We start from the raw sequence: 120,139 nt of genomic DNA on the forward strand, positions 1-120,139 counted from the left end.
TTCTTTTTTTTCTGCCCTTGGTAGAGTGCCATGGCGTCACAGCTCACAGCAACCTCAGACTCTTGGGCTTAAGCGATTCTCTTGCCTCAGCCTCCCGAGTAGCTGGGACTACAGGTGCCCGCCACAACGCCCGGCTATTTTTTTTGTTGCAGTTGTTTAGCTGGCCTGGGTCGGGTTCGAACCCGCCATCCTTGGTGTGTATGGCTGGTGCTGTAACCACTGTGCTACAGGCGCTGAGCCTCTCAGGGATTTTTTTTTTTTTAATTGTTGGGGATTCATTGAGGGTACAAGGAACCAGGTTACGCTGATTGCATTTGTTAGGTAAAGTCCCTCTTACAATTGTGTCTTGCCCCCAAAAGGTGTGTGACACACCAAGACGCCATCCCCCTCCCTCCTTCCCTCTCTGTAAACTTTTTTTTTTTTTGTAGAGACAGAGTCTCACTTTGTCGCCCTCGGTAGAGTGCTGTGTCTTCACAGCTCACAGCAACCTCTGGTTCTTGGGCTTAGGCGACTCACTTGCCTCAGCCTCCCGAGTAGCTGGGACCACAGGCGCCCGCCACAACGCCCGGCTATTTTTTTGTTGTTGTTGCAGTTTGGCCGGGGCCGGGTTCCAACCCTCCACCCTCGGTATATGGGGGGGCCAATGCCCTACTCACTGAGTCACAGGCCCCGCCCCTCTCAGTGATTTTTTAAAATGTATTTTTCATGGTTGGATCAGAAAGACTTGAGTTTTAATTTAATTTGTTCCCTTCAGTCCCAAGGGGCCAGGGGTTCCTGGCCACCTGAGAGAACCGGATCCAGGGACACAGCCGCTCCTGTCTGCTCTGCACCCCATTTGTTGAGTCTTGGCTGAAGCCCACAGGTGCCCTGAGACAAGTGTGTAGAGAACAAGGGGATGTGCGGTGAATACCCCCAGCTGTGGTCCAGGGGGCCTCAGACCCCTGAGCCTCAGCTCCCCTCGGAGTCACAGACCCTCACTTCTTGGAAACCCAATGCAAAGAAGCCCCCAGCCCTATCCCTTCAACCTACCACGGTCTTTGCCAAGGCCGAGAAGACTTCAGCAAGAATATACTGTGATTGATTTTTAACGTATTCTTGAGGAAAGACTGGAGAGTTTCTTTTTCTTTTTTCTCAGCCCTTCAGGAGGGTTTTTGTTTTGTTTTTTTTTTTTTTTTTTTGGCGGAGGTAGGGTGGGAGTGGACTTTTTTGTGTAGAAGTCGCACTTCCCAAGACAGAAAAAGATGCTTCTTTTTTTCTGTCAACACCCCCTTTGTCTATTCTGTGACCTAAAGATGTTTCTAAGAAACAAAAGAACAAAACAAAAAGTGGAGGGTGGTGGCTCCTGTGGCTCAGTGGGTAGGGCACCCGCCCCATACACCAAGGGTAGGAGGTTTGAACACGGTCTCAGCCAAACTGCAACAAAAAAATAGCAGGGCGTTGTGGCGGGCGCCTGTAGTCCCGGCTACCAGGGAGGCTGAGGCAAGAGAATCTCTTGAGCCCGAGTTTGAGGTTGCTGTGAGCTGTGACACCTTGGCCCGGAGTGCCACATAGTGAGACTCTGTCTCAAAAAAAAAGAAAAGCCTCTGTCCCTCATGGAAGAGCTGACAGTTCCTGTCTATCCATGTTAAAATAAACTTGATAATTTTTCTCTTACTAATCTGCCTTATTGAAAGTTGTATTTATGTTTTATTTGACAGTATAACGAATACAAATTTTATCGAAGAACAAAGAGAAAGCGGGCGTGGGGTTCGCGGCCCGCCGGGCGCTCCAGGATGAGGAGCGGCGAGGTAGGGACACCCCTCCGTTGTCGCCACCCCTGCGCCCCGGGCAGGGCCGGGAGGGCAGAGCGCGGCCCCGGCACGGTCGCCTCCGGCCGCCGCCTGGTCCCGCTGCTCCTGGCCGGGTGTTCCCCGATGGGATAAGCTGTAAAGATGTTGAGCTTTGAAGAGGACTTCAAGACGCCGCCCAAGGTGTCCCTCGGCGGCGCGAGTCGGAAAGAAGAAAAGGCTTCTCTTTCATATCGTACTCAGGAAGAAAGAAGGAAGAGAGAGGAAGAAAGGCGAAGACTGAAAAATGCAGTAATTATCCAGTCATTTATTAGAGGCTATAGAGATAGAAAACAGCAATATTCTGTCCAAGGTGCGTTTGATCGCTGTGCTCACCTGTCACAGTCTGGTGGCACTTTTCCTATTGCTAATGGTCCTAAACTTTCCCTTTTGGTAAGGCAGCTTCTGTTTTTTTACAAACAAGATGAAGACTCAAAACGTTTGATATGGCTGTATCAGAACTTAATTAAACACAGTGCACCGTTTGTCAAGCAGTTGGATGGATCAGAGAGACTTACATGCTTATTTCAAATCAAGAGGTTGATGAGCCTCTGTTGCAGGTTGCTGCAAAACTGTAATGATGACAGTTTGAATGTTGCACTTCCAATGAGAATGCTCGAGGTGTTTTCATCTGAGACCACTTACTTGCCTGTTTTATAAGATGCTAGCTACGTGGTGTTAGTAATTGAACAAATTTTGCACTACATGATTCAAAATGGGTATTATAGGTCTCTCTATTTGTTGATTAACAGCAAACTTCCATCAAGTATTGAATATTCTGATTTATCTCGAGTTCCTATAGCAAAAACTTTGCTAGAGAATGTTCTAAAACCATTGCACTTTACTTACAACTCCTGTCCCGAAGGTGCAAGACAATAAGTTTTTTTTTTCTTTTTTTTTTTGTAGAGACAGAGTCTCACTGTACCGCCCTCAGGTAGAGTGCCGTGGCATCACATGGCTCACAGCAACCTCTAACTCTTGGGCTTACGCGATTCTCCTGCCTCAGCCTCCCGAGCAGCTGGGACTACAGGCACCCGCCACAACGCCCGGCTATTTTTTGGTTGCAGTTTGGCCGGGGCTGGGTTTGAACCCGCCACCCTCGGCATATGGGGCCGGCGCCCTGCTCACTGAGCCACAGGCGCCGCCCAGACAACAAGTTTTTAAGGCCTTCACGGAGGAGTTGGTAGCAGCACCTTTTACAGATCAGATCTTTCATTCCATCATTCCGGCGTTAGCAGACGTGCAGACCAGCTTCCCTTACCAGCCCTTTCTGAGTGCGCTGTTGTTAGCAGAGAGGAGGTGTTCACAGAGGAGTGGTGGAGCACCGTGGCTTTTCTAGTTTGTCTTAACTGTCAGTGAAAATTACTTGGGCGCTCTCTCTGAGGAAGGCCTGCTGGTATATTTACGGGCGCTCCAGACCTTTCTTCCTCAGTTACCAATCTCACCTGCCAGCGCCAGCTGTCAAGACTCAGCCAGTGACTCTGAGGAGGAGAGTGAAGAAGCCAAGAAGCCCACGAGCCCTGAGGATGGTAGACTATCAGTACCATACATCACAGAGGAATGTCTCAAAAAGTTGGATACCAAGCAGCAGACCAACACGCTATTGAACCTGGTGTGGAGGGACTCGGCCAGTGAGGACGTGTTCACTGGGATGGCCTCCGTGTGCCACACACTCGTGGTGCAGCACCACATGATGGTGCCCAGAGTCAGGCTCCTCTATATCTCAGGATATCTTCCGTGACCACGTGAATGATCACCGGGTCTCTGGTGCCGTTGCTGCAGGTGATATCCAGGGGCTCTCCTGTGTGTTTTGAAGATCCTGGTGGCATCATCCCACTGTTTTACCTTTTTAGCTCCTTGTTTAGCCATTCGCTAATTTCCATACATGACAATGAATTCTTCAGTGATCCCATAGAAGTTGTAAGTCAGAGACAATCATTGATGATGCCTTTCACTTCGGAGGAACTGGCGGTGCTGTCTGGGTGCCTGCGGGACGCCTGCCTGGACATCATCAAGCTGGCCTACCCGGAGACAAAGCCGGAGGTGCGGGAAGAGTACGTCATAGCGTTTCAGAGTGCCGGAGTCACCACCAGCTCTGAGATGCAGCAGTGTATACAGATGGAGCAGAAACGGTGGATTCAGTTATTTAAGGTTATCACCAATCTAGTGAAAATGTTGAAGTCCAGAGACACGAGGAGAAATTTTTGTCCTCCAGATCACTGGCTGTCAGAACAAGAAGATATTAAAGCAGATAAGGAGCTGTACCCTGCCTTCTGCATCCAGAACGGTGGCTCTGACCTGCAGCGGCTCCCCACGGCCAGCACCTGCATGAACCTGATGAAGCTCCCTGAGTTCTACAACCAGGTGCTTCTGCGGAGCAAGCTCCTCTACTCTATCGAGTGCACTGCTGGCTTTGAGCTGAGCTGAGCTCACTGACGCTGGGATCTGGCCCCCTGCAGAGAGACCCTCGCCTCCTTCAGCCAGCAGCGCTTCCTGCCCCTGAGGATGCCCAGGCTGGACGCCCAGGGCGCTCCCAAGCGCCTGCCTTCATTCTGGCATTCCTCCCTTCCTTCATTTTTAAAATAATTTTTATTACGATATGGTCACTTATTTAGATGAACATTGCTTTTCCAATAACTTAAAATAACAAATGTTATGTGCCAGGCGGCTAATTTAGTAATTTTGCCAAGAAGAGCACAGTTTTTAGAGTAGGAGCAACTCGATGAAATTAACCAAAGATGATGCGTGGCTTTGCTGATAAGATCAGAGCCCTCCCGAGCCGGCTTACACTGTTCCAGGGCTCAGACTGGGCTGTGGGGTGGCAAAGATACAGGGTCCACGGGGCTGAAATGCCAACTTCCAGGAGGCCGCTGCTTCTCGTGTGGTTGGATTATTTACAAGCCTAATTGTTAAAACTAAAGGCATTCTTTTTCCTGCTGCCTTTTCCCAAAGTGGTTAGGTTTGGAAGACAGATGACAATGGTAATATTTTATTTGTGCTTCTTAAGCCATTTCCCTGACGTGAGACTAGCATGCTGTTTGCAGTGGGCCACTGACCTGCATCAGGAGGGCTTAGATGTTACTCTCTGGGCATGAGCGCGGGGTCTTTCTCAGCTTTGTGCCTGGAGAGCTTTCGGGGCAGGTGGAGGAGGAGGGTCAGCCCAGCTCCTACAGCATCCATGTCACCCACAATACCCAGGGACTTGTGGGAGGACAGACACTGTCGTGTCTATTAAAGTCATTTGAACCAAAGTGACAGCTGCATCTTTGTTCCAGTGCCTGCTGTGGCCAGCTCTTTATGTCACGCACTCTCCCCTGCCCTGGCTGCACTGCCAGTCTTCCTGGAGACCTTGGGGTAACTTGCCGAGCTTCGGCTCCCTCTCTTCCTGGTGCTTTGACACGAAGGTGGGACAGTCCCTGGTGCGTGTCCCAGGAGGAAGAGCGCAGAGTGGTTCTTGTAATAAGGCACTTTATCAGGACCTGATAAAGGGTGATTATCACCCTTATTGCTGGGTGATTTTAGTATCTAGAAACAAAATGTTGCAAAGCATCAGCTGTCGGAGCTGAGTGGCTCAGCTGATGCTTAGCGGGTGTCTGATCCTTATTCATCTCTCACTGTCTGGTATTTCACTGTCACTGGAGGCTCTGGGCTGTCATAGTTGATCGACCATAATTAGCAATATACTTGTCAATGTGGGAAAACCAAAAGACACTTTTAAGACAATGACCATTATCAAAACAAAATGTGTAATTTCGGAATTTGATTAATAAATTAAGTGTTTAAATACTATTTGTAGTCTTGATATACAGAAATAAATTAGGGTTTATCTTTGACTTTATTTTTACTTTAGGTTGGTTTATGTTGAGTGTTCTATATCTTCTTAGTTTGTATTTTTTATTATCAATGTTTTAGAAATGGAATATCTGGGACTACAAGGAAATTGGCAGTTACACTTCTGTGTGTTTTTTCCTCAACTATTCGGAGCTTATTTATTTATTTGTATGTTCTGATGGCTAAATATTTGCATTAAATGTTCCCCCCCCCAAAAAAAAAAGACTCCTGGGTTCCCTCTCTCTGGTGTCCGGTCCCACACCCTGAAAAAGTCCTTGTCTCCTGTTTTCCTTTCTGAATTTAAGATGAATAGAGAAAAGCCTTTTGCGTGACTAGTCTTGGTAAACCAACTCTGCTGTCTTGGTTTTTGGTACTTTGTGATAAAAAAATTCAGTTTTGGTCGTTTTCCTTTTTGCTTTCCTTTGTGATAGTCTCTCTGTTGTTCTGTCAAAGAAAGTGATATGATTTGGCGCTGGTAGTTCAAGCGGCTAAGGCGCCAACCACATACATCAGAGCTGGCGGGTTCGAATCCAACATGGGCCTGCCAAACAATGACAACTACAGCCAAAAAATAGCCAGACGTTGTGGCAGGCACCTGTGGTCTCAGCAACTTGGGAGGTTGAGGCAGGAGAATCGCTTAAGCCTAGGAGTTTGAGGTTGCTGGGAGCTATGACGCCACGGCACTCTACCCCGGGGGGGACAGTTTGAGGCTCTGTCTCAAAAAAAAAAAAAAACTCCTGATTTCTGTCTCTCTTGTGTCTAGTTGAGCACAGTGGAAATGCCCTTGTCTGCTTTTTCCCTTTCTGGATTGAAGGTTAATGTGAAAAAAAGAACTTTGCATGCCCAGTCTTGTTAAACCAACTCTGGTATCTTCTATTTTGCTACTTTGTGGTATGAATCTTCAGAGATTTGATCCCTTTCCCCTCTGAAATAGTCCTTTTTGCTGTTTTCCTCTGTGATTCTCTCTGTGTTGTTGTGACATAACCAGTGACACTAGATAAAAATTTCTTCTCGTCTTTTATGTCCCTAAAATGAAGATGAGGGCCCGATGGAGAGAGAATGACCCAAACACCAAGATACGGCGGAAGGACCATGCAAGGCAGACTAGAGTCCAAAAATTGCAGAGCCCCCTGGCTTGCTCAGTCTTCTCCCTTTTCTCTCCAGTCAGGGGTTCCTCATTCACAGGGGCCTTTCTCGCTGGTCAGCTTGAGCCAAGCTGCAGAAGACGGGCTTGCAGGCTTTTACAGAAGCAGAAGCAGGCCTTAGTTTCCAGTCACCAGAAAGTTAAGTTTCTACGGATTCCTAAGTTTCTCCAAGTCACCACAGGGAGGCCCTTGCAGGTGTCTCCTTGGGGCTTCCCGTGAGAAGACTTTTGTTCTCTCAGACCTTACTTTCCCCGGGCATCCTCTCTCAGTACCACTGAGGATTCTAACTATGATGGCCAAGTAATGGAGTTTCTAAATTAAATAGAACCCCCCACTCCCTTATTTTTAAAAAATAAATTCTAAAGATCTCTCGTTCTAAATAATTGATTTATTTAAATAATAGAGGAACGAGATGTCAAAACAGAGACACGCGATGTTGTGGCCAGCCTTAAAATGCTCTCGGCAAAGTTAAAGAGCAAAATCAGACCTAAATGATTTACAAGCAGGAGATGCTATTCCCGCCCCTACAGAACTACAGGACTTCACAGAACTTGGAAATTTCCAAGTTTCAGAAAGTTAAGTTTGCAAATTCCCAAGAGCTGAGTCACCATGAAGAGGACCCTGCAGGTGCATCCTTGTGGTCTCCTTGAGAAGACCTGTTCTTCTAGACCTCACCCTTCTCGGGTATCCTCTCTCAATATCACTGAGACTACAAGTGTGTGCCACCATGCCTGGCTAATTTTTCTACTTTTTGTATTGATGGGGTCTCACTCTTTTTTTTTTTTTTTTTTTTTTTTTTTGAGATGAAGTCTCACTTGGTCACCCTGGGATTGAGTGCCATGGTGTCATGATACAACCTCAAACTCTTGGGCTCAAGAGATTCTCTTGCCTCAACATCCTGAGTAGCTGGGACTACAGGCGCTACCACCACAACACCCAGCTATCCAACCGGTCTCAAATTCCTGAGCTCAAGCAATCCACCTACCTCAGCCTCTCAGAGTGCTAGGATTATAGGTGTGATCCACCACGCCCAGCCTGAAAGTCAAATACTTCTGACTCATTTTCTGATTGATCCTCCCAGGGTCTTAATCAGCCCTGCTCCCAAAATAGCCCAGGTCAGCCTGAACATAGGTGTCTCTTCATATTGGAAAGTCCCTAGAGCACTGATGAACCTCTTTTCCTAAACACCCAACCTGCAGGGTCATAAATTAGCCCTATTCAAATAATGGCGCAGAACAGCCTCACCCTAGGCAGCTCAAAATAGCCTAACCACATCCGTCCTGCTCATATTGAGCTAGCTGCCTCGCATGATAACCTTACTTTTTTCTATTAACACATTATTAGATATGGCCACTGATCTATTTGGATGGTTGTGACTTTAAATATAAAATGCTGTCAGTTACCATGTCACACACTCATGATCAGACATATTTCTGTTGTATTAACCTTCATCATAAGTGACTCTTGAAGGATTAATTCCTCAGGATAGAGTCAGAATATAACTTGAGCTGAACCAAACAGAACACTCGTGGTTTCCTTTCTTGGTGCTGGTGTTGTTTATAAAGACTTTTATTCTGGGCGGCGCCTGTGGCTCAGTCGGTAAGGCACCGGCCCCATATACCAAGGGTGGCGGGTTCAAACCTGGCCCCTGCTGAACTGCAACCAAAAAATAGCCGGGCGTTGTGGTGGGCGCCTGTAGTCCCAGCTACTCAGGAGGCTGAGACAAGAGAATCGCCTAAGCCCAGAAGTTGGAGGTTGCTGTGAGCTGTGTGATGCCATGGCACTCTACCGAGGGCCATAAAGTGAGACTCTGTCTCTACAAAAAAAAAAAAAAAAAAAGACTTTTATTCTCTTTTTTAATTTCCTAACCTAATACCTCAGAGGATTTCTTTTTTTTTTTAAGAGACAGAGTCTCACTTTATCACCCTCGGTAGAGGGCTGTGGCATCACCCTCACAGCAACCTCCAACTCCTTAGGCGATTCTCTTGCCGCAGCCTGCCCAGTATCTGAGACTACAGGCGCCCGCCACAACCCCTGTCTATTTGTTTGTTACAGTTTGGGTGGGGCCAGGTTCGAACCCGCCACCCTCAGTATATGGGGCCGGCACCCTACCCACTGAGCCACAGGCGCCATCCTTGGGTTTTCTTTTTAACTTTTAAACTTTTTTTTTTTTTTGAGACAGTCTCACTCTGTCACTCTGGGTAGGATGCCATGATGTCATAGCTCACTGCAACCTCAAACTCCTGGGCTAAAGGGATCCTCTTGCCTCAACCTCCCAAGTAGCTGGGACTACAGGTGCCTGCCACAATGCCCAGCCAGTTTTGTTTGTTTGTTTGTTTTTGCTCTTGCTCAGGCTGGCCTTGAACTCCTGAGCTCAAGGAATCCACCCGCCTTGGCCTCCCAGAGTGCTAGGATTATAGGCATGAACCACCATGCCCGGCCAACTTTTTTTTTTTTAATACAGAACGCTTCACGAATTTGCGTGTCATCCTTGCGCAGGAGCCAATGCTAATCTTCTCTGTATCCTTCCAATTCTAGTATATGTGCTGCCGAAGCAAGCACCCGGCCAACTTTTAAAACTTTTAAAATGGTTTCCCTTGTAATTGCTTTCTTCACTTTCAAAGAACATGGCCATGGAAATTTCTGTAAATAAAATGGCTGGTTGTGTCATGTATAAGAAAATTCCTTGGTGTGTGTCACACTCTATGGGGGCAAGACATGATTGCAAGAGGGACTTTACCTAACAATTGCAATCAGTGTGACCTGGCTTATTGTACACTCAATGAATCCCCAACAATAAAAAAAAAAAAAAAAGAAAAGAAAATTCCTAACAGATCAGTTAATGACATGTGTAATGGAAAAGGCAATGACACCCTTCAATCCGATGATATTTCTATTTCTATTTCTATTTTTTCTTCATGCTCTGTTAGATGACTGTATTTCTAACCAAGAAGATGTTGAAATTTGTGCTCAACAAAACACTTTACTTTTTTATACAACCACATGTATGTTAAGCATTTCTGAAAGAACATCATGTATTTCTTCAAAGTGATGATGCCTCACCAACCAGCACAAGTGACTGCAGTTTAATTTCTACTTATACATCCAGTAGCATCTTTGCATGTTGCTGGGAACTGTAAAATGACATTGCATTGCCTATGTTCTGTAAAATAATGCTAAACCGTGAAAAATGAGCAGCACGCATATGTACAATGATCACTTTGCAAATCAAAAACTTTTCAAAAATTAGCGGCTGGGTACGATTGTTCACACCTGTGATCCCAGCACTCTGGAGGCCAAGGCAGGTGGACTGCTTGAGCTCAGTAGTTCAAGACCAACCTGAGTAACAGCGAGGCCCCATCGCTACTAAAAATAGAAAAATTAGCTGGATATTATAGCAGGCACCGTAATCTCATCAACTAGGGAGGCTGAGGCAAGAGGATCATTGAAACCCAGGAGTTTGAGGTTGCTGTGGGCTATGATGCCACAGCACTCTACTCAGAGTGACAAAATGAGACTCTGTCTCAAAAAAAAAATTTTCTGGGGCTCAAAGGAGTAGGGCACCAGCCCCATATACCGGAGGTGGCGGCTTCAAACCTGGCCCAGGCCAAAAACTGCAGACAAAAAAAAATTTTTTTTCTTGGCTTGGCGCCTGTAGCTCAGCGGCTAGGGCACCAGCCACATACACCAGAGCTGGCAGGTTTGAATCCAGCCCAGGCCTGCCAAACAGCAATGACAACTACAGCCAAAAAATAGCCAGGCATTGTGGTAGGCGCCTGTAGTCCCAGCTTTGAGAGGCTGAGGCAAGAGAATCACTGGAGCCCAAGAGTTTGAGGTTGCTGTGAGCTATGACGTCACAGCACTCTATCAAGGGCGACATAGTGAGACTCTGTCTCAAAAAAAAAAAAAAAATTGGAATTAAAAATTTTTTTTAATATCCTTAGAGTCTTCCTAACTAACAAGCTCCCTTGAAGGTCCTCTTAGAGGAGGGAGGTGGAGGTTTTGTCCTTCCCCAACACCCCACCCATCCGCTCCACCACTCTCATAGCTGCACCCAGCCCACCCAGACCCTTCTTTGATACCAAGTTGCCCAAATCTCTCCGTGGTCAGGGCTGGACACTGGAAAGCCCTGGCCTTCCTCCTGGAAACCTCTATCTAACGTGTCTACTCCCCACCCCAGACCCACCCTTCATTCTCCAAACTTCCCACTGGCTGTGGGGCAGGGCTCCCTCTGCTCAGACACACCCACATTCCCTTCCTCCCTGGAGAGCATCCTGATGTCAGCGCCACTTGTTTGGACACTCTATTTTCCTTCCTCATTCTTATCACTTCTTGCCCTAAGGGATTCTAACTATGCTTGGTTCCATGACCTGTGTTGACCCCTTCGTCTGGGACCCTCTGACATAAACCTCTTGTTCCTGAGCCCCAAGAGATTTGTGTCTAGAAATGCATCAGTATAAATTAAATACAGAGACAGACAGACATGCACACTCATACACAGCCCAATGGCTGCCCCCACCCCAGGTCACACTACACTTAGATGAAGCCTCAGGTCTTTGACTCCTGAGTTTGCCCACGGGATCTCTCCCTGAAGATATTCCCTTCTGGGGTGGGGCTGGAATTTCTGCCTCCCCTTAATGAACTCCTTCGATAATGACAATCATTGGAAGCCTTACAGTCTCCCACCTCCCCTCTGACCAGGACCATCCTTCCTTGTCCTCTCTGTCCACCTCTAAAAATGCTCAAATGTTGGCAGCCTGGAACAAGCCCCCTATACAAGAAAATGTGCTTTTAAATGAACCAACCAGGATCCGCAAGAGAACCAGTGAGCACTGCACTGGTGAAAAGAGCACCAGCCCCACTGAGATGCAAGTGGTGGCCTTCCAGTCAGGCATAGAAGAAGAGGACAGTATTACAGAACTGGACTCCATAGTACTAGGATGATATGATCTGGGGATGACAGAGGCCAGCCCTTTGCCATCAAAAGCAAGGTGGGCAAGGAGGTTCACTCCTGTAATCCTAGCACTTAGGGAGGCTGAAGTGGGTGAAATGCTTGAGCTCAGGAGTTCAAGACCAGCCTGAGCAAGAGCAAGACCCCATCTCTCTTAAAAACAGAAAAACTAGGGCAGCGCCTGTGGCTCAGTCGGTAAGGCGCCGGCCCCATATACCAAGGGTGGCGGGTTCAAACCCAGCCCCGGCCAAACTGCAACCAAAAAATAGCTGGGCGTTATGGCAGGCGCCTGTAGTCCCAGCTGCTCGGGAGGCTGAGGCAAGAGAATCGCTTAAGCCCAGGTCTCTACAAAAAAAAAAAGAAAAAAGAAAAACTAGCCGGGCATTGCAGCAGGCACCTGTAGTCCCAGCTACTGGAGAGGTTGAGGCAGGAGGATTGCTCAAGCTCAAGAATTTGAGGTTGGCGGCGCCCGTAGCCCAGTCAGCAGGGCGCCGGCCACATACACCTAGGGTGGCGGGTTCGAACCTGGCCCAGGCCTGCTAAGCAACAATGACAACTGCAACCAAAAAATAGCTGAGTGTTGTGGCAAGCACCTGTAGTCCCAGATACTTGGGAAGCTGAGGCAAGAGAACTGCTTAAGCCCAAGAGTTTAAGGTTGCTATGAGCTGTGACACCACAGCACTCTACTCAGGGTGACAGCTTGAGACTCTGCCTCAAAAAAAAAAGTCAGGGCTGGCCACTGGAAAACCCTGGCCAGCCAGGGTTTGGGAGGAGTGAATAGGCAGCAGTGACTAGCTCATCAGAGTGTGGCATGCAGAGACTGATCTGCAAGATTTAGAAATTATCCCACTGAGCATGTTGCTTTCAGGGTGGAGATATAAAAGTGGCCAAAAATGTGTCACTTAATAGGCACGAGGAAGAGGAACAGAAGATGACATCCACTGCCCCAATATAAAGTCGTGAACCTTTGCCCTGTCAAAGCCTGAGGTAGTCCTCACACCAGAAACTTCCCCAGATACAGAGTTGGGCTCCCGTGAGGAGAGTCCCTGCAACACCAAGGCAAGTGGACACCACTGTGATTCTCCACTTTATCTCGGATGGAACTACATTTGCTTAGGTGACTGCACACTGAGCTCTTGGGCATGTAGCCTTAGTTGGCAGGATGCCAACAGGCTGTAACCACAACCATGGACCCCTGTTAGGAAAATGAGTTGGGGAAGGGGGTATCAGAGAATTGATGGATTCATTGCCCATGTCCATCTCACACTGAGACCTCTGAAGCCACAGGCCTGCACAGCCCCATGGTTGTGTTCCATTTTCTTGTGTACAAGAAGGATATTTAGCAGTTCGGAGAGTACTTACAGTGGTTCCTGGGCCTATGAGCTAAGAAGGAGCTCATTTACACCAGGAGAAACCACATGGCAATGAGAACCCCAAATCTATCCACAACTACATAATAAATCAAAACCAGTATCACATGCCAAGACAAATCATTTCCTACACAAATAGTAGGCCAACCTTGGGCGGCGCCTGTGGCTCAGTGAGTAGGGCGCCGGCCCCATATGCCGAGGGTGGCGGGTTCAAACCCAGCCCCGGCCAAACTGCAACCAAAAAATAGCCAGGCGTTGTGGCGGGCGCCTGTAGTCCCAGCTACTCCGGAGGCTGAGGCAAGAGAATCGCTTAAGCCCAGGAGTTGGAGGTTGCTGTGAGCCTTGTGACGCCACGGCACTCTACCCGAGGGCGGTACAGTGAGACTCTGTCTCTACAAAAAAAAAAAAAAAAAAATAGTAGGCCAACCTTAAAGACGGAAGGATACACAAGTGATGGTGCCCTGATATCTCCATTTAATTCACCAATTTGACCTTTCCAAAATCTAGATGGATAATGTGAGGTGACTGGACACTCAGTCATCAACATCACCAGCTGCAGCCCCACTGTAGCTTCTCTGACCAATGTTTTATCTTCACTAGCCCAAGTATTAACATGACCTCAGGTGAAGAGTATGAGGAGTTGATACAGAAAATGCATTTTTGCCCAGGCACAGGGGCTCACACCTGGAATCCTAGCATTCTGGGAGGCCAAGGCAGCTGGATTGCTTGAGCTCTGGGGTTCGAGATCAACCTGAGCAAGAGTGAGACAAAAAAAAAAAACAAAAACAGCAGTGTGAAGAAGAGGAGGCGAGAAGGACCCCCGGACCAACCAAAGCTCGCGCGTCGCTGCATCCCCACGTACAGCGCCTAAGTCCCGCCGCCGTTGCCACCATGCCCAAGAGAAAGGCTGAAGGGGAAGCTAAAGGAGATAAAGCCAAGGCCAAGGACGAACCACAGAGAAGATGCACAAGGTCGTCTGCTAAACCTGCTCCTCCAAAGCCAGAGCCCAGGCCTAAAAAGACCCCTGCAAAGAAGGGAGAGAAGGTGCCCAAAGGGAAAAAGGGAAAAGCTGACGCTGGCAAGGAGGGGAATAACCCTGCAGAAAACGGAGATGCCAACACAGACCAGGCCCAGAAAGCTGCAGGTGCTGGAGACGCCAAGTGAAGGGTGTGCATTTTTGATAACTGTGTACTTCTGGGGACTGTACAGCTTGAAATACTATTTTTTATCAAGTTTTATAAAAATGCAGAATTTTTACTTTTTTTTTTTAAGCTATGTTGTTAGCACACAGAACTTCATTGTTTTGGGGGGAAGGGGCACGTCTCACTAATAGAATGTCTCCAAAGCTAGATTGATACAAGGGAAAACGTCTTTTCCCTCTAGTTTGGAGAGACTTCCTCTTGGCTCCCAAGAGGAAGGATTCCCTGATGTTGACACACAGCCACCTTGGTAAATGCCATGTGTTATGGAAAACTAATTTGTTTTTATGTCCTATTCTCCCTCTGTCTTCAGCATAGTCTTAACTCCCTTAAACCCGGTCACCTCTTGGGACCTGACCCCCAATAATTGGTTATCAGTATGTCAAGGAATCTGGACTTTTTCAATAACACCACGGAGATGGCATCCCTCAAAAGAGCAGCAATTCTATTTGTAGATTTTTGGATCTTCAGATAAATTCTGCCATTTTCATTTCATTTCCTGAAAGTCAGGTCGGCTTGTGAAAAGTTGTTAAACAACATACTAAATGTGAAATGTTAACCCTCACTCTAAACTTCCCTGTTCAGAGCATCAAATGAAGACTTCATTGGGTTTAACAGTGGCTTTCTGATTTTTGGTAGAACATTGAAGAAGAGGCTTTGAAAGTTGTTGTATACTGTTAACGATCCTCTGCCCATGTCCTGCCTGAAGTACCATGATTGTTTATGAAAAGTATCTTTAATAAAGCTGGATACAGTTTGGCTTGGAAAAAAAATACATCTTTGTGCAAACTCACTAGGAAGATGCATCACTAACAATTGCATTGACAAGGGACCAGAGCAGTCCTGAGGGAGCTGGTCCACCTGAACATTCTGCAGAATATCGCATTTGTTAATTTTAGTATGTAAGATGCAAGGGTGATATTTAAACCTGATGAAATATTTTCTGATTTCTTTATTCTCATCTTTTATTTTTGTAGACTCCATCTCACTGTGTGTGTGTGTGTTTTGGGTTTTTGTGTGTGTGTGTGTTGTTTTTTGTTTTTGTTTTTGCTTTTGAGACAGAGTCTCACTTTATCACTCACCCTCAGTAGAGTGTGGTGGCATCATAGCTCACAACAACCTTTGGGCTCAAGTGATCCTTCTGCTTCAGCCTCCTGAGGAGCTGGGACGACAGGCACCCACTACAACGCTGTTTTTAGAGAGGAGGTCTCACTTTTTCTCAGGCTGGTCTCAAATTCCTGAGCGCAAGCAATCCACAGGCCCCATCTGGACCTCCCAGATCACCGTAACCCAGGCTGATCTTGAACCTCTCACCTCAAGCAACCCTCTAGCCTCAACCTCCCAGAATGCTAGCTGGGATTGTACATGTAAGCCACAGTAGCCTAGAAATGGCCAGTTTTCTGAATGCCTTAGTCAGACACCGTTTGCACCAAATGGTAAAAGTGGGTACTTATTGGCACTGATGACTGATGACAGTGACACAGGGATCACAATGACATTCACTGAGGAGAATGACACCACTGACAGACTTGGCACTGTCAACAAAACTGAGCTAAAGGGGGAAGGGCGCTCCAAGACGGTGGCTTTCAGGCTTCTCACCAGCCATTCTCAGTAAGTTTGGGGAGAGGAATTTGCAACTGCCTCCATCTGCATAGTCCCAGCCAGAAAAGCACAGAGAGGCAGTGTGGAACACCAGGAGCAAAAAAGATTAAAAAAGGTGGGAGGCCTGCATGGAAAGCCGGAGCAAGGGAGCTCTGTGCCCCAGAGACAAAGCCTACACGTGGAAAGCCTGGGGGATTAAGTCCTCGGGAGATTCTCAATCCCCCACGGCGCCCTGCGGGGCTGGACCCAGGATCAGACTAAACTCAGGGTTAACCTATCCCCATAGGCATGGGGTGTGGTATGAAACCAGCAGGAATTGAGGGCCCATCGGACTCTCCGGGACACAGAAGCTGGCCCTTTGCTGGAGGACTAGAGAGAGTGCCTCCAGCTACTCTGGGACTGAGGAGAGACTTGAGTTGAGGCACTCACGGGAGCGGCGAGTGGGCAGGTTTGGATGTGGACTTTGCTCAAGGGAAACCCAGCTACAGGGCGCTCTGCCACCTTGCTCGGGGGAACCTCAGGAGTGGAGCAAAGATTGCTGAAGCTTTGAGCCAGCTAACACCCACAGGGGCCCTGGTTGATGTCGCTTTCCAGGGACCCAGTGCAGGCCTGGCCTTGACTCCGCCTTCTAGGCTGAGACAGCCACCTCTAGGCTGACTCATACAGACGCGGGGCTGACTGGGGAGGCCCCACCTTCCACGCAGACACCCTTGTAACCACCAGGAACTATTTGGATAGCTGAGGGGCATTCCCTAGTGCAGCATAATCTTCAGGTATGTAGCACCCTCTCCCTTTTGGGGCTTCAATACCTACACAGCTACCACGAACAGGGAAACAAGACCCGCTGCTAACCGCCTGCCCGCACCATATCCAGAAGTGGACAAAGGTTTTTGTTTTTGCCTTTTTTTTCCTATTCCTGGGGCGCCACCTAGTGGCCTTACTAAATTTTTCCCTAATGCTGGAGCGCCACCTGTTGTCCGTGCAGAATTTTTTCATATTAAAGTCTCCGTGTTTTCGTTTTCTTTTTTGTTTTTTTGGTTTTTAGCATATTTTAATTAATTAATTTTTTTAACTTCATTCAGATTAATGTGAAGGTAAAATATTTAGGTTACATTGTTCTCACCTCCAGGGTAAAGTTCCATTTGTAGAAGAGCACCTCACCCAGGAGGGTGTGTTTACACTTCACAATGTGCACATTAGGTGAGATCCTGCCTCCTGCCCTCCCTCCTTCTGCCGTATGTCCTCCCCCCTCCAGCTTCCCTCTATCCCCAACTGGACTATAATAGTGTTCTATTGTTCTTAGGTACATGTGATTGTTTATATATTGATTTCATATTAGAATGCAGTACATTGGATATTTATTTTTCCATTCTTGCAATACTTTACTAAGAAGAATGCATTTCAACTCCATCTAGGTAAATGTAAAAATATGTAATGTCTCCATCTTTTCTAATGGCTGAATTATATTCCATGGTATACATATACCAGTTTGTTTATTCATTCATAGGTTGATGGGCACTTAGGTTGCTTCCATGACTTGGAAGTTATGAATTGAGCCACGATAAACATTCTGGTGCAAATGTTCTTGTGGTAAAATGATTTTCGTTCTTCTGGGTAGATACCTAGTAATGGGATTGAAGGGTCAAATGGAAGGTCTACTTTCATATCTTTGACGATTCTCCATACTTCTCTCCAAAAGGGCTGTATTAGTTTGCAATCCGACCAGTAGTGTAGAAGTGTTCCCTTCTCTTCATATACACACCAGCATCTGGTGATTTTTTGTTGTTGTTGTTGTTGTTATTTTTTCTCTTTGTTCTCTCAAAACTCTCCTAGACAGCCAATACCATAGTGATTACAACAAATTATTTTCTTATTTCTTTCCATTATATCTTGCAAAAAACAAAAGAGGACCATATTAACCCCCGGTATGGAACAATAAATAGATATTTTTCTTTTCTTTTCTTTTTTTTGAAACAGAGCCTCAAGCTGTCATCCTAGGCAGAGTGCATGGCATTGCAGCTCACAGCAACCTCCAACTCCTGGGCTCAAGCAAGTCTCCTGCCTCCACCTCCCAAGTAGCTGGGATTACAGGTGCCTGCCACAACGCCCAGATATTTTTTGGTTGCAGTTGTCATTGTTTGGCAGGCCCAGGCTGGATTCGAACCTGCCAGCTCAGGGGTACGTGGCTGGTGCCTTAGCCGCTTGAGCCACAGGCACCGAGCCTTTATTTTCATTTTTATTCTTAGTTTTTGAGGCAGAGTCTCACTCTGTGGCCTGGGATAGAGTACTGTAGCATTGACTAAGCTCAGAGCAGCTTTGAACCCTCAACCTCACAAGGAGATGGGATGGCTGGGGCCTGCCACAGTGCCTGGCTGATTTTTTCTATTTTTAGTAGAGGCAAGGTCCTGCTCTTGCTAAGGCTGGTCTCAAGCTCCTGACCTGGCCTCCCAGAGTGCTGGACTGCTGGTGTAGGCCACTGGGCCCAGCCTATTTTTTTTTCCTCTTTTTATTTCTCACTCTCTTCCTTCCTCTTCTCTTCCTTTCATCCTTGAACCAGAAGGCCATTTGAATTGCAAAGCCCAGAGTCAAAGACAATCAAGAGGAAGGAGGAAGCTACAGAAGTAAGTAAGGGAAGGAAATAAGGAATGAGGAACTACACATGAGGAGTGAAGGGGAGTCTTAGGGAAACTTGCCCTTTTTCTCTAGGTTGGTTCGTTGAAAAGATCAATTTACAATTATAGTATTTTTTTTTTTTATTGTTTGGATTCATTGAAGATACAAGAAACCAGGTTACACTGATTGCATTTGTTAGGTAAAGTCCCTTTTACAATTGTGTCTTGCCACAAAAAGGTGTGTCACACCCCAAGACCCCACTTCCCTCCCTCCTTCCCTCTCTCTGCTCTCCCCTTCCCCCACCCCCACCATGTCATTAATTGTCCTCATATCAAAATTCCATTCTTGTGATGCTTTACTAAGAATAATGTGTTCCACTTCCCTCCAGGTTAATACAAAGGCTGTAGAGTCTCCATTTTTTTAATGGCTGAATAATATTCTATGGTGTACATATACCACAGCTTGTTAATCCATTCCTGAGTTGGGAGGCATTTAGGCTGTTTCCACATTTTGGCAATTGCAAATTGAGCTGCAATAAACAGTCTAGTGCAAGTGTCCTTATGATAAAAGGATTTTTTTCCTTCTGGTAGACGCCCAGTAATGGGATTGCAGGATCAAATGGGAGGTCTAGTTTGAGTGCTTTGAGGTTTCTCCATACTTCCTTCCAAAAAGGTTGTCTTAGTTTGCAGTCCCACCAGCAGTGTAAAAGTGTTCCCTTCTCTCCACATCCACGCCAGCATCTGCAGTTTTGAGATTTTATGACGTGGGCCATTCTTGCTGGGGTTAGATGGTATCTCAGGGTGGTTTTGATTTGCATTTCTCTAATGGATAGGGATGATGAACATTTTTTCATATGTTTGTTAGCCATTCATCTGTCTTCTTTAGAGAAGGTTCTATTCATGTCTCTTGCCCATTGATGTATGGGATTGTTTGCTTTTTTCATGTGGATTAATTTGAGTTCTCTATAGATCCTAGTTATCAAGCTTTTGTCTGATTCAAAATATGCATTGGTTGTGTAGGTTGTCTCTTTGCTTTGGTTGTTGTCCCCTTAGCTGTACAGAAGCTTTTCAGTTTAATGAAGTCCCATTTGTTTATTTTTATTGTTGTTGCAATTGCCATGGCAGTCTTCTTCATGAAGTCTTTCCCCAGGCCGATATCTTCCAGTGTTTTTCCTATGCTTTCTTTGAGGATTTTTATTGTTTTATGCCTTAAATTTAAGTCTTTTATCCATCTTGAATCAATTTTTGTGAGTGGGGAAATGTGTTGGTCCAGTTTCAATCTTTTACATGTGGATATCTAGTTCTTCCAGCACCATTATTAAATAGGGTGTCTTTCCCCCAATGTATGTTCTTGTTTGGTTTATCAAAAATTAGGTGGTTGTAAGATTTTAGTTTCATTTCCTGGTTTTCTATTTGATTCCAAATGTCTATGTCTCTATTTTTGTGCCAGTACAATATTGTCTTGACCACTATGGCCTTGTAGTACAGCCTAAATTCTGGTATGGTGATGCCCCCAGCTTTGTTTTTATTACTAAGAACTGCCTCAGCTATACAGGGTTTTTTCTGGTTCCATACAAAATGCAGAATCATTTTTTTCCAAATCTTGAAAGTACGATGTTGGCATCTTAATAGGGATGGCATTGAATAGGTAGATTGCTTTGGGAAGTATAGGTATTTTAACAATGTTGATTCTTCCCAGCCATGAGCATGGTATGTTCTTCCGTTTGTTAATATCCTCTGCTATTTCCTTTCTTAGGATTTCATAATTTTCTTTATAGAGGTCCTTCACCTCTTTTGTTAGGTATATTCCTAGGTATTTCATTTTCTTTGAAGCCATGGTGAAGGAAGTTGTGTCCTTAATTAGCCTCTCATCTTGACTGTTATTGGCATATACAAAGGCTACTGACTTATGGACATTGAAAAAAAAAAAAGATTATTTTTCTTTTTCCAATTTCATAAGATGGCTTGTGAGTTTGTTGATTGACTCTCTTTCTACTTTTCAAACGTAGGCATCTAAACCAATAAATTTTCCTCTCAGAACTGCTTTTGCTGTATCCCACAGGTTTTGGTAGCTTGCGTCTTCATTGTTGTTATGCTCAAGGAAGTTGATGATTTCCTCTGTTATTTCTTCCTACACCCAACCCTCATTCAACAAAAAGTTGTCTAGTTTCCATGCCTCTGTGTGGGGTTGAACATTTTTGTTGGAGTTGAGTTACACCTTTAGTGCCTTGTGGTCTGAGAAGATACAAGGTAAAATTTTAATTCTTTTGATTCTGTTCAGGTTTGTTTTGTGTCCTAGGATATGATCAATTTTGAAGAATGTTCCATGGGATGATAAGAAGAATGTATATTCTTTTTTGTTGTTGTTGTTGAGAGAGAGTCTCACTTTGTTGCCCTCAGTAGAGTGCCATGGCATCACAGCTGACAGCAACCTCCAGTTCTTGGGCTTAGGTGATTCTCTTGCCTCAGCATCCCAAGTAGCTGGGACTACAGGCATGCAACATCGCCTGGCTATTTTTTGTTGCAGTTTGGCCAGGACTGGTTTGAACCCACCACCCTCGGTATATGGGGCCAGTGAGTACTGAGCCACAGGCACCACCTGAGAAGAATGTATATTCTTTATCTTTGGGATGGAGTGTTCTACATGTGTCTATCAAGCACAGTTGTTCTAGGGTCTCATTTAAGTCCTTTATATCTCTGTTTAATTTCTATTTAGAGGATCTGTCCAGCTCTGTAAGAGGAGTGTTAAAGTTCCCTGTTATTATGGTATTATAGGATATCATATTGCTCAGACTGAGTAAGGTCTGTTTTAAGAATTTGAGAGCATTTAAATTGGGTGCATAAATATTTAGAATTGAAACATCTTCTTGCATTTTTTCCCTTGGCCAATATAAAGTGACCATCTTTGTCTTTTTTGACTTTAGTTGCTTTAAATCCACATGTATCTGAAAATAAGACTGCAACCCCTCTGTTCTTCTGAATTCCGTTTGCCTGAAAAATTGTCTTCCAACCCTTAACTCTGAGTTGTTGTTTTTTTTTTTTTTTTGTAGAGACAGAGTCTCACTTTATGGCCCTCGGTAGAGTGCCGTGGCCTCACACAGCTCACAGCAACCTTCAACTCCTGGGCTTTTTAGTGATTCTCTTGCCTCAGCCTCCCGAGTAGCTGGGACTACAGGCACCCGCCACAACACCCAGCTATTTTTTGGTTGCAGTTAGGCCGGGGCCGGGTGTGAACCCGCCACCCTCGGTATATGGGGCCGGTGCCTTACCAACTGAGCCACAGGTGCCACCCTCTTAACTCTGAGTTTTAATTTGTCTTTTGAAGCTCAGTGTTTCCTGCAGACAGCAAATGGATGGCTTGTATTTTTTAATCCAATCAGCCAATCTATGCCTCTTCAGTGGGGAATTCAAGCCATTAACATTTATTGAGATAATTGATAAGTGTGGTAGTGTTCTATTCATCTTATTTTGTGAGAGTCCATTGCTTGGTTTTATCTTTTGCATCATTGCGGAAGTTAGGTTCTGTCCTTTAATTTCTGAGTTCTTACTTTGCTGTTGATCCATTGTGATGGTCAGTGTATAGAACAGGTTGAAGTATTTCCTATAGCACTGGTCTTGTTGTGGCCAATTTCCTCAATGTTTGCATATCAGTAAATGACTTGATTTCTCTGTCAATTTTGAAGCTTAGCTTAGCAGGATATAGAATTCCGGGCTGGAAATTGTTCTGTTTAATTGTCTTCTTGCTTGAAAAGTTTCATTAGAGAAGTCTGCAGTCACTCTGATGGATTTGCCCCTGTAGGTCAAGTGGCGCTTACTCCTAGCAGCTTGAAGAATCTTTTCTTTTGTCTTGACTTTGGACAGGTTCACCACAATGTGTCTTGGAGAAGCTCTGTTAAGAGTTGAGGTGACCTGGGGTCTAATATCCCTCTGAAAGGAGTGTGTCAGAATCTTTCGTGATATTTGGGAAATTTTCATTTATAATGTTCTCTAATATGGCTTCTATTTCTCTGGGCATTCTTCTTCCCCTTCTGGGATACGTATAACTCGTATGTTTGAACCCTTCATAAAGTCCCATAATTCTGCCAATGAACGTTCTGCTTTCTCTCTCTTTTTTTCTGCCTCTTTAACTATCTGAGTAATCTCAAGAGCGTTGTCCTCTAACTCTGAGATTCTTTCCTCTGCATGGTCTAACCTATTGCTGATACTTTTAGAATCTTTTAGCTTATAATCTTATTTAAACAAATGTTTTAAGCCTTTGATATTTAACAAACCTTCCAAAATAAAAACTGGATCATATGCAAATTCTTTCATAAATTTTCTTTTATGAATTTTATTCAATTCTGCATAGACAATTTACAAATATTCTAAACTTTCTAGATTTCCTGTCTATTACTTTTTTAAATAACCATTCTATTTTAGGATAAAAAAAAATTTTTTTTTGAGACAGTCTCAAGCTATCTCCCTGGGTAGAGTGCTATGGCATCACAGCTCACAGCAATCTCATACTCTTGGGCTCAAGCAATTCTCTTGCCTCAGCCTCCCAACTAGCTGGGACTACAAGCAACCACCACAGCCCCAGGCCATTTTTTGTTGTGATTGTCATTGTTGTTTTAGCTGGCCTGGGCCAGGTTTGAACCTACCAGCCTCGGTGTACGAGGCCAGGGCCCTACCCACTGAGCTACGGGTGCCACCCGTGTGTGAATATTCCTTAACATGTTTATTAATTACTTTTGGTTATCTAATGCTATGGAATACCCCCAACTCAGTGCTGTGACGTGCCCATGATTCTATGGGTCAGAAATTCTGAGATGCGCAACTTCCCCATAATGAAAAGAGGCCTCAGCTGGGATGAGGCAAATGGCTCAGGGTGAATAAAAAGCTCAAGGTGGGGACAGGTGGGCTGAGAAATCCCCATTCGAGAGGATGCCTTCATTGACAGGTGTGGGAGCTTGGTGAGGATGGCCAGAGGCTGGGCTCAGCACATACTGCCTCCTGAGGCCCTCCCTACACATGACCTCTTCAGCAGGGTGGTCTTGGAACACCAGTTTTCTCCCCTGTAAATCATGCTTTTTATGACCCTGACACAGAAGTTGCATCAGATCATTTCTCCTGTTAGTTTTAGAAGTCACAGAAAATTAAAGAATTTTTCTGCCATGCTTAAAAAAATAAGACACGTTCTATTGCTGATGGGCACTTAGGTAACTTTCTGTTGGGGCTATTAAAAATGGGCTGCTGCAAAATTCCAGGAGGGTGAGCGAGTACTGTGCTTTCATGGGCCTCTTCTTTATGAAGCAAAGTGTGTAAAGGTTGCCATAAAGGACAAACAAGTGAAATACTTTATACATTACAGTGGTTAGAATAAAAATTGGGATGAATGGGTTCCAGTGAGCAGAGTACTCAAATATGTGGACACCAATCTGCAGAAACAGAACTTCAAAAAGCCAATCAGGAGCAGTCTGCAGAGGGGAAGATGAAAGGGGCTACTCCAGGAAAGAAGACATCTGGTCTGCAACAGAAAAATGTTGAAGTGAAAACAAAGCAGAATAAGCAGAAAACACCTGGAGATGGAGACAGTGGCAGTACCAGGGAGAGACCTCAGCCTCCTTGGAAGAAAAGGGCCCAGGTAGAGCCTACTGTTGAAAATGAAGAAACAGTCATGAACAGAGTTGAAGTTAAAGGAAAGATTCCTGAAGAGCTAAAACCTTGGCTTGTTTTTTTTTTTTTTTTTTTTTTTGCAGTTTTTGGCCGGGGCTGGGTTTGAACTCACCACCTCCAGTACATGGGGCTGGCACCCTGCTCCTTTGAGCCACAGGCGCTGCCCTAAAACCTTGGCTTGTTGATGGGACTGGGACTTAATTACCAGGCAAAAACAGCTCTTTTTTTTTTTGTAGAGACAGAGTCTCACTTTATGGCCCTCGGTAGGGTGCCATGGCCTCACCCAGCTCACAGCAACCTCCAACTCCTGGGCCCAAGTGATTCTCTTGCCTCAGCCTCCCAAGTAGCTGGGACTACAGGCACCCACCACAACGCCCAGCTATTTTTTGGTTGCAGTTTTGGCCGGGGCCAGATTTGAACCTGCCACCGTCGGTATATGGGGCCGGCACCCTACCGACTGAGCCACAGGCGCTGCCAGCAAAAACAGCTCTTGTCTTCCCTGCTAAGAAGAATGTGGATTCCATTCTGGAGGATTATGCAAATTACAAGAAATCTCATGGAAACACAGATGATAAGGACTATGCTGTTAATGAAGTTGTAGCAGGGATAAAAGAATACTTCAATGTAATGCTGGGCACTCAGCTCCTGTACAAATATGAGAGACCGCGGTATGCTGAAATTCTTGCAGATCACCCTGATGCACCCATGTCCCAAGTCTGTGGAGCACCACGTCTACTGAGATTATTTGTACGAATTGGAGCCATGTGGGCCTAACACCTTTGGATGAGAAGAGCTTTGCTTTATTACTGAACTATCTTCATGATTTCCTAAAGTATCTGGCAAAGAATTCTGCAACCTTGTTTAGTGCCAGTGATTACGAAGTGGCTCCTCCTGAGTACCATCGGAAAGCTGTGTGAGAGAGCGTCTCACTCACATGTATTTGGATCTCTGTAAACACATTTTTGTTCTTACAAACAAAAGAAAGATCTCTTGTACAAACAATGTACTTTGAAGATGTTAGTGTAGAACAGAATTGATGTTTGTTTTCTGTTTGATTTTAAACAGAGAAAATAAAAGGGGTTATAGCTCCAAACAAAAATAAATAAATAAATAAAATAATAAAAATCAGCTCCTGAGGCTCGGTGCCCATAGCTCAGCAGTTACACCGCTGGCCACATGCACTAGGGCTGGTGGGTTAGAACCCAGCCCAGGCCTGCTAAACAACAATGACAACTACAACAAAATAGCCTGGTGTTGTGGCAGGAACCTGTAGTCCCAGCTACTTGGGACTGAAGTAGAGAGAATGGTTTAAGTCCAAGAGTTGGAGATTGCCATGAGCTGTGACACCACGGCAATCTACCGAGTGTGACACAGTGAGACTATGTCTCAAAAAAAATACTCTAGTTCAAGGAATTCCTGCTGCCGTAAATACTCTAGTTCAAGGCATTCCTGAACACATGTACGTCTTAAGTATACATTCAGGATGGACATTTCTGGAACCTAGGTGCTGTGTGTTCAGGGTAACACACACTTTCATCAGTTTTTCAAAGCACTTCCAATACACTGTCCCACCAGCTGTATGAAAGCTCAAGTTTGTTATCTGTTTTGTTTTGTTTTTGAGACAGAGTCTCATTTTGTTGCCCTCAGTAGAGTGCTATGGCATCATAGCTAATAGCAACCTCAAACTCTTGGACTCAAAAGTTTGCCTCTGCCTCTGGAGTAGGTAGGACTACAGGTGCCCACCACAATGCCCACCTAGTTTTTCTACTTTTTTTTTTTTTTTTGCAGTTTTGGCCAGAGCCAGGTTCAAACTCGCCACCCCCGATATATTGGGCCGGCGCCCTACTACTTGAGCCACAGGCACGGCCCTAGTTTTTCTATTTTAAAGTAGAGACAGGGTCTTGCTGTTGCTCAGGCCGGTCTCAAACTCCTGAGGCTTGCCTCGGCCTCCCAGAGTGCTAGGTTTACAGGCGTGAGCCACCATGCACCACCTGAAAGTTCAAGTTATTTCATATCCTCATCAGGTCCAGATAATGTCTGAATTTTCATTTTAGATTAAATTATATTTAATATAGCAAACCATTGCAGCCTTTGCGTCTTTTCCTGTCTGTCTTTTTTTTTTTTTGTAGAGACAGAGTCTCACTTTATGGCCCTCGGTAGAGTGCCGTGGCCTCACACGGCTCACAGCAACCTCCAACTCCTGGGCTTACGCGATTCTCTTGCCTCAGCCTCCGGAGCAGCTGGGACGACAGGCGCCCGCCACAACGCCCGGCTATTTTTTGGTTGCAGTTCAGCCGGGGCCGGGTTTGAACCCGTCACCCTCGGTATATGGGGCCGGCGCCTTACCGACTGAGCCACAGGCGCCGCCCTTTTCCTGTCTGTTTTAAATTCTTTTTTTCTTTTTTGTAGAGACAGAGTCTCACTTTACCGCCCTCGGTAGAGTGCCATGACGTCACAGGACTCACAGCAACCTCCAGCTCTTGGGCTTCCGCGATTCTCCTGCCTCAGACTCCCGAGTAGCTGGGACGACAGGCGCCCGCCACAACGCCCGGCTATTTTTTGGTTGCAGTTCAGCCGGGGCTGGGTTTGAACCCGCCACCCTCGGTATATGGGGCCGGTGCCCCACTCACTGAGCCACAGGTGCCACCCTGTTTTAAATTCTTATAGCTGTTGCAACAAGTTACCACAAACGTGTGGCTTAAAACAACACAAATTGATTTTCTTACGGTTTTGGACTCAGGAGTCTATAATCCAGGCATTGGCAGGGCTGTGCTGGTCCCGGACGGCCATGGGAGGGTCCGTCTGGCTGTACGCGGTAGAGGCTGCTTCATTCCCTGCTCCTGCCCCTTCTTCACTGTACCTCAACCACTTCCTTCAGGGGTCACATTGCCATCTCCTCCTCTGTGGTCAAACATCCTCTGTCTCTTTCTCCCAGACACACTTGAGATTCCACCCAAGGCCCAACCTGGTAATCCAGGACAATCTCCCCATCTTAAGATCATGCAAAGTCCCTTTTGCCATAAAAGAGAAGAATCACAGCTCCAGAAGAATCACAGGATAGGACATAGGTGTCTCTGGGACTCACTATTCAACCAGGACACTATTTCTCTCCTGCTCACCGGAACTTGCAGTTCCTCCCACGTGGGAAGGCTCTGTGGGGGAATAGCACATCTCAACGCCCTCTAAAAGTCGCTACTGTCTCAAAGGGCTTCACAGAGGGGTCTCACCGCCTCTGCCCCGGCTCGTCCTTCCCTGGTGGGGCTGCAGGACGTGTGTTGGTGCCACCTGGTGGACACGGTGCATCACTACAGGGGAGCACCCGGCAGAAGCACAACCAGGACGCTGACGTAGTATTTTAAATTTCTAATAGCCATATTGAACAGTTTAAGAAAGAAACAGGTGGCTCGGCGCGTGTGGCTCAAGTGGCTAAGGCGCCAGCCACATATACCTGAGCTGGCGGGTTCGAATCCAGCCCGTAGGCCCGCCAAACAACAATGATGGCTGCAACCAAAAAATAGCCAGGCGTTGTGGCGAGTGCCTGTAGTCTCAGCTACTTGGGAGGTGGAGGCAGGAGAATCGCCTAAAGCCCAGGAGTTGGAGGTTGCTGTGAGCTGTGATGCTATGGCACTCTACCGAGGGCGACAGCTTGAGGCTCTGTCTCAAAAAAAGAAAGAAAGAAACAGGTAAAAATAATTTCCGTAACATATAGTATTCAGCACAACATATTGAATACGTTATAAATAGGTAATTAACAAAAAAGTAATGAGTTGTTTTGCTTTTTTTAATAGTAGGGCTTTGAAATCCTGAGTGTGTTCACACCTGCAGCAGGTCCTCATGCAGACCAGTCCCATTTCAAGGGCTCACAACCCATTTTGGGGGAGTGGCTACTGTAGGGGACAGTACAGCCCTAGAAGTCTCAGTGGAAAGGGGGGTTAAGGTGAGGGATCTGAGAAGGAGCCTGGGAGAAGGGCTTGTGAAGGAGGGGACCAGTCACAGGGGCAGGGCCTGGCTGTGCACTCAGCCTTGGTCTGGCCTCACTAATGGGTCCTCTGCCTTACAGGAGGGTTGGGGAGGTGCAAACTCACAGACCCAGGTTTGAGCCCAGCCTCCCACTAGCTGATGTTGAGGAAGCCCTTGCCCTTGATGAGCCTCAAGTCCCTGAAGTGTTAATGTGCCATAAAGGTCAAATGCAGTGGGGCATATGAAATGCCACACCTGGCCAAATGCATGCTTGGTAAGAATTAACTTTAGTGATTTTAATGATTTCTTTATTTTATTTTATTTATTTATTTAATTTTTTTTTTTTTTTTGAGACATGGCTTCCCTCAATCATCCAGACTGGGGTGCAGTGGCTCAGGCATGGCTCACTGCAACCTTGAACTCCTGGGCTCAGGTGATCCTCCCACCTCAGTCTCTCAGAGTGCTGGGTTTACAGGCCTGAGCCACAGCACCCAGCCTGATTTCTGTCTTTTATTGCTTCCTTTATTTTCCTTTTTTTTTTTTTTTGAGACAGAATCTCTGTCACTCTGGGTAGAGTTCTGTGCTGTCATAGCTCACAGCAACCTCAAAATCCTGGACCGAAACAATCCTCTTGCCTCAGCCTCCCAAGTAGCTGGGACTACAGGCAACCGCCACCACACCAGGCTAGTTTTTCTATTTTTAGTAGAGACAGGGTCTCACTCTGGCTCAGGCTGGTCTTAAACTCCTGAGCTCAGGCAATCCACCTGCCTTAGCCTCCCAGAGTACGAGGATTACAGTCGTGAGCCATTGCACCCAACCTCCTTTATTTTCATTTTCAGTATACCTCGTATGTGGACAGCGCCTAGCATGTAGCAAGCTCTCAGTAAATATCATGAAATGAGTGAAAAGCATAGTGCTGAGGAAGAGAGTCCCAGGCCCTAGCCCCCAGCCTCAGAGGTACCTACCATCCAGCTCCCGTTTTTTTTGTGTCCTGTTTCTGTCCCAGACCCTGTGCCAAACACTCCTCAAGAGTTATCTCTGAATCTTCACTCTGCGCTGACGGGTCTTATGGTCATTCCTATTTACCCACCAAGAAACTGAAGCTCAGAGAAGTGTCACTCACCCAAGGTCACAGAGCTCATAGAGACCTGGTCATCAAGTCTCTTACGAGGACCAAGTGCCCATATCTCTGAAGTCCGACCTACTGGAACCCAGTCGCCTAGACTTCTGACCTTCACCTGGCCAGGAGCCTAATTCACTACAAACATCTGATGCCATCTCCAAAGATGTATCTGCATGTGCTCAGCTTATGGCAGTGGGTGAGTTGAGAGACCAGGACTATGGGTATCTGGTATGGAGGGGAGCAGAGGTCCACCCCACCCAAATACAGCCTATGCTGGGGCACACAGGCCCTAATGAACTCACTGGCCCTGCTCCCATGGGGCAAGAAGGGAAATTTCCCATCAACACGCCCACCAATGTGCACATGAGATGGACGTCCACACACACCCCACACGCACAGGCTGAAACATGTGATCTTCCCCCACATCCATTTTCCAGTCCCAGGCCAAGATGTGGGGGACTGGGCAAAGGGGTCATAGAGGTTGCTGTGAGCTGTGATGCCACAGCACTCTACCGAGGGTGACAAAGTAAAACTCTGTCTCAAAAAAAAAAATTCCACTTTTATTTACAGAAAAGCTAGCAATTCCAGAGAATAGCTCCTCAAAGAACTGTTATCCTCTCCTGGTTCTCTTTCTTTGTTTTGGGGTTGTTGTTTTTTGTTTCTTTTGGGGGGGGGTTCAGATGGAGTCTCACTCTGTTGCCCTGAGTAGAGTGCTGTGGCATCCTAGCCCACAGCAACCTCAAAATCTTGGGCTCAAGCGATCCTCTTGCCTCAGTCTCCCAAATAGCTGGGACTACAGGCTCCCACCACACTACCTGGCTATTTTTAGAAACAGGATTTTAGCTGGGCTCAGTGGCTCACGTCTATAATCCCAGCACTTGGCAGGCTGAGGTGGATAGATTGCTCAAAGGTTCAAGACCCACCTGAGCAAGAGTGAGACCTCCATCTCTAAAAAAAAAAATAGCCAATCCTGTGGCAGTCACCTGTAGTCCCAGCTACCTGGGAGGCTGAGGCAAGAGAATCGCTTGAACCTGAATTTGAGTTTGCTGTGAGCTAAGATGCCACAGCACTCTACCAAGAGTGATTAAGTGAGACTGTGTCTTAAAAAAGAAAGAGAGAAAGAGAAAGGGAGAAACAGAGGAAGGGAGGGAGGGAGGGAGAGAGGGAGGAAGGAAGGAAGGAGAGAGAGAGAAAGAGAAAGAAAGAAAGGAAGGAAGGAAAGGAAGGGAAGGGGGAGGGAAAGGAGAGGGAAGGGAAGGAAGGAAAGAAAGAAAGAAAAAGAGAGTCTTGTTCAGGCTGGTCTCAAACTCCTGAGCTCAGCCAATCCACCCACCTTGGCCTCCCAGAGGATTACAGGCATGAGCTACGATGCACACTGGGTCCTTGACTGGCACCATGGTCCTTGGAGTATCCAGTTTCTTTTTTTTTTTTTAATGAGCATATGCGCACAGTTGCCTTGTCTTTTGTTGTTGTTGTTGTTTTGTTAGTTTGCTTGTAAAGACAGAGTTCTACCCTACGCCCTGAGCAGAGTGCAGGCGTCGTAGCTCACTGCAACCCCAGACTCGGGCTGCGGGCACCCTGCTGCCTCAGCCTCCAAAGCGGCTGGGATTATAGGCAGCGCCCAGTTAGGTTTTTCCATTTTTTTCATAAGTCAGGGTTTCACTCTCACTCAGACAAGCCTCCAACTCCTGAACTAAAGCAATCCTCCAGCCTTAGCCTCCCACAGTGCTGGGATTGCCAGCATGAGCCACCGTGCCTGGCAAGTTTCCTAACTTTATCCATGACAGAAGGTCTTCGACGTGAACAAACAACTCCAGATGGCAGCACACAGGCTCATCCAGCCCCGGCAGGGCCTGTCCAGCAACGCCCTCTGTGTAGTGGCTATTTAAGATAACAATGGCCTCCATCAGGATGAGGGGCACAGGAGGCTGAGGGGACCCATCTAAGGCACTGAGTTCAGCCTGAAATATCAGCAAAATATTCTTAGACGAGAACTGAAAGGATGAGGAAAAACAAGCCAGGTAAAGAAGGCGAATGGAAAGAGAGTAACAAGTAAACAAATGGCATGTGCAAAGGCCACAAGGTGACCTGGTGATGTGGCCTTTTTATTCTCTAACATGGGCGCAGGAAACAGCAGGACGAGCATTGTCACAGCCCTCTTTTGGTGTATAATAAACAACCCTAAGTTGTCGTCGTTTCAGAACAATCCCAGTGTGTGTTTTTCTCACGAATCTGCCATCTGCTGGGATGCTCTTCTCTGCTCCAGGATGCCCGAGGCCTCAGCTAAAATCACCTAAAGGAGCGTTTGCTCACGTGGCAGTTGGTGCTGGCTGCGGGCCACAAGGACCTATGTTCCTCTGTGTGTCCTCCCTCCCTATGGGCCAGACTGGGCACCCACGCAGCATGGAGGATGGGTTGCAAAGGCAAGTGTGTTGAGAGAGACAGCTGGGAAGATGTCATATTGCTCATGTGACCCCAGATGTCATTGGGGTCACTCTTGACACATTCCATTTGTTGAGGCAATTGCAAAGTTCTGCCCAGGTTCAAGGGAAGGGGAAATGAACCCCGCCAAGCTGAAATTTATGACATGTTTATCTTAAAAAACAAAAAAGGGGGAAGTGATTCTTTTCTTTTTTTCTTTTAGAGATAAGATCTCCCTTTGTCACCCAGGCTGGAGTTCAGTTGTATATCAGAGCTTAATGTAACCTTAAACTCATGGACTTGAGTGATTCTCCTGCCTCAACCTCCATGTAGCAGGGACTACAGGTCTGCTCCACCATACCTGGCTAAATTTTAAAACTTATTATTTTTATTTTTTTATTTTTTGTAGAAACAGACTCTTGCTATGTTGATCAGGCTGGTGTCAAACTCCTGGCCTCAAGCTATTCTCTCGTCTCATTCCCCTAAAATACTGGGATTACAGGGAGAAGATACCATGCCTGGCATCCAAAGTGGTTTTCGAGATGGGTCCTGGGGGAGCCAGGATGGGGCTGGGCCATGGAGGGCTATGGGGAGGGGCCTAGCGAGAGGAAGCCCAGGAGCCCCAGAAACACGCAGTGCAGACAGATGGGCAGGAGGGTTGGGGTGGGAGGGATGCATCCAAGATAAGGCTTAAGGGCCCAGGCCTGGGGCTGGAAGATGGATTTGGGGGAAGATCACGTGTTTTAGCTGGAGATACTGGAACTCTGTGTGTTGCTGGTAGGAGTGTAAAATGATGCATCCGTTGTAGAAAACAGTATGATCAATCGTTCCTCAAAAAATTAAGCACAGAATTATCACATGATTCAGCAATTCCACTTCAGGGTATATACACTAAGTGATTGAAAGCAGGGACAGATATTTGTACACCATGTCTATAGCAGCCTTATTCACAATGGATAAAAAAGATAGAAGCAACTCAAGTGTCTGATGACAGATGAAGTGGATAAATAAAATGTGGTATAGCCATGATACAATGAAATGCCATTCAGCCTTAAAAGAGTGAAATACGGACTCATACTACAACACAGATGAGCCCTTTTTTTTTTTTTTTTGCAGTTTTTGGCCGAGGCTGGGTTTGAACCCGCCACCTCCGGCGTATGGGGCCAGCGCCCTACTCCTTTGAGCCACAGGCGCCGCCCAGATAAGCCTTTTTTATTTTAATTTTTTACGAATGGGAGTAGCCACCATTCTATAAAATAGAATGAAAGCTTCCCCCATAGGTGAACCTTGAAGACATTAAGTGAAATGCACCAGAAACCAAAGGACAAATATTATATAAATCCGCTTATGTGAGGTACCTAGAGTAGTCAAATACATAGGGACAGAAGGTAGAATGGTGGCTGCCAGGAACTTGGGGAGGGGAAAATGGAGAGTTACTGTTTTGTGGGTACAGAGTTTTATCTTTACAGGATGAAAAAAGTGCTGGAGGCCAGGTGTGGTGGCTCACTCCTGTAATTCCAGCATTCTGGAAGCCAAGGTGGGAGGATTCCTTGAGCTTGGGCATGAGACCAACTTGGGCATGAGACCAACTTGAGCAAGAGGGAAACCCTGTTTCTACTAAAAATAGAAAAATTAGCTGGACATAGTGCCGCGTACCTATAGTCCCAGCTACTCAAGAAGCTAAAGCAGGAGTATCACTTGAACCCAGGAGCTAGGCTAGGCTAATGCCTCAGCACTCTAGTCGGGGGTGACAGAACAAAACTCTGTCTCTAAATAAATAAACAAACAAACAAACCTGCAAGTAATTTCAGTAATATTTTTATTTATGCCAATATATTAAATTACTATCATTTCAACAAAGAATCTCAAACATTATTGAGATGTTTTTACATTCTCTTTACCATAGTAACCCTTTAAAATATGGTGTGTATTGGCTCAGCACCCATAGCACAGTGGTTACGGTGCCAACCACACAACTGGTGGGTTCGAACCTGGCCCAGGCCAGCTAACCAACAATGACAACTGCAACATAAAATAGCCGGGCGTTGTGGTGGGCGCCTGTAGTCCCAGCTACTTGGGAGACTGAGGCAAGAGAATGGCTTAAGCCCAAAAGTTTGAGGTTGCTGTGAGCTGTGACACCACAGCACTCTACCAAGAGCAACATAGTGAGACTCTGTCTCAAAATAATAATAGTATGGTGTGTATTTTACCCTCACAGCACATCTCCAGGGTGCTGTGGCTCACCATGTTTCAATACTCAATAGCCACATTCAGCTAGTGGCTACTATATTGGACGGCATTGCTCTAACATTTCATCTGCAAGCATCTCCATCACATTGACAAAGACCCATCTTTCCTCAGCAATGCACACAGGTGCATCTGCAAATGCAACCTGCAGCTTCTCTGCAACCTCCTGTGTCATCTGCAAACATGCCCACAGCTCACAGGCCAACGCCTAAATCTCACAGCAGACATCTTCAGAGAAAGCACTTGCTCTGGCAGCACACTTGATTCCAAACCTGATTTGTCCTACAAATCTCCCCATCTTTTGCATAAATTTGTATTACATTTGTGTATCACTCTAATAAAATCACACAGGCAGAGCCTCAGATTGTCATCTCAAAGTCAGGGGGGCCTAGGGCTAGGGAGAAGGCCCCTGAGTGTTCTTCCTCCTGTTTCCTCTGGGGATCTTCGTCCTCCTCCTCCTCTTCTTCACAGCTCTCCTCCTCCTCTTCCTCCCACCTGGCCTCCTCCTCCAGGATGGTAACCAGATCCTCCCGAAGGGCCTTCATCTGCAGCCCCAGGCTGCATAGCTGGCCCAGCAGCTGGATGTCCACTTGGCGCAGGTTCCCCTGCCAGCAGAAAGGGGGTGTCACAGGCATGCCACCCCAGAGGGCAAGGGGCCCCTTCAGGCCTGGGAGAGAGTAGGGCCCAGATCAAGTCCTAGCCCACCCTAACTGCCACCCTGCTGCTCAGAGCCTCTCTTGATCTCTACCGCCATCTCCGTCTGTCCATTCACTGTGCCTCATGTTGCTCGCTCAGTCTTTCTTACTAGTGTCTCCCTCTCTTGTTTTTTTATCTCCATTTCTGTTTCCATTTGTCAGTCTCTGTCTTTATTTGCTTCTGTCTTTCCATTTCCCTGTCTCTCTGTCTACCCCTGTTTCTGTTTCCTTGTTTCTCTGTGTCAGGCTTTGGCTGTCACTCTCTCTGTCTTAGATTCAGTACGAGGCTGTCTCTGTTCTTGTTAAACGTCTATCTCGCTCCTTCCACCTCTTTCTGTGAGGGTCTCTCTCTGTTTCTATTCCTGTCTCTCCCTCTAGGTCTCTGTCTGCTCTGCCTCTATTTATTTCTTAACTGTCACTCAGATCCTGTCTTTCAATTTCTATTTTCATTCATTCTCATTGACATTCTCCCCCCGGCCCCTGTCTTCTGCCTTCAAACCCCTCACTCACCAGCTCCTCTCGGATCCACAATAGACTCTCCCTGGCACTTCCAATGTCTGCCCTTGGGGACATGTGGGTCTGGCCAGGGCTCTCCACTGGGGAGAAACCCCTGAGGGCCTGAGGGGGTGGACCCAGCCCCAGAGGCACCAATCTGGCCTCCTTCAGTTGCCTCCACAGCTCCATAAGCTCTGAGCAGCAGCCACCAGGAGCAGGAAGTAGCAAGGTCCAGGGTGACCCAGTCCTCTGAGGATCTGGGGGGAGGGAGTAAATAAAGGGCAGTGAGGGGTATGGGGCGGAACCTGGCAGAGGCATCCCAAAGTCCATTCTTCTAAGAGATCAACTGGCCTTGTTTTTTTCTCTTTTTTCTCCTTCTGAAGTCTAACCTCAACTTTGCTTACAAGGATCCAAACGCAGCCTCTCTTGCTGAGGTCAAACTCCATCCCTCCCTGAGCACTCTGCAGTGCTCAGTGCCTGCTGATGCCTGGCCCCATCTGTCCTGTCCTCTCCTGGCCCCTCCCACCTCTCCCCAGCCTCCTTGCTGCCTTTTCCTCCAAAGGCAGAGAAACCTCTGGCTTGCTGAAAGCTTGGTCCTTGCCTGTCCTCTCAGCTCGGCCATCCCAGACCTTCCCCATGGGTATGCCTGAGGGACAGCAATGGCTTGAAGGGGCTCCAAGAGAATGATTCCTCAGCTGGAGTGCCTCCGTATCCAGACCACTGACTGATGGCTGACCAACCGATTCTGCTGACCTTGAACTTGCCTGTGGTTATGTCACTGTCAGGGAGGGCCCTGCTGTGGAAAAGGCTAGGGAGCACTGCAAGCCTTGCTTTGACTTGAACCCCTCTTTCAGGCCCAAGGTGTTAAGATTTCACATATATAGCCAGGCATGGTGGCTCACGCCTGTAATCCTAGCACTCTGGGAGGCTGAGGCAGGTGGATCGTTTGCGCCCAAGAGTTTGAGACCAGCCTGAGCAAGTGCAAGATCCCATCTCTACTAAAAAATAGAAAAATTCGCTGGACATTTTGGCAGGCGCCTGTAGTTCCAGCTACTCAGGGGACTGAGGCAGGAGGATCCCTTGAGTCTGAGACTTTGAGGTTGCTGTAAGTTATGCCACCATGGCACTCTACCCAGGACAACAGAGACTATCTCAAAAAAGAAAAGAAGACTCGGCACCTGTAGCTCAGCCGCTAGGGTGCCAACCACATACATTGAAGCTGGCAGGTTCGAATCCAACCCGTGCCTGCCAAACAATGACAACTATAACCAAAAAATAGCTGGGTGTTATGACAGGAGCCGATAGACCTGGCTACTTGGGAGGCTGAAGCAAGAGAATCGCTTAAGCTCAAGACTTGAAGGTTGCTGTGAGCTGTGATGCCACAGCACTCTACCAAGGGTGACATAATGAGACTGTCTCAAAAAGAAAAAAAGAAAGAAAGAAAAGATCTCACATATATGCTTCCCTACTGAGTTCCTCAACTCAGCAGCTCCATCTGGATGTCCCATACATCTTAAGGTGAGTATAATCAAACGGAACTCTCAGTTGGGACCTATCCTCGTTGGATTCATTTTCTGTTGCTGCTACAACAAATAACCACACTCTAGGTGACATAAAAAATACAAAATTATTCTCCCTACCTGCTGCTTTCCCAGTTTCCCCATCTCCATTACTAACACTGTTCCTTTTTTTTTGTTTAATCATAGCTGTGTACATTAATGCGATCATGGGGCACCACACACTGGTTTTATAGACCGTTTGACACATTTTCATCACACTGGTTAATATAGCCTTCCTGGCATTTTCTTAGTTATTGACTAACACTGTTCTTTTAGTTTTTCAAGCTGTTGATTTGACCTTCAACAAAGATACAGAATCTGAGCACTTGTCACCATTTCCACTGCTCCTTCTGTGATCCTGTCCCTGTTCATCTCTTGCCTGGACTACTGTAGTAGCCCCTTTGCTGGTTCCCTGCATCTACCCTTGTTCTCTAAGGTACATTCTCCAACTGGCAGATATGGTCTTTACAAAATGCAAGTCAAATTTTTACTCTCCCCTTGTCCCACTGTAAATAGAATGAAACCCTCCTGGGCCTACTTCTCTGCTCCCTGCCCACCTCTCTGATCCAGTCTCCTAATTCTGTCTGCAAGCTGGTTCCCACACAGGACTGTTACCCCTGCATGGGAACTCAAATATATCACCTCTTCAGAAAGACCTTTGCTGATGGCCCTAGTCATTCCCTATTTTATTGCCTATGTTTATCTGCTTCATATCAGAATTAGCTTCCTTATTCATTTGTTTTTTGTCCATCTTCTCCAAGCCTACAATGTTGACTCCTCAAAGGAGGGGCTGGGTCTGTCCTGCTCCCCATGGGAACCTCAGCATCCAGAACAGCACCCATCTCCACGTGGTAGGTGCTCAGTAAATATTTGCAGAGTGAATGAATGAATGAATAATTCTATCCATAAGACTTCCCAATCTTCACGCTGAGGTCTGGCCATGGACTCCAAACTGAAGTTGAACACTTCACAATTCTAGTCTTGAGATCTCATCTCAGCTTCCTAACTTCAAGTCTCACCTCTCCACCCACTCGACCTTTCCCTTGCTTGACCCTGCTTTTATTTAGTTATTTAGAGAGACTCTTACTTTGTTGCCCTCCATAGTGTGCCAGGGCATAACAGCTCACAGCAACCTCAAACTTTTTTTTTTTTATTAAATCATAGCTGTGTACATTGATATAATCATGGGGCATCATTCACTAGCTTCACAGACCGTTTACCAAGTTTCACATATACCCTTGTAAGATGCACCAGCCCCCCTCTTAAAGAAGAAGCTGGTGTAATCCCACCAATCTTCTTCCCTCTACCTACCTCCCCCCTCCCTCCCCTCCCTTTCCCTCTTCCCCTTATTCTTAGCAACCTCGAACACTTGAGCGATTCTCTTGCCTTAGCCTCCCACGTAGCTGGGACTACAGGTACCCACCACAACGCTCGGCTGTTTTTTGTTGTAGTTGTCATTGTTGTTTAGCAGGCCCGGGCCCGGGCCGTGTTTGAACCCGCCACCCTCTGTGCATGTGGCCGGCGCCGTAACCACTGTACTACGGTCGCCGAGCCTTGACCCTGCTTTTTAAAAATGACAGTTTTTCAGCCACGTTATTCTCTGTTCTAAGGAGGTAGCGAGTGAAAAGCTGGAGAAACGAGGAAGCTCAGGGAGAATGCCAACAAAAACTCTAGCACGAAGGACAGCCCACCCTCTCGCAGGGAGACTTCAGAGACCCGTTTTAAAGCCCACAGCGCTCTGAGAAATCCCCAAACCCCAGACGCGAAAAAAGCGCGTGCTTCTTTAAGAGGAGGGCTGGGAGACTGAGGGGCGTGTCCATAAGAGAAGGCATTTCGCCAGCGATCCCTGAGAGGGCAATAAGAAACGACCCGCCTCTTCTGGTTGCGTCACCGTAGCAACATGGCGGCGCCCAGGGCGGTAGGTGACCGGAGCCTCTAGAGCCCCCCAAATTGACGTCCTCTCTGCGACCTTTGCCTTCAGGGTCTCTGTGCGCGGCTAAGAAAGCAAAGAGCCTTGAAGGGGCAGGAGCCTCCCCCGCTGAGCCTCACACTGGCGGCGTACACCTTTGGCTACTGAGGGTTGCGAAAGATCCAAAGGGATAGCAAGCGATTGCAGCGCTTTTGCGAGCGAGAAGGGGCGGGGGCTTGGAGGAGAGAATCCAATAGGGATGAGAGAGTACGTTTCGAAGAGCGGTGCGTGTAGCCAATCAGAGGGAGGGATACGTACGTGCACTGGGAGGCAATGGGCCCTGGAGAAGAAAAGGATTTAGAAGGAATTGGCTGAGAATCTCTAGGATAGAAGATAAATTAAGGGAAATTCATGGGAATTTAGGAATTTTTATAGAAAACCAAACATACGAGGGGGGATGGGGTTGGCAAACAGATGAACTTGGGAGTTTAAGGGAAGAAATTAAAGAGAATTTGCGACGTTTCGATGAGAGGATTTAGGAAGAAATAGATAAAATGAAGGAATATAAATTTAGAGAAAATTGAAGAAAGGTTTGAAGTTTAAGAATTTTGAAATAAAATACGAGTTTGAGCAAAATTATCAGGAGATGTGGGGAAAACAGGAGAATTTGGCTAAAGCAAAGAGAAACTGGGGCAAATTCAGAGGCGACCTTGTAAATGAAATTGAACCAGCGCTGCAACTAGAGTCTTGTGTTTAGGCTCGTCTGACCTATTTCCTTCCTTTATAATTTTAGTGACTTTTGTGCATCTATAAAGGCAAAACAGAGAAACTCACAACCTAATAAATGGAGCTCTCTCCCACAAGGAAAGAAATTGAAGAATTTGAAGGTTTCTTCCCTGTGGTCTCACCTCTCCGTTTTTCTATCCTCCTCTTAAAGGGTTGTGTACTTTTTGCTCTTCTCAGTCAGAGATTGCTCAGAGTGCCCTCTTGGTGGTTTGGAGAGAAATTAAGATAGATATATATCTTAATTTAAATAAATATATATAATTTTTAAGACAGACTCTCACTCTGTTGCTCTGGGTAACTCTGTGGCATATTGCTGTCAGCAACCTCAAACTCCTGGGCTCAAGCCATCTCTGCCTCAGCCATCGAGTAGCTGGGACTACAGGCACTCACCACAACACCCCGCTAATTTTTCTGTTTTTAGTAGAGACAGGTCTGGCTCTTGCTCAGTCTGGTCTGGAACTCATGAGCTCAAGCAATCTACCCTCCCAGGCTTCCCAGAACGCTAGGATTACAGGCGTGAGCCACCGTGCCTGGCCTAAGATTGTATTTTGGTAGAAAGAAACAGGTCATTCAGGAATATTCTGGGAGAACTGTGTAAAATTAAGGGATGAATTGGTAGGAAGAAGAAGTCAGATAATGGAATTTTTGAGAAAAAAGTTTGAGTAAGAGGGGAAAATTTTAGTAAAATCAAGATACTTGGCTAAATCAAGAAGAGAATTTAAGGGTGGCGCCTGTGGCTCAGTGAGTAGGGCACTGGCCCCATATACCGAAGGTGGCGGGTTCAAACCCGCCCCGGCCAAACTGCAACAAAAAATAGCCGGGTACCTATTGTGGCAGGCACCTGTGATCCCAGGTACTTGGGAGGCTGAGGCAAGAGAATCACCTAAGCCCAGTAGCTAGAGGTTGCTGTGAGCTGTGATCCCATTGCACTCTACCAAGGGCGACAAAGTAAGACTCTCTAAAAAAAAAGAAAAAAAAAAGACAAGAGAATTTAGGGCTGAGTAAGTGGAAGAACTTGAGAAAAACGTTTTGGGATCCCAAAGACAGAATTTGGAAGTTCTGAAAGAAGAACTTAGAGAAAGACAGGAACCAGAGGGGTTGCGGTTTATGGGGGGATCTGAGCTAAGCTCTTCCTTTCCTCTCCCCCTCCCCAGTCCCTGCGCCTGGTGGCAGCCATATGGAATGGGAGTACCAGGAGCATCCATGGCCTGGGTGGGGCAGTGGCCCCAGAGGGCAATCAGAAGAAGACACTGCTCCAGTTCTTGGCTGATTACTTCTATGATGTGCAGTTTCTGAGGGAGTACATGCTCCAAAATCAGATGTTGAAAGTGCGCAAGAAAAATCGGTAAGAACTCCTAGCCTGCAAGACTTTATGGGGACCCACTGCTCAGGCTTCACTAAAGCCTAGATCCTGCCCTTTCCAGGTAGCACTACAGCTTCTAATGCCAGTCTTGCTGACTCTTGCATCTTTCTCTCCAGTCCCCACCCTTCTCAATGACTCTTGTTCATATAAGCAACTTGCTACCCACCAGTTCCACGTCGGGATCTAGCTAGTACCTCAATCCTAACACAACTAAAACAACACCTTGATTTCTCCCTAAAAAAAAAAAATAATAATAATCATCTGCTCACCCCAAGCCTGTCCTAGTAACCAACACCACTGTCCACCCAGTTGTTCGTGCCAAATTTAAGGGTTCATTTCCAATTCCTCCATTTGCCTCTCTGCCCTCCACATTCAGTCCATCAAAAAAATACTAGAATATCCCAAATGTGACCAGTTCTTAGCACCTCCACTCTTCATAGTCTGGGCAAAGCCACTTCTTTTTATCACTGGATTACTGTAATCATCTAACTGGTAACCTTTCACTTCCTATACTCCATTATAGTCTACAAAGCAGCCAAAGGAATCTTAAGAAAGTGAAATGGGCTGGGTGTGGTGGCTCACACCTATAATCTTAGCACTCTGAGAGGTCAAGGTGGGTAGATTGCTTGAGCTCAGGAGTTGGAGACCAGCCTGAGCAAGAGCTAGATCTGGTCTCTACTAAAAATAGAAAAGAAATTAGCTGGGCATTGTGGATGCACCTGTAGTCCCAGCTACCCAGGAGGCTGAGGGAAGAGGATCACTTGAGCCTAAGAGTTTGCGGTTGCTCTGAGCTGAGATGGTACAGCCTTTACCCAGGGCAGCAGAGTGAGACTCTGTCTTAAAAAAAAAAAAAGTAAGTAGAATAGATAACATCACTACCCTGCTTAAAACCCTCAAGTGTATTTAGCAAGTTCATACACAAAAATTAGATAAATATTTTTAGGAATTAAGTATTAATCTTGAAAAAAAATCAAATTTCCTCCAGTAATGTACAAGTGTTATAAAAATTATATATATATTAGCCATATAAAACCCAACTTTCTGAAATACGGAGTATGAAATTAAAACCTATTTATTTATTTATTTGAGACAGAGTCTCACTTTGAGTCTGTACCACCTCGGTAGAGTGCCATGGCATTACAACTCACAGCAACCTCAAACTCTTGAGCTTAAGCAATTATCTTGCTTTAGCCTTCCAAGTAGCTGAGACCTCAGGCACCTGCCACAAAGCCTGGCTATTTTTAGAGATGAGGTCTCTCTCTGACTCAGGCTGGTCTGGAACTCCTGAGCTCAGGCAATCCACCTGCCTTGTCCTCCCAGTGTGCTGGGATTACAGGCATGAGCCACCCTGTCCAGCCTTATTTATTTTTGTATTTATTGAGACAGAGTCTCACTATATCACCCTTGGTAGAGTGCTGGGGCGTCACAGCTCCCAGCAACCCCAAACACTTGGGCTTAAGTGATTTTCTTGCTTTGGCCTCCCAAGTAGCTGGGACTACAGGCACCCGCCACAACGCCCGGCTATTTTTTTTGCTGTAGTTGTCATTGCTTAGCGGGCCCGGGCTGAGTTCAAACCTGCCAGCCCTGGTGTATGTGGCTGGCACCCTAACCACTGAGCAATGGGCTGAGCCCTGCAAGTGGTTTTCCTTTTTTCTTTTTTTTTTTAGAGACAGTCTCACTTTGTCACCCTTGTAGAGTGCCATGGTGTCACAGCTCATGGCAACCTCCAACTCTTGGGCTTAGATGATTCTCTTGCCTCAGCCTCCTATGTAGCTGGGACTACAGGCGCCCCCCACAATGCCCAACTATTTTTTGTTGCAGTTTGGCTGGGGTCAGGTTCAAACCCACCACCCTTGTTATATGGGGCTGGCACCCTACCCACTGAGCTACAGGTGCCTCCCCCTGCAAGTGTTTTTCAATCACAACTACAATAAAAGCCAGTCTCCAAGGCTTAAAACCTGTTCCCTACTGAGCTGTAAGACCCTCCTCCCCCAACCAGGAACTTCCTTCTCCCTCATCAACATAGCATCCTTACTGCTGTTTTGCTCAACCCTCATAATTTCAGCCTCCAAGCCTTTGTACTCTGTTCCTTTCACCACTCAAGTCTGATCAAATGTCACCTTCTTGCCAGGTGTAAGCTATAATTCCAGCTACTTGGGAACCTGAAGCAGGAAGATCCCTTCAAGCTAGGAGTTTGAGACCAGCCTGGGCAGTGTAGTGAGACCCTGTCTCTAGAAACATTTTTTGGTAAATTAGCCAGGCATGGTGTCATGGTCCTATAGTCCTTAGCTACTCAAGGGGCCAAGGCAGGAGGATCCTTTGAGCCTAGGAGTTCATGATCAGACTGGGCTGAGAGAGACCCTGTCTAAAAAACAAAATGTCACCTCCTCCAAGAATCATTTCTTAAAATCCAACCTAAATTAGCCTCCATTCTGCTATCCCCACCCCTCCATTCAGCCCCTCTGCTTTATTTTTCCATAAAATTGATACTTTTATCAATTTTGCTGCTGTTCCCTGCTTTATTCTCCATCTCCCCTTATAAAATAGCTTAACAAGGACAGAGATGTTCTCTGCCTTGGTCACCATTATACCTCCAGTGCCCAGCACTTCATAGGCACAATGAATACTTAACAGCCTGACTCATTCTGTCTGTTTGCCTGGCGCTGTGGACTCTGACCCTCTAAGTCAGTGGTTCTCAACCTGTGGGTCAGACCCACAGAAACTGTATTAAAGGGTCAAAGCATTAGGAAGGTTGAGAACCACTGCTCTAAGCAGTGTTGGGAAGGGGATGGTGTTCCCCAGGCCTCACCCTTGGCTGCCATTTTCTCCTCAGATCCCTCGCCCACATTTTGGAGACTTATGGCCCATACGTCACAGGTGCCTTTTTCATCCTGAATCTGGGAGGTGCGGTCAGGTATGACAACTAAAGTGTTAAAACAAGGTGGGGTGGGGTGAGGGAGTCATGTAACACCCAGCCTCTGTAGTCAGGCTTCACTGGGAGTCCCTGGGTCTCTGCCACCTACTGGCTTTGTGGCTTGGGATTATTCCTGAGCTTCAGTTTTGTCATCTGTGAAATGGGATGGTGATCATATGTATATGTAACCTATAGATTTGCTATAAAGACTGAATGGGTTTCAGTGCAATCTAAACATTCACAGCGAGGCCTAGCACAGTATTTGTGTTCCATGTTACTTTCTCTTCCTTTCCTCCTTTCACCTCCCCTTCCCCTCCTACTTTTGTTTTTTTACTTTTTTCTTTTCTTAAAAACATAATTCACATAGACTTCATCTATTCCTCATCTCTGTTTTAATTAAAATTTTCATCTGGTTTGAGCACTTCTTCCAGCAACTTCCTTTGAAAGAGTATACATGTTTGAAAATGCCCCTTAATACAGGGATTCTTGCATCTTTGCTCTGATGTTATCAGTGATCTGTGACCCTCACTCTCCAGGTATGTAAAACTGGCAAAACATTCTATTTGTTGAGATTGTCACAGGATCTAGTAGAACCATACACGTAGAGCCCTTAGGACAGGGCCCCATATATAGGAAGCACAGCAGACTCAACACAGCGGAGAATTCTCAAGGGGTTGAAGGCCTGGGGAAGACTGGGGTCCTTGCTGGCACTCCCTCGCTCCCCTTTCCAGGTTTCAGAACAAAGAATGGATCAGGCCAAATGAGCGTGGCCATTTCTCTCTTGAGTTCTTGAAGTTTCAGGAGGTACCGATAGAGGCTGTGGATGCCAGTGGTTGTGACATCAACTACGAGGGCCTGGATAACCTCTGTGAGTGGGGTGCAGTGGGGTGGGTGGGGTAGGGTGGAGATGGGAAAGGCCTGTGCATTTTCCCCTTGGCGGTGGACCCTGGAGGGCTTTTGGTGCCATCAGCCCTTTTCCCCTGCAGTGTCCCTGAAGGAGCTCCAGTCTTTGTCGCTGCAGCGCTGCCCCCATGTGGACGACTGGTGTCTCAACCACCTCTACCCTCTGGCCAACTCCTTGCAGGAACTGTCACTGGCCGGTTGCCCACGAATCTCTGAGCGGGGCCTTGCGTCCCTCCACCACCTCCAGTGAGATCTCAGCTTAGGCTGGGCCCCATGCTAGGACATGTCCCATGCGGGAGAAAAACTGGGAGGTGGGGAGATGCTGTTGGACCGTTTCCCATAGTACCATGCCTCCATCAAAAACCTAAGAGTGTCAGCCTAAGCAAGAGTGAGATCCTGTCTCTACTAAAAATAGAAAAAGTAGCTGGGCGTCGCAGCAGGCGCCTGCAGTTCCAGCTACTTGGGAGACTGAGGCAAGAGGATCACTTGAGCCATGAGTTTGAGGTAACTGTGAGCTATGATACCACAGCACTCTACTCAGGGCAACAGAGTAAGATTCTATCTCAAAAAAACCCTAGTAGCCGGGTGCAGTAGCTTACGCCTGTAATTCTAGCACTCTGGGAGGCAGAGGTGGGTGGATTGCCTGAGCTATCAGATTCGAGACCAGCCTGAGCCAGAGCAGGACCTCATCTCTAAAAACTAGCCACGGGCGGCATCTGTGGCTCAGTGAGTAGGGTGCCAGCCCCATATGCCAAGGGTGGCGGGTTCAAACCCAGCCCCGGCCAAACTGCAACAAAAAAATAGCCGGGCGTTGTGGCGGGCGCCTGTAGTCCCAGCTGCTGGGGAGGCTGAGGCAAGAGAATCGCGTAAGCCCAAGAGTTAAGAGGTTGCTGTGAGCCGTGTGACGCCACGGCACTCTACCCGAGGGCAGTACAGTGAGACTCTGTCTCTACAAAAAATTAAAAAAAAAAAAAATAAAAAATAAAATAATAAAAACTAGCCAGGTGTTGTGGCAGACGCCTGTAGTCCCACCTACTCAGGAGGCTGAGGCAAGTGAATCACTTGAACCCAAGAGTTTAAGCTTGCTGTGAGCTGTCATGCCACAGCACTCTACCGAGGGCAACAATATGAAACTCTGTCTCAAAAAAAAAAAAACAAAGAAGAACAAGAACCCATCCCTAAAAATAGCCAGGCTTGGGCGGCGCCTGTGGCTCAGTGAGTAGGGTGCCGGCCCCATATGCCGAGGGTGGCGGGTTCAAACCCAGCCTTGGCCAAACTGCAAAAAAAAAAAAAAAAATAGCCGGGGGTTGTGGCGGGCGCCTGTAGTCCCAGCTGCTTGGGAGGCTGAGGCAAGAGAATCGCGTAAGCCCAAGAGTTGGAGGTTGCTGTGAGCTGTGCGACGCCACGGCACTCTACCCGAGGGTGGTACAGTGAGACTCTGTCTCTACAAAAAAAAAAATAAATAAAAGAAAGAAAGAAAGAAAAAAAAAAATAGCCAGGCTTTGTGGCAGGTCCTATAGTCCCAGCTATTTGGGAGGCTGAGGCAAGAGAATCTCTTAAGGCCAAGAGTTTGAGGTTGCTGTGGGTGTGACGCTATGGCACTCTACCAAGGGTGACAAAATGAGACTGTGCCTCAAAAAAAAAAAATCCCTAGAGTGTTTGTGTGATGGATAAGCACAGAGGAGCAGTTGCAGTTAGTTTCTGGGAGAATTAAATGGGATTTTTATTCCTTTTTTTAATTAATGAAATGCTGTATTTACACTGTTGCAGAACAATGTGCAGTTAAGACAGTGGATTTCATGTGCTTGGACAGCTATAAAGATTTATTTTTAAGGAACCAGAATTGAAATTGAGGCCAATCCCACAAAATGCATGCAAACACACGTAAATGCTATCCTCATGCTGGCTTCTTGCCCTTCTTGTCCCCTTTCAGGAACCTCCGAAGGCTGGACATCTCAGATCTCCCTGCTGTGTCCAACCCAGGCCTCACTCAGATCTTGGTGGAGGAGATGCTACCCAACTGCAAGGTCGTGGGGGCTGACTGGGCACAGAGCCTAAAGTTGGAGCCAGAGGATCAGCCTCAGGACAGAGCCAACCCAGTCCCCACCTAGCTTTCAGCACCCACCCCCAACTCCAGTAGGATCTCAGTGGAATGGCTGAAAGCTCACAACACTCCTAGCTTCCAGTTGGGAGTCGGGGTATGGCACTCACAGATCAGAGGGAAGGAAAGCATGAAGTAGAGTATGTATTCCTGGCTGTTCTTGGCTAAAGGTCACAGCATGACACAATGACAGCAGCCCATCCCACATACCTCTCCTTCCCTGCCTCTTCAGACCTGGGGAGGCTTGGCTTGGCTATAAGGAGCCCCAGGGAGCTGCACTCATCTTCATGGTTTCCCCACATCTGGCCCACACCTTGTCAAAAAGACTCTTCGCAAATTGTCCTCATTTGAGTATACAAACATTTCTTTCAGAGACCCTGACTGATGGGGCGGTGTGGGTGGGGGGTGTCTGCTACTGTCACTTCACAGGGATGGCTCTTCCCTGTGAGACTGTTCTGCTCACTGTACAATGCACAGCATCCTTGGCCCACACTTACTAAAGGCCCAAGTCCCACAGTGTTGCCCATTATTGATTCAGTGACCTTCAGCTCCCAATTCAACATGTTTGTCCGCTCTGTGAAAATGGATCTGAGCCTTGGACATATTTTCTCTTTGCTAACGTGGCAGGCTTTGTCAGTAGAGGGCGTGTGAGAGATACTATAGGAGGAAAGGAATTTTCTTCCTGGTTCCTGTTGAGTGTGCTCCAGTGTCTGGGTCCTATAGCACGTGGCTTCCCCTGACACCCAGCTCCTGAAGTGCCAGATGGCCAGTAGCTGCCCCAGACACACTCCACCCCCAGTGTTTCCGCAGTGGGTACAGTGCCTCCACTGAAGCACCTTTCTATGAGTAACTGTCCCCAGCACACCAGATGGATTTCCAGTCGATTCAGAGGCATTTTTACCAATAAATCCCTCATTATTCCCAGATACTATTAATGTTTAATGATTTATATTAAACTTCTCCTGTTCAAGTTACTGTGTAGTTTTTCTCCCAATTGGACCCAGATAGATACAGAATTGGTACCTGGAGTGTTTCAGGTGATGGACTCATAAGATAGTATTCAAGGTAGGTTTGATTGTGCCTCTGGGCTTGAGCAGTGCTGAGCTCTTGCTGTTGGGAAAGAGGGTGCTAGAAACCCACGGCAATCCATCACAATCCAGCTACCACCTGTGGCTGACCACAGTAAGGGGCCAGCTGAAGCCCTTGTAGCTACTGTGTATGATAGCTGTAGCATTGGTAACAGTTCTAAAGACCAGGGTGTCAGACGGAACTCTGGAGTGCCCTTGAGTGTTTACAAATAGAGAGTGTCAAAGTTGGGTCTGTTAGCCCTACTATGAAGCTAAATTATAGCTTTCACATGAAGGCTATAACCCAACTATAGCACAAGACTATGAGGAAAGGGCCAAGGAAGGGCAAGGGGGGTGTTAGGGTGGAGGGAGGGTAATGGGTGGGGCCACACCTATGGTGCATCTTAGAAGGAGTACGGGCGAAACTTACTAAAGGCAGAATACGAATGTCTACATACAATAACTAAGAAAATGCCATGAAGGCTACGTTGAACAGTTTGATGAGAATATTTCAGATTGTATGTGAAACTAGCACATGGTACCCCTTGATTGCACTAATGTACACAGCTATGATTTAACAATTAAAAAAAAAAAAAAAAAGTTGGGTCTGTTAACTTAGCTCTGGGAACTAGAGAGCTTCCATGACAGGCCCAAAAGTTTACATCTTTGGAAGGGCGTCATCTGGCTGGACCCAAAGTAGACAGGCAATCTTGAAAATTAAGTCACCCTGAGCTTCCCTTACCAGTGTACGAGGCACCAGCCTTCCTGTGCGAGACTTCGTGATGACCTCACCATGGGGCAGATTTCTTGAAAGAGGGTATCCGTCCTTAAGATTCACCACAAGTGCCCTCTGCTATCACTAGACCCATATATACCTAGGATCAATCTCAGCTTGCAACAGGGGTACAGGTACCCACTAGGACTCAGGAAGGAGCAGCTTATACACTAAAAGAACAAGACTTTCAAATATATGTATGGTCAGAAACCTGGGGAATGTGTGCAGAGGGGATCTTAGGTTCTTAGGCCAGTAAGGGTGGATATAACACTAGCCCAGGCCTAATTTACTGGCATAAGTGCGCTCACTAGATTTAGTGGGTTACCTTGTATAGCTGGAAGTGGTTCTAATAGCTTGCTTGGTTGGCTAACCAGAACTTGGACCTAAGAGTAGCCCTGCAGTTAATGAGACTGAGAGACCAGAACTGCCCTAATGTAACATGGATGAGGGGAATCCAAAGGCTGAGGGAAACAGAAATGTTGGATTTGCCCTGCATACCCACCCCCCAATTACGTTCCCTAGGATAGCACCTCTTGCCAGCCAATCCCTCATTACATCAATTCCATCCATGTTATAGTTCATCATTCTATATGCTGAACTTTCCCCTGTTCCAACTGCTGTGTAGTTTCTCTCCTGATTGGACCCAGACCGATGCACAAAGGAAAAAGAACTACACACCCCGAGACTTCCCAACATCCCCAGGAGACAATGCTGCCACTGGTCAAGGACCTCTGTACCCCTGGGAGAAGCTAGATGAGCCAGGAGAGCTGGGGGGTGGAGGGGTGGACTCCCTCCCAGCTCTAGATCAGGTGGGCCTGCACACTCTAAGCACTCAGTCCCCTGCCCCCAGCCCGACTGTCATTTCCCACACTAGCTTTTAGGCCAGCAGTTCTCAACCTGTGGGGTCGTGACCCTTTGTAACAATGAAAATACATCCTGCATATCAGATATTTATATTAGGATTCATAACAGTAACAAAATTACAGTTATGAAGTAGCAACGTAAATAATTTTATGGTCGGGAGTCACCACAACATGAGGAACTGTATTAAAGGGTTGTGGCATTAGGAAGGTTGAGAACCACTGTTTTAGGCAATTAGTATTCACCACTTCCTCCCCATTCTCCTCCAGCTGTTCCTGTGGGCTTCATTATTCAAACTTGGGGGGAGGAAATCAGGCTGGGACAGATAAAAAACTGCCGCTGACAGAGTGGGTACCTACGATGAAGAGTCCCTCCACAAACCAGGGTGGAGTGACGGCCTAGGCTTAGTGGGGGTCCTTCATATCCCACCCCAGGTCCTGGGAGTTTCCCAGACACCTGACGCAGCCCCAGTGGCAGAGGTCTCTGGGGCTGGGGACGGGTTAATGTAAACACAGGCAGACACCCTCTCCTGCCCCTGGGGTGCCGGATGTGAGTGTTCCTGGAGTCACGGTACTGCTTGGGGAGGGGCAGAGCCCCAGGGCAGGCTGGCTTCAGGGCTGGAGGTGGGGAGATTCCCACCCCATTGGGCTGAAAGCCCAGGCTCGAAGGGGATGGAGTTCCACCCTCTGCCCTCCACCTGCCTCTCTAAATCTTTCCCTGAGCACCCGAGAGGCTTCCTGGCCACTCTCTCTCTTTCTAGATTTCTCCATCTTCCTCCTCTCCCTTCAGCTCTCTCCATCCCCTTGCTCTCTCCTCTCTCTGCTGCCTGCACTCTGAGGTCTCCCTGCCTGTCTTCCCTCTCCACAATGTCTCTGGCTCTCTCCTACTCCTCACGAGCCCCTTTCTCCACTCCCCTACCCTGACGCCTGGCTGCAAAAACAAACATCCCTATCACAGGCGGGCCATCCATCCCCACTCAGCACATTCACTGCCACCACCCACCACGGCCTCCTTGCCACGGGCCCAATGCCAGCCTCTGGTCACTCTGACACTCCCCAGCCTAGGCCCAGCCCTCAGCCTCACCCTCCCTTGGACTCCCCCCCCCCGCCCCCGCCCGGACCTTGCTCTCCCCTCCCAAGCCTCGAAAGGTTCCCGGTCTGCACCTTTCCCGGCTGTCTCTCCAGAAAACCAGCCCTAACATGCCACAGCCCCTTGTCTCAGGTCGGCCTCCTGCCCTCCCCCCTCCCTCTCCTTCCAGGCTCAGCCCCGCCCCAGCCCCTCCCAGCCCCTGGGGCCCTCCCAGCTCCCGCTCCGCTCCGCTCTACTCTCCTCCCCGCCCTGCCCCTCTGGACTGGCTGGGCTGGGCTGGGCTGGTAGAATGCGCCGCAGCCACACGCAGGGGCAAGGGCAGAACGGAGGGAGCTGAGGGAGGCCCTGAACAGAGGCCCGGCAGCGCCGGAGCTGGCGGGAGTCAGACCCAAAGGTAAAGAATAGCCAGACCCCTGGCTCCCCAGTCCCTAGGGTGAGCATATTGTGGGAAGGGAGACAGGCTAGGTTTCTAAGAAGGTGGAAGGAACTTAAACTGGAGCTAGGAATCAAGAGATCCTTATTTCCTGGTGAGGAGGATGAATGAAGCGACAGAGGGAAGGAATAGAAAAGTGAAGGGATCTTGGTCCCCTAGTCTCTGGGGTGGAACCCTCCTGGGCTTCTAAGGAAGAATAAGCCTCCTGGACTGCTTTTAGGGTGGAGCTGGATGGAATGGAAGGAACAGGGTGTTGGGATGGGATTGGAATGGGGGAATTCTCCGTCTAGGTATTGGGAGCAATTGGGTGTTTGGGCTGGGGAGCTTTTTAGAGTCTGAGACACAGAAGCCATCATGGGTTGGCGAAGACTGTGAGAAATATGAGGCTGTTTGCCTGGGGCCTGCTGGGGCCCTCTCTGGAGGCCATCCCTGCACCCCAAAGGCCTCCATGGCTCCCTTGTGGCTCCCTTATAGCTCCAGTGGCTGCCCCTTCTCTGGACCAGGTCATGCGCTGCCCCAAGTTCCTTCTGTGCCTGTCAGCTCTGCTAACGCTCCTGGGCCTCAAAGTGTACATCGAGTGGACGTCTGAGTCCCGGCTCAGCAAGGCCTACCCTGGCCCCAGGGGCACACTGCCAGGCCCCACACCAGCCAGCCTAGAGCCTACCCTTCCCGCCAACCTCTCAGCCCGCCTTGGCCAGACTGTTCCACTGCCCTTGACTTACTGGAACCAGCAGCAGTGGCGGCTGGGGACCCTGCCCACTGGGGACAGCACTGAGGCAAGGGACTGCCAGGCTTGGGGGACTGCTGCCGCTGCAGAGATTCCTGACTTTGCCTCCTACCCTGAGGACCTCCGCCGCTTCCTGCTGTCAGCAGCCTGTAGGAGTTTCCCACGGTGGTTGCCCAGAGCTGGTGGTGGCCAAGTGGCCAGCTGCTCGGATACCAATGTCCCCTATCTGCTGTTGGCTGTCAAGTCAGAACCAGGGCGCTTTGTGGAACGACAGGCTGTGAGGGAGACATGGGGCAGTCCAGCTCCTGGAATCAGGCTGCTCTTCCTGGTGGGGTCCCCAGTGGGTGAAGCGGGGCCTAACTTAAGCTCCCTGGTGGCCTGGGAGAGCCGTCGCTACAGTGACCTGTTACTCTGGGACTTCCTTGACGTCCCCTTCAACAGGACGCTCAAAGACCTCCTGCTGCTGGCCTGGCTGGGCCACCACTGTCCTGATGTGACTTTTGTCCTCCAAGTTCAAGACGATGCCTTTGTGCATACCCCTGCCCTGCTGGATCACCTGCGGGGCCTGCCGCCTACCTGGGCTCAAAGCCTGTACCTGGGTGAGGTCTTTACACAGGCCACACCCCTCCGGAAACCTGGAGGACCCTTCTACGTGCCTGGATCCTTCTTTGAAGGTAGCTACCCAGCCTACGCAAGTGGAGGTGGTTATGTTATTTCGGGACGCCTGGCACCCTGGCTGCTGCAGGCAGCAGCCCATGTGGCACCCTTCCCCTTCGATGACGTCTACACTGGCCTGTGCTTCCGTGCCCTGGGCCTGGTGCCTCGTGCCCACCCAGGCTTCCTCACGGCCTGGCCAGCAGATCGCACCACAGACCGCTGTGCTGTCCGAGACCTGCTGCTGTTACGGCCCCTTGGCCCCCAGGACAGCATTCGGCTCTGGAAGCAGCTACAGGACCCACAGTTGCAGTGCTGAGCTTCAGTGGGGGGATGGAACAGCTGGCCTGCTCCGGGCCTCTGATGCCTCCACCCTGCCTAGCACCTCCCTCTAGGCCTTCATCTGAGGGAGGAGTACTAGAACCTGGACTGTGTGAGCCACTCTTGGGCCTCCCCAGCCAGACAGGATGAGGCCATGAACAGTTTTGTCTACTCCTTGTTTTCTGAAAAACATGCAATGCCCACTCTGAGACCTGGAGTTGTATTTGCATCTATGGGGCCCCAAGTGGTAGAGAGCAGAGCTCAGCCACACCCTGACCTTCACACTAGACACTTCCCCGATCCTGGGCAGGGCTAGCTCTGATGGCCTTCTGGTCCCTCTGCTGGACACCAGATTTGCCCCATTTTGTGGGAAACCAGGAGACCATCTCTGCAGGACCCCCACCCCCTCTGTCTGAAGCTGACCTGCCAGTTGCGAAAGTTTCCGGGGGAAGCAGATTCTCAACTGCCTTGGCCCTCTTTATCTAAAGTAGAAAAGCTGGGGCTGGGCCGACATAAGTCTTGCTAAACTCTCCCAACACTGCAGGCTCCCGGAATCAGAGAACAGAGGTGGTACAGGGCCAAATGCAGGACCTAGTTTATTCACTACCTCTGCTGACCACCTATCACTCTGAGGAAGTTCCAAGGGCTGATGTGCTGTGCCCACCCACACCACACCCAGGTGCTTTCAGTCCCAGAGACGCCCTCAGCCAGGCCTGGGAGAAGGCACTGTAACAATAAGTGAAGAGAGGGCTGATGGAGCCTCGGCAACTACTGTGAACACTCCGCCCCTCAAATGTAACAGCCTGGAGGAGCAGGGACGGGCAGTGAGAGCCACCTGTTACGGTCCCAGGTGCCACCTGGTCCCTGAGTACTCAGAGGGAGCTGGATGGGGAGCCAGCTCTCCCCGTTCCCCTGAGTGGGGCTGCCTCACAGGAAGGCTGAGGGTGGGTGGGAGTAGGGTAGCCAGGCCTCACTTCTCAAAGTGGTCCAAGGGATAGTGTTCCCCATAGGTCTGCAGGTGACGAGCCAGGGACTCCTGCTGCTTCCGCAGCTGGGCAGGCATCTCCTGATAGACATCCGAGAAGAGCAGGTTGGGATTAGGCTTCAGCTTCCGCTCAGCCTGCTCAAAAGCCTCCATGACCTGTGGGGGCATAGCACAGTGGTCAGGCAGCCAACATCCCACTCAGGGCCCTCCCTCCTCCAATGGGACCTCGGGCTGGGGTTCTGACTGCTCTGAGCCTTTGTGTTTCCATCTGTGCACAGCAGATTACCATCATAACAGCAATGTGACAAACACATCCTGGGTCCCAGCATTGCAGTCCTCTGCAGGGCCCAGGCATTGTACTAAGTGTGTGGATTCATTTAAGGCTCTCAGTAGCCCCAAGAAATAGGCAGGTGAGAAATGAGGAAACGGAGACATAGGGAAGAGAAAGGACTTGCCCACAGTGATACAGTTAGGGGCAGAGCCAGGACACATGGTGCTGCCTGATGCCAGGGTCTATCTTTACCACTGGACTACACTGCCCCTCTGGCCCCTAATGGCTATGTCAGGGAGGGTGGGACAGTGATTCGGGGCAGGATACATACACTGTCTGTGGATTAAGCCACCTAATCCTCAGACAACCTTCTGAAATGGGCACTACCAGTATCCCCTTCAGAGATGAGGAAACAGAAGGCAACTTGCCAAGGACACAGAGCTGGGTCATGTGTGGCCTGCCCCCTGTCCCCCACACTGCACCAGCCCTCACCTTCTTGCGGGACTGCTTCCTCCAGGCTTTCTCCTGTTCATCGTCCCACCAGCCACGGCTCAGCAGGTAGTGTCTCAGCCGGGAGATAGGGTGGTCCTGCTTGTCCCAGTAATTGACCTCGTCCACTGAGCGGTACGCAGAGCTGTCATCACTAGTGCTGTGGTGCCCGATCCTGCACAAGGGGGGGAGCCCTGAAGTCAGCATGGGAGGGCCCCCTGGAGAGGAGGGAGGTATGCAGGAAGGGAAAGGGAAAACTAGGGACAAAGGAGTAGAAATAAAGGCGAGAAAGGGAATACAACATGGGGCAATGAGACCGTGTCCTGTGGACAGTGACCAATATGAGGAAGATGCTAAAGATGGTGGGCCGTCAAAGCTGTGGGGGAGAGTTAGGTACCTGTAAGTCATGGCCTCAATGAGGAAGGGCTGGTTCTCTGCCACAGCCCGCCGCCGGGCTTCCTTAGTGGCATTGTACACAGCAAACACATCGTTACCGTCCACGCGGATCGACATAATGCCATACCCAGGGCCTCGCGCTGCTGTGGGGACAGAGAGAAGGCTGGTCAGGCCAGAGCTCAGATGAGGAAAACGTGTGGGGTCAGGATGGAACATGCAGCGGGGAAGGGAAGGAAAGAAGGCTGAGTGAGTAAAGCAGAGGGTAACAAAACACAGTGCTGGCTCCACCGGCTCCAGCAATCCAACAGGTGCCGGACACCACAGGGGTGGGGTAAGGGCTGATCGGGCAGGATGGGGAGCAGCCAGCAGGGTCCATACCAATGCCATCCCCGCGGTACTGCTCGGACGTGGGCGTGGAGATGGCATAGCCGTTGTTCCGGCAGAAGAAAATGATGGGGCACTCAAGTGTGGCGGCAAAGTTGAAGCCGGCGTGGGCATCCCCTTCGCTGGCGGCCCCCTCGCCGAAGTAACAGATGACGACCCTGTTGGCATTGGCCCGCTTGGCAGCATAGGCTGCCCCCACAGCTGCAGGAGAACGAGAGAATGGTGAGCAGGCTGGAGAAAGACACGCATTCACACACCCCAACCCAGGGCACTGGGCTCAGGCCGGCTGTTGCCAGGCTCTGTGAGGATCAAAACCGCTGACCTCCAGATGTTCCCCCAGTCCCTGCCCACCTCTGTCTTCTCCCTCTCAGCTGACGGCAGCTCTATCCTCCCAACTGCTCAGGCCAAGAACTTCAGCACCATCTCTGACCTCACACTTTCTGTCATTCCCCATGTCTGCTCCACACCACCCTGGTCAAGCCACCATCACTTCTCACCTGAGTTACTGAATAGCCTCCTCACTGGCCCCCTCCACCCCCATCTGCTACCCAAGGGGCAGTAGGCCAATTCTCCACAGAAGACTCCTCCCCACCCTAGGGCCTGCAGCTCCAGCTCCACTCTGGATAAAAGTCAAAGGCCACCAGGCCCCACCCAATCTGCATAATCTGCAATCCCTACCTCTTGAACTTTACCTTCAACCACCCTCCCTATCTGCATCCTCCACGCCAGCCCCACAGGCCCCTCCCTGCTCCTCAAATACACACCTGCCTCAAGATAGCCATGTGGCTCCCTCCCTCGCCTCTGGCCAGTGCATCAGTGTCACCTCCCAATGACGCCTCCCCTCCCCCACTGTATCACACAGCACACCCTCCTTGGCTTGGCTGTTCCCTGTAGAACTAGCTGGCCCTGGCATACTCTAGGTATCGCTTCATCTTATTTACTGTCTGTTCCCAACAATGGCAGCACCAGAGGACTGAGGTTTGTCTCTTTTTTGTTCACTGCACTGAGAGCAGAGCTCAGCACATCACAGGGGCTCTGTACAATTGCTGAATGAGTCACTTAGTGGGTCCCCAAAAGGAAGGTTGGGGCCAGGCCCAGCCCTTATGGGAACCTTTTAGCTCACATACCCCTCCTCTGAGAAAGCTTCCCTGCCTACCTCCCACTAAGAGGCCCGAATTGCTTCTCATTCCAAACAAAACACTACGACTGTGGGGCCTGCTGCTATGCCAGGTGCACTGCTGAGGCCTCCAGAGACTGAGACACAGGCATCTCGCACCAAGGTGGGAGATGAGACATGCATCTCGGCCATCCTGGGCCAGAAAAAGCCAGACCCTGCACTGACCCTCATTGTAGGCCCAACAGGGTGTGGGGTGGGAGGCTTGGGGGAGATGGCTTAGTCTCCACAGTAGATGGGCATAGGCCTGGCACCTGGTGGGTCTGGTTCCCAAAGAAGCCCCATGTTTTTTTGTTTTTGGTTTTTGGCCGGGGCTAGGTTTGAACCCACCACCTCCAGCATATGGGACCGGCGCCCTACTCCTTGAGCCACAGGCACCGCCCAAGCCCCATGTTTTTTTGTGTTGTTTTTTTTTTTTGCAGTTTTTGGCCAGGGCTGGGTTTGAACCCCTACCTCCGGCATATGGGGCCAGCACCCTATTCCTTTGAGCCACAGGCCGCCCATAAAAGTTTATTTACTTTGTTGTTGTTGTTGCAGTTTGGCCAAGGCTGGGTTTAAACCCACCACACTCGGTATATGGGGCGGGCGCCCTACTCACTGAGCCACAGGTGCTGCCCCCAGACAAGCCCCTTTTAATAGAAGGGGTTTCAGGGCACCCACAGTAAGCTTTGGGGGAGTTTACTTGACTCTGAGGACAGGAAAATAAGGCTTAGGGCCCAGAACCTGCGCTCTGGAGTGACATGAGTTCCTGCTCCTCTCCCTCCCTGCTACCTGGTCTATACCAAGTACCTTCCCACTTAGACTTCAATTTCTAGCTTTTGGTTTTGTTTTGTTTTGTTTTGAGATAGAGTCACATTCTGCTAGAGCACCATGGCATCATGGCTCACAGCAAGCTCAAACTCTTGGGCTCAAGTGATTCTCTTGCCTCCCTCCCAAGGAGCTACAGGTGCCTGCAGCTAGTTTTTCTGTTTTTAGAGAGATGGGTTCTCACTCTTCCTCGGGCTGGTCTCAAACTCCTGAGCTCAAGCAATTCATCCACCTCGGCCTCCCAGAGTGCTAGGATTACAGGTGTGAGTCACCGTGCCCAGCCTTAGCTTCTGGCTCTTTAAAATAAGAAGAGTATATAATAACATTTACCCCCATGGACATGGCAAGCATCCTGTTAGACAATGAAAGAGAAGCATCAGCATAGGGCCTGGAACACATTGGATATGTTTGTGAAGAGAAAAACAGGGTAGGATGGTGGCGCCTGTGGCTCAGTGAGCAGGGCACCGGCCCATATAACAAGGGTGGAGGGTTCAAACCCAGCCCCGGCCAAACTGCAACAAAAAAAAAAATAGCCGGGCATTGTGGCGGGCGCCTGTAGTCCCAGCTACTCGGGAGGCTGAGGCAAGAGAATCGCTTAAGCCTAGGAGTTGGAGGTTGCTGTGAGCTGTGTGACGCCATGGCACTCTACCGAGGGCAATAAAGTGAAATTCTGTCTCTACAAAAAAAAAAAAAAGAAAGAAAAACAGGGTAGGCACCATTTGAGAAATTCAGAGTATGGTCATGCAGACTCAAAGATGCTAACAGGGTGGGGACAGTAGCAGAGTGCTCCTTTTAGGGTCCCAAACAAGAGGTATACTGAAAGCCCAGAGTAAAGAATATGGCTCTGGGGCGGCGCCTGTGGCTCAGTTGGTGGGGCGCCGGCCCCATATGCTGAGGGTGGCGGGTTCAGACCCAGCCCTGGCCAAACTGCAACCAAAAAATAGCCGGGCGTTGTGGCGGGCGCCTGTAGTCCCAGCTACTCGGGAGGCTGAGGCAAGAGAATCGCTTAAGCCCAGGAGTTGGAGGTTGCTGTGAGCTGTGTGAGGCCACGGCACTCTACCGAGGGCCATAAAGTGAGACTCTGTCTCTACAAAAAAAAAAAAAAAAAGAATATGGCTCTGATGGTGGCGCCAACCTGGAAGCCTATCCAGAAGGGATGGCTTGGACAGGGGTGTGATGTTGGCTGGCATAACAAGGCCTGGGGCATGTGTCCTCACCCTGAGGGATCTGCGTGGCCAGTGGAGAGGAGATGGTGACAAAGTGGCGTTCCTTGCAACCGTAGTGGACAGGCATCTGGCGCCCCTTGCCCTGGTCACTTACGTTGCCATAGCACTGTGCCATGAACAGCTCCAGAGGGTAGTCCCGATACATCAGCACACCTACAAGGAAGGAGGGAGTGGTGAGCAGGGTGGGCGGTGCAGGGGTCAGACAACCCTGTAGGTGACCCAGGGTGAGCCCCCTGCCACCTGGGCTTCCATTTCCCTGTCTGTATAAGGAAGCTGGACTAGAGCAGAAAAGGCCAAATGTGGATGCTCGTGGGGACCAGGCAGATGCCAAAGACCCATGACCTGTCAAAGGCCTATCTCAGGAGCAAGGCTAATGCTCAGACCAACTGACTGCTGCTCAGGAAGGCTAGATCATCCAGGTTTTCAAAAGAAAGCAGAAATCTAGCCTTTCTTCTTGCTTTCTTTTACTGAGAAACTCTCTGATAAATTTAAGTGTTTTCAATTAATTCATTTACCTTTTAAAAAATTATAAACCAAATAAAAGTATAGGCCACTAATTCACAACTGCTGGGCTAGAAAGGAAATATTCTAATTTGCTGGAACAGTCAAACCTGTTTTTCAAACAACCTCTGGGGATGCCCACCTAAGTGTCAAAGGGAACCACTCTGAGTAAAGGGGACCCTGCCTGCTAAGTTGAAGACAAGAGAGAGTTTATAATTGACCCAGGACAAGTTACAACCCTCTTTGCTCCACCTGAAAAGGGGGATAATCCTCACACCCATGCCTTAGAGGCAGTGCTGTGGACCACTGAAGTCCTGGGCAAGCACTCTGAGAACAGGGGCATTACAGAGAAGCCACTGTCAAGCACCAGGGTTTCCAAACCCTTTCTTTACTGCAAAACCCTCTTTTCAGATGTGATTTTTTTTTTTTTTTTTTTTTGAGATAAGAGTCTCACTTTGTTGCCCTGGAGTTGAATGCCATGGCGTCATCATACGTCACAGCAACCTCAAACTCCTGGGCTCAAGTGATCCTCCTGCCTCAGCTTCCCAAGTAACTGAGACTACAGGTGCCCCATTAATTTTTATATTTTAGTAGAGACAGGGTCTCGCACTCGCTCAGGCTGGTCTCAAACTCCCAAGTTCAAGCAATCCACCTGCCTTGGCCTCCCAGAGTGCTAGGATTACAGGTGTGAGCCACCGCGCCCAACTCAGATTCAAATTTAACATGGATCACATTACACAGCAGTAATGTTTCGTGCAAGGAGTGCACATCTTCCCTGAGTCAATCGCAAGTAGGAACACATCACTAGCTGCCAAGTACTATTCTGAGCACTCGCCATAGGGTACCTTGGTTAATCCTCACAACAACCCTATGAAGTAAGTGGGATTATCCGCCTCATTTGTGCTCCTATATCTGGCTCCACATCACACAACTATTGAGTGGCAGAGCAGGGAGCTGGCGGAAGGCAAAATTCACACAATTCAAAGGTTAGCCTGAGACAAGGAAGCAGGGAGTGTTTCTCAGCTAAAGGAGTGCCACCTCGAGACATCAACATAAACACAGATCAGTAGTGCTTGGACATTTGGCTTTGAAATGATGCATTTCTTGATATTTTAGTTGGGGTTGAGAGTGATTAGAGTTACTGTAACATTCACCTTTAATACAGCCTTTTTAGCACTTTTTTTTGAGACAAGGTCTCACTTTGTCACCCTCTGTAGAGTGTGTCACAGCTCACAGCAACCTCCAACTCTTGGGCTCAAGTGATTCTCTTGTCTCAGCCTCCCAAGTAGCTCCAAGTAGCTGAGACTACAAGGGCCTACCACAACGCCCAGCTATTTTTAGAGACAGGGTCTCGCTCTTGCTCAGGCTGGTCTCAAACCTGTGAGATCAGGGTAATCCACCAGCCTCGGCCTCCCAAGTGCTGGGATTACAGGCGTTAGCCACCACGCCTGGCCTTATTAGCACTTTTTGTCACATGTTCTTGAATGAACATAATACGAAGTCACATAAAATGTGGTCATACTGCATGTACTGTACTGCTCCCCGGGCTAACTCCTTTGCTCCCAAGCATTCATTAATGCTTATCAACTTTCTTCATTCCTATTCATTGATCCTTTCTTCCTTTCATTCATGTAATCAGCTCCCAACCAGGGCCTGCCAGGCTCTCTGATCTTGCACTGTGCTCAGGCCTATCCAGGCCCTGCTACCTGCTCCTGCTCCCGCTCCCTGAAGGGGGACTCATAGAGGCTGGTGCTGGTTGGGCAGGGTCCACAGAACGTGCATGCCCTCAGCTACACCCAACCTCACACCATCCTTCCAGACCCCACCCCCCCAAAGTAGGGACCATCATAATCCCACTTCTGGAAATAAGAAAACTGAGGCCCAGAGAAGGGAAGTGATTTGCCCAAAACCTAACAACTGGTAATGAATGGTTAAGAGCATAGGGTCTTTTAAAAAACAAAAATTATTATGGGTACAAAATAGTTATATATTATAGGGTACATGTGATGTTTGGATACAGGTATACAATATGAATTAACCAAATCAGGGTAACTGGGGTACCATCACCTCAGTCATTTATCATTTCTTTGTGTTAGGAACATTCCAATTCTACTCTTCTAGTTATTTTAAAGTATATCCTAACTTATTGTTGATTATAGTCACTTTATTATGCTGTCCAATACTATTTATTCTATATTACTACTTAACTATATTTTACACCCATTAATCACTCTACCTTTTCCCCCTCCCTGCTACCTTTCCCAGCCTTCGGTAATCATCATTTTCCTGTCTCTATGAGATCAATCGTTTTGTTTTTTGTTTTCTTTCAGAGACAGACTCTCACTTTGTCGCCCTTAGTAGAGTACCGTAGCATCACAGCTCACAGCAACTTCCAGCTCTTGGGCTTAGGCGATTCTCTTGCCTCAGCCTCCCGATTAGCTGGGACTACAGGCACCTGCCACAACGCCCGGGTTTTTTTGTTGTTGTTGCAGTTTGGCCAGGGCCAGGTTTGAACCCGCCATCCTCAGTATATGGGGCTGGTGCCCTACTCACTGAGCCACAGGTGCCGCCCAGATCAATCGTTTTTAATACTTAGCTCCCACATACAAGTGAGAACAATACAAGTTAGGCTCTTAATCACTTTTCAGCCTTCAGAGAGATGTTTAGTCCCTCCAAAGTTCTGTCCCTGGGGTGCCTCTTCCTTGCTCAGAAAGTTCTTCCAGGTCCTTAGACTTTTCTGGCATGATGCTACTTCTGGAAGACCACTTGGCCTTCAGTGGGGAACCTCAATGGGAAACCTCACTGGGGAACCTCAACAGGGAACACGGCCAAACCATGGACAGACGTACCTGCCTCCCGGTATTGGCCAAAAACCAGGTCCGTGTTATCCAGAGCGGCTGCACTTCCCACATGCGTCCCCTCCTCTCCATAGTTGGTCATGTAGAAGGAGATCCGGCCCTGGGGGTGGAAGAAGGCCCAAAGGACTGGGCTCGGTTATGCTGGGCAATGACAGAGAACCATCCAAATCCTGCCCAACTTCTGATGACTCTATTAATCAACAGAGTCCTTGGCTCAGCACCTGTAGCTCAGCGGCTAGGGCACCAGCCACATACACTGGGGCTGGCAGGTTCAAATCCAGGCCAGGCCTGCCAAACAACTATGACAACTATAATTAAAAAATAGCCCAGTGGTTGTGGCTATACTCCCAGCTACTTGGAAGGCTTAGGCAAAAGAATCACATAAGCCCAAGAGTTTGAGGTTTCTGTGAGCTGTGACACCATGGCACTCTACCCAGGGCGACAGCTTGAGACTGTGTCTCAAAAAAAAAAAAAAAAAAAGGGCGGCACCTGTGGCTCAGTAAGCAGGGTGCCGGCCCCATATACTGAGGGTGGCGAGTTCAAAACCAGCCCCGGCCAAACTGCAACAAAAAAATAGCTGGGCGTTGTGGCGGGCGCCTGTAGTCCCAGCTACTCGGGAGGCTGAGGCAGGAGAATTGCCTAGGCCCAGGAGTTGGAGGTTGCTGTGAGCTGTGTGATGCCATGGCACTCTACTGAGGGCAATAAAGTGAAACTCTGTCTCTACAGAAAAAAAAAAAAAAATAGGGCACCAGCTCCATATACCAAGGGTGGTGGGTTCAAACCCAGCCCCGGCCAAACTGCAACAAAAAATAGCCAGGCGTTGTGGCGGGCACTTGTAGTCCCAGCTACTCAGGAGGCTGAGGCAAGAGAATCACCTAAGCCCAGGAGCTGGAGGTTGCTGTGAGCTGTGACGCCACAGCACTCTACCGAGGGCGACAAAGTGAAACTCTATCTCTAAAAAAAAACAAAAATCAACAGAGTCCTTCTGAAAGCCAGCCCTGGGCCATGCCATGCCAGGGTTCCTGTCTTCTAACCAGCTGTCAGATTGGTTAGAGCCAGTGATGAGATGTGAGCCCCAAGGAGGTACCCATCCTACTATGCAAGGACACTGGCAACAAGCATCTAGGTTGAGCAAAAGTGGGCAGGGAGGAAGACTCCAGGCAGAGGGAACAATAAACCCCACGAACCCAGACGGCTGGGACATAAAGTGGGAGGGTGGAAAAAGAGGCAGGAGAGGGAGCACCCAGACAGTACAGGGAACAACCCACCAGCCTTCCTCTCAGAACAGTGATAACCCACTGACTATTCTCAAGGGAACAACATGGTCAAACCTGCATTTTAGAAACCTCTCTAAGGCTGCCACATAGGAAACGGATGGAAGAGACAAGGCTAATTACAGCAAACCAGGAAAGGGGTGGTGGTGGCCTGGCTTGACAGCAATGGGAAGCCAGATAGAAAAAGATCAATGAGGGCGGCGCCTGTGGCTCAGTGAGTAGGGGCGCCAGCCCAGTTTATGGGGGGGGCGGGGGCGGGTTCAAACCTGGCCCCAGCCAAACCGCAACAAAACAATAGCCGGGCATTGTGGGGGGCATCTGTAGTCCCAGCCACTCGGGAGGCTGAGGCAAGAGAATCACCAAGCCCAGCAGTTGGAGGTTGCTGTGAGCTGTGTGAGGCCACGACACTCTACTGAGGGCCATAAAGTGAGACTCTGTCTCTACAAAAAAAAAAAAAAAAATCCTGGCATTGTGGCAGGCACCTGTAGTTCCAGCTACTTGGGAGGCTGAGGCAAGAGAATCACCAAGCCCAGGAGTTGGAGGTTGCTGTGAGCTATGTGACACTACAGCACTCTATGGAGGGCTCTGTCTCTACAAAAAAAAAAAAAGAAAGAAAGAAAGAAAGAAAAAGATAGATGAGCCTTATGAAGCGGAGTCGCCAGTCCTAGGGTTGGCAGACCCTGCCAGCTCACCACACCAGTGCCCAGGCCAGCTTCCTTTACCCAAATCCCCAACTTGAGGCTAGAAAAAACGAAACACTCAGGTTCCCAGCCTCTTTTGAAGCCAGAACACACAGGGCATAGTGGCTATGGGACATAATTTTAGCTAGATATTGGGACACAGTGACTATGGGACATAGTTATAGCTATATATTGAGACATAGTGGCTATGGGACATAGTTTTAGCTAGATATTTCAGTGGAAGTCTGCCTTTGCTTTCTAGATAAAAGGGACCACAGCCCTGCCCTAACCCCCTTCTTCCCACCTCGCACTAAGCCATAAAGCCTAGAGCTGCAGCAGCCCTCCTGTGTACATGAAGCAACAAGCACAGGACAAAAGCCAACTTGCCAACAAGAGTGAAGCAGAGAAGAAGGGTTTGGGTCCTGGATGGTGCTGCTGAGCAGCTCACTGGACTCTAAAGGAACACCTCAAGATGGAGGGGATGCAGAGAGAAAGTGATGGGGTGGAGGAGAAAAGGATGAGACACAGGTTTCCGGTGTTGGCAAATGGGTAAATCAGCAGTGCTCAACTTGTAGGTCATGACCCACAGGAACTGTATTAGAGGGCCGCAGCATTTGGAAAGTTGACAACCACTGGGGTAAAATGATCATGCCGTTCACTGAGAAAGGTACTAGGGGAAGAAAAGTAGCAAGTCTGGGATGAATATGCCAAGATCAAGTTCAGACAGGCTGTTTGCTGTGAAACATCCAAGGCAAGAAGCCATCTAGGGCCTCTGACCAGCAGTCTGGCTGGAGATCTGAGGAATCCCTAGCATCCAGACAGAAGTGAGGTCATCCAGAACGATGCACAAAGTGAAACAAAGTGAGCCTCGACAGCACTCTGAGGGACACCCCGTGACCAGTTCTCCTTGGGGCTCAGCAGTGCCCTCCCCATGTGTTACCTGGGCCTGGTTTTGAGTTGCTCTGGGGAAACTGATGAATATGTGCTTTCTTCTAAGTGGGGAGCCAATTAAAAGCTAATTGACCTTCCAGTGCCAAGTGAGTGGGTGGCTGCTGGGTGAGAGGGCCTGGCAGGGCTGTCAAGGTTAGTGTGGGGAAGAGCCTGAGACTGGCCTCCTGAGGAAACAGGACTTGGGCCAGTAGCAGAGGCTAGTTGCCTACCCAGTATCCTACCCCCTTCCTCCTGGTAATAGGCTTCTCATCCTCCCCAGGCTGCAACTATCTGGACTAAAAGACTACATTTCTCATCTCCCTTGCAGCTAAGAGTGACCAGTGAAATGTAAACAGACATTGGGCGGGACTACTAGAAAGTTCTATAAAAGTGCGGATGGGATGTACCATGCCTGACCTTCCACTTTCCTTCTACTTCCTGCCTGGAGTAAAACGTGATGGAGGGAGCTCCAGTAGCCATTTGGACCATGAGGGAACCTCAGAAAAAGTAGAAGCCCATACCTTGGACACCACATCTGACATCAGGGTGCCACAGACCAGCCCCAGACCACCTGTTTCAAGATCTATTTTATCTAAGAGAAAAAACTACTATGTGCTTAAGCTACTGCCCTTGTTCTTATCTGTAACAGTTTTATTTTTATTTTTTGAGTAGGAAGAAGATCTGTTACTTAACACTAAATAATCTTTTTTTTTTTTTTTTTGAGAAAGAGTTTCACTATGTCACCCTCAGTAGAGTGCCACGGCATCACAACTAACAGCAACCTCACACTCTTGGGCTTAAGCAATTCTTTTGCATCAGCCTCCCAAGTCCAAGTAGCTGGGATTACAGGGGCCTGCCACAATGACCGGCTATTTTTTTGTTGCAGTTGTCATTGTTGTTTAGCTGGCCTGGGCCAGGTTCAAACGTGCCACCCTCAGTGCATGTGGCTGGCACGGTAACCATTGTGCTATGGGCGCTGAGCTTTTTTTTTTTTCTATTGAGACAGAGTCTCACTTTGTCATCCTCAGGAGTGCCATGGCGTCACAGCTCATAGAAACCTCAAACACTTGGGCTCAAACGATTCTCTTGCCTCAGCCTCCCTAGTAGCTGGGACTATGGGCAACCACCACAATGCCCAGCTAACTTAACATAATCTTAACAGATACAGTCTGAGACATGATGGATGAATTGATCTTACTTAGAGCTTTCGATGTCACTCAATAGGCAAGTAACTTTACATGCTGGGTCTCACAGAATCCCTACCTCTATTATACAGGTTGGGTTCTATTATTAGCCTTTTTTTTTTTAGAGGCAGAGTCTTACTTTGTCGCCCTCGGTAGAGTGCCGTGGCGTCACAGCTCACAGCAACCTCCAGCTCTTGGACTTAGATGATTCTCTTGCCTCAGCCTCCCCAGTAGCTGGGAATACAGGCGCACGCCACAATACCCAGCTATTTTTTTGTTGCAGTTTGGCTGGGGTCGGATTCGAATCCACCACCCTCGGTATACGGAGCCAGCGCCCTACTCGCTGAGCCACAGGTGCCACCCGCCATTTTTTTTTTTTTTTTTTTTTGAGACAGAGTCTCACTCTGTTGCCCTGGGTAGGGCATTATAGCTCACAGCAACCTCAAACTCTTGGGCTCAAGCAAATCCTCCTGCCTCAGCCTCCCAAGTAGCTGGGACTACAGGCACTCACCACAATGCCCAGCTAGTTTTCTATTTTTAGTAGAGACAGGGTCTCACTCTTGCTTTTAGCCCCATATTTTAATACAGTGAGGACACTAAGACAAAGACAACAAAAACTGCCTGCCCAAATACCTGCAATTGAAACCAAGTCCATTAGATTCCAAAGTCCCCTGTCTGTGCAGCCCATGCAGGCATAGGAACGAGCCTTTGCATGCAGGAGTGCCATGGCCTGGTACTAAGGCTCTGGAGAGGGGAGCAGAGAATACCATGCCACAGTGGAAGAAGACAGAGTGGCTCTTGGGCTTAGGCGATTCTCTTGCCTCAGCCTCCCAAGTAACTGGGACAACAGGCACCCACCACAACGCCCAGCTATTTGGTTTTTTTTTTTTTGGTTGTAGTTGTCATTATTGTTTGGCAGGTCCGGGCTGGGTTTAAACCCTCCAGCTCCAGTATGTGGCTAGCGCCCTAGCCACAGAGCTACAAGTGCCAAGCCAAGCCCAGAGGTTTGAGGCTGCTGTGAGCTGTGACACCATGGAACTCTACCGATAGTGACATAGTGAGACTCTGTCTCAAAATAATAATAATAATAGCTAGTATCAGCTCAGGAAAGGCCAGACTTGATCCTTGGACAATGGGAATCTAGCAACATTTGTGGGCAGGGTGGCAATAATACCCTAACTTGCAGAAACCATACATAGGGTTCCTGAGTCACCTGCCCACCTGAATCTGCTCAGTGTCCACAGCAGGATCATCTGGGGACTTTACACAAATGCAGGCCCCCAAGGCCAGCCCTCTTCTGAATGAGCAGGCGTGGCAGACATCTGAGGGCTTTCCCGCCTAATAAGCTTCCCCCTTGTCTGACAGGAGCCCCCTGCTCCTGCTCTGCGTTTCTGCAGCCTGCGAGGGACAGGGTCTACTCCTCTACTCCTGTGATTCCTGGGGCTGAGCACATGGCTGGCGTCTAGCCAGTCATAGCGTTCGGCTCAAGACAGGGTCTGTGACCAAAGCTTGACCAATGCTAGAACATTAGGGACCATTCTCTTTCCAATGCAAAGTGGAAACAATAATAATTGCAAGGTTGGTATGGTCACCACAAATAATAATAACTAATATCAGGCGTAGCACCTGTAGCTCAGCGGCTAGGGCGCCAGCCACATACACTGGGGCTGGTGGTTCAAACCTGGCCTAGGCCTACTAAACAACAATGACAACTACAACAAAAAAATAGCCCAGCACTGTGGTGGGCACCTGTAGTCCCAGCTACTTGGGAGGCTGGGGCAAGAGAATCGCTTAAGTCTAAGGTTTTTTTGTGTTTGTTTTTTTTTGAGATTAGAGCCTCAAGCTATCGCCCTGGGTAGAGTGCCATGACGTCAAAGCTCACAGCAACCTCAAACTCTTGGGCTTAAATGATTCTCTTGCCTCAGCCTCCCTAGTAGGTGGGACTACAGGCACCTGCCACAACGCCCGGCTATTTTTTTGGGGGGGGTGGGGGGAGTTGTAATTGTCATTATTGTTTGGCAGGTCCAGGCTGGGTTCAAACCCTCCAGCTCCAGTATATGTGGCTGTTGCCCTAGCTGCTGAACTATAAATGCCAAGCCAAGCCCAAGGGTTTGAGGCTGCTGTGAGCTGTGACACCACAGAACTCTACTGATAGTGACTCTGTCTCAAAATAATCATAATAATAATAATAGCTAATATTAGCCCAGCGCAGTGGCTCACACCTGTAATCCTAGCACTCTGGGAGGCCAAGGCAGGTGGATCATATGAGCTTAGGAGTTTGAGACCAGCCTGAGCAAGGGTAAGACCTCATGGGCAGCACCTGTGGCTCAGTCGGTAGGGCGCTGGCGCCAGGTACCAAGGTGGTGGGTTTGAACCCGGCCCCAGCCAAACCACAATAACAACAACAAAAATAGCTGGGCACTGTGGTGGGTGCCTATAGTCCCAGCTACTTGGGAGACTGAGGCAAGAGAATCACTTAAGCCCAGGAGTTGGAGGTTGCTGTGAGCTGTGACACTACAGGACTCTACCGAGGGCGGTAAAATGAGACTCTGTCTTAAAAAAAAAAAGTAAGACCTTATCTCTACTAAAAATAAAAAAACTAGCCAGCCATTGTGGCAGACACCTCTAGTCCCAGCTACTTGGGAGGCCAAAGCAAGAAGATGGCTTGAGCCCAAGAGTTTGAGGTTACTGTGAGCTATGACGCCAGGGCATTCTACCCAGGGCAACAGAGTAAGACTCTATCTCAAAAAAAAATTTTAAAAAGCTAATATTTACTGACTCCTGGCTAAATGCCAGTTTACTGTTCCCAAGGTCATCACATATGCCACTATCAATCTTCATGGCAGCCTTAAGAGGTAAGTGCAGACAAGAAAACTGAAGCACTGAGAGGTTAAGCAACTTTCCCAGGGTCACAGAGCTAGAAACAGGCACAACTAGGACTTTAACCTTACAGACTTGCATCAGCACCACCTACAGCCTGAACCCTTTCTCTTTGCCACCTCTGCACGAGCCAGGAGCTGCCAGAGACCACTGCCACTTGCAAAGGAAGAAAGCCAAAGCAGAAGAGAATAGAAAAGATAAAGGAGTAAAAAGGTCTGATACCATCTGATAACCACAGCCCCTGAATCTAGCTATGTCTGAAAACAAGCTCCTGGATATGCAGTTATTTGAGTCAGTAAATTCTTCCTTTATTGACATTGGGTTGACTGGATCTTTGTCCCTGGCACTAAGACTTCTGAAGATCACAACACATTTGACGTGGGCCTCCAGTGGTCTCTGGGGCACTACAGGAAGTACTGCAGGTCCATCCTGTTTCTCAGGACCGTGAACTCCAAAGAGGAAGGGAGGTGAGGCCTCCTCCCTGCCTTCTTCCAGCACAGGTAAGCCCCCAGCAGGGCACACAGCAAACATCTGCAGTGATCAGGCCCATCTTTCTGCCCTTAAGCAGCACCCCTCCCACACTCATCCTCCACAGCCCCAAGTGAACCCCAAGAATTCTCAGCATCCCCAGAGAAGGATATCTCCTCCTTGGGAGCTGTTCTTTGGCCCAAACACAGGTAGGGGACCTCAGGTAATCCTCAACACCCCTCCCCAAGCCTGTCCCCACGCACCTGCCGCTGAGACTCATACAGGATGCGGTCCATGGTGTTGAGCAGCGTCATACTCTTGTACAACTTCAGGACCTTCTCTTGGGGCAGCTACAGATGGAGGCATAGACAGACGTGGGGCAGTTGGGACCAGAGAGGAGACAGGCAAGAGGCCTGGGCACGAGGGACACGGGAAAGTGGGGAGGCAGCCTCTCACATGGGGATCCTCGCTGGAGTTGATGATCTGGCCCTGCCGGTCCATGACGCGGTAGATGGGGATTCCAGAGATGACATTGGGCTGGATGAATTCAAGCTTGTCTATAAACTCTGCTGAGGCCCCTGGGAACTGTGGCTTGTCATCCAGAGATGAGAACTGCTGCTGCTGCTGCCTGTGGGGATACTGAGGAGAGAGGGCAGAGGAGACAGCCATGTCAGGAACAGACTGAGGTTCCTGCTGGCTCAATCCTGGCAGCAGACAGGACAACATTGTGGTTAAGCCTCTGAGGCCTGCTTCACAGGGTATGAACACCAGCTCCACATTTACCTTTTTTTTTTTTTTTTGTAGTTTTGGCCGGGGCCAGGCTTGAACCTGCCACCCCCAGTATATGGGGCCAGTGCCCTACTCCTTGAGCCACAGCACCATCACCACCACCCTTATTTTTTATTATTATTATTTTTATTAGTATTAGATCATAGCTGTGTACATTAATGCGATCATGGGGCACCATGTACTGGTTTTATAAACAGTTCCACACATTTTCATCACACTGGTTAACATAGCATTCCTGACATTTTCTTAGTTATTGTGTTAAAACAATCATATTCTGCATTCACTAAGTTTCACATGTACCCTTGTAAGATGCACTGCAGGTGTATAATATTGGCCTTTTATTTATTTATTTTTGCAGTTTTTTTGACCAGGGCTGGGTTTGAACCCACCACCTCCGGTATATGAGGCCGGTGCCCTACTCCTTGAGCCACAGGCGCCACCCCACACCCTTTTTTTTTTTTGAGACAAAGTCTCACTATGTCGCCCTTGATAGAATGCCGTGTCATCACAGCTCATAGCAACCTCAAACTCTAGGGCTCTTGCCTCAGCCTCCCAAGTAGCTGGGACTACAGACACCTACCACAACACCCGGCTATTTTTTGTTGCAGTTGTCATTGTTTAGGAGGCCCAGGTTGGGTTAGAACCCGCCACCCTCAGTGTATGTGGCTGGTGCCATAACCACTGTGCTACGGGTGCCAAGCCCCAACTATTTTTTTGTTGCAGTTGTTGTCGTTTTAATTGGCCCGAGCCGGGTTCGAACCCACCAGCCTCGGTATATGTGGCCAGCGCCCTATCCACCGAGCTATGGGCACAGCCCTAATTACTAAATTTCTCAGTTTCCTCATCTGAAAAATTGGGATGAAAACAATAACAACTATCCCACAGGGCTGTTGTAAGATGAAATGATTCAAGAAAGTGGCAGGCAGCTAGGGAACTGTTATTATTATTACATTAGTCCAAACTCTCCATCCTGACATTCACGGCCTCTCTCTCTCTCTCCCTCCCCATCCCAGGCACACCCTCCCCCACCGCACAGTGGCCTCTAGGCAGCCAGGTGGGCTCTTCCCCAGCCTTATACCACACACCAGGGAGGCTACCCAGAATAAAGCTAAGTCTTTAAGCTCTCAAGAGTCAGAATGCCTGAGTTCAAATTCCTTACTGGGGTACATGGCAAAGTGACTTCCCTTCTTCATGTGTTCTCTTCCTGGTCTATAAAACAGAGCATACCTCATGGAAATGTTGTAAGGCTTAAGTTAGCAAGAGTATGCATATAAAATGTTCAGAGTCGGCTATGACTATCTCTACCACCCATCTCTGCCCCCACCCCAGGAAGTTAGGTAGCCTTGACCTAGCCTGAGTAGAAAGCCTCTTCCCCCAACACCTGGCAAACTGCCGCACACCCTTCAGTGCCTTCTCTATCCTGTCCCAGCTGCCCCTGCCAGCCTAGACTGACTCATTCAACAAATATTTGAGCACCTGCCTTGTTCCAAGCCCTGTGCTGGGTTCTGGGGACCTAAGACATCTGTCCTTGCTGCCTGGGCAGGGAACACAGATGCTGAACAAGAAACAATGAAAGTGATTCATGTCATCCTGTAACAGAGGGGAAAGGGGGCAAGGCTTCTTTGGGGAAGTGATATTAGGGCTGAGACATGAGGGATCAGCAGAGTTAGGGAAACAGCATTCCAGGCAAGGGTAACAGAACATGCAACAGAGAGGGAGTGAGGAATGGGATAAGGAGTTCAGAGTGGCTGGAGGAACCCTATGAAACTATGACACTGCCTCAATGGGTAGAAAAGCACAGGAGACCCGAGAGAAGCCTAAATGCTCAACACGATATAGGGCATTTGGAATTGAGTCAGACTAGCTCAAGCATTGTACCAGCGCCCCTTTACGAAGCACTCACTATGCACCAGGCTGAACTCTGCAAGCACAGCCTCACTGACTGTTGCTACTGTCCTTGAGCAGAGGAGGAAGCCAGGACTTGGGGAGGTAGTAAAATAACCTGCACCAGGCCACACCCACATACAAATTATGTCAGGACTGGCCTTCAAACCTGGGCAGGGCTGAGATTCAGACCCCAAAAACCATGCTCCCTACCCCAACTGCCATCGCTCCCTGGTTTTCACACATTTGCGTCTTTTCTTCCTAACACACCCTGGATTTTTCTTGAGATAAGTAACTGTGGTTTTACTTCCAACAGGAGCTAAAGAAGGGTAGGGTTTGCTACCAGCTAGATTTCATATGTGGGTGCTGAAGTGTGTCCCCTCTCCCTTCTTTTAAATGCAGTGAACAAGCTGCCCAAGGTTCCAATGTGGTAGCCTGTCATGTGTGTGCATTTATCTATGTTTGTGGGTATAAGGAAATCAAGTTCAGGACTGACAACATCTCCCTTTGTGAAAAAGCTGCTGCTGGCCCCTAGCACCACCGTGCTTCTCCCTTCTGAACACTCAGCACAGCTGGACCCTCACATCCCACATCCATCTAGAAGATTCCTTCATCTTGTGTCTGTCTCCCACTTCCCCCCGAAGTTCTAGGAGGGTAGGGAAAGCATCCAGGTCAGCTCACATAGTGAACACACATATGAATGAGTGGTTAAATTCACTGGCTCTAGAGTCAAACTGACATGGGTTCCAACATCTTAGTTCACTGTGTGGCTCTCTGCAAAACACTTTGTCTCTCTAAATTTCCTCTTCTGTAAAAGGCTGCAGAAAGCTGTGCAAAAAGTTCCTAAGATAAGGCACACAGATCTGGGACATACTATGTGCTCAAAAATTGGTAGAAGGGGCCAGGTGTGGTGGTTCATGTCCGCAGTTCAAGCACTTTGAGAGGCCAAGGCAGGAGGGATACTTGGGGCCAGGAGTTGAAGAGCATCCTGAGCAAGAGTGAGACCCCATCTGTACAAAAAATAGAAAAATTAGCCATACATCACGATGTGTGCCTGTAATTCCAGTTACTCAGGAGGCTGAGGCCAGAGGATTGGTTGAGCCCAAGGAGTTCGAGGTTGCAGTGAGTTGTGAAAACACCACTGCACTCTACCCAGGGCAACAAAGTCAGACTGTGTCTCAAATAATAATAATAATTGGTAGAAAGGAGGAAAAATATAGGAAGGTTAAGGAAGTGGGCAAAAGGTCTATGACTGGTACCTTTGGAAGAAAGTAGGGAAAAGAGTAGGAGAGAATGATTGCACCTTAAACTGGATTCTAAAACTAAACCTTGGCCCCAGGAGACACTCCAGACAGGGAAACTGAAGCCAGGGGAGATGATGTGGCAATACACCAACAGAGCGGGAATGAAGGCTAAAGCAGCAGCGCAGCACTGAGAGAAGAGGTCGGGAGCCAGCGTGGGCAGCACGGGGCAGCGGAGGGCTGTCTGACTCTGAAGGAGGGAACTACCATCAGGCACCTGGGTGGGCTCCCTATATGGGAGCTGGGCCTGGGCTGGGCCTTTCTCCCTTTTCCTGGGTCTGCAGAATGACTGCAGTCCCTACACCCAGGGTTACTGCGATGACTGAATAAGCACAGGGCTCAGCCTGGTCCTGAGGAAATGCTCCATTCTGGGAGAAAGCGGTCAAATGCCTGCAGAGGAAGGATGTGACCCCACCCATTTTCTTTCTGTTTTTGGTAGGGGGTGGGGATTGTCCTGGTGGTCCGAGATTACAATGGCAGTGATAGCACAGATTCACACAAAGCCTTCCAGCCACATCCTCTCCTACCACACAGGAAAGCACCATCTGCCTGCTCTGGATGGTCTAATCTGTCCACCAGGTCCCGGGGTGGCCTCTATGGGGTCAACCCCTAAGGCACTGTGGATGAGGACAAGGACTCCAAGCAGACACCACCTCCTGACTGTGTACTCAAACTCCCTGCTGTGTTCACAAAGGGTGATGAGTACATATCTCATGGGTTGTCATGAGGACTAAACCAAGCTGATGTGTACAGATCACTTAACCCACTGCCTGGCATATAATGAATGCTTCATAAATACAAATTGAGTCGTCGGAAGACAGACAAATGCTGAACACACACCTTACAACCAAGAGGGTGATCTCAGCAAACGGTACAGCGGTTAACCATAGGGTGGGCAGGACAAGTGGCTCTAGAGCTAAACTGCTGGTGTTCCAATCCTGGTTCCGTCCCTTTCTAGCCATGCAGTGTTGGACAGAAGCCAGTCTCCATGAACAGTGTTCCCTCATGGAGATAATATCTGCCTCACAGGACTGTGGGGAGGTGGTAAAGCAGCTCCAGTGGCTCTCAAAAGAACATTTCCCTAGCTTGGATCAGATGGAGCCTCTGGAAAAGAGTCCTAGAAAAGGAGGGGTTGAGCCAAGGCCTGCTGGACAGGCCAGGGTGAGAAGGAAAAGGCTTGTGGTTAGAACACTTCAGTCCCACGGAGCAACAAAGGCTCTGAGGCAAGAGAACAGAGCCTAGCACCCTGGGACCCTGAAGACAGCACAGCCAGGCAGCAAACAATGAGAATAACCACATGCCGAGGTGCCGCTCAAAGCTCTTTACTTACACCTGTGCTCAATGAACCTGTACGGCATCCAGGTAAGGCAGACATGACTATCACGCGTCCATTAAAGACAGGTGGTATCTGAGGCGCAGAGAGGTTAAGCGACTTGTCCAAAGCCACAGAGATCTTGAATGACCATGCCAGCAGGTACAGCCAAACAGCCTGACTAGTGCTGCCTAGAGAGGCTGGAAGAAAGGTCAGGTCCAGAAAAAGGAAGGCTTTGTGGCTGGTGCCAGGAAACCCTGAGACCTCTGTATCTAGGACAGTAGGAAAGTGAAGGCCACTCAATCCTACTCTCTCCTGGCCTCTGAGCACTTGCCCTCAAACAAAGCAAACAGCTGGACCTCCTCTGCCCAGGATATCTGTCTAGGAGGGGCCAGAGACAGAGACTAGTCAGGGTCCGGACCCAGGGGCATTAGCCACACTAGGCTCTGCCAAGCACTGAAAGTATAAAGCCCCAAGGGAGAGTCTTTCCCTGACTAGATTTACGGTCCCTAGTGTAGAGAAACTCCCATTCTTGGGCCCCTACCGAGTGCTCAATATATGTAATAAGCACTTCATAACAACCACTCTCTTGGCCAGGCACAGTGGTTCACTGCAGTAATTCTGATGCTTTGGGAGTCAGAAGTTTTGCTTGAGGCCTGGAGTTCAATACCAACCTTAGCAACGTAGTGACACCTTTGCCTCTTATAAATAATACAAAACGTATCTGGGTGTGGTGGCACACACCTGTACTCCTACCTATTTGGGAAGCTGAAGCAAGAGGACGGCTTAAGGCCAGGAGCTTGAGGCTGCAGTGAGCTATGATCCCACCACCACATGGGCCAAAAAAAGGTACCTTTTTTTTTTTTTTTTTGAGACAGAGTCTCTAGCTGTCATCCTGAGTAGTGTGCTGTGGCATCACAGTTCACAGCAACCTCAAACTCTTGGGCTTAAGTCCCAAGTAACTTGGGACTACAGGTGCCCACCACAATGCCCAGCTATTTTTTGGTTGTAGTTGTCATTGTTGTTTGGCAGGCCCAGGATGGGTTCAAACCTGCTGGTGGATATGGCTGGCACCCTAGCTGCTGAGCTACAGGTGCCAAGCTAGGTACCACTTTCTTTAATCCTCACCACAGCTTTCTAAAAGAGGTACAGTTATCATCTCTGTTTTAAAGATCGAGACATGCTTGGGTGGCACCTGTGGCTCAGTGAGTAGGTTGCTGGCCCCATATACCAAGGGTGTCGGGTTCAAACCCGGCCCGGGCCAAACTGCAACAAATAATAATAATAATAAAACAAGTAAATATCATGGATGTGAGTTAGCAAAGTAAATCTTAAAGTGGTTCATGATGTGAAAAAAAGAGGCTAAGTTTCTTTTTTTTTTTTTTCTTTTTGTAGAGACAGTCTCACTTTACCGCCCTCCTAGAGTGCCGTGACGTCACACGGCTCACAGCAACCTCCAAGTCCTGGGCTTAGGCGATTCTCTTGCCTCAGCCTCCCAAGCAGCTGGGACTATAGATGCCCGCCTCAACGCCCGGCTATTTTTGTTGTTGTTGCAGTTCGGCCGGGGCCGGGTTTGAACCCGCCACCCTCAGTATATGGGGCCGGCGCCCCACTCACTGAGCCACAGGCACTGCCTGAGGCTAAGTTTCTTAAAAGGATAGCCAACAAGGAGATGCACCATATGACTAGGAGATCAGTAATGATCATCTCCATTCACCCCACTATATACACCCACCACTTGGAGATAATACACTGGAATCCCTGGACAAGCTGCCCTTAAACCAGCTGGGTCGGAAAAATTAAGTGACCGATAATCAGCACAAACTGAGCTCTACGTGTTCCCTGACTCCCAACAGGATAGAAAGTTTATTCACCCCACTAGCCTAAGCCTGGGGTGCTGGCTAAGAAACTGCATCACATTTCCCTGACAAGCTGACTTTCCTTCCTCCTCTTCTCCCTGAACACCAAAACATCTGCAATATCAGCAAAGGGAGGGAGGTGAAAACTGGGCAAAAACCTCGATAGCAGCAGGGTATTCCATAAAGGAGGTAATGAGAGAAGCAAGAAGGCAGGGACAAAGTAAAGCAGCCCATCTCTCCTCCTAACCCCACTTGTCCTGGCAACCCCAGTAATTCAGTCCAATCTTTCCAGGTCTATACAACCTCCCAACCTTTCCCCCAGGCTAAATATGTCTTCTCTCCACTTTGATAAAACTGTACCGTCTAACATGGCAGCCACCATCCACTTGTAACTATTTAAAGTTAAATTCATTAAAAATTGAATAACATGGGCGGCGCCTGTGGCTCAGTGAGTAGGGCGCTGGCCCCATATGCCGAGGGTGGCGGGTTCAAACCCAGCCCCGGCCAAACTGCAACAACAAAAAAAATAGCCGGGTGTTGTGGCGGGTGCCTGTAGTCCCAGCTGCTCGGGAGGCTGAGGCAAGAGAATCGCGTAAGCCCAAGAGTTAGAGGTTGCTGTGAGCCGTGTGATGCCACAGCACTCTACCCCAGGGCAGTACAGTGAGACTCTGTCTCTACAAAAAAAAAAAAAAAAATTGAATAACATAAGGGCAGCACCTGTGGCTCAAAGGAATAGGGCGCTGGCCCCATATGCCGGAGGTGGTGGGTTCAAACCCAGCCCCAGCCAAAAACTGCAAAAAAAGAAAAAAAAATTTTTTAAACATACAAATAAATAAAATGTTAGGGTGGCACCTGTAGCTCAAGCGGCTGAGGTGCCAGCCACATACACCAGAGCTGGCGGGTTCAAATCTAGCCCGGGCCTGCCAAACAACAATGTCAACTACAACCGAAAAATAGCCAGGCATTGTGGCCAGTGCCTGTAGTCCCAGCTACTTGGGAGGCTGAGGCAAGAGAATTGCTTAAGCCCAGGAGTTGGACGTTGCTATGAGCAGTAACACCATGGCACTCTACCCAGGGCTATAGTTTGAGGCTCTGTCTCAAAAACAAAATAAAATAAAATGTTGGGACTTCTCCTCTTGTACCACCACCCCCCACCAAAAAAAAAAAAAAAAAAAAAGGAAGAAGAAGAGACAAGAAAGGTAACAAGGAGACTGACTCAGGAAGGAAACAGATTTAATCAGCAACAAATGACCTTTCCCTGGCCTGCCCCAGTCCAGCCCAATTCCCGCCCCACCTGCCCAGCCAATGGGCTCCTAGGATTGCCAGAGACAGAAGTCAGATGTGGAGCATGTGATCCATAAAAAAAGTGAAAGGGAACAGCCCAAAGGCAGAAAGCTACCCCACCTACCCACATCCTCCACATCCTGCCCTGCTCCAGCAACCTTTCCGCACTAACCAGCTTCAAGGGACTTCCTTCCCACATTACTCATACTCCACTTGTGGCCCATCCTCTTCACCTTCCTCCCCTTCCATCTCCCCTTTCTGGTGACTGGGTATTAGAGGATCAGATCCAACTTTACAAGAGCTTTATAAATTTTTCCTCAGGACCTCATCAAGGTCACCTCCTTTCTTCTCTCCACCTCCAAGGTTAGTATTTGTCCGTTCAACAATGACCAACATTCCTCTTGCCCTTTCTCCATGCCAGGTCCAGATCTTAGCATTTTACATATTACATTTTCACAATAACTCTATGCGGTGGCTGCTGGTATCTCTATTTTATTGAGAGGGAAATTAGGTCGAGAAGGTGAAGGCCTTTGCTCAAAGCTACAGAACTGGAAAGTGACAGAACAGAGATAAGCACCCACATGGTCTAGCTCCAGAACCTGCCCACTTATAATAACTACTACCCTCTTACCTGTGAAATTTTAGTTCAAGGCTTTTCTGCAGCTCACTGCATCTCCTCCTATATAGCAGGGGCTGCCAACTAGGTTTTCTACAGCGTGATCTTGCCTTTAGCACTGTCCACTCAAAGAGATTCTGATCCCCTTGACAAGAAACAAAGCTTTCTCAAGTGTTTTTAAGAAGTGTGGGTTGGCCAGGCATGGTGGTTCACGCCTGTAATCCCAGCATTCTGGGAGGCCGAGGTGGGTGGATTGCTTGAGCTCACAAGTTCGAGACCAGCTTGATCAAGAGCGAGATCCTGTCTCTAAAAAAATAGCTAGCAATGTGGCGCGCACCTGTAATCCCAGCTACTTGAGGCAAGAGGATCACTTGAGGCCAGGAATTTGAGGGTGCTGTGAGCTATGAAGCCACCGCACTCTACTGAGAGTGACAAAGTGAGACTCTTGTGTAAAAAAAAAATTTGGGGCAAACTGTCCTGTCTCCTCTTCCTCTTTTTCCTCCCTCATTAATTCAGGAAATACTTGCTAATCATGTCCTCTGCACAAAAGGACATGTGGTTTTGACATTCGGTCACAAGAATCAAGCAGGTTTTTTATGCCACTCACTTTAAGATTGTGTGGTAAAGAAGCAAAGAAACGCAGGGCCCATGACAGGAAACTGATCTCTCCTTTCTCCTCTTTGGAGAGCATTCTTTACCCAGAAGAAAGTTTTCGCTTTACAAAGTCATTTCCATTCTCCCACTCGCCATCCTCCCCTGTCCTTCCAAATGGCCTCCTCTAGTGATGGATGACAACAAATGAGAAACCCCCGCCCCTCTTCTCCAAGTCGTCTCCTACCCTCAAGACCCACAAAGGGGCTCTCTTGCTGTTCCTCTCCTAAGTAAGCGGAAGTTCTTCCTGGAGTGTCCTCTCCCAGTCCTTTTTCCTTCTGTGACAGTCCTTCGTTCATGCCCTGCAGGGACTCCACACTTTGAAGAGAGCCTTTACATTACTATTCTCTCTTGAGGAAAATCCCCTGGGGACCCATGTACTCACAGATGTAGCTAGCCCCCGAGTTCCAGGCCGCCGCAGCGACAGAAGAGCAGCCTGGCCCAGGCCTCGGCTTAGCCCCCAAACCCTGGCCGCGGCGATCGCTCCCGCCATCTTGGCTAACAACCACTTGGCGATCCGCCCCCCTCCTACTCTGGACTAGGGCTGCCCCTTCATGAGCCTGACTCAAATGCCGGCACCACTCTGACCAGCAGAACCGCCTTCTTCCCGTCCCGTGGTAAGTAGGATGAATGAGAGGTGTAGAGTACAGCCTATCTTCCCAAAATTAATGCCGACCGCCTCATTTGTAGCTAGTTCTGTAACAGGCAAAGAAGAGGGCAATTTAACTAGAGCCCACGGGAGTTTAGGGCCTGGAGACCTCGGGTAGGACAAGGTGAAGCCAAGGCCCGCCCCATCTTCTCTACAGTCCTATGGCTTTGCCTGGGATAGGAGTGGGCGGGGCCAGACTGTTGGTAAACGCTAAGCCACGTGCGGGAGTCAATTCGGACGGCCCCAGGACCTGCGCGTGCGCACTAGCTACGCAGCCTATACGCCTGCGCACGCTGCTAGCCGGAAGCACAGTTGCGGTCGCGCGCGAGTTCTGGCGCGATGGAAGAGGTGATGTTAGCAGATGCCAAGCTGCGCGCCGAGGCTGGAACGGAGTCCGGCCCTCGGGGCCCCGGCTGCAGCCTCCGGCACTTCGCCTGTGAACAGAACCTGCTGTCTCGGCCAGATGGCTCTGCTTCTTTCATGCAAGGTAAGAACGTAACCCAGGTAAATACCGCGCGGGTCACAGTATTAAGTCTTGTTTTGGAAAGCGGCTACCGGGTACGGTACAATGGAGCGTCCACCTCGCGATGCTAGCTGAAAAATGTCTTTCCTGCAATATTGCAGAACTTCTCGTCCAGGTGGATGCTACAGGATACTCTGGGATACGCACGTGTCTTTCTCTAGACTAGAAGAGAGAGGGCATCTTCAGCCAGTAAATATGTCTCAGCATCAGAGAGGGGCAGACCTCCGCTACAAGGATGAATATTCCAGAATAGGGAAAATTTCCTCACCAGGATAAATATGGACCTTAAATAGATTCTTGTTCCGCTTCCCGCACATCCCTCAGGGTCCACACATCCTGAACTGATGCAAACTTGTCCACTTGCATAAATGCCCATTAGACTGGCAGATCACCACTCTATACTGTGACAGACATTGCCCTATTAAATACTCAGATTGAGAGTAATGTCCCCACCCTGAATTGAGGAATATTTCCCCCACTCCCACCTTACCAAATGAGTAAATATCTCTTTGATGGGATATACATCTCTCCATATGATATGATCTCTCCTTAAGATTAAGGCTTTAGTAGTAGAGCTTTCCTACTGGGTAAATATCCTCTTCCCCTAGCTAAATACCTCTCAGAGTATATTCAACGCCCTGACCCAGGTAAATAAGCCTCTGGAGATAGGCCTGGGAATCACCCTCATAAGCTTAATCCTCTCACTCAGGCATTACTGTCTACCCAGGTTCAGAACCTGCTTTTGTATCTAGTCTTAGCTACTCAGGAGGCCCAGGTGGGAGGATATCTTGAGCCTCCAGGAGTTCAAACTTTACAGTGAGTTATGATCATGCCACTCCACTCCAGCCTGAACACATAGCAAGACCCACACTCTTTAAACAAACAAACCTACTTTCGTTGATTTTTTTTTTCATTCACTAAACACGTAAGTATTTGTGCTAAGTACTGTTCTATGCACTGAGGATATATCAATAAACATAACCAATTAAAAACACCCTGTGCATGAGGCCTCCAAGGTGGCCTAGGACTCTGAGAAACTGAGGCAGGTGGATTGCTTCAGCTCAGGAGTTTGAGACCAGCCTGAGCCAGAGTGAGACTCTCCACCTCTAAAAAATAGCCAGGTGTTGTGGGCATCTGTAGTCCCAGCTACTCAGGAGGCTGAGATAAGAGAATCACTTGAGCCCAAGAATTTGAGGTTGCTATGAGGTATGACACCATGGCACTCTACCAAGGGTACCAAGATGTTACTCTGTCTCAAAACGAAACAAACAAACAAAAAAAAAAACCCTGTCCTAACAGAGTTTACATTCTAGTAGGGGAAACACAATAAAAAAGATAACTAAACCATGTAGTAAAATGCTATAAAGAGAAATATAGTTGAGAAGAGGAATAGGATGTGCTGGAGAAGGTTGCAGTCTTAAATAGGATGGTCAGGAAAAGCCTTGCTGAGAAGTTAATATTTGAATAAGACCTAAAGGCAGGTGAGGTGCCGTGGCTCACACCTGTAATCCTAACCCTCTGGGAGACCAAGATAGGTGGACTACTTGAGATCAGAAGTTCAAGACCAGCCTGAGCAAGAGTGAGACCCGTTCTCTAAAAAAATAGCTAAAGTCCCAGCTACTTGGGAGGGTGAGACAAGAGGATTGCTTGAGCCCAGGAGTTTGAAGTTGCTGTGAGCTGGGACACTCTGTCTCAAAAAAAGACCTAAAGGCAAGGAAGCAAATCCGGACGATACCAGGAGGAAGAGCATCCCAGGTGTGCGAACCGCAGGGCCAAAGTCCTGAGGTAAGAGCTTTCCTGGAATGTTTGGGAAATAGGAGGCCAGTGTGGCTGGAGCAGGGAGCGGAAAGAAGTTAGTAGGGTAGAAGGCAGGAGGGGTGAGGAGGATTGCCAATCCTGTAGGGCACTGGTTCTCAACCTTCCTAATGCCATGACCCTTTAATACAGTTCCTGTGGGTCATGACCCACGGGTTGAGAACCGCTGCTATAGGGCCTTGGGAGTGAGGTGAGAGCCATTGCAAGTTTTGTGTAGGGGAGTAGCATGATCTCAATCCACTTTAACAAAATTTCTGGCTGCCATGTTGACTGTAGGGGGTATGGGGAAAGAGGAAGATATTTGTGGCTCAGACACAAAGTAGAAGCAGTAGAGGTGATGAGATTCTGGATATAGTTTGAAAGTAAAACTGAAAAATGTATTTATGGTTTGGTTTAGGTATGAGGAGGTTTCTGCCCATATCAGCTGTCATGAGGAAAGATGAGGAGTTCTTGGAACATTAAGTTTGTGGTACCAAGTAGACAATCAGAAAGGCAACATACAAGCCTGGAATTCAGAAGAGAAATCCAGGCTACACGTAGACAATTTGGAACCCTCTGGCTATAGGTGGTATTTCAGGCTAATGACTGGATGAAGTGAGTGTAGATCGAGAAGAGATCCTAGGACCAAGCCCCAGGATCCCCAACTTGAGGGCTCAGGCTAGCCAGACAGACTGTGAAGGAGTGGCCAGTGAGGTGGGGAGAAACTAGGAGAGGGTGGTGACCACAGACAAAGAGAAGAGCATGTTTGAGATGAAAGGGCTGACCAGCTCTTGGAGCCTTACTGAGAGGCTGGATCATGGGAGGGTTGGTTGTCTGGAGGTCAGTAGTGATGCCCTCAAACTACTACAGTGAACTGGTGAGGTCAGGGAGGAAAGGACAGCTTCCTAAGAATTTTGGTATAGGAACATCAGATAAGTAGGGCGGGAGTTGAGATGGATGTGGGATTGAGAGAGGAGAGAATTACAAGAGGTTAGAATCTAAGAATTAAGGAGAAACGCCCAGCCCCTTTCATGTTGTAAAACCCCAAACCCACGGATCCTGGGGTAAAGGGAGTTCTTGGCAGACCCTCAAAGAGTGTATTCTAGGACCCAGCCCAGTGGGTCCTGTAATCCTAGCACTTTGGGACACCAAGGCAGGAAGATCATTTGAGCTCAGGAGTTTGAGACCAGCCTGAGCAATAGTGAGAGCCTGTTGCTTTTTTCTTTTCTTCTTCTTTTTTTTTTTAGACAGTCTCACTATGTCGCTCTCGTAGAGTGCTGTGGCATCATAACTCACAGCAACTTCAAACTCTTGGGCTTAAGCTATTCTCTTGCTTCAGCCTCCCAAGTAGCTAGGACTATGGTCGCCCGCCACAATACCCAGCTATTTTTAGAGACAGGGTCTGGCTCAAGCTCAGAGCTGGTCTCTTAACTGGTGAGCTCAGGCAATCCACCTGCCTTGGCCTCCCAAAGTGCTAGGATTACAGGCATGAGCCACCGCGCCCAGCCCGTGTAAAATATATTTCTTACTGGGAGTTATGGTCAGAAAAGTTTGAAGCCACTGTTCCAGTCTCTTTGTATTTCTCAGGTCTTACTTGCTATACCCTGTTTATACTTGCTCTGGAAAAGAAGCAGCAATCAGATTTCACCCCAGATATTTATCCCCTTCTCAGGTATCTGGATTGCTGCTGAATTTGGAGATGGGTGCCTGAGGGAAGACAACTAGGCTGGATAAAGCTTTGGAAAGAGAAGTTGAGGTCAGCTGCAGTAGGAGGGAAGAAGTTTAGCTCTTAGGAAGAACTTCCTGTTGAAGTTCAATAGTATCAAGAGTCTCTTGCGGGCGGCGCCTGTGGCTCAGTCAGTGGGGCGCCGGCCCCATATACCGAGGGTGGCGGGTTCAAGCCCGGCCCCGGCCAAACTGCAACCAAAAAATAGCCGGGCGTTGTGGCGGGCGCCTGTAATCCCAGCTACTCGGGAGGCTGAGGCAAGAGAATCACTTAAGCCCAGGAGTTGGAGGTTGCTGTGAGCTGTGTGAGGCCACGGCACTCTACCGAGGGCCATAAGGTGAGACTCTGTCTCTACAAAAAAAAATTAAAAAAAAAAAAAAGAGTCTCTTGCACACTTAGCACGTGCCAGGTAGTGCTCTAAAGAGTTTCACGTAAATTGTGTCCGGTAACCCTCACTAGACACTACAGCGGAGGTACTGTTATCCCCATTTATGGATGAGGACACATGGGCAGAGTAGTTGTGTGACTGCTCAGAGAATCGCTGCCTTCACGCGGTGGGGTGCCATGAGGAGATCTGGCCATGAGAGCATTGGGTCCCAGAAGCAGGGAAGGTGTGGGTGAGGCCTCTCCTGCTGTCTCCCCAGGTGATACCTCCGTACTGGCGGGCGTGTATGGACCTGCTGAGGTGAAAGTCAGCAAAGAAATTTTCAACAAGGCCACACTGGAAGTGATCCTGAGGCCGAAGATCGGGCTGCCTGGTAATGGGCCCAGCTGACCCTCCAAGCGCGTAGTCTGCGGGGACTTCTCCCCGGCGCCCCCTGCCTGCCTTCTCCAGTCTTGTCTCCCCCCAGCTGTTTGTGTCTTTCTCCAGCTCTCTACCTCTGTCTCTCAGTATCTGTCATTTTTCTCTCTTTAGTTAATTTCTCCCTCCCCCTTTTTCCCCTGCCTCCATCTCCCTTTCTTTCCATTAACCTGTTTTTCTGCTGTTTTACTTTGTCTCCCTCATTCCCCACTGGCTGGGCCCATTGGGGTAGCAGTGGGTGGGGGGAGAGCAGCAGCTCAGACATGGGAACTCCTGGGTTCTCCCACTCCTACCCCCACTTGTTCCCTTGGTGGATGCTGAAGGTAATGGGGTCAGGTGAGTGTCCATCAGGCCCTGCATCTGTACCACTGGAGGCATCCAAGTAGAGTCCTGCACCAACCCAGGCAGAAACTACAGGCCCTTCACAAAGTCCAGAGGGCTCTTGGGTGGGACATATTGGGGAAGATTAGCCAGATGGAAGGATAGAGCTGAAAAACCCCCCTCCATTTCCCCAGGCGTAGCAGAGAAGAGCCGGGAGCGGTTGATCAGGAACACATGCGAGGCAGTGGTGCTGGGAGCATTGCACCCACGCACGTCCATCACTGTGGTGCTGCAAGTTGTCAGTGATGCTGGCTCCGTATCCTTTCCCCCAGGCTGCCTCGTCCAGAAAGTCCTCCAGAACTTCCCAGATTGCCTCTTTTCTGATGGCCATGTACACCCCCTCTCCTAGGCAAAAACCTCCAAGCGTTTGACAGGCGCCAAATCAAAGAAAAATAGCAAACACAGCTTGAGTATTTATCCTTTGCCAGGCACTGTTCTAAGTTCTTCATGCATATTAACTCATTTAATACAGCCCATGAAATACATGCCATTATAATCCCCATGTAAGTGACAGGTCTAGGACCTGGGCCCACATCATCTAGTTTTAGAGCCCAAGGACCCTGGCAAATGAGATCTTTTTATGCTCACACGTTTCAGGTGAGGAAACTGAGGCCCCAAAAGGAGACGTGGCTTGCCTAGTTTTGCACTAGAAGACAGTATAGGTGAGACATAGGCCTAGGCCTGTCAGACCCCAGTGACCTCTACTCCAAGCCTTAGCAAGGATTTCAGTTTCTCGTTGCTGGGGAGCCCTGTGCAGGCAGAGTCATTGAGTGAGGAGCTCAGTCTTAAAAAATCCTTGTGGTTTCAATGAGCCAGGTTGAAGGTGATGATTAGAACCGGGCCTTTCTAGAGGGCTTCACTGGTACCTGACCCATGTTGGCCAGGTGCTTTACAGATGGGCAGAGAGAAGAGCTATTGTGACCCCATTTTACAGATGAAAACTAAAGCTCAAGGGAAGTGACAGAGGGTCAGCATCAGGGCTGGCACTGATTTATCCTAAAGCTGGACCCTCATCTGCTCTGCTGGGTCCTTATGAAAGAAAGAAAGGAAACTCAGGCAGAACCAGCTGACTCCAGACCTGTGTTCTCCTTCCACTGCGCCATGGCCACACGCTGCCCTTGCCTGCAGGGTGGCTCTACCTCCATCGCCCTTCCAGCTCTGTTACCTGGTAGTGGCTGGCTGGTAGATTCCCAACTTCTGGGCCTGGCTTGCCAGTGCCATCCCCCTGTGACCTGGAAAGTTTTCTTCCCCTTACCTGAGAACACTTAGAACATACTCCCATGTAACTGATAAGCTTGAACAAAGTCACACAGTGGGCAAAGTCAGGTCTGGAACCCAGGGTTACTTGATCTCAGAACCACTTTTAACCACTCTGCCATACTGCCTTTCTGTGATTGATGAGTGATGTCTGCCACAGGCATCAGTATGGTGAAAGGAAGCATGGAAGTGTTCTGCCTACAGTAGAAATTTCTTAACCACTCCCTGTGCTGCTCAGCTCCTGGCCTGTTGCCTAAATGCTGCCTGCATGGCACTGGTGGACGCAGGTGTGCCCATGCGGGCTCTCTTCTGTGCGGTCACCTGCGCTCTGGACTCTGATGGAACCCTTGTGCTGGACCCCACAGCCAAGCAAGAAAAGGTAGGTGTGAAGACCAGGGTGGCTGAAGGGTGGTGCCAGACCACTCTCCCTCTCTTCCTCCAGGCATTGCTTTTCTGCAAACAGTTGCCTCTTACCACTTCAGTCTCTGTTGGCAACCTCTGCTTTTTCTGTTCATCAGGGTTCATTTGACTGCAAGTTCTAGAAACACAACTCAAATTTGTGTAAGCAGAAAGGGAACTTACTGGCTTTCATTACCAATCCCAGAAAGAACAGAGGTCTAGCTAGAACCAGGACATCAAACACCATCAGATATCTTTGCTTCGTTTTTCACCCTTGCCTTTTTCTACATGTTGCCTTCATTCTCTGGCCAGCATCTTCCCCGAGTCCTGGACTGACCCTTTAAGCTTCATGCTTCCACCTTAAGAGGCTCAAAAGCAGAGAGGAGAGAGGAGAATTTTTCTCGATTGGGTCAAGTTCATGGTATCCTAGGGCTCTGTCATTCTGAGTTATCTGCCCAGTACTGTAATGGTCACATCAAGTCAGGAAAATAGAGACTACCTGGGGTGTTTCAGACAGAGGGAATTGAATGCAGAGAATCAGTAACAACAATGTTGGAAAAACCTGAGGAGCAAAAAGATAGGCCAGAGCCAGGAAGCCCCTCTAGTCCTGGGCTGCACTTGTGAGCCCACACCTGGTCTGTGCTGTTACAGATGTCATGACAGTGACTTCTGGACCCATAAAACATGTCCTGCCAATGTCCTGGCCACTGAAGCCCAGAACCCACTCCACCTCCCTGTTAGGGCAACTGCCGTCGTCACAGTGAGGGCGGGATGTTCTCTCTTGGATTACTGGTAGAACCTACCTGGCAAAGGAGTCTGGGAAATAGAATCTCCTGGTTTCCAGCCGCTGCCAGACAGACCATGGAAGTGCAGGTGGGGAGCTGAGAAGCACCAGCTTAGCGACTGGCACTGTGGCTAGCCCTGTGGGACAGGAGCACTGTGCTTGGAAAAGCCCATCAGAACCATGTGATTAAAATGAGGAGGAGGAGGACCAAGCCTACAAAGGAAAGTTAGGAGTTGTCACCCACAAAAGGGGCGACTGCACGTGATAGATGAACACCTGGCTGTGGCACTGGCAAGGCCGTGGGGCTGAGGGACTGCAGTCCTCTCTTTAGGTCTGACTGAGATTTTATCTGAGGGGAGTATTGTGGGTTCCCCCACCACCTTCTACCCCTTGTCCCTAGGAGGCCCGGGCAGTCCTGACCTTTGCACTCGACAGTGTGGAACGGAAGCTGCTGATGTCCACCACCAAGGGGCTCTACTCTGACACTGAGGTACCAGTGTGGGCATGAGGTTAAAAGCCAGAACACTGCCTACCTCCTAACATGAGGTCTTGTTTTTGTTTTGGGCTTTTTCCCCAAACTCCTGGGCTCAAGCAGTCCTCCTGGCTCAGCCTCCCAAAGTGCTAGGATTATAGGACCCAGCAAGGTCTTGTCCCTACTCTACCTCAGGCTCTGAGATATCTAAGGAGAGCTACTTCCTTGCATCCCTATCTGTAGAAAAGAGGGAGTATTCAAAGTTTGTTACCACAGAAACTTTTTTTTCTTTTTTTTTGGTAGAGACAGAGTCTCACTTTATTGCCCTCGGTAGAGTGCCGTGACGTCACACCACTCACAGCAACCTCCAACTCCTGGGCCTAGGCGATTCTCTTGCCTCAGCCTCCCGAGTAGCTGGGACTACAGGTGCCCGTCACAACGCCCAGCTATTTTTTTTTGCAGTTTGGCCAGGGCCGGGTTTGAACCTGCCACCCTTGGTATATGGGGCCGGCACCCTACTCACTGAGCCATAGGTGCCACCCACATTTGTGGAAATTTTAAAGGGAAGACAATTTATGACATAGAAAAAAGGGGAAAAAAGAGGAGCTCAGCTTGAGATCAGATCAGGAGGTAGGTGCATCTGAAGCACCCCCACCCCCTAGCACTCAGCTCTAAGTGGTGAGCCACTCGAATTCTGGGTCTCTAAGGAACAGAATTTGGAAACCGTTAGGCCAGTCTCCAAGAGCATTTGCATTGTGGACCTCCAATGAATCTACGGATATGTGGTAGTAAACATTTGGAGTCAAAGGGCCCATGGCTCTAAAACTGCAAGACCTCTCCAATTCCATAGCTTTTATAAGGCTGGGGTTTCTTCAAGGTGTCAGGAGGCATAATCCCAGTGGTCTGGTCCCGGAAGTCCTCACCTTCTTTTTTCTTCTGTTCCTCTAAGAGATGTAAAGTGGGAAAGAAGAAATGTAGTGGGGGGATGATGTGAGGGGGAGGAAGTAAGTTTGGGGGTGAAGGGAGTCAGGTGGGATTGGCAGAACCTCTGGCTGTATGTGGGTGCAGGGTACTGACCAGTCTCTCCTCCATCCAGCTCCAGCAGTGCTTGGCAGCAGCCCAGGCTGCCTCACAACATGTCTTCCGCTTCTACCGGGAATCACTGCAGAGGCGTTACTCCAAGAGCTGAGGCAAGCCGGGGCAGGGCACCCCTCCCGATGCCACTACCCTTAACCTCCAACCTGAAGTAAATCAGCGGCCCAGCCTCGCCTCTACTTGTGTGCCCGTGTGGGCTTGTGGTTCTGTACCTCCCCAGGCTCCAGTCGGGGAGGATAGAGCCCCAGCCCTTGACAGCTCACACTGCCAGCTTCCGGGCCTGGGGGCTCAGACCTTGCCCACAAGGACATCGTTAAAAGGAGCTCACATTTATTGGGTGGATTAGTCAATAAGTCCATTCATTCTAAAGAACATCTGTGGGGCACCTACTGCATGCAGGCCCTGCCATGCGCCAAGAAACTGCCAGTGAACAAGAGAGACCTAGATCTTGATTGAGAAGCAGTAGGTAAATTGGTATTTGTCAGATGGTGTGGTCAATACAATGAAAAAATAAAAAAGGGCACAGAACTTTGAGACAGTTCTTTGAGGAGGGCAAACCAAATATGTTAGCCAGGGATGCCTTCACAGGAAGGGGCATGTCCACTCGGGGAGAGGAAAGGGAGCCAGCTCTTGGATAAGGTGAGGGCAGGGCCAGCCAGGCATCCAATGTGACTGGGGCAGAGGGGATGTCACAATACACAGGTAGGGCCTTGTAGGCCCTGGGAGGGATTTGGCTCAGAGTATTCCTTTCCCACCCAACAGCCCTGTGAAGTGGGGCTGTTATTACAAAGTCCACTTTAAGATGAGAAAATTAACTCAGAAGTCTGCTCGCTGCCTGAGGTCACCAGCTAGTCTATCTATATAGAGGGGCAGGAGTTGTCCCCTTTGAAGGAGCCTACCTAGGATCCTTTACCACTGAGACCACACCAAGGGGAGCCCAACACGCTCTGGACTGTGCATCTCCACCTGGAAACAGGAAGTTGAGGCTCACTAGTGATCGGTCCAGTTGTAGCGCCCTTTAGGGACAGAGTGTCACTATATCATCCTCAGTAAAGTGCTATGGCATCACAGCTCACAGCAACCTCAAACTCTTGAGGTTAAGAGTTAATCGCTTAAGCTATTTTGCCTCAGCCTCCCAAGTAGCTGGGACAACAGGTGCTTACCACAATGCCCGGCTATTTTTTGGTTGTAGTTGTCGTTTGGCAGGGCCTGGCTGGATTTGAAACTGCCAGCTCCAGTGTATGTGGCTGGTGCCCTAGCCGCTGAGCTACAGGTGCCGAGCCATATCTTTACTTTTTCTTTTTTCTTTTTTTTGAGACAGAGTCACTTTGTCACCCTCCATAGAGTGCTATGGCATCATAGCTCACAGCAACCTCAAACTGTTGGGTTCAAACAATTTTCTTGCCTCAGCCTCCACAGAAGGTGGGACTACAGGTCCTACTATAATGCCCAGCTATTTTTAGAAACAAGGTCGCACTCTGGCCCATGCTGGTCTCGAACTCCTGAGCTCAGGCAGTCCACCTGCCCTGGCCTCCCAGAGTGCTGGGATTACAGGCATGAGCCACCGCACCTGACCAGGGGTATCTTTAGTTGTCATTTGATTATTCCCCTCTCCCCACTTTCAAGGTGTCAAAGGGCAGGAACTGAGAGAGTAGCTATCTGATAGCTTGGCCACAGTTGTGAATCCAGCAATGTCTGGGGGTCTTTGTGTCTGCTGGGTCCCCTGCCGCATGCCTCACAGCTCGCAGAATTCCCTCAACTGCCCTACTGGGGTGGATGCTGTCTGCATCCCAGGTGACCAAGAAGGAAATGCATGACCATCTAGCTTGAAACTATGCTCCGTTAGGTGCTTCAGAGTGCTAAGTGGGAATAGTATTTTCTTCTAGCAAAATCCATCAGAAAGGCATTAAACAATGAGGAAACTAAACGTACCATTTTATTGCTCTGTAATACCTGGCCTCTTAGCACTTCCTTTGTGCTTGTGGCAGATGCTGTACATCCTGGCCAAGTGCCAGCACTTAATGTTTCCTTAAGGATCTATCCCTCTCCCAATCTCAGGCCATTTGGGTAACCACCAACTGCATGGAGGCCACTAAGCCCACCAGGGAAGGAATTTAAGTTTTTTAGAGTACTGAAGCTCCTTGAACTCCTAGGGCCATTATTTCTCCCCAAGAAGGTAGAGCTGGCACAAATGAAGCCAGCAGAGGAAGAGAGGGCCATACCATTAATCCCACTTGAGCCCCTGAGTCCAGATCTACCTCTGGTTTCTTCTGTTGCTTAAGGCAGTCAGTTGAGTTTCCACCACTTGCTGTCAAAAGAGCTGGAGGCAGGGCGGCGCTTGTGGCTCAGTGAGTAGGGCGCCGGTCCCATATGCCGGAGGTGGCAGGTTCAAAACCAGCCCTGGCCAAAAACCACACACACAAAAAAAAAAAAAAGAGCTGGAGGCAGACATCAAATAGCTGTTTTTATATATGATGCACTTAGTCCTCACCACAGCCTGAGGGAGCAAATCAATTCCATTTTGCAGATGAGAAAAAGTGAGGCTGAAGTCCATCTGGACTAAGGTTAAAACAGCTAACAAGTGGAGTAAGGACTTGGAACCAACTGTTTAGTTGTTTGCTAACCACCAGTGCTGGGGAGACAATGTTCTGCAGTTTAGGGGTTTTATTTTTGTTTTGTTTTTTGAGACAAGAGTCTCACTGTGTCGCCCTGAGTAGAGTGCCATGGCTTCATCATATCTCACAGCAACCTCAAAAGTCTTGGGCACAAGCGATCCTCTTGCCTCAGCTTCCAGAGTAGCTGGGACTACAGGCAAGTGCTAACACACCCAGCTATTTTTTTTTCTTTTTAAGTAGAGAGGTGGGAGGGGGTCTCACTCTTGTTCAGACTGGTCTCAAACTCCTGAGTTCAAGTGACCCACCCACCTCAGCCTCCCAGAGTGCTAGGATTATAGGTGTGAGCCACTGCACAAGCCCCATTCTGCACTTTGGAAACCTTCATCCCCTTCTGCAGCTCAGGCCTCAGAGCACCCTGGGGATGGCCACCACAGCCTGTCACCCTGGCCAGTCCCTTTCTGTTGTCAGACATCCCAACCCTTCCATTTTACCACACGCACACAGACTCTGGTTTGGCTGCGAGGATGTCTGGTGTTTAATCTGTCACAGCTGTCACCACCAGGTGAATGGTCAAGAAGGGAAAGGGGTAGTCCAGCTCACTCCCATCTCTGGATGCTGCTGCCACCTCATCCACCAGGATTCTCCCACTCTGCCCTCAGATGTGCTTGGATGCCCAGCTCTGGGTTCACAGTGGGGGCTGCAGGGGCACAGCTAGGGCGGGTCTCGGGAGGCAAGGTAGGCAGCCAGGGTCACCAGAGCAGCCGCATATGTGCACACGCCCAGCCCGATGGCGAGGACCCCCAGCAGGAAAGCGCGGCGGGAGGCAGCCCCTGCCCCCTGGACATCCCCCTTGGCCCAAGCCCTGTTGGTCTGTAGAGGCAGTGGGCAGCAGTAACCCAGGCATCCACTAATCCTCACCCTGTCTCCCACGACCCCAGACATCTTCCTGACCCCTAACGCCTTTCCCACCAACATGCCCAGCCATTCATACATTCCCAAAACAGAGCACCTACTTATAGGTCAGGCATAACTGGGCACTGGGGATGGTAGGTGACTAATAAAAGCCTACCTATATTATCATGTGCCACTGTTCTACCTCATTTGATTCTCACAGTGACCTAGAGGGAGGAATTATCCCTAATTTAAAGATGAGGAAAAAGGCACAGACAAATGAAGTGACTTGCCCAGAATCTTCCAGTTAGTGGCAGACTTGGAATTTAAATTCAGGCTCTTCACTACCACCCCAGGCTTCCTTCCATCTTCCCCCGACCTCCCACCCCGCCGCCCCACCCCCACCTCAGGTACTATTGTTTCTGTGGTGCATTTTGGTATTTTATGCCCATTCCCACACAAAGACTCACCTTCTGGGCCAGACAGAAGGCTGCAATGCCCACAGGCCAGAAACAACACAGCATGGAGAAGACAGCCAGTCCAAGGTGGTCAGGGGGTAGGAGTGGGGAGAGATGGCTGCCCCCATCCCAATCTGAGTCACTGTCACTGGATGATATGTCCTACAAGCAAGAGAGGGCCTGGGTGGGCATCTCCGCCCACCTGCTCTACACCACTGCTCCACTCCCCACAGCTCCCAAAGACCAGTACTCCCTCCCCAGAGACACAGAAAAATGTTCAAAGAGATGGGCTTTTGACTTTTCTGCATCCTAGAGCCTTCTGCGGGGAAACTGTAGACGCTGTCTCCAGAAAAGAGCCCCACCCACACCCAAATTTTGAGTTCATTTTCAAGGCCCAATCATGGACACTACAAGTTAAAAGCCCTGGAAGTGGAGACACATCATCAGGAAGAGGAACCTGCAAAAATGTAGATAATAAAATGTGCCAATTGGCTCAGTGCCTGTGGCTCAAGCGGCTAAGGCACCAGCCACATACACCTGAGTTGGCGGGTTTGAATCCAGCTTGGAGCCCACCAAACAACAATGAGGGCTGCAACCAAAAATGGTCTGGCGTTGTGGCAGGCGCCTGTAGTCCCAGTTACTTGGGAGGCTGAGGCAAGAGAATCACTTAGGCCCAGGAGCTGGAGGTTGCTGTGAGCTATGATGCCACAATACTCTACCCAGGGTGACAGCTTGAGGCTCCATGGAAGAAGCCCAAGTGCCCATCGACCCACGAATGGACTAGTAAATTGTGGTACATGTATACCATGGAATATTATGCAGCCTTAAAGAAAGATGGAGACTTTACCTCTTTCATGTTTACATGGATGGAGCTGGAACATATTCTTCCTAGCAAAGTATCCCAGGAATGGAAGAAAAAGTATCGAGTGTACTCAGCCCTACTATGAAGCTAAATTATAGCTTTCACATTAAGGCTATAACCCAACTATAGCACAAGACTATGAGGAAAGGGCCAAGGAAGGGGAAGGGAGGGGGGAGGTTAGGGTGGAGGGAGGGTAATGGTTGGGGCCACACCTACGGTGCATCTTAGAATGGGTACAGGTGAAACTTACTAAAGGTAGAATACAAATGTCTACATACAATAACTAAGAAAATGCCATGAAGGCTACGTTGAACAGTTTGATGAGAATATTTCAGATTGTATATGAAACCAGCACATTGTACCCCTTGATTGCACTAATGTACACAGCTATGATTTAACAATAAAAAATAAATAGGGCAGCGCATACTGGTTGAAGATAAACAGAAACAGACAAGGAACCATGAATGTGAACTAGCAGAAATGGTAAGGCCCTCAAAGTCTAAAGATGCTGAATTACGGGCGGCGCCTGTGGCTCAACGTGTAGGGCGCCGGTCCCATATGCCGGAGGTGGCGGGTTCAAGCCCAGCCCCGGCCAAAAAAAAAAAAAAAAAAAAGATGCTGAATTACCAGACAGAGACGCAATGTCAAGAAGATGCTCACTATGTGTGATGGATCATGTTTTAAAATGGCCACAATAGGGCGGTGCCTGTGGCTCAAGGAGTAGGGTACCAGTCCCATATGCTGGAGGTGGCGCCCTACTCAAACCCAGCCCTGGCCAAAAAAAAAAAAACCACAAAAAAAAAAAAAAAAAAAATGGCCACAATATAAATCTCCATCCCACACACTTTTCTTTTTTTTTTTTGGTTTTTGGCTGGGGTTGGGTTTGAACCCGCCATCTCTGGCATATGGGACCAGTGCCCTACTCCTTGAGCCACAGGCGCCACCGTCCCCCCCGCCCCACCACACGCTTTTCTTACAGTGTGACTTGATACTCCTCCCATCAAGGGATGAGGTCTGTGTCCCCTCCCCTTGAATCTGAGCAGGACTTATGACTCACTTGCATTTAATACAATGTGGTGAAAGTACTCATACGTGACTTCCAAAGCTCAGACAGGAAAAATGAGGCAGCTTCTACTTTGCTAAAACAGCCATGCTGGAGGCACACACATAGTCTGCTCTAAAGATATCATGCTATGAGAAATCAGAAACAGCTCACAGGAAGACACCACATAGAAACTACATGAAGACTGGGTGGCGCCTGTGGCTCAGTCTGTAAGGCGCCAGCCCCATATACCGAGGGTGGCGGGTTCAAACCTGGCCCCGGCCAAACTGCAACCAAAAAATAGCCGGGCCTTGTGGCGGGCGCCTATAGTCCCAGCTACTAGGGAGGCTGAGGCAAGAGAATCGCTTAAGCCCAGGAGTTGGAGGTTGCTGTGAGCTGTGTGAGGCCACGGCACTCTACCGAGGGCCATAAAGTGAGACTCTGTCTCTACAAAAAAAAAAAAAAAAAAAGAAAAGAAACTACATGAAGACAGAGAAATAGCCAGCCCCTGACTGCACCAGCTCCAGCCACTGGCTCACTGCAGCCTCATAAAGGACCCTGGTATACAACTACTGAAATACAGTAGAACCTCCATGGTTGACCACCTCCCTACATTGACCACCTCTTTAAGTTGACCTAACTTTCATAGACTTACATATCAGTACAGCAGGCCTAGTTCCTTATGTTGACCACCTCTCTCTTAAGCAGTTTGTTATAGTCCCTTAGGTGGTCAACATATAGAGGTTCTATTGTATGTCTTTCCCAGATTCCAGACCAACAGAAACCATGAGAGTTAATGATTATTGTTGTTTTGTTGCTGTTGTTGTTCTTGTTGTTTTTTGCAGTTTCTGGCCGGGGCTGGGTTTGAACCCGCCACCTCTGACATATGGGGCCAGCACCCTACTTCTTTGAACCACAGGCACCGCCCATGATAATTGTTATTTTAAACTACTAAGTCTCCGGGTAATTTTTTACACAACAGTAGAAATGAAATACAAGTGTGAAAATAAGTACAAGAAATATGGGGCAGTGCCCTGTGGCTCAGTGGGTAGGGCACCGGCCCCCTATACCAAGGGTGGTGGGTTCAAACCTGGCCCTGGCCAGCTAAAACAGCAATGAGAATTGCAACAAAAAATAGTCAGGCGTGTGGCAGGCCCCTGTAGTCCCAGCTACTTGGGAGGCTAAAGCAAGAGACTCCATCAAGCCCAAGAGTTGGAGGTTGCTGTGAGCTGTGACGCCGCAGCTCTCTACCGAGGGCGACAAAATGAGACTCTGTCTCAAAAACAAAAAAAAGTACAAGGAATAACAAATTATAAAAATTAATATTTTAGGGTGGTGCCTGTGGCTCAGTGAGTAAGGCACCTGCCTCACATACCAAGGGTGACGGGTTCAAACCCGGCTCTGGCCAAACTACAACAAAAAATAGGCGGTCATTGTGGCGGGCGCCTGTAGTCCCGGCTACTCGGGAGGCTGAGGCAAGAGAATCGCCTAAGCCCAAGAGCTGCAGTTGCTGTGAGCTGTGTGATGCCACGTCACTCTACCGAGGGCGACAAAGTAAGACTCTGTCTCTAAAAAAAAAAAGTAATATTTTGGAAAAAAGAGAGCTGGGCAGACAGAGGCCACAGGTGCATCAGCTCTAGAGACAGGCAGATGGAGAACAGAGACGAGAGGGAAGACAAAAGCCAAAGACCAGGAATGGAGGTGAATCACAATCTGGAGAGAAAAAATAAAGAAACCAGAGGAGACACAGAACAGGAAGAACCATCACTGGAAATCCCAGAAGCCCACACTGGGAAAGTGATACTCCAGGCCTAAAGCAGATACCTCCAGCTGTCAGCGTGCCAGATGATGGCCATAGCTGGGTTCACCCCACCCCCCACCTATGTCTTCACTAGGGCCTTCAGTTCCTACCTCATCGTCAGGAGGCCCTGGCTCTCCCAGGCCAGCACTCACAGAGGGAAGAGGTGGTAGTAGAAACTGCCAGCCTCTCAGGGATTCCACAAAAGCTGTCTCTCTTAAAAGGGGCCCCAGCTCAGGCTTGCCAGGCTTCTGGGCAGAGGGCTCACAGCCTGTGTCTGCCAACAAAGGCTGTTGAATCTCACGAAGGCTAGGATTGTCCATGGCTGAGGGGAGACACCAGGAGGGGCTGCCTGGGGGTAAGAGGAAGAAAAAGACAAGTTATAAAAAGTCTCACTTCATCCATCCCCTGACCCTGGACTTTGGAGAAACTCCTGAACTATTATAACTCAATGACTGGTTATAATAGTACAACGACCTGCAGATCCATTTTACAGATAGAAAAACTGTGGCCCAGAGAGTAAAAAAGGTTGGCCCAAGCTACAAAAGGAACTCATAGGTGGCAACATTCAATTCTGGGTTTCTCTCTCAGGCAAAAGCCACATACCTGTTGCATACTTATTCCAAACCATGCCTTACACACTGTACCACAAACCCATCCCAGGTGCACACCCCCCAATTACCCTTCCAGGCCACACACCCCTTTAAGGTACTCATCCACCCCCCGACCCCCAATACTGCCTATAACTTCAACCTAGCCCACACTCCCCCTCCCTTGCCCCCAGACCTGCACCCCAAGTCCCCTGCCACACAGCCCCATCCAGCCATCCAGGCAATCCCAACTCTCATCTCCACCCATACATCTCCCAAAGGACTCCTTGTGTACTTGCCCCAAACAACATCAGCTTCCAGAAAACACTCCTCTCAGGCCTACAACCTTTTTTTTTTTTTTTTTTCAGTTTTTGGCCAGGGCTGGGTTTGAACCTGCCACCTCTGGCATATGGGGCTGGCACCCTACTCTTTTGAGCCACAGGTGCCACCCAGGCCTACAACCTTTTTGCACATTTATCCCAAATGACGCCTTGCTCGCTCCTAATCCCCATCAGAAACCACACACATGGACTCGGCACCTGTAGCTCAGTGGCCAGGGCGCCAGCCACGTACATCAGAGCTGGAGAGTTCAAATCCAGCTCTGGCCTGCCAAAACAACAACTACAACCAAAAAATAGCTGGACGTTGTTGTGAGCACCTGTAGTCTCAGCTACTTGGGAGGCTGAGGCAAGAGAATCACTTAAGCCCAAGAGTTAGATGTTGCTGTGAGCTGTGACGCCACAGCACTCTACCCAGGGTGACAGCTTGAGACTCTGTCTCAAAAAACAAAAAAAGAAAAAAAACGAAACCACACACATGCCTCCTAACATTGCCCCCATCACTTCCCTCACCTGCCCCAAACATTCATTCAGGTCCACGTACCCCTCCCCTACTCCACCCACACCCACGACCCCACACAACTCCCCGCGCACCTATCAGCTCTCCAAACACCGGGTTTACCACAACCCTCTTCTGCACACCTCCCCCCATACCACCCTCAAGCCCAGCACACACGTACACGTCCACACTCAACACAGCCAGGAAGAATATTCTTTTCACCCTACGATACCCCTGAGAGACCTCCCCAAGCCTCCCGCCCTTTCACTCCAAACCTTGAGCCGATTTCCTAGCCAAAGGACAGGGGGAGGGGCGGTGGCCCCCCACCTCCACACTTCACTCACCGCCCACGTTTCAGGCCGGGACCTCTTGGGCCCCTTGCAAGGACACCAGCCCGGACCCTGCCACTAGCAGGGTGGGCGGACCCAGTAAGCCCGGTGTTCCACGACAGGTCCGGGGACCCGGAGCCCGAACGCTCGGCTCCTCTTGGGTCTCTGCGCCCCGGGCCCGCTGCGCGCGAGGGAGGGGGGACGGGGCGGGGCGATGGCCTCCCGGGCTCCGCCCCTCGGCGGCGGCCGAGCCTTGAAGGCCGATGTCAGAGACTGAGGGCGGGTCCCTGCTAGCCCAATGTATGGGGAAGCAGGCAGGGGGCCTGGAGGACAGCGGCTCCTAACCCACAAGCCCAGGCCCAAGCTCTGCCGACGGGAGTAGGGGGCGCCCCGGATTTTCCCAGGACCTTCCCGGCTTGGCCCACGCCTCCCCTCCCTGTCCTCTGTTGTCGAATAATAATCATAACAGCAAAACGGTGTCCTATTTTAAGTGCTTTACAAACACACACATTTATTCTTCAGAACAACCCTGAGAGGCATTATCATTTATTGTCTTGTTTTAGGGTGGATGAAACAGGCAAACAGAGGTTAGGTGGTTTGCCTAAGAGCACACCTCTGTTCGCTGAGTGCAGACTATGCCCCAGGCCCTGTGTTAAACGCTTTCATTCCTCTCGGGAGCTGTTTATATTTCGGTTTGGTAAAAACAGAAACTGAGTCTCAGAGATGTACGCTCACTTGGCCGGGGTAAGCAACTGCTACTAGGACCAGCACCTGGTACCCCAGAGACGTGTTCCTTGCTGACCCAGTGGGAGAGGAAGAAAAAGAGACAGCAGGGGCTCCCAGTGCTGAGGAGGGGCGCCCAAGAGGGAACAGGTGCTGCTTATCAGCTGGTAGGGTGGTGTTAACCAGCCAGAGTTTGAATCCACACAGACTTGGTTTCCTTTCCCCACTCTTTTTTTTTTTTTTTTTTTTTTTTTTTTTTTTGTAGAGACGGAGTCTCACTTTACCGCCTTCGGTAGAGTGCCATGATGTCACAGGACTCACAGCAACCTCCAGCTCTTGGGCTTCCGCGATTCTCCTGCCTCAGCCTCCCGAGCACCTGGGACTACAGGCGCCCGCCACAACGCCCTGCTATTTTTTGGTTGCAGTTCAACCGGGGCTGGGTTTGAACCCGCCACCCTCGGTATATGGGGCCGGCGCCCTACTCGTTGAGCCACAGGCGCCACCCGCTTTCCCCACTCTTTAAGGCACTGGCTCTGTGGCTTCTGAACAACGGTTTCACATCTCTGAACCTCAGTTTCTTCAAGCCATAAAATAGGGATAATACTTCTTGCCTCTTAGATCTGATAACATATATAAAGTACTTAGATTTGGCACAATAACAAATGTCCAACATTTACCCACACCCTGGCATATTTGAAAGTGTTTATTAATATTATTATTTAGATCCATCTCAATCAGTCTGATTGAAGGACTCTCCTGGCCCTGCAGGCATCTACTTCCATCAGGGATCCTGTATTGGCCTCCTCTCCCCAGAAGCCCTCCAACTCACCAGACTGGAGGATTCCCCAGTCTGATGTGAGTCCACGGGAGTTCCCTGGCTTCAGGGCTTCAGGGCTCCATGCCAAGAGACCAGACGCTGGAGCTGGCACTGGCCCCACTCCTGGGGAAAACAGATGGCGTTTGCAAGTGCACTTGGCTCAGCCAGAGTTTTTGGCAGACAACAGAGACAGGGAGACCCATGGGAAGGTAGAGGAGAGGGAGAGGGGGCAGGATTGTTTTACCCAAGAGAATTAGCCTGTTACTGTCTCTTTAACCTTGCTCTAGCTGTTTTCTCAAATCACCATGAAATATATTGTATATGTATTTTGTTTGCTCCAGCTGCAGCATCCACTCCACAAACACTGGGATTTGATCTCTTTTGTTCACTGCTGTGCCTCGGGGCCTAAAACAGTGCCTGGCACAAAAAGAGCCTTACTTACATATTTGTGAGATGAGGCCATGAATTCCCACCAGCCTCATTTTTATTACCCTATCACTGAGCTCTATGGGTTGCATCCTCCCCCTAGGCCACCCTAGAGATTAATCCAGTTCCAGCCAGAGCTCTGGCCACCGTCAGCCATGTACAGTTTCCTCAAATGCATGGCAGAGGGGATGGCCTAGACCTCTTAGGTTTGTGATGAGTCTGGAATATATATATATATATTTTTTTTTTTTTTGAGATAGTCTCATTTTGTCACCCTCTGTAGAGTGCCATGGCATCATAGTTCCCAGCAACTTCAAACTCTTGGGCTTAAGCTATTGCTTCAGCCTCTTGAGCAGCTGGGACTATAGGCACCTGCCATAATGCCTGGCTATTTTTAGAGACGGGGTCTCGCTCTAGCTCAGAGCTGGTCTCGAACTCATGAGCTCAGTGGATCCACACGCCTTGGCCTCCCAGAGTGCTGGGATTTTTTGAGACAGAGTTTAACTCTGTTGCCCAGACTAGAGTGCCATGACCTCACCCTAACTTACAGCAACCTCAAACACCTGGGTTCAAGTGATCCTCTGCCCTAGTCTCCAAAGTAGCTGGGACTACAGGCGCCCACCACAATAGCCAGCTATTTTTTTCTGTTTTTAGTAGAGACAGGACCTCACTCTTGCTCAAGCTGGTCTCAAACTCCTAAGGTCAAGAAATCCTCCCATCTTGGCCTCCTAGAGTATGGAATATTAAACATGAGATCCCATCAAGGATTATCAATTGAGCCTTAAACCATTGAATGAAAGTTTTGTGTGTGGTTTCATTTGGTTTATTTGTTTTTAAGACAGATTGTTGATCTGTTCCCCAAGCTGGAGTGCCATGGGGTCAACCTAGCTCTTGGGCTCAAGCAATCCTCCTGCCTCAGCCTCCCAAGTAGCTGGGACTACAGGCACCTGCCACCACACCCAGCTAACTTTTCTCTTCTCTTCTCTTTTCTTCTCTTTTTTCTCTTCTCTTCTCTTTTCTTTCAGAGTCTCACTATGTCACCCTGGATACAGTGTTGTGGTGTTCCAGGTCACAGCAACCTCAAACTGTTGGACTTAAGCAATTCTCTTGCCTCAGCCTCCCGAGTAGCTGGGACTACAGGCCCCCACCACAATGCCCAGCTATTTTTTGGTTGCAGTTGTCATTTTTGTTTAGCAGGCCCGGGCCGGGCTTGAACCCACATGGTCTGTATGTAGCTGGCACCCTACTCACTGAGCTACAGGCACCGAGCCTTTTTGTTTTGTTTTGGTTTTTTTTGGAGACAGAGTTTCACTTTGTTATCCTTGGTAGAGTGCTGTGGTGGCACAGCTCACAGCAATCTCAAACTCTTGGGCTCAAGTGATTCTCTTGCTTCAGCCTCCTGAGTAGCTGGGACTTTTTTTTTTGGAGACAGAGTCTCACTTTGTCATCCTTGGTAGAGTGCTGTGGTGGCACCTGTAGTCCCAGCTACTAGGGAAGCTGAGGCATGAGAATCTCTTGAGCCGGGCGGCGCCTATGGCTCAAGGAGTAGGGCGCTGGTCCCATATGCCAGAGGTGGCGGGTTCAAAACCAGCCCTGGCCAAAAACAAACAAACAAACAAACAACAAAAAAAAAAGAATCTCTTGAGCCCAAGAGTTTGAGGTCACTGTGAGCTGTGATGACACTATAGCACTCTACCCGGGGCAAGAGAGTGAGACTCTGTCTCAAAAAATGTAAAGAAAATAAGAAGAAGAACAATACCAAACCATTGGTAAGGATGTAGAGGCGAGGAAACGCTCACAGACTAACAGTGAGAGTGCAAAGTGGTACAAGTACTGGAAAATTGGTTGGCAGTTTTCCAAGGCCACTCAGGGCTCCAGCAATTCCACTCCAACTTGATGTGAACAAATACATGTCCACCAAATGTCAAATTCTCATTAACAGGAGAGGTAAATTTCCTGTATGCCATCTTCACATACAGGAAACTATACAACAATAAGAACAAAAGTTCTATGGCTACATATAATAGCTGATGAAATTCAGAAGCAAAATTCTGAGCAAAAGCAGACACAAAATAATACATATTGTATGATTTCATTTACATAAAGTAAAAAACATGTAGAACCAATCCCTGTTGTTAGAATCCAGTTACTGGTTACCCTTGGGGGCATCCTGGAGGAAGCCCGAAGGGCATTCTAGGGGCTGATTATGTTCTTTTTTCTGAGCAAAGCTCTGGTTAACAGGTGTATTCAGTTTATAAAAAAAATTTTTTTTTGTGGTTTTTGCCCGAGGCTGGGTTTGAACCCACCACCTCGAGCATATGGGACTGGCGCCCTATCCCTTTGAGCCACAGGCGCCGCCCAAATTTTTTTTTTTTTTTTTGAGACAGAGTCTCGCTCTGTACCCTTGGTAGAATGCCGTGGCATCAGAGCTCACAGCAACTTCAGATTCTTGGGCTCAAAAGATTCTCTTATCTCAACCTCCCGCATAGCTGAGACTACAAGCATGCCCCACCACACCCAGCTAATTTTTCTATTTTTAGTAGAAATGGGGTCTTTTTTTGGGGGGTGTGCCAAAACCCAGGAAAGAACCAGGGACCTTTAGATCAGAGTCTCATTCTTGCTCAGGCTGGTCTTGAACTCCTGAGCTCAAGCAATCCGCCCATCTCTGCCTCTCAGTGTGCTAAGATTACAGGTGTGAGCCACCATGCCTGCCAATTTATAAATTTAATCAAGCTGTTTATTTATGATTTGTGTTCTTTTCTTTTTTTGTGTGTGTGTTCTTTTCTATACAAATATTATGCTTCAAATATTATACTTTTTGACAAGGAGCGAGCTAGATCTTTACATAATGACATTCCAAGATCTATCATTGAAAGGAAAGAGCAAGGTGGAAAACAATTACAGAAAGCAGTATGTCGTTTCTTCAAAACATTAAAAATAGACGTGCCATATGGTCCTGCAATTCCACTTCTGGAGATATATCCAAAAGAACTGAAAGCCGGGTCTCAAAGATATGTAAACACTCATGTTCATAGCAATATTATTCACAACAGCTAAAAGGTGAAAGCAAATCAAGCATCCTTGAGTGAATCAAGACATAGAATGTGGTGGTGAAAACATACAGTGGAACACTGTTTGCGTGTAATCCTAGCACTCTGGGAGGCCAAGGCAGGTGGACTGCCTGAGCTCATGTGTTCAAGATCAGCCTGAGCAAGAGAAAGACCCCATTTCTAAAAATAGCCAGGCGTTGTGGCAGGCGCATGTAGTCCCAGCTATTTGAAAGGCCGAGGCAAGAGGATTGCTTGAGCCCAAGAGTTTGAGGTTGCTGTGAGCTGTGATGCCACAACACTCTCCCAAGGGCAACAAAGTGAGACTCTGTCTCAAAAAAAAAAAAAAAAAAGGAACACTGTTCCTATTTATTAATATATTGAGACAGAGTCTCATTCTGTCATCCTGGGTAAAGGGCTGGGACATTATAGCTCACAGAAACCTCAAACTCTTGGCCTCAAGAGATCCTCCTGCCTCAGCCTCTGAATATATGGGACCACAGGCACCTACCACCAAGCCCACCTAGTTTTTCTATTTTTAGAAGCAATAGGATCTTGCTCTTGTCCAGGCTGGTCTTGAACTCCTGAGCTCAAGAAATCCAACTGCCGGGCGGTGCCTGTGGTTCAGTCGGTAAGGAGCCGGCCCCATATACCGAGGGTGGCGGGTTCAAACCCGGCCCCGGCTGAACTGCAACCAGAAAAAAATAGCTGGGCGTTGTGGCAGGGGCGCCTGTAGTCCCAGCTACTTGGGAGGCTGAGGCAAGAGAATCGCTTAAGCCCAGGAGTTGGAGGTTGCTGTGAGCTGTGTGAAGCCATGGCACTCTACCAAGGGCCATAAATTGAGACTCTGTCTCTACAAAAAAAAACAAAAAACAAAAAGAAATCCAACTGCCTCCACCTTCCAGAGGGGTAGAATTACAGGCATGAGCTATTGTGCTCAGCAGCCTATTCATATTTAAAAAGGAAGAAAATCTGTAGCCGGGCATTGTGGCGGGCGCCTATAGTCCCAGCTACTCGGGAGGCTGAGGCAGGAGAATGGCCTAAGCCCAGGAGTTGGAGGTTGCTGTGAGCTGTGTGACACCACGGCACTCTACCGAGGGCAATAAAGTGAAACTCTGTCTCTACAAAAAAAAAAAAAAAAAAAAGGAAGAAAATCTGGCTTGGCACCCAAAGCACAGTGGTTATAGTGCCAGCCACCTACACCAAGGGTGGCAGGTTCAAACCCGGCTTGGGCCAGCTAAACGACAATGCAACTGCAACAAAAAATAGCCCGATGTTGTGGCGGGCCCCTGTAGTCCCAGCTACTTGGGAGGCTGAGGCAAGAGAATCCTTTAACCCCAAAAGTTGGAGGTTGCTGTGAGCTGTGATGCCACGGCCCTCTGCCAAGGGCGACATAGTGAGACTCTTTTTCTTAAAAAAGAAAAAAAAGGAAGAAAATCCTGTCACATGTTACAATGGGGATGAACCTTGAAAATACATGAAGTGAAATAATCCAGTCACAAGAGGACAAATATTGTACGATTTTACACTACATGAGAAGCCTAGAGTAGCAAAATTCATAGAGACAGAAAATATAATAGAATGGTAGTTGCCAAGAGCTGAGAGGTGGGAATAGGCCAGAAGTTGATTAATCGGTCTCAAAGTTCAGTTTTAAAGATGAAAATAGTTCTGGAGACTGGCTGCACAACACTGTAAATGTACTTACACTAGTGTACTAACAGTTTTGCACCATAAAGTTAAAAATCATTAAGTTGGTAAATATGTACTTTACCACAATTAAAAGCATTTTTTTTTTTTTTTTGCAGTTTTTGGCCGGGGCTGGGTTTGAACCCACCACCTCCGGCATATGGGGCCAGTGCCCTACCCTTTTGAGCCACAGGCACCGCCCAATTAAAAGCATTTTTAAATAAAAATTTTAAAGTAAATACTCACATGCTTCTTGTAAAAAATGCCAATTTGTAAGCTATGCCACTTCAATAACAATATCAACAATGAAAACTATTAATAATAACAAACAATTGGCTCGGCGCCTGTGGCTCAAGCGGCTAAGTTGCCAGCCACATACACCTGAGCTGGCGGGTTCGAATTCATTCTGGGCCTGCCGAACAACAATAACGGCTGCAACCAAAAAAATAGCCTGGCGTTGTGGCAGGCGCCTGTAGTCCCAGCTACTTGGGAGGAAAAGGCAAGAGAATCGCTTAAGCCCAAGAGTTGGAGGTTGCTGTGAGCTATGATGCTACAGCACTCGACCCAGGGTGACAGCTTGAGGCTCTGTCTCAAAAAATAAATAATAATAATAATAATAACAACAAACAATTTATAGTTTTTTTATGTGCCAGACATTGTCCTGAATTCATTACATATTCAAATTGTTTATCTATTACTGCATAACAAATAACCGCCAAAACTTAGGGGTTTATAACAATAAACATTTCTTATTTCATAGTTTCTGCAGGTCAGGAATTTGGCAACAATTTGGCTGGTTGGTTAAGCAGCAGCCAAGATGTTGGCCAGGGTTGCAGTCACATGAAGGTTTGATTAGGGATGGAAGATCTGCTTCCTAGATGGGTCACTTGCATGGTGTTAGTTGTCCCCAAGAGACCTCAATTCTTCACCATTTGTGTCTTTCAACTGACTGCTTCAATGTCCTCACAACACTGTGGCTATCTCCCTCGAAGTGAGTGATCCAAGAGAAACAGCAAGGAGGAAGCCTTAAGCCCTTTTATAAACAAGTCTTAGAAGTCACATAGCAGGGTGGCGCCTGTGGCTCAAGGAGTAGGGCACTGGCCCCGTATGCCAGAGGTGGCGGGTTCAAACCCAGCCCCTGCCAAACTGCAACAAAAAAATAGCCGGGCGTTGTGGCTGGTGCCTGTAGTCCCAGCTGCTCGGGAGGCTGAGGCAAGAGAATCGCGTAAGCCCGAAAGTTAGAGGTTGCTGTGAGCCATGTGACGCCACAGCACTCTACCCGAGGGCGGTACAGTGAGACTCTGTCTCTACAAAAAAAAAAAAAAAAAAAAAGAAGTCACATAGCAGCCCTTCTATCAAATTCTATAGGTTAGAAGCAAATTACTGAATCCAGCCACACTGAAGAGGAATTAGGCCCCACCTATTGAAAGGAGGCTGCCCTAGAATCTGTGGACATTATTTTAAAACAGCTTCACACATTAACTCATTAAGTCCTGATAATGTGAAATTGAATAATTCAAACTTAAAGATGTTGCAACTTTAAATTATTCTGAGCCTTGAGAGGAATGTGGCTAGGTAGCCTGAGTCACACAGCATGCAGTTGCAACTTTGGTTATTTTCCTGTAAATGATCAGGAATGGCCAAGTGGCAGCAGAGATAAAACCCCCTCAGAATGTCACCTCTCCTCATGTAATACTAAAGCAATCTTCCAGGCAGTGCCTGTGGCTCAGTGGGTAGGGCAGTGGCCCCATATACCAAGGGTGGCGGGTTCGAACCCAGCCCCACCCAAATGCAACAAAAAATAGCTGGGTATTGTGGTGGGTGCCTGTAGTCCCAGCTACTTGGGAGGCTCAGGCAAAAGAATCGCCTAGGCCAAGGAGCTGGAGGTTGCTGTGACCTATGACGCCACAGCACTCTACCAAGGGTGACAAAGTGAGACTCTGTCTTTAAAAAAATTTTTTAAATAATAAATAAAGCAATCATCCTTAGAATGTAGCAAGTTGTACTAATCAAAAAGCTGTAAGTATACACCGGCTTTGTACAGAAAATGTTGTAACCCTGTTAACTCTATCCTTGCCTGTTTAAGTAAAACTTGGGCTTCCCCACTTTGGAACAGTGACCCCATGCTTTCAGGGTCCTGGGTGGTGATTCTCAAGCTTTTCACTCAAATAAACTCTATACTTAATTCTATTTTCTGAATCTCTTTATTTAAAGTTGACAATTACAATCCTACAAGGTGGTTATTATTCACTGTTACAGATAAGGAAACTGAGGCACAGAGCGACAAGTGGTCACATGAAAGGGGTAGAGCTAAGACTTGAATCTAGACAATTGACCTGTGATTCATTTTCTTTTTCTTTTTCTTCTTTATTTTTGAGACAGAGTCTCACCCTGGGTAGAGTGCTGTGGTGTCATAGTTCACAGCAGCCTCAAACTCTTGGGGTCAAGTGATCCTTTTGCTTCAGCCTCCCAAGTAGCTGGGAATACAGGAACCAGACACAACATCCGGCTATTTCTTTTTAGTAGACATGGGGTCTTGCTTTTGCTCAGGCTGGTCTCAAACTCCTGAGCTCAAGCAATCCACCCACGTTGGCCTCCCAGAGTGCTAGGATTATAAGCATGAGCCACCACGCCTGAGATGACTCATTTTCTTAATAATATCATCCAGTGGGGAAACCAACTGAAAAAATATTTAAGAAAGAGTATTGAAAGGACTACTGATTGGATATGGGAAATGGTGGTGACTAAGATTGCACCCAGGCACATTATTTATATGTTTTTTAATTCTGGGGGACGTATATACCAGAGAGGGAGTACAGCAGAGAAGTTAAGAACATAAGGTTTAGGGAGAAGGGCAGACAGACTTATGATCATTTTGGCTTAAAGCAAATGATTTTGTAACTTTTTTTTTATTTTGAGACAGGGTCTTGCTCTGTCATCCAGGCTGGAGTGCAGTGGCGCAATCATAGCTACCTGCATCCTCAAATTCTTGAGCTCAAGCAATCCTCCTGCCTCAGCCTCCCAAGTAGCTGGGACTACAGGTATGCACCACTACACCTGGCTGACTTTTCCTTTTTTAGTAGAGATGAGGTCTCTTTCTTGCTTCCACTGGTCTCAAACTCCTGGCTCAAGTGATCCTCCCAGCTCAGCCTCACAAAGTTCTGGGATTACAGGTGTGAGCCACCAAACCTGGCCAAATTTTGGCCTAATTTCATTTTAAGTAAAAAGCTAATAATATCAGCTACCTGTGGGATATTGGCGAGGACGTCTGCAAGGCAATGTGTGTAGTTCATGGGGACTGTTAGAAAAGACCCTCTCCGGCGCCGGCCCCATATACCGAAGGTGGTGGGTTCAAACCTGGCCCCGGCTGAACTGCAACCAAAAAATAGCTGGGCGTTGTGGCAGGCGCCTGTAGTCCCAGCTACTTGGGAGGCTGAGGCAAGAGAATCGCTTAAGCCCAGGAGCTGGAGGTTGCTGTGAGCTGTATGATGCCATGGCACTCTACCAAGGGCCATAAAGTGAAACTCTGTCTCGACAAAAAAAAAAAAAAAGAAAAGACCCTCTCAATAAATAGTAATTTTAAATACTTAAGCTGGGGCACCCATACTCAGTGGTTAGGGCACTGACCACATGCACAGGGCTGGTGGGTTCAAATCTGGCCTGGGGATGCTAAACCAAAGGAAAAAAAAATATCCAGCTGTTATGACAGGCGCCTGTAGTCCCAACTACTAGGGAGGCTGATGCAAGAGAATCGCTTGATCTCAGGAGTTTGAGGTTGCTGTGAGCGATGATACTATTGGCCTCTACAGAGGGCAACAAAGTAAGACTCTGTCTCAATAAAAATAAATAAATGAATAAAATACCTATCTTATGGAAAATACTTTATTGAATTATCTTATTTATACTATAAATTTTTTCCCACTGAAATATTGTCCCCTCCCTATAATTGTGAGTTGGTGACTCTTTTGTAGTCCCCGTTTTGCTAAAGGAAACAGGAGTGGAAAACTTCTGGCAGGATACCTGGTCTAGGTTAAGGAATAAAGGACTAAGGTTCAACTGGACCAGAGAATGGGAAGATAATCCAGACGAGGCAGGTACCTCTGAATTCACTTTCGTGTGCCCACTACATGGATGAAACAATTGAGATTTAAGAGCCAGGCAGGGTAACAAGACAAATTACTGGCTAAGCCCAATCTTCGAAAATAGGATTTTCTGCAGATAAAGGAAACTCAGTTCCTTATTTCTCATCTCCACCCCACCCCCACGCATCTTGCTCAGAATCAGGCACTAACAGTGAAAAACTTATCAGTAGCTCTGAGAAAGAAGTTGGATTACTGGTCCTTAAAGCTCGAGGGTACTCTGAAAACGTAAGGAAAACACATTTCACAATTTCTCGAGCCTCTCGAGAAAGGAAAGACTCCAGGACCGGGTGCTGTGGCTCACGCCTATAATCCTAGCACTCTGGGAGGCCGAGGCGCGTGGATTACTTGAGCTTATGAGTTCGAGACCAGCCTCAGCAAAAGCAAGACCCCCGTCTCTACTAAAAATAGAAAAACTGGGCAGCACCTGTGGCTCAAAGGAGTAGGGTGCCAGCCCCATATCCGGAGGTGGCGGGTTCAAACCCAGCCCTGGCCAAAAACTGCAAAAAAAAAAAAAAAGAAAGAAGGAAAGAGAGAGAGAGAGAAGAAAGAAAAATAAAAATGAGGTAAGAGGATTGCTTGAGCCCGAGTTGGAGTTTGGGTTACTGTGAGCTATGACGCCACGGCCCAGGGCGACAGTTTGAGCCTCTCAAAAAAACAAAAAACAAGTTAGTAGACTCCAGTTATAAAGCAAGGGGAAGGATACAATGACCTAGGGAAGTTCCTAAGCTCGTGTTTAATTTGTGATCTTGTACTGGAGTTTGTTGGGGGGTGGGCAGGTCACCGGGCATGGAGAGATTTGCTTATTTTGTAAAGAGGGTATCTGGAACAGCTAGCGGTCAAACTTCCTCTGCCACACTCAAGATGGCAGCTGCACAGCCACGCCCTAAATGATGGAAGGTGGCTAAAGAGACGCTATTTCTCTGAACAGAGAAAAGCGTCCGTCACAGCTTCACCCCGCCCCCAAGGCAGCTGGCACCAATCAGAGTCGTGCAGGGCGGGTACAGGCCAAGGCTAGAGCCTGCTGTTGCTCCAGCAACAACCGAGGAACCCAAGGCGAGTGCGGCAGCGGAGGTACGGCTCTTCAGATCTTTCGCTGCAGGTAGGTCTTGGGAGATGCGCGAGTTACGTCTCATTGGCGCTCGCGGACAGAAGAACAGGACAGGCCGATGAACTACGATCCCCGCTACCACCTTCGCCTTCCCTAACCGTTAGGCTCGCGGAGGTACCACTAACGCATGCGCTCTGCTTGGGGGCGGGACTCACGTCTTCCTGAACTCAAAACGCACGCGCTTCCCGGAGTTTGAGGGCCGGTGTGACGTGGGAGGCGGGACTCTTGCGTCCGTGGGCGGAGCCACAGGTGCCTGTGGCAGAGCTTTCAGCGAAACTGAGCCAGAAAAGGAGGTTGTTTCACACCTGGCAGTTAGATGCTGGCGCCACTCATTTTTCCAAGCTCTCCCTGGGGGTGGAGGGCATTTATAATACACTTACCTCACAGAGCTGTGATTGTATTTTTTTCCCTCCCAGGGGCATGGCTGAGGTGCACGTGATCGGGCAGATTATGGGGGCCACCGGTTTCTCTGAAAGTAGCCTCTTCTGCAAGTGGGGCATCCACACAGGTATTCCACCAGGCCTGGTTCATTTCCCGACCAAGACCCTCAGCCTAGAGGCTTCATGTTCCTGACCCCCTGACCCTGTCCCTGATCCTTATCTTGCATAGGCTCCCAGGACTCTTGGCCCATACCACACTCCTGTTCATGTGAGTCTTATGCTCCCTTCTTATTCTTTCCTATCTCATCACTAGGGGCTTTGGCTCCCACTCTCTGAACACACAGCCTTTAAGGATATGGGACTTTAGGATAAACTCATTGACACACTTTTCAGCTGAGGCAGCACATCGTTAAGAACACTGACTTCGCTTCAAAACCAGTTGTTGCAGTCCTGGCATGGTGGCTCATGCCTGTAACACTAGCTCTCTGGGAGGCTGAGATGGGTGGATCACTTGAGCTCAGGAGTTTGAGACCAGCCTGAGCAAGAGTGAGACCCTATCTCTACCAAAAATAGAAAAATTAGCTGAGCATAGTGGTGGGCGCCTGTAGTCCCAGCTACTCAGAAGGCGGAGGCAAGAGTTTGAGGTTGCTATGAGCTGTGATGCCATCGCACTATTTCAAGTGAAAAAGTGAGACTGTCTCAAAAACAAAATAAAAAAATAAAACAGTTGTTGCTTATTATGTGATCTTGCATATTTCTCTTTGCCTTGATTTTCCCATTTGTAGTATGGAAACAATAACAGTATTTACTTAATGGAGTTGTCAGGACTAAATGAATATCAACAGCACTTAAAATATGGCTGGACTAGGAAGTGCTCATTAACTGTTTGGCTGGCTCATGTAATGCTTGATGGAGTCTTCTTTGTTAAAACTCCAGGTATGTCATTGCCTGGCACAGATAAATGGCTTTGGAACAACGTGGCCATTGCCATTATCACCCCCCTCAGGCTTGGATCCTTTTCTATTTTACTGTTAAGTGAGGTGGTAGTTGAGATTCTCTGGGAAATTGGGATTTCAATTTCATCCAATTGAGTGGATGAAAGCCAGGTTCTGAAGCCAGACATGGTTTCCAGTCTGTACCTCATCCCCTGCTCTGTGACCCTGAGCATATGCTTCTCCTCTTGGAGCCTCAGTTTCCTCATTTGTCCTTCATGTGCCTGTTGGGAAATCCTGCATGTAAAGAATGTGACTCCGGGCCTTGTGCTTTCCTTACTTAACCCAGAAGGGTGTTATGACTGACATGCTTTTTTAAAAAAATTAGTATTGTTAGGGTGTTAATTCGAGAACTCTGAGACAATTGGATAACCAAGACTTGGGCTGTGCAGTTAGAGAGAGAGAGCTGAGTTTGAATCCAGTTCTGCTGTGGGATCTTAATCTGCTGTTGTCTCTGCTATATCCCCAGCAAGGAAAACAGTCTTTGGCACATGCTAGGTGCACAACAAATGTTTGTAGAGGGTGGGTGTTGTGGCTCATGCCTGTAATCCTAGCATTCTGGGAGGTTGAGATGGTTGAATTGCCTGAACTCAGGAGTTCAAGACCAGCCTGAGCAAAACCCCATCTCTACTAAAAATAGAAATACTAGCTGGGTGCTATGGTGGGTGCCTGTATTCCCAGCTACTTGGGAGGCTGAGGCAATACCAGTGCTTGAACCCAAGAGTTTGAGGTTGATGTGAACTATGATGACACAGCACTACCCAGGGTGACGGAGTGAGACTCTGCCTCAAAATAAAATAAAAAATAAAAAAAGAAGTGGCACTTGAGTTGAGCCCTAAAAGATGGAAATATAAAAAACCCCAAAAACGTAGGAATGGAGACATCCATTTCTAGGCAGAGGGAATTGCCAGTGCAATGGGACAAGTGAGGCTAGAGGGTGAGGCACAAGTGAGGCACAAGAGGGGGAGAGTGATGAGGATGAATTCTGGGAGAGGAGTATGAGCCAGGCCATGCAGGGTCTTATGGGCCATGGTGAAGAGTCTGTAACCTAGGGGATAGGGTGTGGATTAAGAGTCCTGGAGGGAGGATTAAATGCATTGCCTAAAGCACTTAGCATAGCATCTGGCATTTAGTAAGCACTCAGTAGATTTTCACTATTATTATCACCTCTCTTTTTTTTTTTGGCCGGGGCTGGGTTTGAACCCCCCACCTCCGGCATATGGGGCCTGCGCCTTACTCCTTTGAGCCACAGGCGCCACCTATCACCTCTTAATAGGAGCACTATTATTATGTGCCTTTCATGATGTGCTCCTCCACCCCATCTTAGTCCTTGTACTATGCTTCTAAATGGGGGGTGATAATAGTCATAAAATGATTTTGAATACTTCTCCAGCACTTGCTATGCCCCAGGCAGTGTTCCAAGTGCTTTGTATTAACTTATTTAATCTCACAAAACTATGAGTGCTATGGTTGGAATGGCTATTTGTCCCTTCCAAAACTCATGTTGAAATTTGTCAGTGGAGCAGTATTGGAAGGTGAAGTCATGAATAGATTAATCTGTTCATGGATTCATGGTTTATCATGAAAGGGGAACCGGTAGTTAAAAAAAAAAAATTCGGATTGAGAAGGCTGGGTGTGGTGCCTATAATCCTAGCACTGTGGGAGGCTGAGGCTAGTGGATTGCCCTGAGCTCCCAGGTTCGAGACCAGCCCAAGCAAGAGCAAGACCCCATTTATAAAAAATAGCCAGGTGGTTGCTGTGTGATGCCACGGCACTCTACGGAGGGTGATAAAGTGAGACTCTGTCTCTACAAAAAAAAAAAAAAAAATAGCCAGGTGTTGTGGCAGGCGCCTGTAGTCCCAGCTACTCTGGAGGCTGAGGCAAGAGAATCGCTTGAGCCCAAGAGTTTGAGGTTGCTGTGAGGGAAACAAAGTGAGACTGTCTAAAAAAAATTTTTTTTCAGATTGATGAGGATATAAATTTTTAGGTTAACATTGTCTTCATATCTAAGGTGAAGTTCAAGTTGTAGTTCAGCCCTTAACCCAAGTGGTGTGTTGTATACTCTTGGAACAGGTAGCTTTTTAAGAAGAGGTACATGTTAGCATCTTAATCTTGAAAAAGAGCATGCTAACCCCCTCACTCTTCAGAACAGTCCCTACCGGTAAGAAGGCTCTCATCAGATATGGCCCCTTGAACTTTTCAGCCTCCATAAGAAATATATTCCCGGCTTGGCGCCTGTAGCTCAAGTGGCTAAGGCGCCAGCCACATACACCAGAGCTGGCGGGTTTGAATCCAGCTGGGCCTGCCAAACAACAATGACAACTACAACCAAAAAATAGCTGGGCGTTGTGGTGGGCACCGGTAGTCCCAGCAACTTCGGAGGCTGGGGCAAGAGAATCACTTAAGCCCAGGAGTTTGAGGTTGCTGTGAGCTGTGATGCCACAGTACTCTACCCAGGGTGACAGCTTGAGGCTCTGTCTCAAAAAAAAAAAAAAAAGAAGGAAAGAAGGAAATATATTCCTGGGCGGTGCCTGTGGCTCAGTGGTAAGGCGCCGGCCCCATATACTGAGGGTGGCGGGTTCAAACCCGGCCCCGGCCAAACTGCAATCAAAAAATAGCCGGGCGTTGTGGCGGGCGCCTGTAGTCCCAGCTACTCGGGAGGCTGAGGAAGAGAATCGCTTAAGCCCAGGAGTTGGAGGTTGCTGTGAGCTGTGTGAGGCCACGGCACTCTACCGAGGGCCATAAAGTGAGACTCTATCTCTACAAAAAAAAAAAAAAAAAAAAGAAATATATTCCTGAGGCCGAGATGGGTGGATCTCCTGAGCTTACAAGTTTGAGACCAGCCTGGAACAGAGCAAGACCTCATTTCTAAAAATTGCTGGGCATTGTGGCAGGTGTCGATAGTCCCGGCTACTCAGGAGGCTGAGGCAAGAGAATTGCTTGAACCCAAGAATTTGAGGTTGCTATGAGCTGTGATGCCATGGCACTCTACCAAAGGTGACAAAGTGACACTCTGTCTCAAAAAGAAATAAAAATATAAAAATAAAGAAATATATCCCTTTTTTTTTCTTCTTTTTTTTGAAACAGAGATTCACTTTGCCACCCTCAGTAGAGTGCTGTCGTGTCATAGCTCACTGCAACCTCAAACTCCTGGGCTCAGGTGATCCTCTCACCTCAGCCTCCCCGAGTAGCTGGGACTATAGGCGCACACCACCATGAACAAACAACTTTTTTTTTTTTTTTTGTAGAGACATGGTCTTACTATGTTGCTCAGACTGGTCTTGAATTCCTGGCTTCAAGCAATCCTGCTTTGGTCTAGGATTTAAGTGGTAAGGTTAGGCTAATTCTTTCTTTCTTTTTTTTTTGAGACAGAGCCTCAAGCTGTCGCTCTGGGTAGTAGAGTACTGTGGCATCACAGCTCACAGCAACCTCAAACTCCTGGGCTTAAGCAATTCTCCTGCCTCAGCCTCCCAAGTAGCTACAGGTGCCCACCACAACAACCCGCTATTTTTGGGGTGTAGTTGTCATTGTTGTCTGGCAGGCCCTGGCTAGATTTGAACCTGCTAGCTCTGGTGTATGTGGCTGGAGCCTCAGCCGCTGAGCTACAGGCGCCAAGCCAGAAGGAATGCATTATTATTTGGGAAACCAAGGCAGAAAAAGGTAACATGCCCAAGGATGCACAGCAGGAAGAGGTAGTGCTCGGATTTGAACTCAGATATTTGGCTCCAAAGTCCACACTCTGTAACCCCTACCACCAGATGCCTGGGAGAAATAGAGTCCTATAGTCAGAGCATCACCCCCTTCCTAATGGCTGCCTCCCACCCTTCTCTACCCCATCTGAGTCCTGGCTCTCACTGCAGGGGCAGCATGGAAGCTTCTGTCAGGTGTGCGTGAAGGCCAAACACAGGTGGACACCCCCCAGGTAGGGGACATGGCCTACTGGTCCCACCCCATTGATCTGCACTTTGCCACCAAAGGTCTTCAAGGTAGGTACTGGGCCTGGGCCCCCAGGGGAATGGGCCCATTAGCACCCAAAGCTGTTGGGGTTGGGAACGCCAAGTCCTGTCCCTGCTTGCTCCATACCTTGTGGGTTCCTTTCCCAGCCATGCCTGGCCCTGGATAGGCTGAGCTGAGACCTTCCCATCCCTGCTGTGCAGGAGATTGCAAGTGTGTGGGATTGGGGCCAAGGCCAAGGCTAGAGGGGGCCATGGGATGGTGGGATCAGGGTGGGAGAGAGCTGGCTTTCAAGTAAAGAGACACCAGGAAGGTCTCCAATAAGGAGGAAGCTAGGAGGGGTTTTATGAGAGAGAGAGAGGTGCAAGGGTTGGTTGCTGTTCTTCAGGAAGAGCTGCTTGCTTTAAAAGCAGAGGCGGTGCTCTGCTCAAAGGGGAAATGAGTATTGGGGGAGGAGGGGTATCAGAAAACCTTTTCTGGTAGAAAATGTGGATTATTGGAGAGGAACAGATTCTAGGAAATGGTCTAGATCAGCGGTTCTCAACCTGTGGATCACGACCCACAGTACAGTACAGGAACTGTATTAAAGGGCCATGGCTTTAGGAAGGTTGAAAACCACTGGTCTAGATAAATGCACCATATATTTCAATAACATAAATAATATTTACTGAGTGCCTGCTATGTACCCAGCCTGTGTTGGCTGATACCAAGGAGGCTTTGGAAATCAAGACAGACCCCCAGCCTGACTTCACGGAGGTCGCCATCCCACTGGGGAGATATACCCATCTCCAGAAAGTGGTAGCCCAGAGTGGGCAGGGTTGGGAAGGGAGATTGTGGGAGTGCAGAAGAGATGTCTGACTGTTTCAGAAGTTAGAAAGGGCTTCCTGGAGGAGGAGGCATTTGAGCTTTGCTATGAAGGAGCTAATAAAGCAGGGAATGGAAGAGGGCTCTAGGTAAAGAATACTGCATGTGTAAGGCTCCAAGGGGAGAGTGAGCCGGAGGCATTTGGAAAACCGAGGGAGAGGGGGAAGATGACAGAAGGGGAGGTGGCAGGGGACATATGTAGGGAGCAGAGGCCATTCTCCTAAAGACAAGGGAAACCAGAACAGGCAATGAACAAGTCAGATTTTACTTATAAAAGACCACCTTTCTAGGATAGCACCTGTGCTCAGTGGGTAGGGTGCCAGCCCCATATACCGAGGGTGGTGGGTTTGAATCCGGGAGCCTGTAGTCCCAGCTACTTGGGAGGCTGAGGCAAGAGAATTACCTAAGCCCAGGAGTTGGAGGTTGCTGTGAGCTGTGACACCACGAACTCTACCGAGGGTGACATAGTGATACTCTGTCTCAAAAAAAAAAAAAGACCTTTCTACTGGCAGGAGGCATGGTGGCTCACACCTGTAATCCTAGCACTCTAGGAGGCTGAGGGGGATGGATTGCTTGAGGTCACGAGTTCAAGACCGGCCTGAGCAAAGCAAGACCCTGTCTCTAAAAATTAGCAGGCATGGGCGACGCCTGTGGCTCAGTGAGTAGGGTGCTGGCCCCATATGCCGAGGGTGGTGGGTTCAAACCCAGCCCCGGCCAAACTGCAACAACAACAAAAAAAATAGCCGGGCGTTGTGGCGGGCGCCTGTGGTCCCAGCTGCTCAGGAGGCTGAGGCAAGAGAATCGCGTAAGCCCAAGAGTTAGAGGTTGCTGTGAGCCGTGTGACGCCACGGCACTCTACCCGAGGGCGGTACAGTGAGACTCTGTCTCTACAAAAAAAAAGAAAAAATTAGCAGGCATTGTAGTGGATGCCTGTAGTGCCAGCTACTCGGGAGGCTGAAGCAAAAGGATCACTGTAACCCATGAATTTGAGGTTGCCATGAGCTATGATGTCACAGCACTCTACTGAAGGCAACAGAGTAAGACTCAGTGTCAAAAAACAAACAAACAAAAAATAACAAAACCGAGAAAAACACCTCTCTAGCTTTCTAGCTGCCACCTGGGTAATTGGAGGTGAGGTGGACAGTTTTATCCTCTCAGCTCTTAGGACCCCCAGGTCCCAGTGGTGGTATCATCCTTCCTTTTTTCTCAAGCCCCTGTTCTGTCCATCAGGAAATCCTGTTGGCTCTACCTGTGAAATGCTTCCTAACTCCCACTTCTCAGCCCTTTCTGGACCACTCTGGTCTGACTACATCTCTTACTTGGACTATTATAATAGCCTCATTACTGGGGTGCCCTATCCACAACTCCCAGTCAGCAGGATCCTGTGAACACCTAAGTCAGCTCACATCCCTCCTCTGCTCAGAAATCTCTGGTGATCCTCACCTCACTCAGGTTAAAAGCCAAAGTCTTACCAGACATCACAACACTCTACACAATGTGGCTGTCACCTCCTTCCCTTCTCCCTACCTCAAACTGAACTAGCCATGCTGGCCGTGCCAGGCACACTCCCTCCTCGGGGCCTTTGCACTAGTCCTTCCCTCTGGCTGAGTGTGCTCTTCCCCTAGAAGTACACATGGCCTACTCTCTTTCCTCCTTTTAGCATTTGCTCAGATGTAACTTTCTTAGTGAAGTTTCCTTGATCACCTCCTTTCTAAAACCATATCCCTACTCCCACCCTACCCAGCTTTATTTTTATCCAGAGCAGTTATCACCACCTGATATACCCTATAATTTGCTTATTTACTGTGTTCGTTGTCTAGGATGGCAGCTTCACAAGGGCAAGAATTTTTGTCTTGCATTTATGTTCACTACCATGTCCCTAGCTAGACAGAACAGGCCCTGACATGGAAGAGGGGGCTCAGAACGACATGAGATGGGGCTGGATCTCCAAAGGCTTTGATGAGTAGGCTAAGGAGCTGAACTACATTGTAGGGAAACCTATGGAAAGGAGAGAAAAATGCTTCTAGCTACCAGATGGAAGGTAGATGGGAGAGAGCAAGAAAGAAGGCCTTATGCCCAGAGAGGGGGACTGGGTGGGGCCATGGTGGGGGAGACAGGAAGTATACCTGAGAAGGCCCAAAGCACTGAGGTGTGGACTGGAGGCACAGTGGGCTGCTCTGATTGGGATTCCAGAGGGGGAGGGTATGGAAAAGGAAGTCAGCAGAGGCCAGATCTGAAGGGCCTTGAATGTTGAGGAGGTTGGACTTTGAGGGCACTGGGGAGCCATGGGAGGATTTTAGAAGGATACCTTTGAGTATTGTGTGGGGCGGCTTAAGTGGTGGGAGCCCAGAGAGGAGGCTAGGGTAGAAACTCAGGGACAGAAACCTAACAGGGAAAGGACTGGGCCTGGGGGCTCCAGTGAATATAAAGGAGGGAGTGATACAGGAGCAGAAAGTGGGCCCTGCTCATCCCTCCTTTCTCTCTCCCTTCTGTCCTGCAGGCTGGCCCCGGTTCCATCTCCAGGTGTGGTCCCAAGATGGCTTTGGCCGTAGTCAGCTTGAAGGCTATGGATTTTGCCATGTGCCCAGCAGCCCTGGCATCCACCAGCTGACCTGCCCCACATGGCGGCCCCTAGGCAGTTGGCGGGAGCAGCTGGCACGGGCCTTTGTGGGTGGTGGGCCACAGCTGTTGCATGGGGATACCATCTACAGTGGGGCTGACCGTTACCGCCTGCATACAGCTGCTGGTGGCACCGTGCACCTTGAGATCGGCCTTTTGGTGCGCCACTTCGACCGCTATGGTGTTGAATGCTAATGGCCCCTGCCTCCAATGGCTGCCCCCTCCACACACACCTTTAGACATCCAGTGAGGGGCAGGCTGGCACAGTGGTCAAGAGACTGTCAGACGTGACCCTAGCCAAGGCATGACATTGCTCCTGTTCTTATTAGAACCTTGAACCAGTAACTAGCTGTCCCTCTGGGCCCGTTTTCCCTATCTGTAAAATGGAGCCAGTAAATATGTGGAGTCACAGGTGGGTGGGGGAGAAGAGGCTGCTTAGCACATGAGAGGTTCTCAATAAAGGAGAGCAATTCTTACAAGTGCCTGCCTTTCTGGCCCCTTCATTTGTCAGTTGTCCTGTTGGTCCATCTTCCAACTGACACTTTCCTCAATCTCCTATCCTTTTTTTTGTGAGACTCTGTCTCACTTTGTCGCCCTCGGTAGAGTGCTGTGACATTCACAGCTCACAGCAACCTCCAGCTCTTGGGCTTAGGCGATTCTCTCGCCTCAGCCTCCCGAGTAGCTGGGACTATAGGCGCCCACCACAACGCCCGGCTACTTTTTTGTTGCAGTTTGGCTGGGGCGGGTTTGAACCGGCCACCCTCAGTATATGGGGCCGGCGCCCTACTCGCTGAGCCACAGTGAGCCTGTTCTGAGACCCCTACTCTGATCCCTTCCCCTGTATCCTCATCCCGTGGAGGCAGCATGGGGTCACCGAGAGAATGACTGAGCCCTCCCAGGCAGGTCCTCTTTCTCTCGGTGACCCCACGCTGCCCCCAAAGGCACAGTGCATTTCGATCACCCGTTTTGGTAGCGCTCCGCCGCCAGGAGGCAGCACACCGTAGGTGGGGCGGAGCCGGGGTGCCCTCCCCCTTTCCCCCAGGGCTGAAGGGACCCCCCTCGGAGCCCGCCCACGCGAGATGAGGAAGGTGGCCTGGCTCCCCCTTGCCCTCCCCCCAGGGGCCGCCCCCGCCCCCCGCGCTTCCTGGGTGGGGCCCAGGGCGGCTTCAAAACCCCCCGCCGACCCAGTCGGTCCCTGCCGCCGCCGCCCTTCGCGCCCCGGCCTGTCCCCCTCCCACTTCCCTCCTCAGATCTGCCAGACTGCGAGGGCCCCGGCGGGG

At 48.7% G+C, this 120,139-nt stretch overlaps 8 protein-coding genes, 1 non-coding gene and 2 pseudogenes across 15 annotated transcripts; 7 read left to right on the plus strand and 4 right to left on the minus strand.

Moving 5' to 3' along the window:
• The first annotated feature begins 1,931 nt into the window (after positions 1-1,931).
• LOC128596592 (ubiquitin-protein ligase E3C-like) lies at positions 1,932-4,253 on the plus strand (annotated as a pseudogene).
• A 5,003-nt stretch (positions 4,254-9,256) lies between these two features.
• Positions 9,257-9,364, minus strand: LOC128597873 (U6 spliceosomal RNA). The gene has a single exon (XR_008383428.1). It is a non-coding gene; the product is annotated as a U6 spliceosomal RNA (small nuclear RNA).
• A 4,650-nt stretch (positions 9,365-14,014) lies between these two features.
• Positions 14,015-14,287, plus strand: LOC128597449 (non-histone chromosomal protein HMG-17-like). Its single transcript, XM_053607819.1, has one exon. It carries the CDS (start codon positions 14,015-14,017, stop codon positions 14,285-14,287), a length of 273 nt encoding a protein of 90 aa, XP_053463794.1.
• A 9,443-nt stretch (positions 14,288-23,730) lies between these two features.
• LOC128596991 (mortality factor 4-like protein 1) lies at positions 23,731-25,108 on the plus strand (annotated as a pseudogene).
• Positions 25,109-33,479: 8,371 nt separating this feature from the next.
• On the minus strand, positions 33,480-35,400 carry ERICH4 (glutamate rich 4). The gene is made up of 2 exons (XM_053605200.1): positions 35,148-35,400; positions 33,480-34,547 (listed from the first exon to the last, which is right to left on the minus strand). Exons 1-2 carry the CDS (start codon positions 35,319-35,321, stop codon positions 34,302-34,304), a joined length of 420 nt encoding a protein of 139 aa, XP_053461175.1. The 5' UTR covers positions 35,322-35,400; the 3' UTR covers positions 33,480-34,301.
• A 1,236-nt stretch (positions 35,401-36,636) lies between these two features.
• DMAC2 (distal membrane arm assembly component 2) lies at positions 36,637-50,414 on the plus strand. 2 transcript variants are annotated; one of them, XM_053605195.1, is made up of 7 exons: positions 36,637-36,650; positions 37,453-37,542; positions 40,541-40,731; positions 43,583-43,663; positions 44,395-44,531; positions 44,650-44,812; positions 46,500-50,414. In XM_053605195.1, exons 2-7 carry the CDS (start codon positions 37,459-37,461, stop codon positions 46,675-46,677), a joined length of 834 nt encoding a protein of 277 aa, XP_053461170.1. In that variant the 5' UTR covers positions 36,637-36,650; positions 37,453-37,458; the 3' UTR covers positions 46,678-50,414. The 2 variants fall into 2 exon arrangements, with proteins under 2 accessions (XP_053461170.1, XP_053461171.1); XM_053605196.1 differs by lacking the exons at positions 36,637-36,650; positions 37,453-37,542 and adding an exon at positions 38,542-38,609 and having other exon boundaries at positions 46,500-50,412.
• Positions 50,415-50,670: 256 nt separating this feature from the next.
• B3GNT8 (UDP-GlcNAc:betaGal beta-1,3-N-acetylglucosaminyltransferase 8) lies at positions 50,671-53,029 on the plus strand. 2 transcript variants are annotated; one of them, XM_053605189.1, is made up of 2 exons: positions 50,673-50,853; positions 51,367-53,029. In XM_053605189.1, exon 2 carries the CDS (start codon positions 51,399-51,401, stop codon positions 52,590-52,592), a length of 1,194 nt encoding a protein of 397 aa, XP_053461164.1. In that variant the 5' UTR covers positions 50,673-50,853; positions 51,367-51,398; the 3' UTR covers positions 52,593-53,029. The 2 variants fall into 2 exon arrangements, with proteins under 2 accessions (XP_053461163.1, XP_053461164.1); XM_053605188.1 differs by having other exon boundaries at positions 50,671-53,029.
• A 136-nt stretch (positions 53,030-53,165) lies between these two features.
• BCKDHA (branched chain keto acid dehydrogenase E1 subunit alpha) lies at positions 53,166-79,336 on the minus strand. 2 transcript variants are annotated; one of them, XM_053605186.1, is made up of 9 exons: positions 79,183-79,336; positions 69,558-69,740; positions 69,365-69,451; positions 61,677-61,785; positions 58,318-58,479; positions 55,114-55,320; positions 54,737-54,878; positions 54,343-54,514; positions 53,166-53,735 (listed from the first exon to the last, which is right to left on the minus strand). In XM_053605186.1, exons 1-9 carry the CDS (start codon positions 79,288-79,290, stop codon positions 53,565-53,567), a joined length of 1,341 nt encoding a protein of 446 aa, XP_053461161.1. In that variant the 5' UTR covers positions 79,291-79,336; the 3' UTR covers positions 53,166-53,564. The 2 variants fall into 2 exon arrangements, with proteins under 2 accessions (XP_053461161.1, XP_053461162.1); XM_053605187.1 differs by lacking the exon at positions 79,183-79,336 and adding an exon at positions 78,985-79,137.
• Positions 79,337-79,725: 389 nt separating this feature from the next.
• Positions 79,726-90,990, plus strand: EXOSC5 (exosome component 5). The gene is made up of 6 exons (XM_053605199.1): positions 79,726-79,933; positions 84,134-84,247; positions 84,807-84,928; positions 86,168-86,308; positions 87,513-87,602; positions 88,681-90,990. Exons 1-6 carry the CDS (start codon positions 79,786-79,788, stop codon positions 88,771-88,773), a joined length of 708 nt encoding a protein of 235 aa, XP_053461174.1. The 5' UTR covers positions 79,726-79,785; the 3' UTR covers positions 88,774-90,990.
• A 126-nt stretch (positions 90,991-91,116) lies between these two features.
• TMEM91 (transmembrane protein 91) lies at positions 91,117-98,263 on the minus strand. Of its 3 annotated transcripts, none has more exons than XM_053605204.1 (4): positions 98,117-98,263; positions 96,459-96,697; positions 92,656-92,805; positions 91,117-92,016 (listed from the first exon to the last, which is right to left on the minus strand). In XM_053605204.1, exons 2-4 carry the CDS (start codon positions 96,666-96,668, stop codon positions 91,921-91,923), a joined length of 456 nt encoding a protein of 151 aa, XP_053461179.1. In that variant the 5' UTR covers positions 96,669-96,697; positions 98,117-98,263; the 3' UTR covers positions 91,117-91,920. The 3 variants fall into 3 exon arrangements, with proteins under 3 accessions (XP_053461179.1, XP_053461178.1, XP_053461180.1); XM_053605203.1 differs by having other exon boundaries at positions 91,877-92,164; XM_053605205.1 differs by lacking the exon at positions 91,117-92,016 and adding an exon at positions 92,023-92,412.
• Positions 98,264-109,916: 11,653 nt separating this feature from the next.
• Positions 109,917-119,349, plus strand: B9D2 (B9 domain containing 2). 2 transcript variants are annotated; one of them, XM_053605201.1, is made up of 4 exons: positions 109,917-110,041; positions 110,467-110,558; positions 115,283-115,408; positions 118,741-119,348. In XM_053605201.1, the coding sequence occupies exons 2-4, from the start codon at positions 110,471-110,473 to the stop codon at positions 119,052-119,054; spliced, it is 528 nt and encodes a 175-aa protein (XP_053461176.1). In that variant the 5' UTR covers positions 109,917-110,041; positions 110,467-110,470; the 3' UTR covers positions 119,055-119,348. The 2 variants fall into 2 exon arrangements, with proteins under 2 accessions (XP_053461176.1, XP_053461177.1); XM_053605202.1 differs by having other exon boundaries at positions 109,918-110,013; positions 118,741-119,349.
• The last annotated feature ends 790 nt before the right edge of the window (positions 119,350-120,139 follow it).

This window comes from Nycticebus coucang, chromosome 10 (genome assembly GCF_027406575.1).
Source record: "Nycticebus coucang isolate mNycCou1 chromosome 10, mNycCou1.pri, whole genome shotgun sequence".
NCBI lineage: Eukaryota > Metazoa > Chordata > Mammalia > Primates > Lorisidae > Nycticebus > Nycticebus coucang.

What these genes read in the sequence shown, in the direction of transcription:
- LOC128597449 (XM_053607819.1), top strand. Translation starts at nt 14,015, where the DNA reads ATGCCCAAGAGAAAGGCTGAAGGGGAAGCTAAAGGAGATAAAGCCAAG.
- ERICH4 (XM_053605200.1), bottom strand. Translation starts at nt 35,321, where the DNA reads ATGGAGCTGTGGAGGCAACTGAAGGAGGCCAGATTGGTGCCTCTGGGG. An exon ending in TGTGGATCCGAGAGGAGCTG is followed by an intron (nt 34,548 to 35,147) that starts GTGAGTGAGGGG and finishes TTCTGCTGGCAG; the next exon opens with GGGAACCTGCGCCAAGTGGA.
- DMAC2 (XM_053605195.1), top strand. Translation starts at nt 37,459, where the DNA reads ATGTTGACTCCTCAAAGGAGGGGCTGGGTCTGTCCTGCTCCCCATGGG. An exon ending in AAAGTGCGCAAGAAAAATCG is followed by an intron (nt 40,732 to 43,582) that starts GTAAGAACTCCT and finishes TTTTCTCCTCAG; the next exon opens with ATCCCTCGCCCACATTTTGG. An exon ending in AATCTGGGAGGTGCGGTCAG is followed by an intron (nt 43,664 to 44,394) that starts GTATGACAACTA and finishes TCCCCTTTCCAG; the next exon opens with GTTTCAGAACAAAGAATGGA.
- B3GNT8 (XM_053605188.1), top strand. Translation starts at nt 51,273, where the DNA reads ATGAGGCTGTTTGCCTGGGGCCTGCTGGGGCCCTCTCTGGAGGCCATC.
- BCKDHA (XM_053605186.1), bottom strand. Translation starts at nt 79,290, where the DNA reads ATGGCGGGAGCGATCGCCGCGGCCAGGGTTTGGGGGCTAAGCCGAGGC. An exon ending in CTCGGGGGCTAGCTACATCT is followed by an intron (nt 69,741 to 79,182) that starts GTGAGTACATGG and finishes CTCTCTCCTCAG; the next exon opens with TATCCCCACAGGCAGCAGCA. An exon ending in TGTATGAGTCTCAGCGGCAG is followed by an intron (nt 61,786 to 69,364) that starts GTGCGTGGGGAC and finishes TTCCACCCCCAG; the next exon opens with GGCCGGATCTCCTTCTACAT.
- EXOSC5 (XM_053605199.1), top strand. Translation starts at nt 79,786, where the DNA reads ATGGAAGAGGTGATGTTAGCAGATGCCAAGCTGCGCGCCGAGGCTGGA. An exon ending in CTCTGCTTCTTTCATGCAAG is followed by an intron (nt 79,934 to 84,133) that starts GTAAGAACGTAA and finishes CTGTCTCCCCAG; the next exon opens with GTGATACCTCCGTACTGGCG. An exon ending in TTGTCAGTGATGCTGGCTCC is followed by an intron (nt 84,929 to 86,167) that starts GTATCCTTTCCC and finishes TGTGCTGCTCAG; the next exon opens with CTCCTGGCCTGTTGCCTAAA.
- TMEM91 (XM_053605203.1), bottom strand. Translation starts at nt 96,668, where the DNA reads ATGGACAATCCTAGCCTTCGTGAGATTCAACAGCCTTTGTTGGCAGAC. An exon ending in CAGGGCCTCCTGACGATGAG is followed by an intron (nt 92,806 to 96,458) that starts GTAGGAACTGAA and finishes TCTTGCTTGTAG; the next exon opens with GACATATCATCCAGTGACAG. An exon ending in CCTTCTGTCTGGCCCAGAAG is followed by an intron (nt 92,165 to 92,655) that starts GTGAGTCTTTGT and finishes CTGCCTCTACAG; the next exon opens with ACCAACAGGGCTTGGGCCAA.
- B9D2 (XM_053605201.1), top strand. Translation starts at nt 110,471, where the DNA reads ATGGCTGAGGTGCACGTGATCGGGCAGATTATGGGGGCCACCGGTTTC. An exon ending in CAAGTGGGGCATCCACACAG is followed by an intron (nt 110,559 to 115,282) that starts GTATTCCACCAG and finishes CTCTCACTGCAG; the next exon opens with GGGCAGCATGGAAGCTTCTG. An exon ending in TGCCACCAAAGGTCTTCAAG is followed by an intron (nt 115,409 to 118,740) that starts GTAGGTACTGGG and finishes TCTGTCCTGCAG; the next exon opens with GCTGGCCCCGGTTCCATCTC.